This window comes from Misgurnus anguillicaudatus, chromosome 21 (assembly GCF_027580225.2).
Source record: "Misgurnus anguillicaudatus chromosome 21, ASM2758022v2, whole genome shotgun sequence".
In the NCBI taxonomy this organism is placed as follows: Eukaryota; Metazoa; Chordata; class Actinopteri; order Cypriniformes; family Cobitidae; genus Misgurnus; species Misgurnus anguillicaudatus.
In genome coordinates this window covers 34,073,393-34,217,571 of record NC_073357.2, presented here as the reverse complement: position 1 = coordinate 34,217,571, position 144,179 = coordinate 34,073,393, and the positions used below count along the sequence as shown (strand labels likewise).

The 144,179-nt window shown below is 37.4% G+C and overlaps 3 protein-coding genes across 5 annotated transcripts in view; 2 read left to right on the top strand and 1 right to left on the bottom strand.

The window, feature by feature from the left end:
* Positions 1 to 1,772: 1,772 nt before the first annotated feature.
* Positions 1,773 to 41,673, bottom strand: coro2ba (coronin, actin binding protein, 2Ba). 3 transcript variants are annotated; one of them, XM_055203993.2, is made up of 12 exons: positions 41,409 to 41,673; positions 17,164 to 17,364; positions 11,144 to 11,260; positions 9,332 to 9,481; positions 9,002 to 9,166; positions 8,610 to 8,729; positions 8,123 to 8,227; positions 7,877 to 7,973; positions 7,596 to 7,708; positions 6,089 to 6,179; positions 5,859 to 5,998; positions 1,773 to 5,490 (listed from the first exon to the last, which is right to left on the bottom strand). In XM_055203993.2, the coding sequence occupies exons 1-12, from the start codon at positions 41,421 to 41,423 to the stop codon at positions 5,329 to 5,331; spliced, it is 1,476 nt and encodes a 491-aa protein (XP_055059968.1). In that variant the 5' UTR covers positions 41,424 to 41,673; the 3' UTR covers positions 1,773 to 5,328. The 3 variants fall into 3 exon arrangements, with proteins under 3 accessions (XP_055059968.1, XP_055059978.1, XP_055059986.1); XM_055204003.2 differs by having other exon boundaries at positions 8,610 to 8,726; positions 41,409 to 41,671; XM_055204011.2 differs by lacking the exon at positions 41,409 to 41,673 and adding an exon at positions 19,665 to 19,814.
* A 22,543-nt stretch (positions 41,674 to 64,216) lies between these two features.
* itga11a (integrin, alpha 11a) lies at positions 64,217 to 127,498 on the top strand. The gene is made up of 30 exons (XM_055203965.2): positions 64,217 to 64,384; positions 70,829 to 70,940; positions 83,754 to 83,866; positions 84,356 to 84,447; positions 86,162 to 86,276; positions 86,612 to 86,739; positions 86,926 to 87,074; positions 88,065 to 88,209; positions 88,539 to 88,704; positions 89,049 to 89,119; positions 91,877 to 92,021; positions 92,256 to 92,404; positions 95,435 to 95,578; positions 100,361 to 100,564; positions 100,663 to 100,793; positions 100,901 to 101,067; positions 104,691 to 104,830; positions 105,003 to 105,113; positions 106,579 to 106,664; positions 106,744 to 106,948; positions 107,364 to 107,462; positions 114,133 to 114,209; positions 116,077 to 116,160; positions 116,752 to 116,842; positions 116,927 to 117,040; positions 117,353 to 117,436; positions 117,891 to 118,001; positions 118,478 to 118,573; positions 119,155 to 119,268; positions 126,526 to 127,498. The coding sequence occupies exons 1-30, from the start codon at positions 64,333 to 64,335 to the stop codon at positions 126,601 to 126,603; spliced, it is 3,573 nt and encodes a 1,190-aa protein (XP_055059940.1). The 5' UTR covers positions 64,217 to 64,332; the 3' UTR covers positions 126,604 to 127,498.
* An 8,595-nt stretch (positions 127,499 to 136,093) lies between these two features.
* LOC129443756 (intelectin-like) overlaps positions 136,094 to 144,179 on the top strand; it is an 8,636-nt gene continuing 550 nt past the window's right edge. Inside the window, exons 1-4 of the mRNA XM_073858835.1 lie at positions 136,094 to 136,238; positions 136,314 to 136,561; positions 141,407 to 141,565; positions 142,004 to 142,124. Of these exons, the coding sequence (XP_073714936.1) occupies positions 136,094 to 136,238; positions 136,314 to 136,561; positions 141,407 to 141,565; positions 142,004 to 142,124 (673 nt within the window). The remainder of the gene's footprint in view (positions 136,239 to 136,313; positions 136,562 to 141,406; positions 141,566 to 142,003; positions 142,125 to 144,179) is intronic.

Below are 144,179 nucleotides of genomic sequence, written 5' to 3'. Positions count from 1 at the left end.
TCAAATCTTGTTTAAAAGTGGCACGTGTAAGGTTGCCACTGCTATATTGGGCAAATTATAAAGTTAAATTGCATTGTGAAGCTCAGGGAAAATAGCTTGTATATTGTTTTGATTATACTTAACTGGATATTATGTAAATATTCAGAAGTGGCTTACCGATGGTTTAAAATGAAAGTATACATAATATTAACTGAGCTGTATCCAGTTGTCGCTTCGTTCTGGTTGCAATTTTTATTAAAAAGAAGACTTCAGATTTCACATTAACAGAAGTCAGCATTTTTGTTCAAATGAATATGTACTGTATAAGCATGTGCTTTGATAACTTGCAAGCATTGCAGACAGATGTCAACCCATATGAGAAGACTTGTCATAATGGACAACTAATTTAATTCAACTTCATTGACTCTAGACACATAGCAGTGGTAGTGGTCCTCCTTAGAAAGTGCTTTCTATTTTGCCTGCAGTAGTCAGAGTTTAAATCACTGAAAAGTAAACGGAATAAAGAATACCCTTAAATATAGCCTACTTAATTTTATTCAAAGGGAAAGGTTAGCCAAATGCCTTGCCACATAATTCTTCAGGACGAAAAAATTATTCTCAGCATGAAATATTTCAGCAATAATTGTGCTTGTGTAGACAGTAAATGTCTTGCTTAATAATAGGGCCTGAACATTGCGTAGATAATCAATGTACACTGCGAAGATCCAAATTAATAACCCTCATACCTCTGCACTCAAAATTATAAACTTTGAATTATAAGGCACGAGAGAATTTGGATTGTACAGAGCAGTGTTCCAGACAAAAATCTGATTGGCCCATTCAGGTAATGTTTGTCCTCCACATACTAACTACGAAAGACAGATTCAGCTGTGTAGTACGCTGCAGACCAATGTGTAGGCCTATGCAGTGACTGTGCAAAACTGTGGTATTACTGCCCCCTACTGTTTGAGTTGTTGAAATGCACTTTCTTATATTGTTTTGTAAGGCAAATATGTACAAAGCTTGAGGCTCATAGTTTTCATTAAATGTGATCCTGTCTGTGAAATACAGATTAAAGTCTTATAATGTAATTATGAAATGAGAAACATCAAACACTTTCATTTCAATGCTGTTTACCATGGTCAGTCAGTATTTAAGATATCAAGGTTATTTTTCACAGACTGTTCTTTACATTATGTAGGACGATTTGATGTAGAAAAGAATAAATCATAAAAAATACTTTCGCTGGGTTTCCACAGGCAGGGTCACATTTGGTAAATGTTACTGTATTTATCGCTAAAAATTCAGTACAGCAGCTTGCTATGCATGCTGGTTGACTTGGGTCTGAGGCCTTATTTATACTCAATAGATAATTGAGACATTAAGCAATTACTATATTTTAGGAAAGATTAGGTATAGTAAAAAAATATATATACTTGAAAACCTGTTGTTCACAGCTGATCCAGTACATGTGTTAACTCTGCATTACACCGAAAAAAATTATTCATACTACTAATATTTTTAAGTGGTTGCAATCAATTTACCCAAGCTACATTCAAACAAAAGTTTTTTTTGTTTTTCTTTTTTTTAAATGTAGCTTAAATAAATTGATTGCGACCACCCACCCCAAAAAAATTTAGTAAATTGAATGAATAATTTTTTTCAGTGTACCACGTTTGGTTAGATTAACAAGTTTTGGGCTTGATTTGATCTTTGATCTTGTAAGGGCAAAATATATGTAGAGTTTAGAAAAGAGGTGACTGCATTTGTGACATTAATTTCCCAACGAGGCGTTTGTCCTCTTTACCATCAAACATTTTAAAGCTGAATACAATGCACAATAACCGAATATTAGAAGCAATCTGTGTAATAGTTCAGCCATTTGGTAAAGATAATGAAGTGTTATAAGCCAAGATCTTAACAAATGACCTCAGTAGACCGACAGGAAAAAGACTAAAAGACAGCTAAAAGAGGCACTAAACAAGTTTAAAAATTGAATCAATAAATAAATGTGATTTACATGATATGTTAACAAAGAGACAATGACTCATTATGGTTTATAAATCAATCAGTCAGTCAAACACAGCTGAACTCACTATTGAATTAAAAGACTCTCTCTCATTCTTTTATGTGTACGATATCTAAGGGGTACAGAGACAGTGATCTTTGTAAAACTTATTTAAACATTGCTTATTCATTCTTAGTGTACAAGTTTCTCACATAGTTCACCTAATTGTAGACTCTTTTCATAGACCCTCTATTGACTGATCAGCATCTTTAAATGTGTATTGCATGTAAAAAAAAGACATACAAGCACATTACATAGAGCAACTCAAGAGTCACAACAGTCCCCAGCTCACGTTAGTAAAAGCTTAATTTTTAAAGTATGTCACTATAGTATCACCTATTGTGTATTATTACCGCTCTGTGATTTTTGAGCATTCTACATTAAAGGGACACTCCACTTTTTTGAAAATATGCTAATTTTCCCCTAGAGTTAAACATTTAATCCCCACCTCCTTGGAATCCATTCAGCCGATCTCCGGGTCCGGCGCCAGCACCCCCAGCACAGCCCAGCACAATCCACTGAATCCGACCAGACCACCAGCACGCGCCAAAAAATAACCAATGAGTTTCGACATCCTTCCCATCCAAAACTCGACTCTTCTGTAATTACACCGTGCATTAAGACCGCCGGAAAATCCAAAGTTGCGACTTTCTAGGCAGATATGGCTAGAAACTATACACTCATTCTGGCGTAATAATCAAGGACTTTGCTGTTGTAACATGGCTGCAGGAGGTGCAATGATATTACGCACTGCCCGAAAACAGTCCCCTGCCATTGAAAGTTACTAAAAGGACTATTTTCGGCTGCTGCGCAATATCATTACTAGGGCTGCAGCTATCGATTCTTTTTGTAATCGATTAATCTAGCACTGAATCGATCGATTAATCGAGTAATCGGATAATTTTTTTGTGTGTTTTTAAACAACCAAAACAAATAATGCATAACGAAAATGACTGGGCTGTAAAATGTTCAAGCATTTGGCTTTTATTTCTAAAAAAAACAGAGGTATTTGGCTCCAAGAAATAAGCCTATTTATTTCAATTGTTTACCAATTTAGTGTTTATAAGTGCTAGTGCCAACAATTAAACACTTTAATTTATTAATATGCACAACAGGTTTCATGCTGTAATCTAGCCCTGACATCAAAGTCTGGTTTATGTACATTTCTACACCTGCAGCATTTACCATTAGGCTTTTAACATATAATATATCATTTCTGGGGTGAGCCTATTTGCTATGGTAACAACCTGTGTGTATGCGCGCACGTGCACTTGTGTTTGTGCGTGTGCACGCGTTCTGTGCATGAGGAAGAGTGACACCCCAGTCAGACGTTCAGTTGCTTCATTGCATTTTGGTACTGCAGAAATACATACATTACTTTTCAATAGAACGCTGCATTTGGTTTAAATCACTTGCATTGCGGTGCATTTTAGGTTAAGAATCCGTTCGAAAAATCAGAACATCACGTCCCGCTGTATACAGTGAATGCATGCTGAAATTATTGTTGCGTGGCTACATAAGTTTAAGCATATGTGATGCATTGCGCGATCGGTCTGACTCGCGTGAGAGAGAATAACTTCCTTATGCTAAACTCCAATAAGACAGAGATTATTATTATTATTGAACAAAATATGTCAGATTACAAGTTGCCCATATATGATTGCACTGTGGTGCCGTTTTTTGGTACACACACCTGTAGTGCATGCGTGTGTGTCAAGGGGTTCTTTTTTAAACTATACTGTCCTGCAATTGAATGTGAATACGTTTACTACTTAAAGCTAAACATCATATCTAGTCAAACCGCATAACGACATCGCTACAAATACAGTATGGGATTAAAATCAGCGGAAGCTACGTTACCTGGTTCATCGACGCTTGGTGAAATAACAGTGGATGGTTTCAGTTCAGATGCTGAATGTAATGATAATGTAATGATCCCAAACTTTAGACAGTCTCTCTCTGCCGTTTATGGACATATTCGCTCCGCCATCGCGCCAACTAAATAAAAAATGTATCACGCGCTATGATGTGCTTCCTGAACATTGAACAACGGTCCGTCTGAATCAGATCTCGGCGCGTGTAGTGCGCGTCATAGCATAGGAATTTAACGAGGCTTCGAGGCAGAATTTTTGCCTCGAGGAATTTTTTGAATCGAGTAAATCGAGTAACTCGATGAATCGTTTCAGCCCTAATCATTACGCCTGCTGCAGCCCTGCCAAGGCAGCAAAGTCCCCGACCACCACGCCAGAACGAGAGCACAGTTCCCAGTCACATCTGCCCAAAAATGGCAACTTCCAATTTTCTGTTGGTCCCACACAATGTAACTACAGAAGAGTCAAGCTCCAAATAAGAAAAATATCGAAACTCCCTGGCCATCCTTTACAGCGATGCCAATGGTCCAATCAGATTCAATGGACCGTGCCAAGCCAAGCCAAAAGTGCCAGCGCCAGAACCGGAGATCAGCCGAATGGACTCCAAAACGGCAAAAATCAAATGTTTAACTCTAGGGGAGCTGGAAAATGAGCCTATTTTTTTTTTAAAGTGGAATGTCCCTTTAAATGATCGCTGTGGGTACGAGCTTAACAAACCTAATCAACAGTTTTACTGTTAAGGAGTGAAGCTTGTATGACATTACTTTTCATGACATGATGGCTAAGGCTCTAAACTGAGTTTATAAAGCTATTTATAACAATGGCTAATTAAAAAAGGTAAATAATTAAATAAATAATTCTACAGCTTCTAAAAAAAGTCTACAGTTATGAGATGATAATGCAAATAAAAGCTTGTACCAAGTTATTTTACAACCAATCCCATGCAAGACTATAACTCTTGCAGTAAACATTCAAATGTGTGAAAAGACGGAAAGAGAACGGTTAAAAAAGATTAAAAAAACAAAATGAGCCCTTTCTGTTCATAACCCTCCGCACTACCTTTTTAACCTTATCGTCATTGTACATCTGTGAGAGTGTCACTTTAAACTCTTCACATATATGAAGAATCAGTCCACCGCAGGTACATCGGCAGCGTGAATGAAGGTCATCTGATGGGAGAGTTTTCACAGGGTTAGTGAACCATCGCGCCTTTAAAATCCATTTAGCACACTAGCTGTGGGGTCAACACTGAGGGTTAGATCGAAACACTGCTAAACAAAGTGCTCGGTCTTCTGAGATCTCGAAGGTGGGATATTTTGGGTAAAGGAGGCACACATGGGGTTTCAGCAGTGCTGGGGACCTCCAGTTACTGTAGGAGAGGAGATGAACAGTAACAGTAGAGATCCCATGTCAAATGCTGCTACCATTGCTGTCATTATTGTTGTTGATGTTTGGGCTGTTTCTTATGTTATTGAGCTCCAGCTCAAGCTGTCGGATCTTAACGTCTTTCTGAGTGAGCTCATCCTTTAGTCGCCGTAACTCTTCCTGTTGCCTGAAGAACATTCGCAGGAGCTGTGGAGCACAATGCAATGGATTTAGTACACAAACGCAAGCATTTCCATGTTCTACAATCATACATACTGTATATCTTACTCATGTAATATAAGACTTTAACAGCTTTTATTTCTTGTCGGTTTTAGCTTGCTCTTTGAGTGTTTACAGACAAGGCACTTATTGTTCATAATAATACTATTTCTCATAACAAATCTTTGAAGCTTAAAATAGAACTGATCCATGAGGACTTGTGGATCTTAATACATTCCACTGAAATGTTTTCATAAAGCTGCTTCGAAGCAGTTTGCAATAGGGAAAAAATGCATGCTTTTCCAATACTTCAATAACAAAAAATATTCATCGTATCTTAGTAATAAAATAGTCACATCATTTTCGGTACGAGGAGGCACGTTTTCCAGCAGGTCTATTCCGTTGACCACCATAGCCTTTTTCTCCTTCACTGGGGCCTTGAACACCAGCTTGTTGGGTTGGCTGTACCCCTCTTTTAAGGACATTAGCACAGGACCTAGATGTGGAGACACAGTCGCAGTTCCAGGATAAGCAAGCATTTCATTTTAGTTTGTTTCAAAATTGAAAACTGTAAAAAATCCTTCACCTCGGTTGACTCCACTGAGCCACTCATCAGCCGAGAGAGCAGGTTCTGTCCCAGCGGTCATGGGGTATATGTCTTCCTGATATGTCTCTGACTGCAAAAAAAAAGATTTTCTTAACTGTTATAACGCTGTTTGTAGAATTATGGTCTTATAAGGCGTATCATCCGTACAAGGTGTGCAATTCTCTTATATTACAGTAATAATGTCTTACAGTTTGTATATTTTCTTTATTGTGTATGTAGTCCTGACCGTTCTCTTTATGATGATGATGATGATGATTATTATCTACTTATCGTTTTACTGCTGACTCTAAGAGCTTTGCTTAAGAAGTTATATGCACTTATATTATCTGTGCATGTACAAATTGCAGATTAAACTTCAAATTGAAATGCTTCATGTAGAGCTGGTCAGAGTTTATCAAGTATATACAGTACTGTGCAAAAGTCACATGCCAGAATTAGATTAGTTGTTTTTGCAATGTTATAGTGATCATATATAATTATTTCTCAGTCTCTTTAATAGAATACATCCAGAAAATACAAGAAATGTATATAGTATTAAAAACTGTATAGAAATGTAAACCGATGTGTCAAGTTTTAAGGGTAAACTCCCCTTCCACTAGAGCAATAGCAGGAAACTGCAGCATCTCTTAAACCTAAATAAAATTAAATCATAATTTCTAATTTTAAAGAAATTAGTATTTTTTAATTCATTCTGCTCAAAAACGCTCAAGATGTGTTTAGTGCCAAAAGAGGTCACACTAAACACCGACGATGCCTAATGAAGACAATTACTCCTGAAAATTAAATTTGTTATTTTTTTGTACATATTTCCTGTTTGTATTTTAATAAAATAGATTGAAAATTAAATATGGATGGACATTAAAATTTCTAAAACATCAAGTCTGGTGGTGGTGGCGGCCTAAGACTTTTACACTATACTGTATATCAGACAAATATAACATCTACTTGTGTAGTGTAACATTGATTTCAGGTTATAGTAACATTTGATTTAATCTTTTATCATTATTAATAATAGATGTGGGTAGGTAGCTAGAGATCATGGCAGGTTGCACTGTAATTGTGGGGTTGAGCAGATGCATTCATTCTCTCTGCTTTTTAAAGCCTGTAGATAATGGGCCGGCCTGGTTCTACAGGGGACTATTACATGGTTAACTACTGTACTCTTATTTTAATGGGTTGACACCAGCAATTCAGAGATGATGGATTGCTTCATCAAGCTTAAAACATTAAGATGTTTTTTACAGGATATTCAGCTATAGACTAGAATCCCACAAAGACGTCAGATGAATCCCGATGATGCCGCCTCATGCAAAGACTTCAGACGACGAAATGATTTAGCGTTTTTTAACCTCACACAATGATTGTCTAGCACAAACTTGTTTCACCTTACAGTGTGAGTTCTTAATTATTTATTAAATAAAACTGCAAGTCAAGATGCAAAACATGTAAATAAGTTATTAGGGGACACGTTGGCTGTTATGCTCACCCTTCTGGGCACGATCATCGAGATTGGTTCAACAAGGCCCTTCAGAGTCACCAACTTATAAAATCTGAAGACTTCACACGCTCCTACATCCAGCCCATGTTTCGGCATCACTCCTATCAGAGCACACATGTGACAGGACATATGAGAACTTCCATTAACTCAAGTAGCAGTACCTTTTTTGGGAAAATTCTGTGTCATATATAATCTGAGTTGCTTTTTGAAAAACAAATGTCTGAATGTAAATGTAGTGTGATCATTAATAGATATGAATTCAGGCTTACCAAGCCCTTTCTGAGGTGCAGGGGACCGAAACTCCATCAGATACTGCAGGTAGGGTTTCTCCTGGGTGATCTCATAATACCGGATGTTTCCATCGCCCTACAATTTAGTTAAAAGTAAATTTGATTTTCATTATCAAGTCATCATCTGTACATATTTAATACATCATAGGTGCTCACATACATTTTGGAGTGTATGAATAATGTTTGTGTAAGCACTTTTGGGAATCAGTATGGGGTAATGTGTACCTTGCCTGCTAAGTAGAGCATATGCGTGTCTGCATCATAGAAGGGGAAAAGCAGTCCTGAAAGTCCATCAATCTCCTCCTCAATAATTGGCATGGAAAGATCCTCCTGTCATTGAGAAGTACACATGAATACACGTTAAAGAGCAGTACATCATTCATGCACCATAAACCTAGATTTGCAATTTTTAAAGCTTTCGAGATACAAGATAATATCAGAACCCCAGCAATGACCTGTTGGTTAGCACAAAGCGATTATATTCTTTATGAATACTCTTTCCCCACTGCAATGGGGTGTAGCCATTTCACTGAAACAATGAATGTGATTATCAGACACTAATTACAGACGAAAGAGGAGAAGGAACCATAATGACTTTCAGAGGGGTAGTATCTTTAGGGCAATGCAGACAGCAGGGACAGTGTGTATTTCTAGTGGAGTTTTGGGAATTAATGACATGGAAAACATACAGACACACACAGGTCGTTCTCACCTGATCCCAGAGAGCAATCTGGCGTGTGTTCCAGCGAGACACACCTGTCGTTAGGAGTCGCTTCATGTTGCCTAGGAACACAACACGGTTCACTTTGTGGTTCTTAAAATTCGCCTCCTGCTTGACGACAGAAAATGAAAAGAACCGGAGCTTTCAGTTGTGCAATGTTTTCTCACTGTAGTTGTGGCAGTTGGGTTTATTTACAAATGAATGGTGATAAAAGATATTTTCTCTCTTTGTCATTGAACAATGCATCACATTATTAGTTATTAGTTTAAAAGACACTGAATTTCGTTCTCTAAAAGGCTTTACACAACTCTAAATGTGACTGCCAGAGTGTGTCTGTTTACTTTGCACACATGAACAAATATTTTACTGTGACTAATCCACACCTGCAGTACTTTGCCAGAGCGAGGCTCAATGACACGTAGTTTCTTGTCTTTGCAGCTGGTGGCCAACAGGCTTCCATCAGTGTTAAATGTCATGCAGAGGATCACGTCTGTGTGGCAGTCAATCATTTTCACTGGTTCCCCGATCTCAAGATTCCAGATCAGGATCTGCAGGGAGAAAGCAAAGGTATTAGCATCATTTATCATCCAGTGTGACTGTCCATACTGTTATGTGCAAATGATTAAATCAGTGTGTTTTCATCTGTGATCTGTGTGTTTTCTTCTTATATTATTATATGAGAATGCCAAACTTGTTGCAGAAGATTTCATTACCTTATAGTCATAGCCAGCACTGAAGAGAATCCCACTGGTGGTTGGGTGCCACTCTATGAGGCCCACACGCCTGCTGTGGCCATACAGTTCTAATACAGACTCTGTCAAACTCCTTCTCAGACCGCCATCAGGAATCTCCCATATTCTCACCTGAGAATAGTGAATAGAGAATAGAGAATCACTGTAATAGTGAAGAACTTACAAAATTTTTTACAGGCATGTTATGTTACAGGGAGATTTCATTAAACAAATTAAATGCACTACAGAATGCTACAATTTCAAGATATACAATGCAATACACTGCAAAAAATGACTTTCTTACTTAGTATTTTTGTCTTGTTTTCAGTAGAAATATCTAAAAATTCTTAAATTAAGATGCTTTTTCTTGATGAGCAAAATGACCTAAGAAAATAAGTCTAGTTTATCAATTTTTCTCATTTTAATGGACTTTAATGGACCCCAACACTTAACAGTTTTAATGCAGTTTAAAATTGCAGTTTCAAAGGACTCTAAACAATCCCAAACGAGGCATAAGGGTCTTATCTTGCGAAATGATTGTCTTTTTGGCAAGAAAAATAAAAAAATTTAAACCACAAATTCCCCTCCTCCTCCAGTTGTGTGACGCGCCAGCGCGACCTCGCGTAATACGTCATTACATTAAGAGGTCACAGATGACGTATCAAAACTACACCCCAGTGTTTACAAGTGTGGAGAAAGAGGACCGTTCTGATGTTGTTGTATGTGGAATGATACTAATTAATGTGTTTGTGTCAGTTTATTGTTTTAAATGGTCTGCAAATGCGCATTTCATATATGTAACACGCGACCTTTCGACGTCATTACGCAATTATGTGAGGTCCCGCTGGCTTGTCCCACAGCTGGAGGAAGAAGAGAAGTTGTGGTCCAAAAGTGCATATTTTTATTTTCCCTGCCAAAAATGACAATCGTTTTGCTAGATAAGACCCTTATGCCTCATTTGGGATCGTTTAGAGTCCTTTGAAACTGCAACTCCAAACTGCATCAAAACTGTCAAGTGTTGGGGTCCACCAAAGTCCATCAAAATGAGAAATCTCCTGGAATGTTTTCCTCAAAAACATAATTTCTTCTCGACTGGACAAAGAAAGACATCAACATTTTGGACGACATGGTGGTGAGTAAATTATCTGGATTTTTTTAAGAAAATGGACTAATCTTTTAAGCAACATTTTCTCACCCCATTGGCAGATAATTGTTTTAAGCACTTAAATTCACTTAAATTGTATTGTTTTTGTCTAAAACTAGACTTATTTTCTTAGGTCATTTTGCTCATCAAGAAAATACATCCCGATTTAAATTTTTTTTGATATTTCTACTGAAAACAAAACAAAAAATTTAGAAAAGCCAACTTTGTCTTTGATTTTTTTAAATAGCTCTTCAATGGGTTCTTCCTTAATAATTTTCTTAACCCCCTCTTTGGTGTAAACCATTATTTTTGTGCTCTCGAGCAACACACTTAAAAGGATAGTTCACTCAAAAATGAAAATTCTGTCATCATTTTCATTCTCATGATGTTACAAGCCTGTGTAAATGTATTCGTTCTGATGAACCTAAAGGAAGACACTTTGAGGAATGTTTGCAACCAAACCAATCAAAGGCCCCATTGACTTCCATAGGATTCTTTATTCCACCTTTGGTTACAAACATTCCTCAAAATATCTTTATGTTCATTTATGGTCAACAAATACATACAGGTAACACTGACATAATAAAAGCATGCAGGGTTATTTGCATTAATGAAAACATAATGCTTTGTTACACTTTAAGCTTACTCACAGAGGAGTCTTCTGAACAAGATGCGATTATGTTGTCATGGAAAGGATTCCATTTGATGTCCAGCACGTTTCCTTGGTGACCGCAGACCTTTGGATAGTGAGCATCAACACGGCCAAACTGTGGGAGGGAGTCACAGGTTACTATTGAACTTTACTGTAATTAGGATTACATAGGTGAGTGCTTAGACATTGTAATACACACAAATGACCACTGTGTGGCGCTATGACACCACAGTCTATCAGTCTATGTTTTAGGATGCCAGTCATGATGTCATGAATGTTTCATGTCACTTTAGTCCATTGACCTCCTTCTGAAGTCCCTTGGGATTTGTAGTTTAGGTCATGTGTGGTTAAAGCCTGAATGGGCTGGTTAAGACAGAGTCTTCTATATCTACAGTACCTTGCAAAAGTCTTTGGCCACCATGCTACCATTAGAGATGTGTTGTTTTTGCAATTGTATAGTGATCATTATATCTCAGTCTCTTTATTAGAATACAACCAGAAAATACAGGAAATGTATGTAGTATTAAAAACTGTATAAGCTGAAGTGTTTAGGGTAAACTCCCCTTGCACTTGAGCAATAGCAGGAACCTGCAGGATCTCTTAAACCTAAATGAAATTAAATCCTAATTTCTACTTCTAATCGAATGACTTCAGTACTTCAGTCTCCTCAAAAAATGTGTTTCATGCCAAGAGAGGTCACACTAAATACTGAAGACATTTAGTTCTAGTTAGTTCTGTTTTTCATTTTGTGTACATATTTCCTGTATTTTCAGTTTGTATCTTAATAAGAAGAGTGAAAATAAATACGGATGGACATACTTTGCTAAAACAACAAAGCTGGTGGTGATGGCCTAAGACTTTTGCACAATACTGTATAAATCAGGATTTTTAAGCAGTGCATTGGGACAACATGACTTTTTGGCCAGGAGAGATGGAGTGCAAATCAAAAGTACTTCCATCCGGAGCAGCATGTGTTTTCATTGTTGCATAAACAATAAACGCAACTTATGACACATTGATGTCACACACTCCCTGTTTTTCGTATCTGAGGTCTCTGTGGTATTCTTCTGTGGTATTTGCATGATGAAAATTATATCTTTTATATCTTCTGGGGTAATTTAATACAATTTGGGTGACAACGTTAAAACATCTTTTTAATTTCCCGTAAGAGGTCAAAACTCAGAACACATTCAATATGAATGGCTGTGGCTACGATACACAATTACCTTATACAGTGCCTGAGGATTTCTGATTTGTCAATGTTAGATAAGTTACAGTTCTCACAATGAGCCTGTGTCTATTCATAAGAAACAGATCATCATTGCCTGTTAAAGGGATCGGATCATAAGAAATAAAAACTAAATGAAGTTTGAAGGGGGTTTGGAAATGGCCCGCTCAGTCAAGTGAGGTTATAAGGAGAAAGCAGAATAGATTATTAATCATAAATAAAAGAGAAAAAGGGGTCTTTTAAGCAGCAAAAGAACCAAAGAAATCATGAAAATGGTCACCAAAAAAACCCTTACATTTATGCTAATTTAATTTGACTATATATTATATTAATGATTGTTATTGTAATTGTTTATATTACTAATGTATTCAAATATCATGACAATAGCTAACACATGAAATTATTCTAGAAGTGGACTGAGCATATTGCAAAGGGAGGTTTGAAATAGGCTTTGTAGTTATTGTCTGACATCTTACAGTCTGAAACAAAAGGAAAGAAGGGTGATAATATATGTAGTAACACCCTCTATTGTGAGCTGTACAATGATTTGTGTGGAAAAGCAATGTGATTACAATAATTATAATGTCAGTAGTCTAGACTTCCAATAACATGATTTAGGAGCAAATTTAAGATCTTTAAGGGAAATTATTTCTCTCTCTTTAAAGCTAATTTTAGAATACAATACACTATATATAATGTATAAATATATATTTTTATAAATAATATTTATTTCAATAAATAAAGTACACCGAATAGTAAGATTGCATGTAAGAGTAGCAAAAAAAAAAAAAATGGCACTGGCCAATCATACACTTGCATTATCTTTAATGAAACGTTTGTTGAGCCATGACTGGTGAGCTTTTTTCCAGTCTGGATCTTGGTTCTTCGATATTTTTCAGCATTACACTTTTCCACTTAAGCAAAGGGTATTTCAGGTCTCTGAGCTTACTGTATGTTAACCGAGGCATTATAAAACTGGGTGTAGGTCTATGTTTCGGGCACATTAACGTAGTCTGAACTGGTTGGCAGTTTCCTATCAGTGTTGCCAGATGGCCTAGACTCCCTCTTATGTGTTTATATGTTTGTGTGAGCTGTAGTGTCTGTAGCTCTTTATTTGCATGCTTGTGCCTTTTAAGTAAAGTTCTTCATTTATATGCATTCTGATATCGTCCCAAAATGTTAGCATACCTCATGCATTGCCATTGAAAGACAATTCTGTCGACAGCTTCCTGGCAAGTTAAGGGAACAAACTGTATTTCCAAATGGTTAAACAGTTAATGATGACATCATTGCGAATACCACAGTCTTCTATTCATGCTCTTTTTTTCTACTTCCATCGTGGTTTCTGTATGCGGTTTCCATTCCACAACTGAAGCGCTATTGTCATTTAAGGAATTTCATTTGAAAGGCCAACGTTTTGTCACTATATTGCTTTCTGGGAAAATGTTGATCCCTAATTAGACAGTCAATAACAGCTTAGGAAGTTATTTGACCATTTAGGCTCAAACGTACTGTGTTTGAACAAAGGCACAGAAAGGCTTAAATATTCCAATCTAAAATCTATAATATCCTGGTCAATGCGTGACGGTAATTATTTTGTGTCCGTATGGTTCAAATAATTGTAAAAGGGTTAAAATTTCAAAATAATTTTGCAGATTGATAATTGCATACATTCTCTTTTTTGAAGACCAAGTATACAATTTCTGGTTTTATTTAATTTTGAAAGAATATTTAAGGGATAATTGCAAAAATGTCAATGTGGTGTAACCGGTCTGTGTAAATTGTTGTAACTAGTATTTTTTCAAATGAAAATATAAATATATTCATAAACAAATGTGAAAAAAATAATCATCTAGTTTAGTGTGATATGATTTTTTTACATACATTTTTACATCAAAGATTATTTAGAAAACAGAGCTGTGTCAGCATATGTCAGGACAAATATTGAAAAAAACACATTAACATTTACATTTAGAAATTACTAATAAAATTATATTTTAAAATGATTTTTTTTTTTTGATGATGATGATGATTATGCTTACATGCGTCAAGGTGGATAAAATATTTAATATTTCTCATTCTTTGGCGGAATTGTCAGTTACACCATTTGACATTTTCAGGTCCATTTAGTCTTAACTTTCATAAAAATGGTGCAAATGTAAATTTTTATTGCAAAAAAATCAACATAAATATACTATGTGCATTGAAATAAACCTGATGCAAGTTTTTTTTTTTTAAAGATTTTTGAATTTCTCATCTTGCCAAACCGTTTTTGTCACTGACCAATCTATGACATATGTAAACATATTTAAAATACCACTGAATTTGCTAAATGTCATTGAATTGACAAACTATAAGCACAAGATGTTAATAAACACTAATTTTACTATACCAGAACTGGTAGAGGTAGCAATACTAAGTTTTGATGCACACACTGATAGTAAACCATATCAGTTATTAAATAGCTTAAAAATAAAATATTTAATGTGACAATTCCATGTCTAATTCCAGTGAAGGCCACAGAGAAAAAGACAGTATTTATTGTTGTCAATATGAGATGGTGTATGAAGAATGTGGGAAAAATTGATCCCCACGTGGTATCTAGAAAAACACATCCTATCAACTGCTCTTTTAAGGCCTGGGAGCCCAGCTGGAGTCACAAACTCTACAGAATGAGCACATTTAGGGCACAATGCTGCCCTTCTACATCACACATTAACTGGATGACTTCAAATGTTCATCACAAAAGTTCTATTGATAGTTTCTTCAATTTGGCTGAGACCGTGACCGAGGGTCTGTAGCACACTGCATGACCGGATGCACCCAAGAAGAGGGACAGAAGATAGCCAGAAAAAAAGAGAGAAGATGACTGGAGGGTATAACTGGACATTAGAGGCTGCATGCAACAATCTCATGGTCATATTAATGATAAATGGCTTTGTTTGCGTGTCTTTCTTTCTGTCTGTGCTCCTCATGCAGAATAGTCACTTGCTGTGTGGTGGAATATAGAATGATGGAAAAAAATTCTCTAGCACGGCATTGATTTTTTTTAAAAGACAAAAACAACTTCATCTTGAGATAATTATGCCCTTGCATGCTATCACTGCTACCCTGTCTTTTGTATTTAAAGGCAAAGCACATGGTGATCTTTTGTAGCAAATCATAATGGCTGAATACATGATTCCTGAAAGAAAGTCTGATTTAAAAGAATTACCTGTAGCTTTGCATTATAATACAGCACTAATGGGCTTAAGCCATGGATGTCATTTATGAGTAATGAGGCCCATGCGAAATGGTAATATTAATGTCAATTGGCAGGACATTACAGCATCCAGTGCATGTCCAATTTAAAGCCAGAGATCAAAGTAAAAACATCTGCTTTCTGTCCATTAAGACTCTTATTCTGCCTGTAAAAATGGTAAAGGACCAGTTTAAATCTAGAGCTGGACAAGCCACTAGATTTTTGGAGATACTGAAGTTTTGTTCTTTAAATTAACAAAAGATGCATTAATAAACAGGTCTAGTCTTCCAAAGTTTTACACTACACTTACCATTATCATTATTAGGCGAGTAATGGTAAAAACAAAAAGTTATCCATATTTTTTTAATATGAAAGAGATGATTTATTTCAGAACATCTGTTTGTTTTTATACAGTATGCAAGTAACCAGCTCATGGGTGTGTATGTATTGCTGTTCTTGTAAATGGAACCTAAATCATCCCATACCAAAACAACATAGTCAACTAAATTGTTCATTGTGGATAAAAAGAAGAGAGATATGGGTTTCTTTTAGTATGCATCACATGTGCACTTGTTTATTTATAAATTAGAGGAGGGATGACTCATCATGACTATGCAGCAGACCACTGCTTAAACTATTTGCACCAAGTAATGAAAATGCATGCACTGCATCTGTTAGTACTTCTCTGTAGTGTGGCTTTCTTTGCAATTAAAAGGACTACTTGTGCATTTTGCATTGCCATCAAAGAGCATGCACAGCAGCACCAATGTTTAACCAATGATCACATGTGTTAGATTAGTGTGACCAATATGTGACTTTTTTCAGTAAACTATGAATTAAGTTCACTGTTCTTTGATATCCTACTTTAGAAGCTGTTGCTTCCCTCTGATTAAAAAAGATTAAAGTGAAAATGCCAGCACCATGATATGACCAATAGATACCCTGACCTGAACCAAACCAAACCAAACCAAACCAAACCAAACCAAACCAAACACAAAGCTTATTCCTTTCAAACGTAAACATTTATGCATAAACTTCTGCTCTAACATCAGCTATAGTTTTGTCACCATGTCTCATCCTTGGCTTCCCAAAGACACATGGGACTGACAGACAGCTCCAGTTCAGCCTGATGCGCAGCCTATGCTACCTAATGATAATAAAATGTCATAAAATGTATTTTCTGTAAAGCTGCATGTAACAATGCAAAACTGTGAAGCTAATATACTTTAATTTTATATTTTATTATTTTAGATTAATATTACTTTAACAAATATTGTGTGGAAGCTGCTGCTTTAAATATATCTCAGGCATTTCAGTTGTACAGTTAGACCCTAAAGACACGTGTTGTTTATGCTAATTGCCGCAAATTTTAAACTGGCAGGCAGTAGCAAAAAAGGCACGTGAAAGCTTAGCACCATTTTTGCCATTCTACTGTTTGTGCTGTCTGACGGTCTGCATTGTGTTGCTCATTGATTTAGCGCGAGCCTTAATTAAACCGCTAATTCGCGCGTGCAGTATCGCTCGGCAGTTGGCGCGGAGCCGCGGTTACCTGAGTGACCGGGATGACAATGAATGATCCTCCACCGGAGCTCTCCGTTACTATAGCGAGGAACTTGGCGTTGACCGCGCAGAAGTGGTTGTCATGGACGTTTTTTGTGATCGGGATGCCTTCGAAGCAGTGCTCCCGGTTGGCCACTTTGCCGTAGACGTTTCGAAACTTGGAGCTTCGGTAAGTCGGCCGCCATGACATCTGAGAAACACATAAAATAAAACAGTCATAATGTAAACACGACAATGTGACATTGCTGGTTTCATCTTTTCCCACATAAAGAATGTGAACAGGTAATCCTTAACAAGTCTACAACACAATAGGGCACACAACATTCAATAGACTTAAATTGTTTTTGTAGACAAGTTATAAATATTAGGGATTCAGCAGCAACAATGTACACAAACGACTATTGTGGCCCAAACGTTACTTCCGGTAGATTTCCACAAAGAATTAATAACAACAGATTCTTTCTATAGTAAATTATTTTTAGTAGTAAATTACCTAGTTCAAAATTATAGCTAAAGCGTAGAGGATTTTTTGTCCTTTTAAAAGCCCCCAAAAGCTATGCAAATATGATACATATAGGGGCAGTTTCCCGGACAGGGCTTATCCTAGTCCCAGACTAAAATGCATGTGAGCTGTTTTAATTTCAAAACAGCTTGCCCTGACATATATCAGTGCCATTGTTTTGTCTTAATGCTCACCAGTACTGTTTTTTGTAACGTATGTTTGTAAAAAACTACTTAAATGTCCTAAAATAACTAAGGCCTAGTCCTGGATACCGCCCCGCCCCATAGTGGTATTTTCTGCATCAGTGGTTTAAAAATATAAAATAATGGGGCGGTTTCCCAGACCAGGATTAGCTTAATCCAGGACTAAGCCTTAGTTTAATTAGGAAATATAACTAGTTTTAACAAACATGCCTTACTAAAAACATTTTGAGGTAAAACAAATGGTCCTGATGTATTTGCAAGATGTTTTCAGTTTGGAGAGCTCTTAAAAGTGTTTAAGTCTAGGACTAGTCTAATCCTATAGGGAAACCGCCCCTATATGTCATTAACTAGGCCCTCCCATGAGGTACAACAACCAATATGATGTTTTGTCAGGTTTTGCTCACTCTGGGTTAAATTTGCCCCCAAATATGGTAAGCCCATACATTTCAGTCCAACATGTAACATATTTACATACAATCCAGTCCAACATTACTGGGCTTATAATGACATAGGGCAGTGGTTCCCAAACTTTTTCAGCGTGCGGCCCCCCTTGTGAACAGTGCATTTTTTCGCTGCCCCCCGAAAGAAAATTTATGACAAAAACAGGTTTTAAAATGTAATATTTGAATTAAACAAAACAAATAAAATTATACCTAGTAGTGCTGTTGTTTAGTTCGCTTATTATTTTTTAGGTTTAATTACACAGAATTCATAATAAATGAATGTATTTTATAAAATGTCATAAAACTGGGGCCCCCCTGTTACCATCTTGTGGCCCCGGTCCCCAGTTTGAAAACCACTGACATAGGGAGTGAGGCAAATGTATGACAATACAGATTTTTAACACATATACAACACAAGCAACTTCCATGACATCAGTCCATGATTTTGTCTCTAAAGTACTGCAAACTCCAGCACTCAAACAGGAAGTGGCTGATGGATGCCTGTAAAACCGCTAAGCCGTTTGTAGTTTAGCCTAGAGGAGTGTGTAAGCAAGAATTTAGGCTCTAATGAATGAGAGATATAGTCATCACCCAAAATGTGATAAAATAGGAACAGATAGGGGCCAAAAGCAGACCGAGAGAGGAAGTTTTAAATCATCAGTGAGAGAGAGAGAGACAGAGAGATTCATCACCATTGTCTGATCTGAGCTTTATGTGAGATTGATAGCACTCATTACTGAAGAGGGCATTGTCTTGTCATTGTGAATGTGTGTATTTTTGTGTTTGAGCATTGTGCATTCACATAATGATGTGAAGAACCATTATTTGATTAGTTTATTTGTAAATATACATGCTGCCTGGTCAGGAATTGGGTTTGCATACTAAAAAGTGTGGTTAATTGTGTTTTGTTAGTAATGGGCTCTAAAACTGTCTCCTTCTTACTTTCCATCTTATCACTTTTTCCCCTTACTCGCTTTCTGCCTAATTTTTAGCTCTCCCACTGTGTGCGTGTATTTACAGCTGTCCTATAAAGCTTTAAACGGTTGGTGTGTCTGTTGTCCTGCCTGTTTAACTATAAACAAATAAACAGCAGTGTAGAGAGCTGCTGTGCTTTTGGGATTTGAATACTTGAATACAAGGACATTTATTCAGTTAATGCTGCATGTACATACACACACACATTTACACAACCTATAACAAACCAGTCTCCATGTACTTTGTATCTTAAAACATAATATTTCTATATTTTATTCCAAAAAGCTTGTTTATTGGGTATATGATAATAAAATATATTTGTTTCCTTGAAGACTGACTCTAAACTATGTAAAAGGTAATGTCTTACCTTCCTCCTGGTTTTGAGCTAAGGAATCTGATAACTCCAGCTAGTGCCTCAGTTTGCTTCAGAAACAGTCCGTATCCTCTTCCTGCATACATGTATGTTACAGGCCTGCATTACTTTGTGGTCCTATTTTCTCCCATGACTTCTCCTCCCACAAACTCCTTCCATCCCTCCCTCTCCAGTTCATTCCCTCCCTCTTAGCAAGGCAGTCAACCCCAGATCAGCTACTGTAGTGGTTTAGTCTCTCTCTCTCTCTCTCTCTCTCTCTCTCTCTCTCTCTCTCTCTCTCTCTCTCTCTCTCTCTCTCTCTCTCTCTCTCTCTCTCTCTCTTTCTATTTCCTCTCTATTCCCTTGAACACACAGTGTATCCCATATTATAGCCATGCTTAAATATCAGTGTTTTACCCAATGTTGCAGCACTTAGCTGTATAGTGTCACATTCATCATGTTCAACCAGCCAATCATGTTTACATATTAATGAGGCTGAGGGAACATCTAACATGCTCGTAGAAAGCATTTTGTTTTGGAGGGTGTACTAAATTGTCCCAACATTAAGAGTATGTTAGAGGCTGGTGAGTATTTGCTTCTTCTTAAACAGTTAAAATTATTATGAAATGATTCATATATCTCTCTCTTTTTCTTTTTCTCTGATTATCTCGAATGATTAAATAGGATTTTTAGTCTGGCTTCTGACAACCACTATGCAGACAGATAAGATTTATTTGACTTTACTGAGATCTCTCCTTGGCCTTCCCTTCAGCTCGGCTCTCTGGTCACCATGTGTCTCTCAAATGCCCAGCAGATATTCTCCAGCTGGGCTGTTTTGCAGTAACAGACACTGATGCAAATTCTGTCTAGAGAATATTTTCAACATGACACAATAATGCATGTTTGGGCTTCTAAGTGTAGGCGTTTATGGACTGGTAATCAAAAAGAACAATGACTGTGTTCAGTGATGAACTAACACAAGAAAGTGATGTGTATAGGAGCGCTGGTGTTTGTGTCTGGTTATTGTTTATATCATTTATATGATGAAGTCTTCACTGGCCATATTGCTGCATATATACTTTCAGGGGTCATGTATGGGTGTATGCATGTCTCTATTGCTTCACTGTAGAAATAGTCTCAGCCGTAAAGAGCTTCAGACAGCGTTTCCACAGGCCACCCTCTGTCTGTTTACTGACAGGATGACCGTAGGATGCACATTGCACCGAAAACGGCATATGCTGCTGGCTACAGTCACTGATGCGGATCTGATTGGCTGATGCTCTGATAAATGCCGATATACACTAATAATACCTGGCCGATCACTATTCTGAATCGCACAGCCGATATTATTCACAGCTATTTCATGTACTACGGCTTTTACTCAGTAAGTCCTTATCAATCTGAAATCACTGTTAGTTTGAGTCGTTTAAAACATGCAACACTCGTCAAACATAATCATTATACATATTCTTTATTATCATGAAAATACCTGAAAAGGTTTAAAGTATAGCAGTATAAATATTTCCTTAAGCCATTTCCTGGAGCGGCGTGTGTATGGCTGCGTCCGAAACCGCATACTGTACAGTAGGTACTGAATGAGATGAAAGAACCTGGGACATGGGATAGTGAAGTGTCCATCGTATGCACACTGCAAAATTAAACCGGAAGTAGTAGGTCATCCGGGTTTTCGCATACTGTTTTTCGAATACTATGTATTCGGACATTCTACTCACCCCGCCTACTGCTTTTCGCGTACTATATAGTATGGAAGTAGGCTTTTTCAATCGCAGCACCGGTTGCGTCGTCTGCAGCGCATATTGAGTTTCTGCACGAGAGCGCCATCTGGCTTTTGGATGTAGCTAGTTTTTAGTAAGACATGTTTGTTAAAACTAGTTATTTCATGAATAAACTGATCACACTGTCTAGGCTTATTTCTACGATAACAACTGGCTACCTATACATTATCCCTTACTTAAAGGATTACTCTATTTTCTTTAAAAAAAATCCTGATAATTTACTCACCCCCATGACATCCAAAATGTTGATGTCTTTCTTTGTTCAGTCGAGAAGAAATAAAGTTTTTTTAAAGGTCCTGTTCTTTCTGTGTTTTTGAAGCTTTGATTGTGTTTACAGTGTGCAATATAACATGTTCATGCTTCAGAAATACGTAACGAGTTCTGATTGTGTAGTTTGTTTTAGTGTGTTGTGATTCGATAGCAGCTTAGCTTGCCATTAGCTTAGCTGGCGACTGACGTATTCCTGTGGGCAGAGCTTAATCAAAAAACTGTTCTACTGACGTCATTAAAGCAGGAAGTAGAGGGCTGTAGTCCAAACCGACCGTTCGCTGTAGGCTTTGAAAGGCGAATTCTGTTAAAGAAAATATATCGCCTGGCAGTGAACGTTGAGCTTTATCATTTTACATGTATTATTTATGCTATTATAGCAACATTAAACAATAACTAGGGTTTAAAAAATGGGATCAGAAAGAACGTGACCATTAAGAAAAACATTTTTCTCAATTTAATAAACTTTATTGCAGTTTGCAGTTTAAAATTGCAGTTTCAACACTGATTCAAAAGGCTCTAAATGATCCCAAACGTGGCATAAAGGTCTTATCTAGCAAACCATCGTCATTTTTGGCAAGAAAAATAAAAATGATGTACTTTTAAACCACAACTTCTTGTTTTTGGCTCTAAATGATCCCAAATGAGGCATAAAGGTCTTATCTAGCAAAACAATTGTCATTTTTGGCAAGAAAAAAAAAAATGCACTTTGAAACCAAAACTTGTAGTCTTGCAGCAGCAGTGTGACAGGGAAGAGTTTTCTCTTAATTGACGAGATAACTCCTCAGTGGCGGGGAAAGAGTTAGCCCACCCCAGTTTTCTAAAGACAGTCTCATTCTTCTGGTTTGAAATCTTTTACATATGCTGTTATGATGCTCAAAAATGAGTTTTAAGTAATTAAATTATTGACTACAGAGGGAATTTGTTAACTTCCCAAAAAGAGACAAATTTAGATAGCAAAGTCTATAAACAAATATTTCACAAATCTTCCATCATTCAACTATTTATTTAATGTAGTTTTTAATATTTTTTTATATTGTTTATTTTCTCAAATATGCCCTCCCCAAAAAAAACAGTGGTGTCTAAATTAATGTAGCTCGATCTTGGCTAGAATAAGCTACAATAAGGATCAGACTTATGCCACTAGTCAAAGTCTGGCTTTGCGGGACTACTAAAGCATGTATCATTTTATATACGCCTGTAGCAATGCAAATTTAGCAAAATGCTTAAGAAACAATTATTGTATGTTGTGTGTATGTGGGTGCCATGCTCTGCTGTGTGCAGGTGATCTCTTTTGCTGCAGGGTGGAGGGACTCTAGAGACTACACTGTGTTTATTGACTTTTCTATATTTCGCCTGTAGTCTTATATCGACTATATTATGCTGCTGTATTGTGTTTTCTTTCATTTCTTCCATTAACGCTCAACCTGCATCACAAAGCGCCATCTGGATTTACTACTAACCTCACTCACCGAACCTAAAACTTCCCACTAATCTAAATCTGTGCCACAATGTTGTACTTTATAACTCCAGTTTATCACAGACCATCCTGTCTGGTGCACTTATTTGATTTCATTACCAGTGTTTGGCTGAGAAAACCAAAAGCCATGTGGCCCTTAAAGACAAAAGCGCAGTTACCATTCATTTATCGTTTATAGTAGAGTCATTCATAACTCTACAACAGCATCCCGATAATACACCCCCACCGTGCTCTGCCCTAAATATGATAGGATACATTTAATAAATCATTATATAAAATTTCAAGCAACATCCAAGGCAGGAAACAGGCTTCCTCTGTACATAAAATCAGAAACAAAAATGGATGAAAAGCCTGTAGTGGGCCACAGTTGGTTATCGATTAAACAGCTGTCAACTACTCTTCATGCCAAGCAGCCTGCCTTTGTTGGGCATTTGAGTATTCATAGCTAAACTGGTGTTCCCAAGTAGGGGGAGTCAGTTCCGATACCATTCCCTGTCAGTGGGAGTTAAACAATGCTGATCCTGGAGACCCGCTAGCTGTTTTGGCAGCTCTGGTTCCAGCTGTGAGTGAAATACAGCTGGGAATGAGCCAGATCGAGTTAGCTATCTTTTCTTTCAGGCACAGAAGTCCGAATGAATGCTGGTGACTTTGGAGACAGGTTTTAGTGTAACCTTTAATAGATCTTATCCTTAAATTTGTCCCAAGTGAATCTGTCAGCCCTGAACTTTAGCTAACAAACTTAACATGCTATAAAAAATTCAACACTAATTATATGATTGCAAAGTGCATGTAACATTTTACTCAAAGTCAGTCAGTGGCATGGACAGTGGCAGTCAAGCTATGAGACTGAGCTAACGCTTGTTGTTTGATTAATGCCGTCACAAGCCTAATCTCTGTGTGACACAGAGTAATCGAATATTTACACATTTTATCTCACCTTTGTGTTTTAAAGCAGGTAAATACATGCCAAAGCATGTCACATTTGTCTCTCAGAGCATGAGCACATCACAAGCATACACAGAACTCATGTGGACCATAGAAAGACCTGAGATGTCAGAAGAGAGAATGGCCTTAAATGCACAGTGAAAGCAGCTGCAAGGATAAAATTAGGGGGTTGGGATGGTGTATTCGATTGGGAATGTCAGAGACAGTACTGAGATGCTCATTACTACTGTACTGGAGGGTGATTTGCGTTGGGGGTGCCCTTTGCTTGTTATTGTCTGTCCACAATTTCCCCCAGTGCAGAGTGCAGATGCAGCCGTGAGTTTGACTTTGAATTACAGCACTAATATCGTAATTTTAACAGCCGACTCAAAAGCATCCTTTTAAAAGATCACACACCACAACTATGACATAAAACATGTTTCTTTGTTGTAAATGGCCATTTTGTACAGTGTAAGACTACACGATATTTGATTGTTTGTGAACCAATCCCTAAAAATCTAGAGACATTCTTTCAGTTGTTGACATTTCCAGAATATTGCACATTTGGTGCAGAAGAATTTGAAGAAATACATTCTTTAATTGTTATTTTTAGGTTTCATTGTTATCATAACCATTGGGATGATTTTAAGGAAAACAAAAAAGAATTTGTTGAGCTTAATATGAATTATACTTCCTCAAAAACAAAAGAAACAAGACCACCAGCTTTCCCCCTTTTGTCTCTTTGGGGATCAGACACAAACAGACAGGATGGGTGCAGTCAGGCCACGGGGCCTCCAGCTGAAAGACTGAAGTTGAGGGTTGTGAACATAAAAGACAAAAATATCAGACCCCTCTTTTGCAAATGACAAAATTCTTACCACATCAACACTATATGTAATTTTTTAGCATCACTTGTCAACAACAGCACAACCAGAGTTAATGCTCTTCCAAGATCTATTTATCAAGTTTAAAGGATTAGTCCATTTTTAAAAAAACAATCCAGATAATTTACTCACCACCATGTCATCCAAAATGTTAATGTCTTTCTTTGTTCAGTCAAGAAGAAATGATGTCTTTTGAGGAAAACATTCCAGCATTTTTCTCATTTTAATGGACTTTAATGGACACCAACACGTAACAATTTTAATGCAGTTTAAAATTGCAGTTTCAAGGGACTCTAAACGATCCCAAACAAGGGATAAGGGTCTTATCTAGCGAAACAATTGTAATTTTTGACGAGAAAAATAAAAAATATGCACTTTTAAACCACAACTTCTCGTCTATCTCCGGTCCTGTGATGCGCCATCGCAACCTCAAGTAATTGTGTAATGACGTGGAAAGGTCATGTGTTACATATATGAGACGCACATTTGCAGACATTTTAAACAATAAACTGACACAAAGACATTAATTCGTATCATTCGACATACAACAACGTCAGAATGGTGGTCTTTCTCCACACTTGTAAACACTGGGGCGTAGTTTCGCATACGTCCTCTGTGACCTCTTGACGTGATGACGTATTGTGTGAGGTCCAGCTGGCCCGTCACAGGACCAGAGGAAGACAAGAAGTTGTTGTTTAAAAGTGTATATATTTTTTTTTGTCAAAATTGTTTCGCTAGATAAGACCCTTATGCCTCCTTTGAGATCATTTAGAATCCTTTGCAATTTTAAACTGCACTACGTGTTGGGGCTCACTAAAGTCCATTAAAAGAGAAACATTCTGAAATGTTTTCCTCAAAAAACATAATTTCTTCTTGACTGAACAAAGAAAGAAATCAAAACCCTGGATGACATGGTGGTGAGTAAATTATCTGGATTTTTTTTTAAGAAAATGGACTAATCCTTTTAACTGTTTGATTCTTTCATGTACAGGAATCTTTGGGAAAGTGTTGTGACTATAATCTCTGAGGATAAACATTGTGTTGTCTATGCACTTATAGACAGGATATCCTTGAGAAAGAAGTCCTTTATCATACTGGTAGATAAAGCAGAAAATAATAAAGGAGGAAGTTACCATATGCTGTGCTGAAAGAAACATGGTCAAGGTTTTTGCTCAGCACTTAAAAGGGCCACTTATGCCTGTGAAACACACTCCCTATCAAGGAATAAAGTAAACACCCCCCCCCCCCCCCTTCTCTGTCCTTCACCCTGACTTTTTTTTATTTTTTGTGTGTCTCTTTGATAAGTCAGTGTGACATACACACCCAAAATCGACATGTTAGTCAAACTAATTACAGCCGTTTTGTGCATTTGTTTTAGTAAAGAAGCATACAAACATGTCTTTCATGCAGTTATGCTTGTAAGTAAAATCATATGGAACACATTAAATCAGTTACGACACCACATATTTGCAAACATCTCTAAAATGTTCTTCATGTCTCTGTGTTACTGCATTGACTGAAAGAGCGTCCCCTAAAGACTGACATTCCCACGAGGTGAGCTTTGTGTTGTTTCTCTGCTTCTTCTTCTAACCTTTCTGTGTTGTTAATGGTCAGGGTGTGATAAGCAGATCCAACAGATGGGGAGATGGCAATTTTGGTGGGGGTGGTGGGGGGTTTGCTGAGAGGTAGGGCGAAAGATGGCACACATTAGAGACAGTGGGGGGCTGAATGATGAAGTTCTGGGCGGGGGAGATCATTATGGTCATAACTGAGACCGACAGCACTATACTGACCCAACTGATTCCTCATTAATTAAATGACACAGAGTGCAAGATGAAATTGATACGCATCTGAGTGATGTAAAAAACATTTAGATTTTTATAGATTAGCATGCATGGAGAATATAAAGCGATTCCTGTGTGTGATCAGGTGTGAGGTTTCTGACGCAGTGTGAGATGTGGTGGTGATGCCAACTCTAACCACATGCAACAAAAACACAAGCCTCAGTTATAATGGCTGCCATCTGGCAGGTGCTCAAGTAAATGCTCAGTAGTGGCAGCTTGCCTCCATGGCAAACAAGCAGGGACACACACCCAAACAACATAAACCAAGACCACTGTGGTATTTTATAACACACTGTAAAAATTAAAGCTACTCAAATTTAAAACTTGTGTTTAATTGCTGCTTTAAATTTTGTAAAGCGGCACACCCACTAGCCTGGTTTCCATTAAAGATTTGGGCAAAACTTTAGAGTTATTTTTCTAAAGTTGATTAAAACTATTGTGATATGACGGCGCTTCCATTAACCGATGTTATGTGACTAAAACGTTATTTTGTTCTCTCGGAGCATGGCAATCAAAGGGGCGGGGTGTCAGCGTCATGATGACAATAAAAATATTACTCAAATAAAACTTAATTTTTAAACTAAGAAACTATGACAGAAAATGAACACATACTAGATTATTAATGAATTACATGTTTTTAACAGATACCTCGAACGGGAATAGCTGCGTGATGAAGTGAAACTAAAGGGTTAATAAACACAAACTAAAGCAGATGTTGTAGAACGATGATAAAAACAGATTATTTCGTGCCAGCTTGCGGTGTGAAGCGCATCCGCGCTATTCTCCGAGATGCACTTGACGGCCTTTTGTGCAGCACTTTTTTTGGACAACCTAGTTAAGGCAATAGGGTTTCCCAGCTTAGGCGGGCCACCCGAACTGCAACATGCTGCGGGAAACCCTGGTATGGGTGTGTTCGACTTAATGTGGATGACATCAAAATATAGCGAGAACGATTCAAAAGCATACAGAGCAGTCAATCAGTCCTGTATTGTTTTTGCGGTACATTGATGTCAGGTTTGTCAGTTATTGTGAAACCACATGAAGTCGAACAGACCTTTTATGTCTTGTTCTCCAACCAAACATAACAGCATATTTAAAGAATCATCATGTGACTTTTACGCACGTCATGTGACCATTGTATTTTAGCATTATATTCCTTTTTCGAATTGCCTAAAAAACATCTTGCCAGTGTGGCAAGGCCGTACTGATTTGGCGACAGTACATAAAAAATGTAGGTGAAGAAAACTAGCCGATCCACCATTGCAAACAAAGTTTTTAGAACAAACAACAAGAAACAAAGAACAGGAATCAAACATTATGGTGACGAAGTAAGCATTTATATCTTTATGTAAGATATACAAATTTATTGTACTGCTAAACTAAAATTGTTAATTGTTTGCCTTAATAAAGTTTGTAAATAAAACATACAGTGGTTAAATTAAAACTTTTTTCTACTTGTCATTATTTAAAAAGCATTAAAAATGTATTGATAATCATTGCTATCAAATGTTAAAACACATATTGATGATAAACATTTTAGCTCTATTGCCCAGCCCTAATGGGAGCCTTTGTGAAATTGATTTGTTTCCATTGGGCTCATTTTATATTTGCTATTTCAATTTGCACAATTTGAAGGGTAATGGAAAAGCATCTACTGACCTTCATAGTCTGTTCATGCATAATGCATACAATGCTGTAAAGATGTAATTTCTTTCAAGCTAGTACAGCTTTAATCTGATTGGCTGACTTTACCTATCCTTTTTAAGTAAGGGCACACAGGTTATTAGGCAGTTTAAGATAGCACCATCAAATAGCACCAGATTTTGTGACAATTTGCAGTGATACATTCACTGTACCACTTTAAATGTAACTCCGTAATATTGGATATATTGATAAAGCTTTACAAACTAATAAAACCAAAATAATTAGATATACAAAGATTTTGTTAAAACATAATGATTAAATTATTTTTTTAACAGTGTAGGTTGGTAAACCAGACAGTATGTGCAGAGAAATGGGGTTTAAATCTATTTTCTGTATTTTTGCATGCAATGCTCCGTCTACTGCAAAACCCACTTTCTGCCAGCAGAACCTTTCATTATTTAGAGAGCATCAGCACAGATGTAGATGCACTTTCCAAAATTATTTCCATCCCAACCTACATATTTCTTTTGGAATGCCAATAAAGCATGCATAAAGATTAACAGCCTGTCATTTATGATTCAGTAGGTAGATATTTACCTCACCTGTCAGTTATAATTCATTAAAATTTTAATAGCAGTTGGCTTTTATTTTGCCTATATAGTACGAGATTGAATCTTCACTTTGAATAGATACCCGTTGTTATGCCTCACCCATTGTCCTGCTCAGTGTGCACACTTCTTACTAATCCTATCAAAGCTGCACATAGGTAGTGTCTGTGCAGTGTTCTTCATCATAGAGAAAGAACTTTTACAAATTGGATTAAAGCTTTAGATTTGGCAGTGATTTGCTGAGTGGACAGACTTTCTCTCCAACAGTCTTTGGCTCTGTGTGAAATTTAACAGTCTGCTCCTGTATGATGATATAGAGAAGGAGAGCATCATAGCTCAGACATGCCATCTGCCCAGACAAACCACACCCAAAACCCACCGCTTTATTGTGCCATTGTGTTGAAAGCTGGCTGTAAACATTGATATTATAGGATATATGTTCACAGGGTCATGTAAGTTATAAATATTAATTGCAATTTAAATTCGGAGACTATGCATTGTTGAATTGTTAATAACTTCATAGAAAAAAATCAATATATATACCTTCAATATGGTATTGTTTTACAAGAAGGTCTCGTTTGTTAACATTAGTTAATGCATTAACTAACAATGAGCAATGTATATAAACTGCTTTTAAGTTCATTATATTCAAAATTTGTTGGAATAAACATTAATCAAGATTAATAAATTAGGTAAAACCATTTTTTATTATTAGTTCTTGTTAATGTAGTGAATTAATGTGAATTTTTTACCTTGTACTTAAATGATTATAGCGTTGATATTATCCAGGTTTCTACATAGCTAACTTACTCCTCCTGCCAGTTCGAATGGTGCTATGACAACAGCAGTCCGATCTCTCAGTGTCATAATAATGTTACCTAACTACTGATAAGCGCTATGACCTTCCACATTGACATCACAATGTCATGTTAGCCCGTTGTCCGTATTCTTTTCTAATGTCATCTGACTGTTTCACAGTGCTGTCAGGATTGTGTTTCAGTATAATTGTTAGCGCAGCACTCTATAATTGGCTTTTGCAAGGTGCGCTGTAAAATGTCCTCAGGCCAGTTTATGAGAGGCTGAATGAGGTGATGAGTAAAACTATTAAGAAACAATTTAAATTTCATTATAGGATTGCGGAACTAAGGCTGCATTAAAGGAGTAAAAACAAAATAAGACAGACACTGTGATGACAAATTATAATTCATATTTTAATGTTACATTTATAACATCCTATTTGTTGGCTAGCATTTAGGTCATTACCTCAAAAGTATGTAAGGAGCAAAACTCTTTAATTAAGCGTTTGACTGGAGATTACAGGGCTCCAGACTGCCACCAAATGGTGGCATTTTGCCACCAAAATTTAAGAGTGTGCCACTGAATTTTACATCCAGTCACACTGACTCGCACAGTATATTTGACCTTTTTTTGTGATGTGACACTGAATTTGATACAGCACATTGTACTTTCTGCATCTATCATTCAAGTATTTATTAGTAATTCAGTGGAAATTAGTAGAAATTTGAATATTTGGTTAGCATGTTGATTTACACTGTGTGCCCCTAAATTTTCTGGTTGCGCCCCTAAAATTTTCAGTTGAGAGCCACTGTGCTCCTATTGAAAAAATTTTGTCTGGATGCCTGCATTATAAGCAGCGCACCTATCTACTACTGTTATATGGCACTAAATAGCACTGTCACTGTTAAACAGGTGTTTCTTTTTATTCTTAAATGCTACTACTTAATTCAGGAAATGTGACCAGTGCCATCTTTCACTTGCACTTCTTGGGTATTTTCTAAAGCCTTAATCTCACTGACAGGATTTCAGTGAGTGATTGCAGTGGTGTAGTAATAGAAATGATGCATGGAAAATGTGTAAGAAAGTGTCAGCATTCAGAGTAGGTTTGATTTATACATTGATAATCTTGTTGGTAGTGTGATGTATTAAACACTGCTTCAGTTTGTAGTAGACATTTTTTCCCTCCATAATTTTTTAGATGCAAGAAAACGGATTCCTTGTCAAAATAAAATTACGCTTACTTTTTCCAGCAATAGATCCCACTTTTGATCAAATTTTCAAAGCTATGGCCAGTTAGGCAGCCAACGACTTATGTTGTGCTATTAAGCAACAGGATTACCTTCTAGCGACCAACAGTTCAGAGATCTATAACTGCTGTCAGTGTAAATGGGGCTGTAGAGCACACTTCCAGCACTTAGAAACTCTTTTATCTATTGATCAAGGCTTTTTTTAGCTTTAATGCTTAAGTCATAAAGTTGTTCCTCTGAAAACAGTTTTCTCCTCGTCTTTACACATTCTCATTTGTCATTCTACCTGAGTGCTCTGAAAGCATCTTCAAGGATGTCTGCTCTGCTATAGGTTCAGTTCAGAATAAATGAGGATTTCGGATGCAAAAGCCGCTAAACGCCACCTCCATCAAAAATGTGATAATGATATTAACCGAATGCTCTCGGCACGTATTATACTTTTATCAAATACTTTCACTTCAAATCCACTTAATCCCAGCCTCACAGCATTCAGAAATACTGCTTTGTTTGCAGAATACATAAAGAGTCTAATAAAAGTGCTCATTTACAAGAAAACATGTCAGATACACTACTAAAGGGGATCGCACACCGGCCAGCAGCTCAGCGTCGCGTTGAGTCGCATCCAGGACAACGCGGAGGTATTGTAAACCGGAAGTGCACATTAAATAGCGCAAGCTTCGTCAGATAGCATCTACTTCAAAATGTAAAATATACGTTAGCAGCCAATGTTAATCGTTAATGATTTGGGACAAATATGATGATATTTAATGTTAAACTATGTGAGTGGCGCTGTGTGGCACGACAGGGATTTGAGCAACTTCCTGAGTCAAAGCTGGGCGGCGCGGACAGGCACCACCTGGTGGCGCCAGTGTGCGTATACACATAGAAAACAATGTGTTCGATTTTTTTAGAACGGCGCTGAGCTGCGCGGCCGGTGTGCGATCCCCTTAAGGGGCTACTCACACCAAACGCACTTTAAATGCTTGGAAACGCAAGGCGCGACGCACTGCCTTTTTAAAAAAAGAGCACTGCGACGCGGCTTTTTATATTGCTAGGCAACCACCGAGTCAGCTGTCTTGTCAATCAAATATTGAAGCGTGAGCACTCTTTTGCTGTTAACTGTCATATTAGCAGAAACTTTAAAAAGAGGGTGAGAGGTGCACAAACACGCAGGAGAGAGTGAGCGAGTGGTGTCCGGTTCTTCAAAGCAACTGTAAACTTCCCTCACCACAACCTAAGGCCCGTCTCTCCCCTCATTCGATTGGACAATGAAAAGACGTGAATGACGTCGGCTGCTTTTCCGCTCTCAACGCTCAACTGCCATTAACGCTTTTGGTGTGATTGGCCCCTTAACGGGTTTTGCATCTGAGATCTTCATATAATACACAAAACCATCAGCTGGTAATGCACCTGTCAAGCTTTATGCCATTTTGATTTAATCACCTTCCAAGCCAGTCTGTATTGGCCACAGAGAGCTTATAGAGTCATTCAAATGGCTGTATTGGCCAGTTAATCATATGTGGTGCATTGTTTTTGCAGGGGTTTATATTAATATCGATCGCCCTTACTGTAAAACTAATCCTTGCTGTAAGAGCAGTCTCTAACACACACACTTTTTATGCTTTGCACTTTCTTACTGATGCATTTTGTCTGAAAATAAAAGGCTTGAGTTTTTGGCATATCACTTCAAAAATACTGCTTAGGGCCAGAGAATGCTGAGTTGGAATGTGAACCTTTGCAGTACTTAGCTGACCTCACTTCTCTCTCCTTTCTTTTCACTTTAAAACAGCAATAACCTCAGACAAGGCTTGGGTCTAAAGTGTAAAATATTTTACATGTCAAGGGGTGTCCACACTGACAGCTGTTTTTAACTACTCGAGATCACCGAAGTCACTGTAGTTTTGGGGATTTTAGTCAATCTAATATTTGTATAGTTTTTATGTTGGACATGCTTATAGACATTATGAACAAACAGGGTTAAGAGATGCAAATGTAAAAGAAAATAAATAATATAAAATAATTAAATAAAAGTAAAAATTGTTTGTGACAAATAACTAAACTACACTCAAGCCACAAAAAAACATACACATACAATTAGTGCCACTGTAATGGAACATATAGCTTGTTATATAACACAAGTTTACGTGTCTTTTACCAGGTTTGCAGAGTGCATTGCTATTCACATCCACTCATCTTGGCAATCCCATTTAAAAGAGTCATTGGTCGGTGGGATCAATGAATGGAATGTGGTGCTCCACTGCATTACAGATAATGAGCTTCATTTTCATGAGTCTGTACTAGTATGAGTACTAGTGTGGTGAAATCCCGAGAGCGGAAGCATATGACCTATCTTTATCAGCTCTCACGCTTTACTTCTCTCTCCCACACTGTTTGATTTGCGTAGGCTGTGAAATTTCCTTCTCTGGTCCAATGTTCCAGTGTGGACACACACACTTATCATTTACTAGTGGCATACCATTTCGAAACTTTACCTAAAAGAATTTGAGCTCCTATTGTGTGGACAATCATTCTGAGGTAACCTGAGGAGTCCAGCTTAACATACTGTGATGCAAACTTCCCAAACACGTCTCCTGTCTACCATTGTTCATTTAAACATTTAAACTGGTAGTTTGCCCCAGCCTTAGACCATTCATTGAGCCGAAAGCTAAGATGATGTATGCCACATGTCAAAGAGCCGTAGTCTGTGCAATGACACATATGACAGCTTTAAAGGATTAGTCAATTTTCTTAAAAAAAATCCAGATAATTTACTCACCACCATGTCATCAAAAATGTTGATGTCTTTCTTTGTTCAGTCAAGAAGAAATTATGTTTTTGGAGGAAAACATTCCAGGATTTTTTTCATTTTAATAGACTTTAATGGACCCCAACACGTAACAGTTTTAATGCAGTTTAAAATTGAAGTTTCAAAGGACTCTAAACGATCCCAAACGAGGCGTTATCTAGCAAAACGATTCTCATTTTTGACAAGAAAAATTAAAAATATGCACTTTTTAACCACAACTTCTCGTCTATCTTCGGTCCTGTGACGCGCCAGCGCGACCTTACGCAACATTTCATCACGTCAAGAGGTCATGGATGGCGTATGCGAAACTACGCCCCAGTGTTTACAAGTGTGGAGAAAGAGGATCGTTCCGACATTGTTGCATGTTGAATGATACTAATTAATGTCTTTGTGTCAGTTTAATGGTCCACAAATGTGCGTTTCATATATGTAACATGTGACCTTTCCACGTCATTATGGAATTACGTTAGGTCGCACTGGCGCGTCACAGGACCGGAGATAAACAAGAAGTTGTGGTTTAAAAGTGCATTTTTTTTTCTTGTCAAAAATGACAATCGTTTCGCTAGATAAGACCCTTATGCCTCGTTTGGGATCGTTTAGAGTCCTTTGAAACTGCAATTTTAAACTGCATTAAAACTGTTATGTGTTGGTGTCCATTAAAGTCCATTAAAATTAGAAAAATCCTGGAATGTTTTCCTCAAAAAACCTAATTTCTTCTCGACTTAACAAAGAAAGACATCAACAAAGATGATTAGGTGGTGAGTAAATTATCTGGATTTTTTTTTTAAGAAAATGGACTAATCCTTTAAGACAGGCAGATAATTTTTGGGTAACCAACTCTATAGCCTGCACATGTGTGCAAGCATCTTAATATGTTTTCTTGGTCTCTGTACCCTAAAGTGTAACTGAAAGAGAAAAGTAGACAATGGAATTAGATACACACTTAAACATACACTGATGCCCCACAGCTGCTGTTTGTCTGTATCCCATTGCACTCACTCAGCTCAGGACATCTGAACAGGAAGCACATCCTCATTACAATGTTTCTGTACCTCACATTTATTCTTTAAGTTCGCAAAACTCTCTGCATCTGGGCAGGATATTTATAAATGACATGATCTCCTTTCCTTCTACAAAAAATCCCACTGGAGCCTCAAGTCTCTGTGGACTCTTGAGCACAGCTTTGCTGAATGGACCAGCTTACCCCAGCATTAATTTCATGCTGGCCCAGGCTGTTGTATGCTGAGAATTGCTGTTTACCAGCAAAGCTTAACTAATGAATCTGGTTTACCTAAAGATTCTTGCTGTTTGAGCTAGCTAAAATACCTGATAGGGCCACCAGCAAAGATATTTAATATTGACAAGATTGCAGCGGTCAGAATGGCGCCCCTAGTCCCGCCTCCTAGCAAAAGAGCCAATCGTCAACTGTTAAAAAATCTCATTCTCTTGAAAGAGACACTTTGCGCATCCACAGAATCAACATGTCTTGCTCTAACAAGTCCTGGAGGCGTTGCAAAAATGGCGTCACAGTGACGCGACTTCTTTAACAGGGCTTTGGCCACCAGGTGACACATTCTGGTGACCTGCTCTTTTGGATAAGGAGTTAAAGGACCCCTATCCTAGGTGTTTGAGCAATATAAAAATGGTCTCTGGTATCCACAGAATTTCAGCTCAATAAAGTTTCAGCTCAAAATACAACACAGATCTTTCATTATATGATGTGGAACATGGCCATTTGTGGCTGCAATTAAAAACGCCCTGTTTGTTTGTGTTTCTTAAAATGCAAAGAAAGCTTCTGTTCCTCTCCCTGTATGCAAAATTAGGGGGTAAAGCGCTTACACACATGCTTTGGAATACATCAAAACGTGTCTCTGGCAGAAGGTTGAACTACGTGCTCATAAGGCTCAGTCTGTCAGTGGTCATGGGTGGGACGTAATCAATGTGACATCACATTGATAGGGGATAGGGTTGTGCCAATAGACGATAGTATTGTGTATCGATGATCTTTAGACATATCGCCAATGGGAGGCTTTCATGGCGATAGTCATGACGATAGTTGGCGATTGGTTATTATTATCATCATAGTTTTACATTAATATCCACATTGCATGCTTTTCCTCGCATGAGGGTTGGTGGGCTTCACTTTACGCGGAGAGCTTGAAAATAGAGAATTCCTTCTTGCACGTACCTGCACTTAATGCGCGCTTATTGGACTCCTTCTAGCACTAAATCCAGCTGCGCTTCTGTCTGTCTCACGTGCACGCGCTCTCGCATCTGTCGGAAGTCTAAACATAAACTAAAGTAGTAATCCTTATATATTTGTTCAGTTTAATGCATTTCATCCGAGATGAGGCAAACTTTACTTTTTGTTTAAAATATGACCCGCTGCATATTGGTGCCTCTCTCACTCTCGTGTACATGCAGAGAGCTGTGCTCTGTCCGATGTCATATCACTAGGTATTAATTCTGTTTATGATATGCATTTCAAGGAGTTGTAGCAACACGTCTCTCGTGTTTAAAATATGATTGTGTTTAAAATATGATCGCATTCGGCTGGACCAATGTTTTTAAAAAGGCACCTCTGGGAGCACCACTGCTTGACACGTGTAGCGTTCTGCAACAGCACTAAACAAATGCATTGAATGTTTTTACAGTTATCAAGTAATCATGGTTAGGGTTTTAATGACGCGCTCTTATTAATGGCATCTGTTTTAATAAGGTTGCGCCCCCCCGATACTATCGTGTATCGCCGATCTCACAGGCTGACGTTAGGACGATCTCAAAATGGGGCATATCGCCCAACACTAATAGGGTATCCCAGGCAGCCTGTTTTGTGTGACTGTTGCGGTTTAAATGAGATTACACAAAGAAGAATAGATGCATTTGTATAATTACAGGATGTTTCTGCACACACACTGGCAACCCATTTTCTAATAGAAAAATATTTAAAAGTGCATTTTTAGGTTAGGGGGGCTTTAAGAGTTCTGACCATATAATATACTGTAGAAAAAGTCTTTCTGCCCATTCTTGTACATTCTTTAAATCTGCTTTAAAGTGATATGTTTATTATTATTGGTTGTTTTCTATATAAGGACTTTGGACAGCATGAGGTTTGGGTTGCTAAGCTAGCTGTTAGGACTCAGATCTAATGTGACACTTCTCAGCGTGTGCATGCTGGCAGCAAACTCAGTGGAGACTAAAATATTTCCCCTGAGGGAAGAACAAGCAACATACAAATCAAGCATTCTGTGTATTAGTCTTTATGTTTGCTTTTATTGTAGTAATTGCTATTTTAAATTAAAACGTATAATGCAACTAGGAAGAAGTACAGTAATTGTTGAAAACTAGTATTATGTCAAATAAACATTTTTGTTGTGATTTGTAAGATCATGTCCTGCTGAATCTTTGTTAGGAATTCGTTGAAGAGGTCTGGTATTCTTTAGGCATTTTACAATGTACGGCTAAAAAGGACTGGAACACTCAAGTACGTATGAGGATAGGCCATACTACCTTTAATTTACAGACACTAACAACCTGCTAACAAGCAATACATATATACGCACAAATTATTATTTGTTATTCAGAATGGTGCTTAGCCAATTTTTGCAGTGAAAAGTATCTTGATAGAAATGTTTGACCACTTATTAAATTTGTACTGTACTTCTATGAAGCAATTTAATTGACAATATAAATGTTCTTTTTAAAAGTTGACTTAATATTAATGTACTGTATGATACCCTGCACATCCAAAAAGCATTATAAATATACAGTACACATAAACTGCTGAATCCATGAATGTAAAATATATAAACGCACATAATGTCTGTGCCAGGAGTCACTCCCACACACTCTCAACATGAGGTCATTTCTGCATGTGAAGTACATTTATGAATATGATAATGGGTCTTACACCTGTGCGTTTAGAGTAACAACCCTCCTACCCACAAAAAGTTCACTCGATCACACAAACACTCTCTGCAAATGTTTCTATGCATTTTATATGTGCATGACAGTTTTTCCAGCTTTTTAAATTCTGTTCTTTGGCTAAAAATATGAAGATCTCTGATGCAAAACCCTCCAAGTGCTTCTGATATGTCTTCTTGTGAAATACTCTTTTAACCAGGTAAAATACTCTTGTGTGTCATCATTCATCCAATTCATCTTCCGTGTACTTATAATAGAGGACTGCTGATAAATCGTTGTGGCGTATAACAGATTCTGCCAACAAAGCAGTATTTCGGCCTGGGCCGATTTTAAAGAGCGTGTATTTTCCGTTGTGTGTTAATACATGTTAACGATATGCAAAGGTACAAATCCCAAAGTAAACAATGACGCGAGTTATTGTCTCCAACTTTAATCTCTTTTCTTGGACTACAACAAACACACGGATTGTAGGCAACAGTTTGCTTTCTTGGCCTGTTGACGTATAGACATGACAGTCATTATCATAATTCCTTTGCCTGCTGTAAGTAGTCTATGTTTTCATATTTAAAGTATTCACTACTGACTATGAGTTTTGTGCAGTGCAGAGTAGCGCTTGTTGTTTGTCGTTTTAACAAACACAAATGCGGACATGGTTTTATGTTTTAGTATCCTTACCTTACCAATGTGTTACGTCCTGCTCAAACCGCGCTGGTAAAGTTTTGGATCAGATTCGGCTCATATTAATGAGGTAGTAAAGACGATATTAACTTAATCTTAATTTAGTGTCTTTTTCATCTGAGCTCTTCATATGTTTAGCTTTAAACAAAATCACAAGGGCACATGTACTGACCTTCTACTCTAGAAGACAGAATAATCACCAACTTTTCTATCATCCCATTCATTCCTCCTTTTCCCCCATCTTATTATGTAAGGTTTGCTACTCTTCTTATACAACCAAAACAAACAGAGATTCTCATACAATATGTGATGCATACAATATTTGTTTTCATGATTTCTTTGTTTTTTAATTGAATTTTTTTTATAATCAGCCACAAAGAAACCAGAAACCAGTCTGCTACTATGAGTGCTAGTTACTGGATACAGTAGTTTGTGGCATTACATTTTAAAAAGTTACTTGAGGGTAGGGGTGGGCGATATGACCAAAATTTTCTATCACGATAGGATTCATTTTGTTTATCACGGTAAAGTTTTTTAATGTTTTAATAAGGTTTTTTGTTATTAAAATCTTTAATACCATAGAAATATTCATAATTCACAAAAACCTTATACAAGCATAAAAAGAAGATAAAAACAAACACAACTCAAGCTCTCTGAAGATAAACAGTCAATGATAAAGGAATGAATATGTGATACTATAGCTGTAAGCCGGTTGGTTGCTGTGGTAATGTCCCGCCCCTCCTCCACTGTGATTGGACGGCCGTGTGAGAATTGACATTGACGAGAGGAGCTTTTCATCCAAAGTTGAATATTTTTCAACTTTCGGCACTCAGCGCTGAGCGCGGAAAAACCGCAGAGCGCCGTTCTTCATCGTGGAAGAAAACCGCTAGCTGCCGGCTTATTTGAAAAACGCTGAGTTTCCATTGGAATCAATTGAAAACGTGCGCCGGCTGCGGACGTAAAAGCTTTGGTGTGTCCAGCCCCTAATGAGCAGCGGTTGCGCGACTTGCGTGCTCCTCACACACAGAAAGCACGCATATAGATCTGTTGTTTGTGTTTCAATGACTTAAAATAACTTGGATTTAAGCACCGCATTTTTAAATTGTGTACAAACGTTACGTTTTCGTGACCACATGCACAGGAGCGTGACCCCTACTTGAGGGTTTTATTTTGAATCAGAAGTTTATTCAAACGCATTTTAATAAGCCACTTTGTTGATTACCAGTTAAATATTAATATGGCATTATAGGAATAATATTATGTGGGTAATGAATTTTGATGTTTGCATGTGCGTATTTAAATAATGTAATGTAAATTAGATTTTAATTTCTGACAGTGACATATTTAAAATCCACCATGTGTTACAGGACAAGATATGCAGCCAGATGCTTTATAGGACTGCAGTGGGAGATGCATCCTGTCCCAGTCTGGGTGTGACCGTTTCAGTCCTAGAGGTCAGTAGGGATATCCTGTCACACAGCTGTGTGATCAAGGTCTGAAAAAAACTCCCCCTCACATATGCACACACACACCCCAGACGTTACAGATGAGTGGCATGGCTCTCTGTCTGACACGGACCGCTCTTCTGCCCTGTCAGCACAAACACTCCAAGGTCATTTTGCTCTGGGTGGTATCCATCATTCGAGTCCACCATAAACATCTTCCTTTCCAATCTTCTGTACAAATTATGTACAGACGCACCTGCATCAGCAGGCACCATCTGTGTAATTCTCCTTCATTTAAAAAAAGATATACAAGTTTAGAATTGGTTTTTATTTCTGATCCTGTCTGTGAAATCCAGGCCGAAGTCTCATAATCTAATTATGAGTTTAAGAGCATCAAAGTTGGATTTTCTCATTGATTTTAATGATAAATTCAAAGACATGGTCAGTATTTCAGATATTAAGGTTATATATTTACACAGATTGATCTTTACATTATGTACAGTAGGATGATTTTATGTCGAGAACTTACTTTTCAGTTTTGTTTTTCACAGGCAGTGTCACATTTAGTTTAGTTTAGTTATACTTACGACACATAAACACATACTTGTGGTTACCTCTTGAACAAAGGGCTTAGATCTGGCTGTTTCCAGCTTGAAGTATGTGTACATGTGTGTAGTCTTTGTAGAATTGCATTAATGATAATTTGGTAGACAGTTTTCCCAAAATTCAAAGTTCAAAGTTAGGTTGATGTAGCCATCAGATCTTATATACATGTATAATCACACAAACACAGTGAGACCAGACTCACAGCCTCCTCTTATACTGTGTGATTTAAGGTACACTGATGTATTTTTTTATCATTTCACTTTCAAACTTTACCTGAACTTTACCCAAATGAACCTTTCACCCTTTTGCATTGTGCTTCTCTTCCTATTGCCTCTCTTTTCTTTTTGTCTTTTCTCTTTTGTATCTTTCTTTCATGTATAGTTTGTGACGTGCTGTCAGAGCACAAATACACACATAGCTTTACAGCATTCTCTCTTTAGTAGAAGAGCACAGTTTATGGAGCACAGCGCTGGATTAAGAGCTTCACTTAGTCTGCTAAAGCCTAACACACGTAAACATGCCTCACCCAGCCACGACCCACTGCCCTACTGCGGGACAGTCTCTCACATATTAGATACTCCCATATTAGCCAGCCGGCTAAAAACACACATACACACAACTTGTCCGTACCAGCCAGATATACAGTTCAGTACACCTGCACAGACACACACATGCATACACCCCTCATGCAGCTCCACCTGTCCAGTACTGCAGTCACAGATTCAGCAGAACATCTCACTGCAGTGAAGCTAAACCCATCAGCCCCTCCCAGCATCACACGCTAATACACACCCCAACACGCACTTACCTTTGTCACAGTCATGCAGAGATCAGTGCAGAATAGTCAACTTCTGTTCCTGAAACGCTGAGTATGACAGCAGGACAGAGAGACAGACTTACTGAGCGTGAGTGCTTATGCTGCCTCTCCGACACCAGAGTGAGACGTGGGAGATTGCGAGAGAGGGAGGAAAGCGACGAGTGAGTGGTTGAGCGAGGAAGAGGGAGGTAGGGTCTGCCCGCTGTCTCTTGCTAAGTAACTGAGCCTATCAGTGCAGCGGCTGCCCTGGTCCCTTATTCAGAATACTGCAGTAAAGTGAGCTCAGCTTGTTACTACTACATCTCCCTGCTCTCTCTCTCTCTCTCTCTTTCTCTCTCTCTCTCTCTCTCTCTCTCTCTCTCTCTCAATGCTGTCAATTTGAGTACTGTATGCTCTAGTGCAGATTATTGATGTCCACAACCCTGTGTAACCAAGTGGTTCTCAAACTGGGGGGGGGGGCAGTTTATGACACTTTATGTAATTAAACCTCAGTCAAATGAAATATAGCTATGAACCAAAAGCACTACTGCTGTTTAAACTTTCAAATGACAAATTTAATTCTGACAATTTTGAGTTTGTTTTATGTAATACTTTGTCTTTGGGGTGGCCGTGGAGGGATGTCCTCTCTCTCTCTCTCTCTCTCTCTATCTCTCTCTCTCTCTCTCTCTCTCCCTCCATGTTAATTTGTTAAAGTGACAAGTTAACCTATTAGTAAAATCTAATACATATTGTACTTATAAAAACATATTGTAATAATTTCTCAAATGCAGGCATTTTTATGTTTAGCTGGAATATTCATTTAAAGGAAAACACCATAGTTTTTCAATATTTTACTATGTTTTTACCTCAACTTTCAAATTAATATACCTATCTTTTTTCAATGCATGCACTTTTAATCGTTGTACAGTGCCTCACAAATGTGTTAGCATTTAGCCTAGTCCCATTCATTTCTTAGGATCCAAACAAATGAATTTAGAAGCCACCAAACACTTCCATGTTTTTCCTATTTAAAGACACGTAGTTACACGAGTAAGTATGGTGGCACAAAATAAAACTTTTGTTTGGAGCCATAGGAATGTATGGGGCTAGGCTAAATCCTAACACATGCAAGAAGTGCTGTACAAAGATTAAAAGTGCACGCATTGAAAAAAGATAGGTATGCATTAATTCATCTAAGTTGAGGTAAAAACAACATAGTAAAATATTTAAAAAACTGTGGTGTTTTCCTTTAACAACACTTACCTAAGAGTAAAAAAAATTTGTGAAAGGCCATTATAACAAAACATTTTAAATGGGACATTTCACCAGACTTTTTTAAGATGTCAAATACATTTTTGGTGTCCCCAGAGTACATATGTGAAGTTTTCGCTCAAAATATCATATAGATATTTTATTATTACATGTTTAAAATTGGCAATTTTGTAGGTGTGAGCAAAAATGTGCCTTGTGTGTCCTTTAAAATGTAAACGAGCTGATCTTAGTTGGATAGTACCAATTAAGGGGATGTATTATCCCCTTCTGACATCACCAGGGGAACCAAATTTCAATGTCCTACTTTTTTACATGCTTATGGAGAATGGTTTACCAAAACGTAGTTACTGGGTTGATCTTTTTTGCATATTCTAGGTTGATTAAAGCACTGGGGACCCATTTATAGCACTTAAACATGGAACAAGTCTGATTTTCATGATATGTCCCCTTTTAGAGAGCAAGAGCTCAATGACTGATCATTGAAAAAACATGACGCAGGATCAAATGTAGTTAGATTTTTATATTCTACTGCCCTCTTGTGGTGTCCCCCTATATTGCATCAATTCATTTATTACCCAGCAAATGTAAAGGTGATTTGAGTCATTTCTACATCACTAGTGTTTGGGGGCATGGTTTGGTTGCTTAGTTAGTACCTGCTGTTATTTTGGATGTTTTGGACATCATTGTATATATATATTTATACCACGGGTCTGTTGAATGCTGCATTCTGATTGGCTGAGAAATGTTCTATGGGTGTTGATTATTTTTCTGTAAACCGCACACCTAACTTTTCAAATGTCTTAAAAATAGGCACCAGAGCAAGGTTTGTAGTAACCGTGGTATAAGCGGAATAATTGACTCCGGTCCTTTGAATTATTTGAAAATAATGCACACCTGCGGCATTACCACCTTGGTGTGCATTATTTTCTTATAATTCAATGGCCCGTCGTCAATTATTCCTTACTTATCTTTCTTTGAGCTAACAGATATCTCTCTTCAGGTTATACAGAACTTCCTTGCATCACTAAATGAAATTGAACAAATATTCAGTCCTATATACTATATATATATATATTTTTTAAATGTGATGTGAAGAAGAGCACATTCACCAACACCAAACATCAAAGTCTGCTCTGTATACTGCACATTTTGGGAAATGTAATAGTCATCAAGGCATGTAGAAATTGTGCATACTTTGCAGTGTAGTACATAATACAGAAAAAATAAAAATAATATTGTAGTATATCATTATGCTCATATTTTAAATGGTCCATTATAACTGGACAAAGTCACGCCAAAGTTATCTACAGACAGTTAACTGAATCCTTATATCTGACGTTTGGAACAATGCTGGAAAAATCAAATACAACATGCATTCTTTATACTTCATTTTTGTCAAACCTTTCAAGTGCAAAATAAATGCTGGGGATAAGCCAACATAAGAAAGACATACAGTACTGGCTCTTACTAACGTACAGAAGCAAAGATAAAAAGGCAACATGCAGTAAAGATCTTATCTGCACATGCCTAAAATATTTGATGGATATTTCGATGGATCTGGAGATGTAAATTATACAAAATTGTCTCAAGTTTAAATTTAAATAGGTGCTCTGATCACTGCAGTGATGTAAAAACAGACTTTGGAAGCACAGTCACAAGTACCATTGTGTGTATGTGTGACGTGATCATGGGCAGAAGATGCTTTCCAGTGCTATGGACACTAACAGAACATTATCACTAGGGGGCAGCATTACCTACTTAAGTCAGAGCAGACTGAAACAGATGGGTAAAGGCAAACCCCAAGTTCTGGCATGATTGTCCACCAGATCTGTCTGTGCAGAAAGTGTTACTCTAGTGGAACTTTTAATACGCAGTTCTTTGGTTACAGCTTCCCATGTACACAACGTAATGTTCCAGCTAAACGCTGTCTGCACAGAAACCACTTCCTCTGAAGTCAGGGGCGAGGGGAAAATGTAAGGGCCTTTGGGATTGAAAGAGGAGAGGAGCTGATGAACAAAAATCTGTAGATGAGGTGTGTAACAAAAGATATTCAATATTAAAAGGAAAATAATAGAATAGAATAATAAGGGAGTGCTGAACATTTGTTTTTAAAAAGCAATGCTGAAAGCCCTCAGTGGGTTTAAACAGTTGATTTATATCATTCCTATAAGCTGACCTATCTAGATACCTTTCTAGGTTAGGCTATATTTAATGCATTAATGTTATAGACATGCATGCCCCTTTAAAACATTACAAAACCACATGACTCCACCCCCCACATTGACCGTAACTTTCTCTACATGTTTCCTTTGAATGATACATTAAGGTTTGCATTGCACACGTGGCATTTTTCCTCTCATAAAGACATTAGCCTGTTAACCCTGTCACATCATTACAGGCATATTCTTGTGATTTACTGCTCCACAGGGTTAACTGACTGTCTGGAAATATAGCTGTCTCGCATCTTCCCGCTGTTCTCACAATAGCTGCTAACTTTAAACAAATGTTCAAATTCATGTAATGTTCTCATAAAGTATTTCACAAACGTGAATGACTACATGCATTGAACAGATAAATGACCATGATGAATGAGCTATTCCCTCAGGGTATCATTATTATTGAATATAGTGAACTTTTATGTAGTGAAATATATGGATTGCACTAAGAAAACTGTTGCTGAAAGCTGGTATAGAGAAATAACAGTACAGGACGTTACATGTGAGCTAAATGATTGTTGGTTGTACGATGAGACTGCTGGGTGGTGTAAAATATATATGACCCTGTCTGTGAAATCCAAGCTAAAGTTAAGAGCATAAAAGTTTAATTTCACTTATTGATTTCAATCTTTGATATGACCTTACATAGTCAATATTAAAGATATCAAGGTTATATTTTTACAGAATGTTCTTTACATTATGTAGGATGATTTTATATAGAAAACAATGCATCACAAAAAGTAACTTTAGCTGGGGTTTACATGGTTTCAAATGCTTAAATGTGATTGCTAATTAGAAAAGTAATTGTTTGGGTTGCACTAAACACAGCGGTCAGACCAGCTTTGATGTGGTCAGGATCTGTTTATCTATGCATTCATGCTTGGTTAGTTTTTTTGTGCAGTGGGCTGATCCAGTGCCAGATGCTGTTTGCAGGTCAGTTCATTCGTGTATATCTTTTGCGAGGGTGACAATCCACAGAACTGTATGTGCTGTGTGAGCACACGTGTGTGTTTTTGTGTGTGTGGTCTATCTGCTTCATCACCTCTGATGCACAATGAAGCTTTAGCCTCAAGTCCAGAGGTCTTGCTTCAATTACACCAGCTTTGAGTCAGCTTACTCCTTTCACAGGGGCGCATGGTGATCTGACTGCAAAGCTTTATTAACAAACCAGAGATTACAATGAAAGGAGACGAAATTTTACTGAGCTCTGTAAATGTGCTGTGCAGGCGTCAAGCCGACACACTGTGCTAATGTCTCCACAGATATTTTATATTTTTATGTATTTAGTAGGGATGTACCAAATATTTGGCCACCAATAATGTTCGGCCGAAAATGGCCCAAAAGAGCATTTTTGGTTTTCGGACGAAAGACTTTTATCATCGAAACAATATGGCTGAAACGGTGTGATGACGGCAACAGAAGCCGCAACCTGCACGTGCTTGACTGAAGCAGCATGTCTGCGGTGTGAACGTATTTAACAGCAAAAAGGCGCTAAAGTGAGCAGCTTTCTGTACGCACAAATGCACATGCGGTTGAATGTGTTCGGTCCAGCTCCAGTCAGACGTGATCATCACAGTATGCCCTTCAAAGATCATAACTCTTGATGTGTCTCATACTGTAGTCCATTAACATACATTTGGCGAATAAAGCAATGAAAAACAATGTAACGTTTTTATGTGGAGTGACTGTTTGTGCTGCGCTGTTTGGAATTTGCCCTTTTGTCTCTGTCTGCGCGCGCGTTAAAGTGGACTCAGTAGTGCATACACGGAGAGACGCGTTTCAAAAAGCAAGCAAACATAAAATCTTTCTGTTTTTGACAGGGCACATACAAACAAAATAATCTCCACAGTATTTTTTTTCTAATAAAAACATTTGTTTATGTCTTAAGTGTATGTACAGATTAGAAACCAGTCTGTGCTTATTTGGTCTTAAAGAGACAGTAACCTCAATTAACTTACTGTGTCATTAATGTTTATCAAACAACCCAAAACAAAGAGAAAATCACTTCTGTTGCTCTAAAAATAATAATAATTATATTTATTTATACAATAAAGACAGTGTTATGATTTATTTAAATAGATTTCTGTACCTAATGCTAATTTCAGACCTTACTTAATGTTCAAAAGGTTGTGAATCTGGGGAAAAATGTAAGGCCCTGGGGAGTTTTTGAAAATATACATGCATAGATGCAGGTCACTTGAATTGATTTTATGCAAGTTTTCTGGAAAAAAATCAATATTATTCCCTGTGTAGTGTAGGATAATATCATAAAAATTCTAGACTTTTTAAGCACACATGCTAAACTGTTCACTTTAAATGCTTAAATCTTCTGTATGCGAATGTTAATTCATACCAAAATGCTTTAACACATGAAAACGTCTTGGGTTACGTATGTAACTGTTGTTCTCTGAAAAGGGAACGAGACGCTGCGTCTCCCTTGCAATACTTCCTGTGTCCCTGTAACACCATCCTTGGCAATATTTCAGATAGCGATATACTTCCTGGCTCCCGCGTCACCCTGTCTTTGTTGTTAAAGTGCCCATATTATGAAAAACTCACTTTTTTCTGGGTTTTGGGGTGTTCATTTGTGTCTCTGATGCTCCCACACGCATACAAACTTGGAAAAAAATTCATCCATGCTGTTTTGAGTGAGATACAGGTTTCTGAATGTCCTCTGCCTTGAGTCTCAGATTACACGGTTTCAAACTCAGCTCCGAAGTGACGTAACGAGCCGTTTCGTCACATTCAGTTTGAATTTTCCTGCCCACCACCCCACTCGCAGGTCTCCACCCACCAGGTAGCTAGAGAGCCCAGAGAGCAGTCACTTCGCTAATACCCTCTGTGCTCTCATCATTTCTCAAGGAAATAACAGCGCTATTTGGATATTATGGATTATACTCCCGCCTACTTTTAAAAACAAAGTTTTAACGCGTGGTTATTGGAACCTGGAGTAATCTTATATACAGTGTGTTACGACGCAAATAGTCATCAGATTGTAGGCGATAAGACGTTCATGCGACAACAGACTATATATCTATATTTCACAGATTATACGCATTTGTGGACAAAAATGGTCATTGGATGTATTTTATTGGACTTTCATGGATCATTCACACATCTGAAACAGACTGGATTCGATCGTTGTATCAACACAAAAGGTAAGAAGTCACGTTATATTTTGCATGTTGTCATCTTCTGTCACAAAATACTACATTTATGATGCTAGAGCATCTGTATCTCAAATCAGAGATCATACATTAGTATAGGATTAGTGCTTTGCCAAACTAAAAGTTTTTTGCCAAACTAACCGAGACCGGGCCTTAACGCCCCGGCTTTTCTGACGAGGCTAACGTCAACCCCCGAGCCTCTTATAACTTTACGGTCCGGACCTCCCGCTAGCTTCTAGCAATTAGCATGCGGTCCACAAGCAGTATACATCCCCCGCCAGGTCTTAATTTCTGTAATTTGCGAAAATAATGCGTTTGAAAATGTTTTATAATGGGAATATGTTAGCATTGTCCAGGGAAAACGAGTTTATTGTTGAGACTGCTACATCACAATTTACTTTGGAATCATTGTGTGTCATGAGTTTCTTCTCCTGGAGTGTACTTATTAGTGATACTTTTCTGCATGATTTGTCTGTTGGAAACATAAACCGTTAATAATAATAATATATAAAATAATAACACAGTATGGTCTGTACTGCTCACGATATCACTATGCACGCGCACATGACGTTAGTAGTGGGGCGTGATCAAAGGAGCAGCAGCTCATAAATATGTAATGACTAGCTCAAAACGGCATAATCTGAAATGCCCTGAAACAGAGGCTCCTAGAGATGGGTAACAATCGTTTCCTACAAGCTATTTCGAGCAAACAACTTTTGAAACATGCTTTATGGAACTCATACACCTATTTAACTTGTGGAAAAGCAGTCATAAGATGGGCACTTTAAGCCTCACCATTGCTTGAATGTGAATTTGACACATTCAGACGCACTTACCTCTGGAGGCGTCCCCAAAGTGTCACCGCAGTGACGCAGCGCGAGTTGTCTCGAAAGGGAACTGTAACAATGTATCTTTAAAGGTAAGATGATGTAACCTTGCTCTCACTTAAAGAGCCAGTAAGATGACAATTTTAAGCATCATATCACTATTTATAAGTCCCGGACAACAGGTTAAAATGCATGCAAGGTCAAAAAACACTGTAATTTTCTCAAAATATAAATTTAAAATTACCCCATTTCTCAGAGATCCCCAAACGATTCGTGTGAAGCCATTCAACGACTCAGCCTGCCTTAACCCCACCTTTCAGTAGCCTACTCTGCTCTGATTGGTCAACTGACAGAGTGTCTTTGCACACAATGCACAGATCACAGATCAGTCTCACAGACCACAGATCGGTGGCACAGACCAACAACAGTGCAACATGTATTGACCTCGTGCTAACATGATTTACTGAAGACATTGTCAACATCAATACACATCATTCATCATTAATCCAAAAAATACAAACGACGATTGAAACTAACAATTTTAAACTCATTTAAGCATTTATCTAAACTAACCGGGTCATAGCAAAACCGTAAATAAGCATGCGTTAGCCGTTTGCTAACGTGACTCTCTGACAGTAAATTAACAGTTTAAACACACAACATCATTCATCATTAATCCAAACAATACAAACGACGATTGAAACTAACAATTTTACACTCATTTAAGCATTTATCTAAACTAACCGGGTCATAGCAAAACCGCAAATAAGCATGCGTTAGCCGGTTGCTAACGTGACTCTCTGACAGTAAATTAACAGTTTAAACACACAACATCATTCATCATTAATCCAAACAATACAAACGATGATTGAAACTAACAATTTTACACTCATTTAAGCATTTATCTAAACTAACCGGGTCATAGCAAAACTGCTTGCTATCGTGACTCTGACAGTATATAAGTTAGAGTTTAAACAACGATATCATTCATCATTAATCCAAGCAATACAAACGACGATTGAAACTAACAATTTTACACTCATTTAAGCATTTATCTAAACTAACCGGGTCATAGCAAAACTGCTTGCTATCGTGGCTCTGACAGTATATAAGTTAGAGTTTAAACAACGATATCATTCATCATTAATCCAAGCAATAAAACGACTATAGACATTTTACACTCATTTAAGCAAGTATGTAGCTATAATCATACTTACAGGTTGTGGTTAGGAGACGCATGTTGTTCCAAATAAAGTGGGTACTGAACCATCTTGCATTGCCAAAAGTCTAAATCCCTCCGTTAAAAATTAATTTTAACCACTGATTCTTCACAGCCAGACACGTTTAGAATATCCCTCCTTGAAAAAGTCTCCTTTGGTAGTGAAAACAACAAAAGCTGAAAACAGCGTGAGCTGATGTTTACACTCACACACTAGCTAGCTGTGGGTGGGTCATAGTTTTCGTTTCTCCCGCAGGCAAGGCTGTAGGCGGAGATTAGTATCTCATGTGACGTGGATAAGTTCGTGTGACGTGGATAATATCAGGAAGAAGACTCACTCCCTATAACGACTCGTTTCAGCGATTCAGAGTCGACTCCCTGCTTTAGAAGCCAATAACTTTATTAATCGTGCACTTTTTGGTTCAACTACTTTACACGTTGTTTACATTGATGGACAGCTACACGACACACTGCAAAAAAGGTTAGTTTCGATTTTGGATCGGTGTGGCTCTTTAAAATGTGTCCCCACATTTAGTCCTTGGATTTGAGGGTATTGGACCTGAAAAGTCCTTGAAAGGCCTTTGAATTTGAAGTTAACTAAGGTGTGGGAACCCTGTATAAATGTTTGCAATTTCTTTATTTGTTATTAGATGTTTTCCACCTCTTTTTTGTTGATCCGAAAAATAATCCGATCCGTGCCTCAAAAACTGTAATGTGATCCGAACCATGAGTTTTGTGATCTGTCACACCCCTAGTAAAGTTAGGACAGTCATAGCCATAAATGCAATGTAGGGCTGTGTATCACCAACAATTCCCCGATACGATATGTATCCCGATACAAGGGCCCCGATACGATGCGCATCACGATACAAGACTGTTTTGAATTACATTTTTGTTCAGAATTTAGTAACATTATTATTATTATTATTTTTATTATTATTTGTTTATTGTACATTGAATAAGCAGTGTTGTAACAGTTGTGTTTTTGCCATTCATTTATTAGCTATTAAAAATACTTAAAATCCCAGAGTAAGTACTTAAATTATGTTTTTTTAAAAGCAGTTTTACAAAGATGGTGCCTTACTCTTGTCTCTCATTATTCTATATCTATGAATATATCTATAAACATGCAGTCAGACTTAATACTATTTAATGGAAACCGGATTATTAATGTGACAGTTATAGTTTGAAGCTCTGTATCTCTTCTCTAGACGTACACTTTTCACATGCAAATCTTTGTCGTGTTTCTTCTCAAATGCATTAGTACTGTTTTATAAGAGGGTTGCTAATAAAGCCCTTTGCAGTAGTATAGGCTAAGATATCTGCGCTTTCATACTGAACTCATTGACTTTAATGCGCCCACGAGAGAGAGAGCGCGAGTACGCGGCTCATTATGCAGACACGCAAAGTGAAAGTATACCCCGCTACCTTTAACGCTACGTACTCTGCGGGACACATGCGTCCTTTCCATATGGATCACGGATCAACAGCAATTCGTCACGTTACTTTCAAAAGTACATCCGAATCGATACGGAAGGTGTTGTATCGATGCGCGCATCGTCAGGCGTCCATGACGATGTATCGTCTTATCGATATTTTGAACACAGCACTAATGCAATGGTACTAATAATTGGCAAAATAATTTCTTTCAGTGTTTCCGTTTTCGGCCTTGGTTTCCTCTTTTTCAGTTTTGGCCAAGAATTTTCATTTCGGTGCATTCCTAGTCTCTTCCCAATACACACGAATTGCACAATGTTTATCATTATTTCAGCCAAACATAAATACAGAAAAAAATTATATACAGAAAAAAATTATATAAAGAAACTGGAAATTGGCCCTAGTGAAACTGGTACATTAATGTTGCTTTTATAGTTAAAATTCAAATGCACAGAAAAACACTTTCTATCACTTATATCCTGCATATCTATTGTCGAATAATGGAAAGAATTACATGCACCATGCATTCTGCACATGTGTGACCCTTATGGGATATCTCATGAATGTTTTTGTCAATGTAAATAAACGTACTAAAGATTGTCCAAACAGATCCTGATCTCTTGGAATGTTTGTTCAGGATGTTTCTATAGAAATAGGCTACTGAATTTGTTATGGTCCCTTCACTAGTGCAGATGCTTCAAAAATAATTTTCTATCAATATATTTTGCTAGACAATAACACCAACATGTTCCCTGTACAGTATATGCCCATCACCTGTATTTGTGGATTTGATACAACCCTAATGATTTTTACTTTCCACAGAGCGGTGTAACTCCTGATCCTAATAGCTATGCCTCTGGAATAATCTTCACTTTTAAATGACAAGTAGTACGTAAAATTCAACGCTTGAAAACCTGAGCTGGTATTTCCAGCTAAACACTCGCTCCAGGACCCCAGCTGTTTGGCCAGATCCAAACCGAGCCATCCAGCTATATTTCAAGATTTTCTGTGAAGATGCCCATGCCATTTTTCCAGACCTTTTTAAACACTTAGGAAGTGAGTCATACCTATTTGCAGTTCTTCTGATGTTATATGTATTTATTTTAACATTTCTCAGAATATTTGCATCTGCTGTGTCTGCACTTTACATCCAGGAAACTGATATTGTTGAGCGCTTAATCCTAAGATCGTTCATTCTTGACAATTGATATTATGAGGTGTGATTATCATACAAGCTGATGAAGCACAAAGTGAAAATCAACACTTGGGTATTAAGTCACATTAGGAAAAAATTTGCCTTAGTGTTGTGCCATTTTTTTAAAGCAGTTTCCTTAAGGGGCTTTTGTATTTGCTGTTTCAGACGTATACATGCCAGCATTCCAGACGAGTTCTTGTAAGTGGTAATTTTAGGACTGATCGGCATTAAACCGTTTCTTAGAAGTCTCTCCAGCAATCCTTGACCTGGCCTAACATCAGAGAAGCTAAATGTAATCAGGGAAGTCTTTACTGTTTACTTCCCATCTTCTCATATAGCTAATTTTTGAGCTTCTCGTGAGAAAATTTGCCTTTGCTTTACTTTTACAATATATTGAGTTATTGCAGTTACGTTTTTTGTGGGAATAAGCACAGGAGTTTCTTAGGCTAGAAGACCAGAGATGATAAGATCCCAAATATCCGTACTTGTTGCTGAATGAAATATGCCACTGTTTGCTTAGAGGATAACAAAAACATTTACAAGAGAGATGACTCTGCATTACTCCTCCAAAAAGCCACAAGGAGTTTTATGCTCTCTCGCTCTAATATGAGGGATGCATTTGTACTGTCTGCTTGCGGGGGCTCAGTTTTGCGTTTAAGCGGTCAACCCTGAAATAAATAATTACGTATAAAGGTCCTCAAACCTAATAATTACATGCTGGAAATGATGGAGCTTTAGTTTTTTCCACAGTGATGCAGGAGAAAGCAAAATGATTTTCCCCTCTCTTACATTTTTCCATTGCGTTTGGTATGAAGTGAAGCGGAAGCTGCGTGAAACTGGAGCGCACGTTTCCTTTCGGCAGGCACGCACGAGGAATCGGGTGATTTCTGACCACATTATGAGCTAATAGGTCAAATCTAATAGGTGCAGAAACAGTTTGGGCTCTTGCGGCCTCTGAAGGAATGATTTGAGCGAGAACAAACCAAGCTAAAGGCCTATACTTTTTCATATTGTACGTATGTGCAAGTTAGGAGAATGAGTTTCTGCCCACATACTTCTTGTTTGGAAGATATCTGCATGCAATCGTATATTTACACTGTCAGGGATTTTATTAGTCAAGTGGGTTAATGTATACCCTGAGTTTACTTATATTTTATGATTGAGTTCAGTGTTCAGTTAAGTTCAATTTGAATGTACTTTCAGTTTCTGACTGTGCATCTTGTGAAGCATATGGATTTATTTGCATGTTTAAGTGCTGCATTCATGTACACGTCTGTTTCTAAGCGTGCATGCATGTATGTATGTGTGTGTGTTGCATGGTGCAAATCATGTGGCTATTCCTGCTGCGGTGTGCTGTTTCAGATTCCACATATCCCAGTGTTGCTACTGGCTCTGAGCGTCAGTCATTTGAGCTGCCAGATATCTGGAAAAGTAAGAAATGACTCATTGCCCAGGCTAGACCGATGCTCGCTTGATCTCAGTATTTATATTAAGGGCCTCTGCCATTTGTCACATTATATGAGTATTTCTATTGGTACACCATTGCCCTGCTTGCAGTTAAATGGCTCCCTATTCTATCAGCAGCCAATATGAATAAGAAAACCATGAGGACCGAGAGAGTTAAATTGTCCTGGCACATGGTGCTAGAAATATGGAGGCGTTCCATCAGAAATGTTGCGATTTTATGGGACTTTTGACAATTTGGTTCCTTTACAAGACTAAAAGTAGAACAGACCTCCGTGGTTGTCGCTCCACGATTATTGTCAGTGATGTGATGCGAGTCTGTTGTTCAGTTTGTCTTCTGCCTGTAAAAACCCAACTAAAGAAGTCAAATGTAAAGAATATTCTATGTGCAGGGCTCCAGACTAACTTTTTTCACTAGGGGCACAGTGGCCCCCAACTGAAATTTTTGGGGCGCAACCAGAATATTTAGGGGCACAAATCGTAAATCAACATGCTAACCAAATATTCACATTTCTACTAATTTCCACTGTATTACTAATAAATACTTTAATGATAGATGCAGAAAAATGTGCTGTTTCAAATTCAGTGTCATATCACAAAAAAAAGGTCAAATTTGCTGGTCGCACATGTGCGAATGGATGTAAAATTCAGTGGCACACTCTGAAATTTTGGTGGCAAAATGCCCCCATTTGGTGGCAGTCTGGAGCCCTGATGTAAAATGCATGTATTATATATTTAATATTGACTGAGTAAGGTCATGTCAAAGACTGAAATGAAAGCGAAATCAATGAGTGAATTAATCTTATAAGAAGATTGTAAGACTTTAGCCTGGATTACAAATTTGTATGTCCATCTTAAATGATTTGCCTGTTTGTATATTCATACTATATTAGTATAATGCTGTCATATTTTGTCCTTTGTCTCAAAAGCTTCATCAACAAAAATAGCTACAGCAGATTTCATGGAGATTATAGAGCAGCTGGAATGCAAATGGCTATGAGATCACTATTTACAGTCCCAACCACTGGGTTTTAACCCAGCGAGAGTGTTGACTCAATTTTGGTGTACCAAAGTTCAGCTCTTGGTAAAATGCTTAATATTAGTAAAGCAAAGCCTGGGACTGATTGTGACTGAGCTCATGGACCCCAGCATCTAAAACCACTAAATTCCTCAGACTGAACATTGTCTGTCAGTCAGAAAGTCAGACACATCCAAGCACATCACCATTTGCATGTCTGATTGGTTAAATCATGCTTTCATGGCCTAACCACAGTCCTAGTGTGATTTCACATGATTCATGAACACAGTTATGTTTGTCTTTCAGAGTCATGTTACACAGATGCAATCTTTACTTACTGAATGAAGTATTTTTGTTCGGTTTTCTTTCTTGCATGCATCTCTGGTTCTTCTAAGAATTCCTTTAGAGCTTTGTAAACTGCAAATATAAATGTGCTGCTTGAGGGCCGCTATGTGCTTGAGACTCTATATCATTTGGGAAAGTCTATTGTGTGACAATGATGTTTTGTTACAGATGCTTACAACAGCTAACATCATAACCCAACATGGTCAGTGTACAGCCAAGTTCACTGTTTGTACTGTATGATCTATGTGAAGTAGTGGAAGCGAGATTTAAAGCAAGCAAGGTTTAAAGGAAAGAATGAAAGTCAGAATTCAAATGTTACCACAGTTTAGAATTATTGACTCTAGTTGCTATGTTTTGAGCAGAAACATTAAAAAGATCAAGATTTGGATGAGCAATCTGGTTTTGGGTTGTCTTGACTGACACTTGACACCGTAGTGACTTTGGGGTTTGACCACAGCAGAGCAGTCACAGACTCTGTCACTGTATGTCCTCTGCCAACAGTAAAAAGTCATCTGTACCAGCCAATGGAAAAGCACAGAATGAAAAGAGAGGAAGCAAAAGGCTTTTTACTCTTTTTAAATGTGTGCGAAGCAGAGAAAAGAATATTACAGTTGCAAGACAAAGTATGTGAACCTTTTGGAATTTTCAAGTCAAGGGTATTGACAAACATAACGTGTCTAAAAAAACTAACACAAAACATTCTGATCTTTTATGTTTTTATTAAGAACAACCAAAAAACCTCATAGTGCTTGCGGAAAAAGGATGTGAACCCTTGAGTTAACGACTTCAAAAAAGCTGATTGGAGTCAGGTTTTGGCACACCTGAGCTGTGTCTCAATTTAAGGGCTGTGACCTTTAGCACGCGGCGTTAAAATGTGAGCTCTCGGTCTTTTAAGGTGGCAGCCTCTGATGTCTGCAAAGACTGAAACTGAAATAAGACGGTCTAACCTTCGGAGGACCCATAATTTGCATCACCTGCTGCACCGCCCACCGCGCCTGTCAGCAGGACACAGCAGAGACGTTTCTGACTTTCTATTTGTTTCTATGAAAAAAATATGGAATCAGAAAAATATCAATTTATTTTAGAAAATATGACACAGTGATTGATGTAGATTAAACTATTCAACAGCACTTAAGAAAAAATTATTCATTCAATGTACTCAATTTTTTAAGGTAAGTGGTTGCAATCAATTTATTTAAGCTACATTTAAACAAAGATTTTTTGTTTTGTTTTGCCATCCTAATTTTATTTGTTTAAATGTAGCTTAAAAAAATTGGTTGCAACCACTTACCTTAAAAAAATGGAGTAAATTGAATGAATCTTTTTTTTCAGTGAGTATATAAAATTAATCAACCTTAGAAATATTGCAACATAAACAGAATAATATTAACACAAAACATAACTTTTAATACTAAAAAAAGTGACAAGAAAAATGTTTTCTGCTACATACACACTTTTGTTTAATAAAGATTTTAATTGTTTATTTTAGAATATCCAGCCTTTATATGCCGCCGTTGCAGGCACGCAATGAATCTTGGGATAGCCTTGGCTGTTAAGGATACATTTGTTCTATCCTTAACAGCACGGAGAAATAAGGACGTGTTTTGAGGCTTCATTCTAAACATCCTTTGAATTGGGACGGCCTTACTAGCCTCAAGTTGCGCTGCTGTGACGCAATTGGTCTTAAAATAGGTCCTTAGAAGGTCGCAACCTTTGAATTGGGACACATATTAAGATGTGTTCTACAGCCACTTTGACTGATAAAAACCCCTGCAACTTTTGTAGTTTGCTCTGCACACGAAGAACATGCTTTTTGTGAGCCATGCCTTACCAAAAAGAGCTTTCAGAGGAGCTACAATCAAGAATTGCTGCTTTACATAAAGATAGAAAGAGTTACAAAGTTATTTCAAAGACTTTAAAAATTCAACAGTCTACAATTAGGCAAACAATCTACAAATGGAGATGCTTTGGGACTGTTGCTACTCTACCAAGAAGTGGGCACCCAAAATGACACCAAGGGCACGGAGATTCATCAATGAGGTAAATAAACAACCCTGAATGACAGCCAAAGATTTTAAGGCGTTATTGGAACTTGCTAGTATCTATGTTCATAAGTCTACAATACGTAAAACACTGAACAAGCAGGGTATCCGCGGCAGGACACCAAAAAGGAAGCCACAGCTTACTAAAAAGAACATCGCTGCATGCCTGAAGTTTGCAAAAGAGCACATTGACACTCCAAAGCGGTATTGGCAAAATGTTTTGTGGACTGATGAAACTAAGATTGAACTATTTGGAAAAGACATGCTACAAAAAGCGCTACATCTGGTGTAGAAAGGGCACGGCATATCATCATGAAAACATATCCCTACTGTAAAGTATGGTGGAGGAAACATCATGATTTGGGCCTGTTTTGATGCATCGGGGCTTGGCCAGCATCATTGAGGGGAAGATGAATTCCCATGTTTTTTTAGACAATTCTTCAGGATAATGTGGGAATGTCTGTACGTCAATTGAAACTGTGTAGAAGGTGGATGATGCAACAGGACAACAACCCAAAACACTGGAGCAAGTCCACAACAGAACGGCTTCAGAAAAACTAAATCTGCCTTTTGGAGTGACCGAGTCAGAGCCTAGACCTCAACCCGATAGAGGTGCGATGGACTGACTTGAAGAGGGCCATACACATGAGACACCCAAAGAAAATGACCAAGGTAAAGCAGTTCTGCCAGGGAGAATGGGCTAAAATTCCTCCTCAACAATGTGCAGATCTGATCCACAGCTATTTTGAATGTTGAATGAGTGTGTTCAACAAAGACATGAAAGATCAGAATTTTTGTGTAATTACTGTATTTTTAGACGCATTGGGCCCAATTTTAACGATCTAAGCGCATTGTCTAAAGCGCACAGCGCAACGTCTAAATGGGCATGTCCAAATCCACTTTTGCTAATTTAACGATGGGAAAAATGATTTGTGTGCCGGGCGCATGGTCGAAAAGGGTTGGTCCTATTTTTTTTATGATTAATTGGAGTATTTTGGGCGTACATGCAATAAACCAATGACAGTCTCAGCTCTCATCCCCTTTAAAAGCCAGTTGCGCTGGCGCTATGTCTAATCCCTATTTAGATGACGGACTTTGTAAACTGAAAAACGAAGCGGAGGAAGAAGATCTCCAGTTTAAGATTAATGTTAAATAATTGTGTTGTTTTTCACTTGTATTGAAATTGTTATTTTTTCATTAAAACCTTTTTCTTTTAGTCATGGAAGTAAAAAAGCAGGCTTTTAATTGCTTTAAATGTATGGCTATCCAATATCATCAAAAAAATATTTACAAGTATGTAAGAAAAGGTTTGTACTGTAAAAATACTGTATTTGTAACAAACAGGAGATAAAGAATTTACAAACGGCTCTCTGTACGTTTCAGCACTTGGACAGCGTCAGTTTTTTTTTAAGCATTACTTAAAAATGTTTCTCATCTCATCATATCCACAGGTACAGAGTCATCATATACAATAAATCCGTGAGGTAGCTTAAAAAAAACATTTAAAAACATATGCATTTGTTTAAAGCAAAGCATTTATTTACTTACCAGGCTGCAGGTGAAGCAGCTCTTTGCGCCTTCTAACGTCTCATAATTAGTCCTCATTTATGTCCAAGAGACTCAATAATAATCTTTTACAATCAATCCTTTAATCTTTCATATTTAAAAGCTTTTTTGTGCTGCTGCGCATTCATGCATGTGTTAAGCAAACCCGCGTTGTCGTCCCGTTTAGGCGCATATTACTAATGTGCTCTTTAAATAACAAAAAAACATATTGTTGGTCAATGGCGTAGTCTATTTTAGTTGCCTCAAAATAGCAACTCGCCAACAATGCACCTGAACACACCTCGTTTTCAGACCAGAGCGCCCATGGGCGCAAAAGGGGGAGCAAATGCATTTGTTATTTAAACAACGTGGCGCTAAACGTGAAAATTATAATTGCGCAGGGTGGAAACTAGCAAAAGACAGTTGTGTTGCGCATTGCGCTGCATTGCACCGGGTGTAAGATAGAGCCCATTATGTTTGTCAATCACCTTGACTTACGGTACATTCACACGAGGCGTAAGCGTTAACTCTTCCCATTCACTTTCAATGGGTGAAGTCATGCGTTGCCAAACTAAATTGTGGATCCGTCGGCGCCGCGTAACTCCCGCTGCTCGCGGCAGAAGTTGAAAATTTCTCAACTTTTCAATTGAACAACACGGTAAAGTATCTTTCTTTAACTTGACCTGGGCTTGCTATGTTAATTTCTTTTCAGCTTAGTAGCCACGTGATGCATTTGTGGTATCCTTGATGACCCTTGTAAACAAATTATTCATCACCTATGATACACATATGATCTTATTTTGAATCAAATAAGAATATGTGTAATACTGATTTAGAATTTATATAGTTTTAGGCTTGCAAAATGCAGAAATAATAGCTATTTTAAGGCGGAGTCATTGAAATCTTCAACTGTGATGCATTTGTAAAGTTATAAAAGAACAATAAAGAAAGCAATAATTTTTTTTCACACATAGGTCATAAATATGAATGACAGTTGCAGATTTTTTTGCTTCTGTGTTTCTCTAAATCAGTCATACATCATGCAGCAGGTAATGTCGAGGTTATTGAGATGATTGTTTCCAGTTGTTGCTGCTGTATAAGTCTCTGTGGTCATGAGGTGAAGTGGTCCTCCTGCAAAGGACATGGATTGATTTCCAAGCTCTCCTCATTGGGGAGTTTTGGACCCCCACATTAGAGGAAGTAGGAATGAGGGTCTGTTTTTCCAAAAACAGCTTGCAGTGCTTTCTTCAGTTCTTTCTCTATGTCTCTTTCTTTACAGAATTCCCTACTGACTTAAAATATTGGCATGTTAATTTTGGTCAGTAGCTAAGCATCATGGACAGAGCAGATTTCCCCCCATGTGGAAACAGTGACTAAAGCAAACCGACTCCCTTACAGGCCCCTCTCCTTTTTTAGAGAGCAGATAGAGAATAGAGAAAGACTTAACTTTTAATTGTAGGTTCCTCTCCGATTTATCATTTGTTTTAGTCTGTTGACATTTTGCAAACTGACAGCGGGGATTCTTGAGCTATGAGCTGCAATCCCACAATCCTGGTTAAGTTACATATGTTTTGTGCCTCTTTTCATTCCTTCTGTCTGATAATACGCTTTACTTCTCATCTGCTTGTCTTCATCCATTTTAAGTATGCAAGAGAGTTTGAGAAACCTTGGCTAGTTTTTTATTAGTTATTGCATTAATCATTTTTTAGTGTCAGAAATACAATTGGATGTTGCAGATTAAAAAGAATGTTAGATTGTACAAACATTTTTTAAATACAAGATAAATTGATATTGTATTTGCTTAAAGGAATAGTCTACTCATTTTCAATATTAAAATATGTTATTACCTTAGCTAGGAATTGTTGATGCATCCCTCTGTCATCTGTGTGCGTGCACGTGGGCGCTGGAGCGCGCTGCGGCGCTTCGATGGCATTTGGCTTGGCCCCATTTATTCAATGCTGCCATTTGGAGATAAAGTTAGAAGTGACCAAACACATCAACGTTTTTCCTATTTAAGACAAGTAGTTATACGAGCAAAAATAAATGGTGGTACAAAATAAAACGTAGCGCTTTTCTAAGCGGATTTAAAAGAGGAACTATATTTTATGGCGTAAACTTGCTCGTATAACTACTCGTCTTAAATAGGAAAAACGTTGATGTGTTTGGTCACTTCTAACTTTATCTCTAAATGGTAGCATTGAATGAATGGGGCTAAGCTAAATGCTATCGAAGCGTCGCAGCGCGCTCCAGCGCTTACGTGCACGCACACAGATGATAGAGGGATGTATCAACAATTCTTAGTTAAGGTAATAACATATTTTAATATTGAAAATGAGTAGACTATTCCTTTAATGGAATTATAAACTATATAAATAATTCTTGCTTTCATAAATTGGCCTTCATCAGACAGCCATATAGAGTATAACCACATGGCTCTGTTAATTCTGTTCACACTAATTCTGTTAATTCTGTTTATGCAAGGTGTGCTTCATATCTACTGTATATCTGTCTGCGTATATGTCCCAAACATCTGTATATCTCTCTTTTAGTGTAACTCTTTCTCTGTCTCTCTTACTCTCTTACTCTTACAGCTTCTGTGGCACAAACCTAAAAATCAGTAAAAAATAACCAGTAGATTACCTTAGTTTAAATCATAGCTAACGCGTATTAAAAACTACATTGAGCTAACGTTACTGTGTTAATGTTAACACAGACCGGCTCCTTCCACATTACGGTAATCCCTGTTCGCCGTCTCCCCTCATCTTTATGAAACCAAAATCAAGGTTTTGGTTGTTTCTCAATGTCAAGGAAGGATCCTCGGAAGCCAGAATTTTGAGGATGCTACGTCATCGACATAGCATCATCGAAGGACTGTTCCAATGTCGAGGATCGTTCAGCCCAGCCCTGCCGCGTAACCTCAACAATGCGCGTGTGTCCAATGAAACTGTCTATACAGTCTTGGCAAAATGTAAATGTCCAATGTGGGTGTTTTAGTAGCATTTAGTGGTGAGATTGCAAATTGCAACCAACCTCAATTTCGAAACGCAATGAGAGCTGCCACAGGACAAACATGTTGTCGTCTGAGGCAATGTATGGACGAAATGCGCTCTGGACAAAAAGAGCTCACCTATTTTCCGATTCACGATTTTACACATCCTTTGATGTGTAAGTGTGTATAGTACATGTCAACAATATGCAGAAGGTTCAAATCCCAGTTATCGTCTCCAACTTAAATCTCTTTTCTTGGACTACAACAAACACACAGATTGTAGGCAACAGTTTACTTCCCTGGCCTGTTGACATGGACTTGATGGTCATCTTCATAATTCTGCCTGCTCCTGTAAGTTTTTATATTTAAAGAATTTACTACTGACTAATTAAACCATGTCTCAAACACGAGTTTTGAGCATTGTAGAGTAGCATTTGTTGTTTGTCATTGTTGTTCTACAAACACAAATGCAGACATGGTTTTATGTCTTAAGGCCACTACACACTGGTCAGACAGACTCCAACAGACTCCAACAGACGCGTCTGTTGGACTCTGTCTGACCAGTGTGAAACCCCTGTTGGCAGTTGTTGGATCAAAGTCAATGAGACTTTAGAATGTGGTTGTCTGTTGGTGTCTGTTGGGTCTGTTGGTGTCTGTTGGAGTTGGTAGTTGTCTGTTAGTATCCTTACCTTACCAATCTGTTACGTCCTGCTCAAGCCGCACTGGTAAAGTTGATCAATCAGCTTGGTCAATTGTATTTTCTGGATCAGATTCGGCTCGTATTGATGAGGTAAAGACAATATTAACTTCTGTCAGTATTGCATAGGGAGCTGATCTTCCAGATACTGTAAGGAGCGTCACATTTTTGGCTGACCTCAGAGGTATTCAGGCCAAACACAACGTAATGGGGTGCGTTTCCCAAAAGCATCGTTAGCTAACTATGGTCATTGTTACCATTGAACTCTATTGGTAATGACAGATCTTGCGACCATAGTTGCTTTCGGGAAACGCACCACTGGTTAGCTGGACAATCGGAGGAGATTGCGCTTTTCAGAACGATGAGATTTGAACAAAATCAACGCGTTTCAGGAAGACAGGGCATAAAGGAGCAACAATAATGTATGCTATGCATAAAATAATGTTTTTTTGAACCACACACCATGTGAACCACATATTGTAATTTACCAAATACACAAAAATAACATAGTTTTTGGCAATGTAATAAGTGCTCTTTCATTTGTAAGATGGGTGCATTCTTTTCAATATTGTCATTATACCTGTTGATAGCAATCCTACTTGTCTATATTGACCTGTCATTGTGCATACTGTATTGAGTTTTTTTTATTTTTGTTGCGTGATTTACGTAAAAGTGTACATTTACACTTATACATTTTGTTTTTTCAAGGTCAAGTTAAAAATGGAGGTAAGCCAAAGCGGGCGGAATGTCAGTACTATTAGTTATTATATAATCTATAATTATATGTTTTGTTTGAGTGGTTTGGATGATGGCTGAGTGTTTGTCAGTGGGCTTTATAAGGTAATATTAAAGGCGGAGTCCATGATGTTTGAAAGCCAATGTTGATATTTGAAATCACCAAAACAAACACGCCCCTACCCCAATAGAATCTGGACCTTCTGTTGATAGACCCGCCCCACACATACGCAAACCGGCATTTGATTTGATTTGATCGACGTGTGTTTTGGTCGTCGGCCAGTCGCCTTTTCCAACGCGTTTTTCAAACATCGTGGACTCCGCCTTTAAGCTGTGTTAGTCACAAGTTGGAAGGTATACCGTATATCCAAATGTATTCATGTTGCACAAATGAAATCATGAAAAGTCATTATTTTCCATAGAGGTGATGCACACCAATCCCTAACCCATAAATTGATCATTTACAAGAGCCTGGATGAGATACAGTGACCCAACTCAATCACAGATGATAGACAGGATGAAGAAAGGAGGGAGGGAAGTAAAAAGAGAGAAAGAGAGAAGATCAGTATGTTGGCTGAATGAGCACCTCCTTTTAGTTCGGCCACAGTCCCCTCCTCCTTAACGCGAATATAGTGAAGTGTTTTTAGCAGGAATAGAGGCAATCAGAGCTGGTGGTACAGGAGAACACATTGTCAGGATATTCGGTCCATACACACGTGCACATACACAAACACACACACTTATTCACATTCTCCCTCTCACACACAAATGGAGTACTACTGTACATTCCTACTCTGGATTCTCTGCAGCATGCTGCCAGGTAAGTCTGTTTGTGTGTATTTCAATAAAAAAAAAAACGTAGTCAAGTTAAGTAGCTGGTAAAGTCTTTATTGTTGCTATAAATATGTATACTGAAACTTGTAGTAACTGTTTAAGAACTCCAGGGATGATTTGTGTGTGTAAGAATACATCCAAGCGCTCTGTGTCTCCCACGTCTGTCAGGCTCCGTTACACTGACCTCCTGTGCTAAACGGAGATATTGGATTGGCTGGCGTTGCTCTCGCACAGGTTTTAATTCTAGTGCTTGCATACTTGAAAATTAAAGATGATGTTATCGGGCATATATTATTGGGAGTGCATAGTTTTCTGTGTCACGGACACATCTGGTCAGCGGTCAGATTAAAGTTTTAGATTAACTCCATTAATGGAGAGAACTGGCGTCTAGTGTTCATCTCAATGTCTGGCTTTAATCTCAATATGCGATGAATGAGATTTGAATGAAAATATTTGTTTTATAATTTGATCATTAATGAAAATAGGAGCAGTTAGACGTGTCATTGCTGACAGAACCATAGTGCTGATAAAAGGCACTATGAGAGAGAGAGAGAGAGAGAGAGAGAGAGAGAGAGAGAGAGAGCGCTGGAGGTGTGTATTAATCTGTGAATACATTCCTGTTTCTTGTTGAGAGTTTGTTAGTTTTGTGGTTATGAGCTTGACCTGCCGCCAGTAAGCCAGCTGTGACTCCAGTTGTAATATTGTCCTAAAATTAAAATTTCCCCTATACTGTCAGCCTTTCAGTCTTCCTTTTTGTACTATAGTAGAATTGACAAAATCCTTAATTATATTTGTTGTTTTAACTGATATATTGTGTAACCAATTAGGGTGCATATTTATCTTTTGCATGTGTGCGTTTTGGTGATATTAGCAGTTAATTGTAATGGTGGATAAAGACAATCTGTAATCTCAGAAGCTTCTGCTTGGATTTCCTCTTTGTTTGTGGTTATAATGAAGGCAGATTAATTGTGTGGATGAGGAATTCCAAAATTCAGTGAGTAATGCCTGACTGTGGCTGATGCCACGTGCCTCCCAGAGTTTATTTTGGCCACAGACCCCTTTACTGCCCATCACTCTCATCCACTGCTAGTCATCTCTCAGCAGCACTTCAATGAGCTTTCCAGATCACAAAGCTCACAGTCAGAAGTCGGAATGAAGTAAGCGATGTCTGGTCATTTTGGTCTTGATCTGTGAGTGTAATATAGGGTATATTAGTCTCAGAGGAACAGCGCATATTGTAATGCCATAACGCTCTTGAGAACTTGAGGATTTTAAAGCAGTGCTTTGATATATGCATTTCCGGCATGTGGCAATCTGCTGTCTCATAATCCTTGCCAGTGGGCATCAGTGAAGCTCATTAGCATCAGGGTAGTTCCTCACAAAAATATTTTGGAAGGAGGGGAGTGATGAGTGAGCAGATGTGTAGATGGGTTGCCGGTCACAGTATGTGGGCTTGGCTGTACACAGCTGCATCTTTAATTAGGGTCTAACAAATCTAATAGTTTAGTATTGGCACCTTTGATTTGGTGGGATTGTTGTGGGTTCAAGTTTTGATTGCGCATTTGATTGTGGTGTATGGTAAGCAGATCTGGCCGGGAAGCAGCTTTTGTGTCTGGAGCAAATCTGGCTCAGGCCTAGTCTAGAGAAAAGACCACTTCTGCTTTGGGTTCCAGTGATTGTTTATTGACTAGTACAGTATAATATACTGTATTGTAGCTTTAAGTGTACTTTTTCTTATGTAATTTTCCCTAAATACCTTCCTTCTGATAAGAAAAGATGCTCTTTAAATGTTTGAACATTTTGTTTACTCTCCCAATACAAATACGCCAACACACATTGTTCTCCTTAAGGATGTCTGGCAGCAACATTACGTATTTTGTAAATTATTTCCCTCACAAGATCAACAGGATATAACGCCACTGTTTTTTCAGCTGTCTCTCTGAAGATGGTGTTATGTGTAAATGCTCATTAATAATGCCCATTTTCAAAACAAGGTTTTATAATAAGGAGAACAGTGTGACTTCAGTAATTTAGGCTTGCGGTTAAAGTCTTCCTTGAGGATTTGGTCTTGATATGGATATAAAAGATGTGGAGAAATGATCTTCAAGGGCTTTTCTGATGCCTTTACCGACGAGTAAACATACAGGAGAAAGAGATAGACAACCAATGTGAGAGACAGCCTGATCTCATGGGAAAATGTACCTATTTTGCTGGTAGCGATTTCATATGAATTTATATGATGTGAATCACAAAAAAGTGAATCACGAAAAAAAATGCACTGTAAGTAACTTTAGATAAACTGTGCAAATGTAATATCATGTAAACAGTTCCTTGTGTTTGAAGCACATGCACTACCCATTGTTGCATGGTTCAAATAAAAAAAGGAAGACTGTTAGCCTTCTGGATCAATGAACACTATCTATCATTCTACAAAATTATGCTAAATAGCACTAAAAGTGGTTCACTGGCTTTTAACCATAGGCGAACCATTTTAAGTGCTATATAGCACCTTATATAGGACCATAAGTGGTGCTATAGTATGGGACGCTATTTGCACTTACTTGTAGTGAAGACACTCTGAATGAATAAATATAAATATAAATAAGCCAAAATTCTACAAAATTACATCTTGAAAGGGTACCACCCCAGTGACAGCTCTTGTACCCTTTTTTCTAAAAATGTATATGGTAACTGTGGTGTGGCTACTGTAGCCCAATTGTGGTCTTGAAGCAGTGCAGGCCTAGTCTGGACACAGAGCACAACCCTTGCAGCTACTGTACTGAGGTTTATTTATCTGGGCAGTAGATTCCATACAGAAAAACCACTCTAGCCTGCTATAGGACCTGCTGATGTTACATACAGTATTAAAGCATCTGTCATGTTAGGGATTTTAAATGGAATCCAGGACCTCTCTGCCTTTCTTTTCTCTAAATCTTTTTCCTTAGATTTTAAGGGGTGTGTCTGTTCTCCGATGTTGTATGGGAGAGATTGCATGTTAGATGTATGTATATATTTATTTTTATATATATACACAACCACATGATGCTTTGACTCTAATATTGTTGAAGCCTGGAAACATCTAGCCCAGTGGTCTCCAAAATGCTGCCCGTGGGCACCAGGTTGCCTGCACAGAGTCTGTGAGTTGCCTGCCAAAGCACATTCTGTTAATAGTGTCAATTTTAATATTTATTTATTAAATATTTTTATATTAGCTTGGCTACTTTTATGTATGTTAACATTTTAAACAATGATACAGCATTTTTTGTTTTTATTTTAATTGTTAATTTTATTTTACTTGTTAAAGGGATAGTTCACCTTAAAATGAAAATTCTGTCATCATTTACTCATCCTCGTGTTGTTGTAAACCTGTATGAATTTCTTTTTTTCCCGATGAACACAAAAGAAGATATTTTGAGAAATGATGGTAAACACACAGCAGATAGTGATTATTGACTTCCATAGTAGGAAAAAATATTTTGGAAGTATTGTGATAAATGATGAAGAAAATATTTTGATAAATGATGGTAAGCACACAGTTGACGGTACCCATTAAATGTCATCATATTTTTTTGTGTTCATCAGAAAAAAGAAATTCATACAGGTTTAGAACAACATGAGGATGAGTAAATGATGAATTAATTTTCATTTTAAGGTACAAGTAAAATAAAATCAACAAGTAAAACCAAAAGGTTTGAGTAGTCTATATTAAAAAAGTAGCCCTCCTGATTGTTTTATACATTGTGGTAGCCCTTTCTAACTAAAAGTTTGGAGACCCCTGATCTAGCCAGTATATGGTTTTTTTTTTTTACGTATTTTTATACATTTTTATCAGTTTCCGTCTTTTCTATAGAAGGATGAAGGGCATGAGGCTGAGAATCTGATCAAAAAAGTCCTCAGCTTCACTGTGTGAGTCTTCATTGCTGGTCACAGTGGGATACACTGCTTCTTAGGGATAATTCCTAAAGTGACGACTACCACTGTCTTTCCCACACTAAACTCTAAGAAAGAAGTAAAGCTCGGAAAACATGTGGTCTACATTATCGCCTTTGCATTCTTTGTGACTGACCAGATTAATGTGCAAATATGGTTTTACATCATCCTTAACACTAAAGTAGGCTGTCATCATTTACTCTTCTGTCTAAAGACAGAGAATTTAGGAAAGGAAGAGAGAGAGACAGAGACTTTTTTACATCCATGAATCAGATACTACACTTGTCAGCATTATCACAAACAAACTGATTCATGTTTACTGACAACAAGCCTTTCTCTAAGTCTTCTAATGTTATCCAGAGGAAGTTTTTTTTCTGCTTCTTTTCATTGGTACAGAGGCCAGTCTAGAGGCAGGTTAACCTGGAAAATCAGGCTTTTCATCAAACCCCATTGCATGTTGTCTGCATCCTTTTTTATCAAATGGATACATTCCCACACATTACATACCCTGTGTGCAGGGTTATGACATCCATATGCTATCATCAGGGGTTCAGATAAAAGAGATTAACAGTGCAATTCAGTGTAATTCACCATTGTGTTTACACTTAGATCAAAGTTTTTATATTTCTTTGTTCAGCACCTGCTTTAGATTTGTTTTAATAGCCATGCTTATATAAAGTAGATACTGATCTGTATGATATGCAGGTTGCCATCATGTGATCTTTTTAGATGAAAGGGTCACTATAGCCATATACTATAGGTTTAAAATGTACTGCAGTTTGGACTGAATTGTGCATTGTGAGTCAGTCAGCCATAACATCTTTGCTTCTTTATTTGACTGACAGAAAATCAAGCTTCTTTTGGTGATTGACAGCTTAATTGTTTAGTCTCGTCCGTGATGAGGTCCAATGATCCTGTGTCTCCCACACCAGAGTATTTTGACAGAGTTAGGGAGGGTCAGGTCGAGTGGTGGATATCACACAGGCTTTCTTCGTGGACACGAGCATTATACTGATTATTAGTGATCTTCAGGAGAAGACCTCCATGAGAGTGTTTGTTAATTCAGTGTGCATCAGTGACCTAACATAAACATAAGCAGAAGCTAAACTAGGCTGTGTAAACGAAGACAACTTAAAAAACATAAATCATTTTCTGTTTTTAGTATGGAATTAAAATTTGAAGAAAAGTTGTCTAAAAATGTATTCAATCAATCAATTCTTCTTAGACCCTTGAACTCCCTGATGATGAGCCATCTTTTTCTAAGCATTTGTATTTTAAGGGCCATATAAAACAAATGGCTGATAAAAATCTAAAGTTAAAGCAATTTAGCCTACTGCAGCAAAGCTGTCTCTGATTGGATTGTAGGTCTGTCGTAAAGCAAGTTTTTGTAGTTTTCACTCGAACTACAGGACCACGACTCGGCGGTTGGAAACTTCTTTAGTGGTTTTGGCCGATAGAGGGCTGCAAAGCGAATGTGAAAGTGCCATTCGCCCTGTTTTTGAAACGTTATTTTAAGGTAAAAAAAACTCTTTAGTGTTGCTAAAGATAGTTCATCCAAATATAAAAATTTAAAAAACCCTAAAGTTGTTCCAAACCTGTATAAATTTCATTGTTCTGCTGAACACAAAGGAAGATATTAGTAATCAAGTAGGAAACAAGATCACCTTTGACCTCCATAGTAGGAAAGTCAGTTGTGCTCAAAAATGGTTTGGTTACAAACATTGCACAAAAGTCTTCTTTTGTGTTCAGCAGAACAAAGAGGGTGAGTAAAGATGACAGAAATTTCATTTTCAAGGGGAACTATCCCTTTAACGGTCTGTGAGCTGTGTATAGTACATAACTCTATGTATGATTACAGGCACTGCTGGTTAAGACTCTTTAGGGCTGGCAGCAACTCTTCAGTCTAGCCACTACAAAATCTTACTTTAGATTGGGATCATTCCTGAACCAGGGATCCTAGGATCTGTTGCCAGTGCAAATACACACAAAAAATGGGGTCTGGGGACCCCTAGGGGGCCTCCATGAGGTTCTAGCGGGTCCCCAGTAAAATGCAGAAGAAAAACATATTTTTTGGTGTTTACCTCCGACTTCTTGGTACATACATTAAAGTGTTTATAATTGCTTTGAATCTTTCTTGTATGTTTTTCCTGTTACAGCCCCCTTTATCTTACTCACTGAGGTTTGTAAGGCAGTATTCTTTGTAAAGCTGCTATGAAACTATTTATTGTCTTCTGCAGTACAAATAATTCATACATACAGCATTACTCTAAGTGTAGCCAATTATATTTGCTCTACATAAGAATATGAGGTATGTTGTCTCTCAGAAAAGGTTCATCATATTTGGGGGACTGTGGTCTACAGGGGGTAGTTTGAAACCCCCTGATTTAACCTATGTTGGGTTGTTTAACCCAGTGGTTCTCAGAGTGTAATGTAGTTATAAGTCTAAACACACTGTACCCAATGTAGATGGTTAATGTTTGAATTTTCTTTCTGTTTACAGGGTTCCATGACTGTTTTAACATTGACACCAGAAATCCCAGGATCATAAAGGGTCCCAGACAGACGCAGTTTGGCTACACTGTTCAACAACACATAGCTGGTGGACAGAAATGGTAAGTAGCACCTCTTTACTTTATCTTGTAACATGGAAACTTTATCTTATCTTAAACATGGAAAAGTCAGATTTTCATAATATTTCCCTTTTAATATTGGTTAAGCAACATTATAATATCATTAATGTCAATAAATCAACTCACATCAGCAGTGGCATTCACCTGTAAACCTGTCCAGATGTTTCTAAAGCCCAGTACACACCAAGCCGATGGTCAGTGTTGTTCGGAGAGGTTTTGAGCGTCATCTGACCAAATGTTTTTCTGTGTTTCGCACCTGTAAGACTGACACCAAATGGCTTAATCAAGGGAACAATTTTCTTAAAAACAATGAATTCTGTGGGAATCAACATCTGAATTCTTTCTCAAAGCAGCAGTCACTAGATCATTTTCAGCCATGAATACTGACAACTGCCACCTGCTGATATGGAAAGTCATCTCATCTTATGTAGGCGCTGAACAGACATGCTACTTGGCCGCCATCCGTTTGGTGTGTCAGGGGAACTTATTTTGTCGATTCGATTGAATTTAATACGATTGAAGGTCACGACGACAGTTTACAGTTACATGCACAAATAGATTGCAATCTAATTAAAATGTTCGTTTACATGTACATTCTATAGAATCTGAACCGAACGTCTGCGCAAACGCATAGCCAGGGTTGCCAGTTTCGCATATTTGAACCATCCCAAATGGACATTCAAAACTAGCCCAAAAGCATCCCAATGACTATTCACAGGCCAAATACCAATAACTAATGAACAAAATACTTTCATCTTTGACCCGGAGAAAAAAAACTGGTGGAAACCGTTTAGTAGCTCAAATCTAAACTCCAAAAAAGCAGAGGACTTGGCAACGCCTTGCTGCGGACAGCATCTCTCGTCGAGTTCAGGCTTTATCTCTGGATTAAAGTCAAAATGGAGTTGGAGAAAGTTTTCAGATATAGGTGATGAAAACACACTTTTCAAAAGTAACAACGCTATTTTATTGCTTTAACTAGCCTAATGTTTTAAAAGTACACATAAACGCAGCAGAATGTACATCGCGTGACCCCAGGAACCTTACCTTAATAATGCGTGATGCCACTGCCTTGCTATTGCGTGTTTCTGTGACGAGAATCATGTGATGTAAAAGTTTAATATAAGACGTGAACTTGAGCACAAATGTTCTGCGCATGTGCACAAAGTATTTTTGCATCCGATTGAGAAAATACTATGATTCACGCATTTACATGCGTACTTTTCTCCTGCGGATCGGATCACAGATCAGAGTACACCACTCCCTTCAATACGATCCAAATTTGCATCCTCAACGGTATTGATTAAGGTGTTTACATGAAGGCTTTTCAATACAATTGAGCCATCAATATGATTACAAACAGATTATTTGGTTGCATGTAAGCGTATCTAATGTGAGCTGACCTCACAATCTGTGCTACTTTGCTGGCATTGGTTTGTTGTGTTTGTGCTTAAGGTCTGCATAAAGCAATATTAAACATGTGTTCTGAGTTTGACACACAACAGAAAAATGTGTTAACTGTCTAGCCAAATTAGAAGATAAAAAACACAGTAAACAAAATAAGTTATCAAAATCTTTGGATAAAGAAGCAGGATTCTCTGTTTCCATACACCGAGGACAAGTCCTCTGTCGGTGCTAAAATCATGCCCATTTGCGGAGATAGTTGTCGTTGTCATGTCACCGTCGCTCAAAACGTTCAAATACCGCTACAACCTGAATGGATGCTCACGATTGTGTTAGGGGCAGGGCCATGCTCAGTGGTTCCAGTGGGTCATCAAGCCATGATTTTAGGCCGAACTTGTCTTACTCCACAATTTAGTACTACATAGTTCATAGTTTTTATAATGTGTTTCAGCCATATAATGTGTTTACTCTCAATTGTAAGTCACTTTTTAGCATCTGCTAGAAAAATAAGTGTAAATGTCATTCACCTCTCATTCACCTCTTTATCTTCATATCACTGAAGAGTCACTCTTCTTCATATGAAATAAGAGCATCCTTTAGTTTCAACGAGTTTCATCTGTTTCTCTTTGTAATGATAATTTTTCCCATTGTACTTACTGTAAGATCATGAAAATGATATTTTCTACCTCACATTCCCCAGATAATAACTAAATGGCTTGGTATGCAGTCAAAATGTGAGTGTGTGTTGTCAGTTTAGCTGGACTGATGTAGGGTGATATCAACAAAGACTTTTTTAAGTGAGCGCCTGCCAAACAGCCCCCCGTTCTGTCTCTGCCCCATTCACACTGCATCTGGAAACCATTAACAGGCCAAAGGAAATTTTCAGTGTGGCATGTGTGTCTGCCGTGGCTTGTGTGTGTTTGTGCGTATCATATTCTTGGAGATCCGTGCAGTGAATGAGTGATTCACAAGGCGCTCTCACACAGAATAAACAATCAATGCAAAATACACATATCAACATAGACACACACTAAACTACAAATACAGCTGAGAGATGTTGATTGAGAAGTTGAATAACTGAGTGAGTCAGTATATTATTTAACACCGGTTTAAGTTTACCTCTGGGTCACAAACAGTTAACTCAGTGAAAGCTGACACTACCTTCTGATGAGATAAAGAATAAAATAATATTTGCTCTTTTTTTCTCATCTGTTTTTTTCTGTGTCTGTGGGAGACAGAGAGACATTAGGGAGCTTGTGCTGTATTTATACTGGCTTGACTGTAGGTGATAGGAGAGGAAAAAGGGTTTTGCAGGACTTGGCTACAGACAGTAGCTAATCGTCATTATGTGGTAAGGCTACCTCAGATCATTTGAACAGAGGAAATGCTCTGGCCACCGAAACACTTCTGGCTATATACTCGTGCGTGTGTTTAGTGATGTGCTCTTGCACAGTCTGACTAAGGAAACGTCTTGATTAGCACAGTCAGATCCTCAGTGGACAATGTTTCGTCCAAGAAAGTAATGGAGTCTGATCTGTGCCTTGCCATTCTTACAACCCCTGAGCGTGGAAAACACATTGTACATTACTCTGACAGGTCAAGTTATTTATAATGCAGTTTGTTGCTCTGGGCAGGATTTCTATAATTTTCAGTAAAGTATTTTGACATATGGTTGACTGGGGGTCAGTGGAGACTAAAGCCCTTTTCACACAGACATTACGGAAAGTACACCGGAAATGCATGGTCCGGGATCGTTTGATTTTTGGTTTATTCACACTGCCAATGATTTGCTGGAATCTGTGTGCGTTCAACCAGATACCGTAAATATCCCGGAAAGACACGTGACGGATTTAAAGTCCTGCACTTGGTAGTTTTTTTTCCGCAGGGTCTGAAGTTTGCTTATTATCCATTATTTCTCTCTCCAGAAACCACTCGCGTGTATTTTTGTTTATGATAAGACTATGCAGGAGCGCTTGGCCATGACGTGCCATTCTAGTATGCTGGTGAATGATCTCAGCTTCAGAGTGGATATTTGACAAGGTCTCTTCAGTCCAGTTAAGACATTACTCATCGTGATTATCAATGTGTTTTTAAACCTCCGTTTTTAAGAGCTGAATGATATATTTTGTTGCGATGACATGCGGGTAATTTTGTTTGTTATAAGCTCATATGAGCGCGTGACACGGTATTCTTATATGCTGGTGAATGATCTCCGCTTCAGCGCGGAGAGTGACAAGCTACCTGATATCTGCTTTAGTCAAGTTTGCAGACATTTCTTGTCCTAAAAGTTAATCTGCATGTAAACCCCTCATTTTAAATAGCTGAACCATAATTTCACGTTGCCATGATAAGGGCGTCCTCACTGCGACACGCCCCTTACAGCAATCCCAGAACATTTACTGGATGTGTTTGCGTTCACACAGAAGCTTGTCTGCCAATTTTACGGTTATTTTCTGGGACCAAAGTACTGTGTGAATGAGGTTTCAACTACTTCAGAGGTAGCAATCGACCTTTTGCGTGTTTGCAAACAGAGATGACGTTTTTTGTGGGCGGAGCACAACTGGTGGCAGAAAGTGAATGCTTCTCAATAGCTGTGTGAAGTGTTTTAGCATTAAACTGTGATTTTTATGGATCCGGTGTTCTGTAGAAGTCTGTTTCCCCTATATTTCCCTTAAGTGTAATGTTTCTTATAACGTTTTCACCGTTTTTATTTTTTTAAATAAATTAAAAATGGCTTGACTACTGATATGTGTGCATGTATGTAATGTATATGTATTGTTCTTTATTAGTAAATCAATAATTTTTACAGTATGAATTGCTGAAGTACTTATAAGAGCAATACTATCATGTATTCTGTATAATATCATTTATTAAATATTTCATCATTTTCCTGTTTTCAATTTCTTCCTTATATTTTTAGCCTACGTGTTTGTTCTAAAACTATTTTGTTTACATACAAATTAATTTGTATAGGCCTGTTTATATATTATTAACACTTTACATTGTGTGTGTGTGTGTGTGCTATGTTTATATATTTATTAGTAAAACACCATAATTTAGAACAAACAGGAAGAAGACATAGGCTAAGATAGAAGGTAAAAAGAAGTAATAGAAAACGAAAAAAATATGACTTTAATAATACAACTTTAATAAATGGTAATATTTTTGATATTATGAACTCATTCAAATCTTTAATCTTTCTAAATAAATTATAAACGTAACGCGATGAAAACGCTATAAGAGACACACAGAGGGAACAGACTTCGACAGAACTCCGGATATCTTCTCTAATTATTTTCTATTCCAATTATTAAAAGATTTTCAGATGATTTCATCACTCCAGTCTGTCCACTTGAGGGCTTATTACAACCATAAACACCTACGTTTATTTTTAAATGGTGTCTTTGACGACGATATACTATAAAAATGAAGGTCATCTATTTTGGCATTCCTATTCTGACACTCAACAGCACAACAAGACATTTTCTAGTGAGTTATATTGTTCGTTTCACTCGTGTCTCATTCATTTCCACTGTTTTTCTGCCACAACATTGCGCGCGTGACGTAACTGTGACGTTGACTCGCAAAAGATCTTTAGCTTCAAAGGCATTGTTCCTGGCCCGGTAATCTGAGACTACACTAATGGCGCTTTTCTATTGCATTGTACCATACGGTTTGGTTTGGGTCAGGTCTGGTAAGCTCATCTCACTTTGGCTTGGTTAGCTTTTCCATCGAGTTTAGTAACACTTCGGAGTGGGAGGGATTATTGGCGTGTCATTATTTGTGCTGCCTACTGCTGTGACATCATACAAGTGGGAGCGTCGTTGTATATTCCCATACATTTATTTATTTCTCAGTACGCCACAAAATTCTAATTGACCACCACAAATAAATGTTTGCACATCGTGTTTATCACTACCTCTGTGTCACATGACAGTTTCTGTACAAACACCCGTGGCGTCAGTCGACGCGCTCCACTGAGCCTCATTTAAGTTGCATTTAAGCATATATGCGGACATGCGCGTTGCGAATGTGCCACCACAAACTGCAAGTCTGGGAAAACCTGTGGATGTTTTTCATAGCTTAAAGGGAGTTTGAGGAACTTACAGCAAAGCACACGAGACAGCGCAAGCTAGCACGAAGGTAAAGCTAATTTTTTACATTTTAGCCATGACGCTGGTAGTGACAATTCTCTCAGACCAATCAGTGATCTACAGTGTTTTTGCGTCACGTTTTGGTATCAGCTCAGGTTGCTTGGAATCCCAGCCGAGGTGATGCTAAAAAAAGGATTGGGCACTATGTGCTGCACCCATTGGAAATGCTGTTATCCCTTATTTAATCAAGTAATGATTCAACAAAACATGTTAAAAATTACATTTAGTTTTACTTCTTCGTAAGTCTAGACAAAGAAGGAAACGTTGAACATGCAATGTGATTGCCAGGTACGGTCTATTTCAGTATACTGTATGGCAGTGCACTGAATAGGTCGTCCAAGTCGTCTATCTGTGTGGAATATTAGCATACTGCACATTGCATACATACTAAAATGGTTAAAAATAGGGTAGTAAACTATTACAAATTATCTTGTGCATTGAGTATCACAATAACCATGTCAATCACAGTAGCATGCAGTGGAAAGAGGTGTTCTTCTTATGCAACTTTGAGAGGCACAGAAAAGGTTTTAGTGGTATAGAAAATGAGGGATTGGCAACATGCACATCAACTGTGGTTACAGAAACCAAAGAGTCCTTGGGTTTAAAGGGAGTATAACGTTGTCACTTTCTCTTTTCTCAGAATCTTAAAATGATGTAGGAATATGCATTTTATGTCAGGTCTGTACAACCGGATAGTTTGGAACACTTTCACCATGTGTGCTGGATGTACTTTATACACTATATTGGAAGAGTCTTCACTGGTCCTGCCATGTTTATTAGCAGATTCGTAATTACAGCCTAAACTTTAAAATGATGTTCCACAAATTAGAGTGCAAAAACGTATACCATGCAGTTAGTAGTAGCATATAAAAATGGCGAAATAGCCAGTCCAGTGTTATTTTAAATTAGGATTATACACATTTTTGTTGTTTTCTCATGCACCAAAAATGACACCATGTTCTCTTGTTTATGACAAAAATTCAGCTGATAATTTAGATTTCTTTAAAAAAAATACTTTTTGTGTTCATATTAACCCATAAACACTTTCAGTACAAGTTTAAAGCAGATCCCAGTGACAGTCTCTATTTTGATAATAGCAGATTCTGTAGCTCTCATTGCACAATTTATAGTGAGCATGTGGGTGTTTTGGAGCAAAGGACGTTTTGATTATTTGGCTATTCCAAGAATTTGGCGTGTTTGTGTCTTATATTTACTGTGTGCTTGTAGTTTTTGCTGTAGTTAACTTGTGCACTCCTTTAATCATCAAAGATCCTTTCTTTAATATATTTGCACATTTCAAAGACAAATACTTTTCAACAGCTTAAAAGCATTGATTTAAAAGCCACTAAATATAGTTGATAACCCCAATTTTACAGCAGCTAATCCCAAATACTTCATCTCACAGACTTTCACTCTTTATCTCAGGATCAAAAAAAAGAAGCTTTTAAACAGCAGTACAACAGTGGAAACAGGGCTGGGTTAGGATTTTGTAAATGCATTCATTGATATTTTTTTGTCATATTCTAACTTTTGATGAGTAAGTTTTAAATGTATAATTGTAACTATATGTGCCAATAAAAGTTTTTTTCATGTTAGTGGTTTCCAGTATAAATAATGATCCACAGCTATGACCTATAAGACATAAATTCCTCACAGACATTCATAATGCAGTCGGTTAGTCAGTTACAGAAGCTAATTTGACATTTTGGAAATATCCTTATATTAAACTTACTTGTTAACTTCCAAAGAGCTTTGGATGCCAATGGAATTTGTATCTGGGTGGCCACAGTTGCACATCTATGGAATTGTCCTAGATCCCTAAGGATTGATGTACAGACAAGTGTAGACACATGAAGACACTCAGACACACATAAAACATAACACGTACACATAGTCTGTTTATTTTCGAGAGGTTGCAGTTTGAATTCCTTGCTGAGTTGTGACCTTTGTGCGTCTTGTGAGCTCTGAATTCCACAGACAGCAGGAGGTTTGATGCCTTCGTCATCTCTAGGCTCAAATTCACCTAAAATCACCCTCAAACCCTCAAGTCGGTTTTATTTGTGAAAGGCATTATACAAATAAATTAACTTTTACAGAAAAGATGCTTCATTGAAAGATTTTGGACCAGGTTTTTGGTATACAAAGCAATATTGTTTGAATGAAAATAACTTTCTTGTATTGTGGAATATCTTTAAAGGGATAATTAACCCACAAGTGAAAATTCTGTCATCATCTTATCATCATTTATCAAATTATCTTCTTTTGTGTTCATCAAAATGAAATGAACTCATACAGGTTTAGAACAACATGAGGGTGAGTAAATGATAACAGAATTTTCATTTTTTGGGTAAACTATCCCTTTAACTGTTTCCACACCAGTGTTTTTTTTAAAGGAAGAGTATGTAAGAAATTTATGTCAATTAATCATAAAATGGCCCTGATATGTCACTAGACATTAAGAAATCATTTTCATTTCAAATACTTATATCACTCACAACAGTGGTCTGGCCAGGATATTGTCATTTAAAAAGTGGAGTTGTAAAAAGTTTTGTGATTGCAATACCACTTTTGGCCACAATCCTACATACTGTTCCTTTAAAGTTCCCAGCCAGCGCAGCATTTTTTATGAACAGACCATCTGCTTAAAAAAAGTTTCATAAGACCTTCATTTGTTCTCTTTTTATCACCTCTCAAATATGGGTAGGTTTCTTCAAAAAGACCAAATTTTGAGATAATTGCGTTTTTGTTAAGGACTTTTGATAGAGATCAGATTCAGAGCGATCATCAAAACATACAGAGTTTGAACTGTTTGGCCTAAGGGGATACTTGTGGGTTTTATAAGTTGGGTAAGAGCGCCACCTGGTGGATAATAGCGGTAAAACAGATTGCAGGGAAGCATTTTCTCTTAAAGCTGCAGTCCGACGTTATTCCTCTTTGTCGACATCTCTGTTCGAAATCTGCAATTGCAGCTATTCGGGATATTATTAACTTTATGTGGGTTGTACATCGGCACGAAACAGGGCGGATAAACACAATGTATTGAGGAGAATCTGTCAATCACTGTGTAGCTGTGGATACTGCCATGGCTAACTTAATTATCTGCATTTTTTATCCAATTTAAAGACTAAATACTGCATATTGGGATGATAAACCTTATATACACACGTGAGTAAGATCTTCAGTTATGTCTGGACAATGAGGAAAAGTAAAGAAGCATTCATCTTAGTTAGATACTTTATTTACACCAGTGGGAAACTTTATATATCAATGGAAGATCGACTGGAGAAAGATTAATATTCCTGTAGTAAGTCATTTATTTTCATTTATATTTGCTGTCATATAATATCCTTGTTACACGCGTCCGCGTATGTATTGTTTACAAACGAGGACGCATTACATGCATGACGTGTATTTCTCTACATATCGTGTATTACATTTGCTATTATGTTATCTTGATAGTAAGGATGTTCACCAAGTGCTGTGAGAAAGGCTATAAATATCCACCTCCATCATCCTCACACGCAATATAACCTACTAGCCGGGTCTCCTTTTTTATGTGTTCAGAAGTGACGTAATGAGGCAAAGACGTGCTCGAATGTCCTGCGAAAATCCACCTGTACCACTGGAATTAAAATCATTATTACAAGCTTACCGTTTTGAATCGAGCTAAGGCAAGCAGATTTTTTTGGGCTATTTTTAAACCCAAATAAGTGCCGGGCTGCAGCTTTAATTGATGAGTTAACTCTTCAATGGCGGGAAGAGAGTAAATAACATTGCAGATTGTCTGACCAAATCATTTAAAGTTCCCATTTTTAGTCAGTTACAAACCAATGAGCACATCATCCAGGGTATCTCAATTTCATCTTTGAAAATCCCTTAGTGACCTTGCCGCCATTATTTGATTTTCTCTTCATCTAGTCTCTATGTGGCACAAGTTACCCTGGATTTTTTTTTTTAATTAGAAGAGTCATTTTTGCATGCTTTCAAAATCTTTAAAATAATTTGTTGCATATACACAGTAGCAGAATTTGCACAATGTTGGCTTAAGCATGAATTATTTTTGTTGGTTTAAGTAGATATACTAAGAATGTGTGTCTGACCAGATATCTAAATTCATGGAAAAGTCACTTTGATATTCAGAAACATGAAGTATAGCATGTTGTTGTCACTCAATAACTCACTTAGTCACAGGCTGTGTGGTTTAAGAAGGAAAGAGCACCTCTCGCTTTCTCTCCCATCACGCAGTATATGAGTGTGATGAAACAGCATGTCACTGCACTCACTGACACTTCTACAGACCTCAGCACCATAATACCATAAGCACAAGTTTTCTCCTTCCCCAAATGTGAAAAACATTCGCACATTGATGACTTTGCCTTTTCCATATAGGGTTTGAGCTGGTAGTGCAGAGTTTTGTGGTAGATTGAATATATGTAAAGCAGCGTGTATTTGCGAGGCTCAATCATTCATCGCTGTTCGCTCTTTTGCTACCTCGCCGCAGAAAAAACTCTTGACCCTAATGAGTTTGAGTCTGATTGTAATAACAGCTCACTGTGCCACTGCTCTGGAAGTATGGCTAGACTATTAAATCATAGCAACAATAGCCCTCATTCTTATGCACATCTCTCTTTCTATTTCTTTATCCTTTTTTATTTAGGTAACTGTGTCCCGAGTTGAACTTAAGTGTAAAGCGCTCCGCCAAAGGCAGCTATAACACCACTTAGAATCACAATATTAATGGCAGTGAAGGTATGCGCACAGTCTGCGCTCTTTCTGCTAAAATTATTTCCAGAGACTTTTGAAAATATTTGTATGAACTTTAAGGTGAAGACTTGTGTGTAAGCTTATTTTCATATTCATGCACATTTCAGACTACTGTCAAACACAGTGTGAAATTTGTGTGAATGTGTCTTTTAGGTTAACCGGTTAAACATATGCTGAACGTTTCTTGTTAATTCCATAAGTCCACTGTAAAAAGCATGTGGGTGTGCTGTAATTACAAGTAAAGGCTCACATCTGTATGTTAAACATGTTCGAAGTTAGTTGTCTAGATTTTTACCGGTGAAATATGCCAAACAGAGAAGTATTTCAAGTCGACTCCAGGGGCCCATGATGGAGACCCCTGACCTTTGTTGAACACTCGTGGAGGTCTGGATATGCAATAAATGAGTGTCAGATATCAATTCACTAAATCGCACGGAATGGGTTTTGCTTCCGTGTAGAGCATTAATCTTTACTCCCCATCAAAGTCAGCATAAGATTAAAACTGTGCTACTAAGATTTGTCAGTTTTTGGAAGAATGTTTTAAATCTAACAGAATGCACTGAAAAAGACTATATAACCTTGAACCTCAAGATTTATAAGCAATGGCTCCAAATAATTACACCCAACTTGCTTTTAAAAAGCGAGTTAATAAACAAACCTACTGTTTACGATCACAGTTTAAGTTGTGAAGTAACCCCTAAATTGCAGTGGATGAAGCTAGTGTGCCGCTCTTGAGAAAATGTATTGTTTTACTAAAGATCCATGCACTCTTTAAAAAAGGCAGACAAATAACCCACATATCATAAAAACAGCTCTGTCCGTTTGCAGTGAATGGACTTTTGTTTCCCATGTTTAGTGTGGTTTTACTGTCACACTTCCTCACATTTCATAGCGTATTTAATGGTACCATACTGCTGTCCTTGCCATAAGCTAATTATGTAGTCAAATGATATTTAAGGCCCCATCCTGGGCTGCTGCTGACATCAAAATGTGTCAAACAGGTTTCTCCTTGAGATCGCTGTCAACACAACAAAATTCTGTGTCTCTAACATAAATAGTTCAAAGGATCTCTGCTATTTTGGTGACTGCTGTAGTTAATTAAGCCCTGCATGACTGGTAAGTGAATGTGCATTTAAAAGCTTCATGCTTCTATGAGAAGTGGTGTCACGATACCAAAATGATTGTTTCTGTAACGATGCAGGTCGAGAACGGCGATTCCCGATACTTTTCCTGAAAAGGGAGAAACACTCTCAAATCTCAATGCTGTGCTTTATTTTAAAACCGGGACAACATTCTAATAATATAACACACTAATAAATGCACATATGAACAGCAGATATAATAAACATTTGAACAAAATATGAAAAACATCCCTGTATGCAGTGGTTATAGTGATAACTTCTAACATTCACTTAACCATAACATAACCATAATTAATACACTGTAAAAAATACTTTGCTGCCTTAAATTTTTTTGTTAAATCAACTCAGATTTACAAGTCATGTCAACAGAGATGAGTTGTCACAAGATAAATAATAGTAGGGTGAAATGACTTGTAAATCTGAGTTGATTCAACAAAAAATGTAAGGCAGCAAAGTATTTTTTACAGTGTAGGAAATAATGAGGCTGGTGTAAATGCAGCATTAGAAGTATCGCTACTAATAAATTTAGGAATCGTGACGTTTTTTTAAATTTCCGAGAATCGGGGTACTTTTGAAGCATCAATGCATCGTGCAACATTAATGAGAAGTACTGACTACTCTGTGCAGTACACTCTCAGAAAAAAGGTACAAAAGCTGTCACTGGGGTGGTACCTTTTGAAAAAAAGTACACTTTTGTACCTAAAAGGTACATATTTGTACCTAAAAGGTACATATTGGTACCTCAAAGGTACATACTGGTACCTCAAAGGTACATATCTGCACAAAAACGGTACATATAGGGCCTTTTTTAAAAGCCCAGTGACAACTTTCAAACTTTTTTTCCGAGAGTGTATATAGACTTCATCTGTACCTGAGTGATGCATGTGTCCCTGAATGCTCTCTACAGGAGCAGTATTACGTCTCAAGCCACTGTTAATGGAGCATTGCATTAAGTCAATCTGGGTCATAGGATACATGTGCACATATTTCAACATACACGCAAACAGTTCTCAGCGGCTACTGCATACCTAACCGTCTTACGCGTTAGCTACCATTGATACATTACCTCAGACGTCAACATAAAACCAAACCTGTTTAAACATTCCTGTGCCAGAAGAGTCCACTCACCTGTCATCCCTCATTGATTCACTTCCACTAAACTCCTTTAAATGGCCCCGGGAGCTTAAATCAACAAGCTTCCGGCTGTTGTATTATATACTGTACTGGGAACCGAATTACACACCTGCTTTGTGCTTATAAATTTTTATGACGTTTTGAATATTGCCGAATGTCAGTGCTAATATTTATGACTTTGGATTTGTGAATGTTTCTAGGTTACTGGTAGGAGCCCCGCTGGAAACAAATGGACAGCATCAGACAGGAGACGTTTACAAATGTCCTCTAAGCAGAAGATCTGGAGGGCCCAGCTGCACCAAACTCAATCTAGGTAAAATGAACTAGGTCTTAAATAATTACTTTACAAAGCTTTCATAGTGAGTTAAACAAGGGTTAGCCTTGCGGTTTGGTTAAAGTGTTACCAGGCATGCCTTGTGAAAAGCAAATGTGGGCACCACACTGGTTCATGCAAAACCTCTCCTGATCTTAATAGAGTTTACATGTGCACATCTGGGCTCTTCCTGCTACAGAACACATCTGTGTTGTGCCATATGTGTTTTATATACAGTAGTGTTGAATGTAGATACAGCCAGTTTCATAAGTACTTTACATGCATACAAAAGCACACACGTACGTGATGGGATGCACATTGCAGATAAATTCAGGAATGTCTAGACAGGATTACCAAATCAGTTTATGGTTAGAGGAAGCCCTGTATTAAAGTCACATATGGATTGCGGTCTGATTTTAGACTCAGATTCAGAGCGCAGCCTTTCATTTTGCTTGCACATTTGTAACTCCATCCATTTATTTCCTTAAGGAAGGATATCCTTGACAAATGTCTCCGAGCGCAAGGAGAGGATGAGACTTGGAATGACGCTTTCCTCTAACCCTAAAGACAACAGCTTTGTAGTGAGTAACAAAAAATGCTTACTTTACAACACACATGCACACACACACACACACACACATTATGGGGTGGTTTCCCAGACAGGGATTCACTTAAATCAGGACTAGGCCTTAGTCTAATTAGTAAATATAACTATTTTTAACAAACATACCTTGCTAAAAACCATTAGCGGCTAATGACTGCTCATCCGAGGGGTGCAAATTTTAAATAAGTGTTCGGAGTGTCTTGTGTGTTGCTTGCGTTTTCAAAGTATGTGTTTGTTGTGTCATGTGAACCATGTGCATCACGTGTTTTGTCAAAATAAGTGCCTGCTGCACACGCGTCAAAATTGTTTATGATAAAAGAGACGCTCACGTTCACAAAATACACGCAAGACACTCCCTTAACAGTAAACTGTGATTGCGCATGAGACTATGCGAGTAACTGCCAAACATGATCGTCTCTTTTATCATAAACACTTTAGACGCGTCCGCAGCAGGCACTTATTTTGACAAGACACGTGATGCACATAGGTTCACTCGACGCACAGAACACATATTTTGAAATAAGGAACCCCACTCATGACAGGCTACATACATGTTGTGACGAACTTCGCATCGAGTGCCCTCGAAAAAAGAAGTCACCGGCCGCCACTGCTAAAAACATTACTTGTGTGCATTTTGAGGCAAATGAAATGACACTGATGTATTTTAAGATATGTCAGTGCAAGTTGTTTTCAGTTTGGACAGCTCTTTTTATTTTAGTCTAGGACTAATCTTATCCCTGTAGGGGAAAATCACCTCAAAGTGCGTTATTTTAAGTCTATACAGTATTACGTATTAACATAATTTAGCACTTTAAAATTAATAGACTCTATGTGAATTAAGATTTTTGAACATCTTGTGAAAATCTATATAAATTAATCTACATAAATTAATATAAATTAATAAAGTCTCATGTAGATGCGTATAAATAGCACGAAGTGTAAAAATTGTGCAATACATACGCCAAATTCCACTTTGGCGTGCATATGATACGCCAGTCCTTCCCATTCACTTAAACGGTGCATCTTTTTTGTCATTTTATTTATTGGTTTTCTCTATTTTTTTCTGTTTTTTAAACAATTTTCGCTTGAGTTTAGGGTTAAATTTTAGATTTGCAAAATGAGGTTATTTAATATACAGGTTTCTCCATCTTTTTGTCCATATTTAAGCCATGGTCGCTTGGAGTTGGAGTTAGAGTTGGGGTTTGGGTTAGGATGTCATTTTTATATAACAAAAAGTTGTTCTAACCCTAAACCCAAGCGAAAATGGTAAAAATATAGCAAAAAATTGAGAAACCAATTAATAAAACAACAAAAAAAGATGCACCGTTTAAGTGAATGGGAAGGACTGGCGTATCATATGCACACCAAAGTGGAATTCGGCGTATGTATTGCACGATTTTTACACTTCGTGGTATTTATACGCAACTTCGTGAGACTGGGTTGAAATTAATATAAAATATACATTTAGTAGACAATCTTATGTGACCCTGTTGTGAAATGCAGAATAAAGTCTGACCTTACTTATACCTAAAGATATCAAGGTTATATTTTTACTGAATGTTCTTTACATTATGTAGAATGATTTTATGTAGAAAACAGTAAATCACAAAAAATGACTTTCACAGACTGGGTCAAATATCATTATTTCATTTATTAACAGTGTAAATAGTACTCTCTGTGATAATTCACAGGCTTGTGGTCCTCTTTGGTCATACGAATGCGGCAGCTCGTACTACAGCACTGGAATTTGCTCCAGAGTGAATGCCAGCTTCAAATTTTCCCGCACTATCGCTCCTGCCTTCCAAAGTAAGCACAATGCACCTGCACGCTCTGTGTGCTACTTGATTTAACTAGGTCAGACTTTTGTTAGTGACATTTCTTTAATATGTTTCCACTTTCCATCTTAACCAGGGACTTTATTTTTATGCTGAATTTGGCCGTGACTGTTTCTGGATCTGCCATTGGCAATATAACATGGAATGAATCTTTTTTTTTATAAAAGAAAATGAAAAGAAACAAGAGTTCTTTTGTTAAAGAATCACAGGCCTTGTTTTTATTAATACATCAAAGATTTGCTTTTGAACAGAACAACTAAAAGTCTGTTAGTGGTTTTATCTTTGTCATCTAATCTTCTCTGTCAGGGTGTGAGACATTCATGGACATAGTGATTGTCCTGGATGGATCAAATTCTATCTACCCCTGGAATGAAGTGCAAGACTTCCTAATCAACATCCTACGGAAATTCCACGTCGGACCAGGACAAATTCAGGTATATTTGACTTTTACAATTTAAGTTTATGCATATGTCTGATTCTTTTTCCAAAGCAACAGTGCATTATGAAATGTACATTTTGTCAGTATTTGTTTCCTGATTATCAAACCCATGATGTTGTGCTGTCAACTCAAAGCTTTGCCAATTGATGTACAGAAACGCATGTGATTTAATACTGTGCAGGTTGGGGTAGTGCAGTATGGAGAAAAGGTGGTAAGTGAGTTTCAGCTGAACGATTATCGCTCTGTGGAGGAGGTGGTGAAAGCCGCCCGTAAGATTGGCCAGCGAGGAGGAGAAGAGACCAACACTGCACTGGGAATCAATGTTGCACGGTATTATCTGCACATAAACATTTTAGCAACTAAGACAGCAACTCAATTAAAACCCATTTAATGTATTAAATAATAATATATAATCCAGCTTATTAAGTGTAAAGTACACTTAAGTCTCATGTGTCTCAGATATTTCTACTAAGACAAAGATGCAGAAACCTCCCAAGTGTCTTCATTAGAGTTTCAGAAGAGATCTCAATGTCACAAACTGAGTTCAGATTTGCCAATACTGCAATCAAACGTCAACATAAACTTAAAATCTCTCATCAATTTTACACAAATACTGATTGTTTTACCTATATATTATACAGTAGTTTTACACACTCTTAAAGGAAAACACCACCGTTTTTCAATATTTTACTATGTTCTTACTTCAACTTAGACAAATTAATACATACCTATCTTTTTTCAATGCGTGCACTTAATCTTTGTACAGCGCGTCCTGAATGTGTTAGCATTTAGGCTAGCCCCAATCATTCCTTTGGATCCAAAACAGGGATGAGTTTAGAAGCCACCAAAAACTTTCACGTTTTTCCTATTTAAAGACTGTTACATAGTTACACGAGTAAGTATGGTGGCACAAAATAAAACATGGTGATTTTAAGCAGATAAAAATTTGAACTATATTGTATAGCAGATGAGCACTTAGTTTGCAGCACTTCGACCCCAGGTGCAGTAATATCGACGGAAGTTTGAGCGTGAGGAGGAGTAGTCAAAAGTGATTATGTTACTGGGCGTCGAGGTTAAAGTGCTGCAAACTGTCTTATTTGCTAAAAAATGTCTTATTTGTTTCTATTTTATTTCTCCTAAACAGTTTTAGGAGAAACATCTGAGACTAAGTTAATACTTAAATGAAACACTCCATCAGATCTCCTGAACTATAGAAAAGCAATAGCGTTGTCCTCTTGGATCGCATAAGTTTGTCAACAGACCTCAAAAACAACGTTTACAGTACATAACACTTTTTACAAATCATTTACCTCTCCACAGCACACAGGCCTTTACTCAGGGTGGCAGAAGAGGAGCGAAGAAAGTTATGATTGTCATCACAGATGGCGAATCACACGACAGCCCTGACCTGCAGCAGGTCATCGAGGACAGCGAGAAGGATGGAATCACCCGATATGCCATTGCTGTACGTCCCGCCTTCTTTCCTCACTGTTCTTTCCCTTCTGCTTTCTTTCTTTGGCAAGTTATTTGGTATTTTCTTTGGTCTGGGCCTTGATCTGATGCCCGGTCTCATGCTGAGATGATGAGGCGACCCATTTTTAAAATGGGCATACAGTACTTACTTGGGCTGGAAGTCTTTGAGTTCATATTTAGCTGCTGGCACCGGTAAAACTGGTGACAAGGGCCCAGTGCTCTTAAACCTACTTATTGGGATTTACATTTGAGCTTTTGGTTTGCGTGGGCATTCAGAAAAAGTGAATCATATTTGATGACGATGAGATTTTTTCATAACAGGTACTGGGCTACTATAACCGCAGAGGCATCAACCCTGAAGCTTTCCTCAATGAGATCAAGTACATCGCTAGCGACCCAGATGATAAACATTTTTTTAATGTGACAGATGAGGCAGCTTTGAAGGACATCGTGGACGCTCTGGGAGAGAGAATCTTCAGTTTAGAGGGTGGGACGTTTCACCACGGCCGCCTACAAAAGCACCGCACACAGCATTGCATAGTATTTATTATAGAGCCAGAAACCTCAATCTATAAAACGTTTACATCTCTGCCCAGCACTACACCATAAATCTTATTGGACCAAATCTTAAAATTGATACCACATCTCTTTGAAATATGCTCTGTGTCATGACTAGCTCTTTTCTAGTAAAAATATGAATATTTTGCATTTATTTAAGAGGTTTATTTTACTATATTTTGTTAGACTCATATATTTGTCATTCTCATTCAGTTTTTGGAATATTTTTAAAACTCCAGAAAAAAAATTCTGATTCATTGTCTGTGTCTGTAGGGACCAGCAAGAATGGGACAGCATTTGGTCTCCAGATGTCTCAGGCTGGCTTTTCCACACATATAGTGGAGGTGAGTCTGGGTGTTTAACAGACTATAAGTTCTCCGTTTACCCTTTGGTTCCTCAAATCCTCACAGCTCTTTTCAGCGAAAGAAAAAAACAAGTTAGCCTAGCTAAGATTAGATTAAAACTACTTTGTGTATCAGGCTTTCCAGACTCATAACTGACAATGAATGTTTAGGCTTATCTTTGAACTAGAAATGCATTTTTCCCTCTTTCTTGTTTTCTTTCTTTCTTATCTTTAAAAAACTATTTTCTTTTCTTATCTTTCTATTTTTTCTCCCATACTGTACCTGCTGTTCTGGCAGGCCGTCGTTCACACTCCGTCCGAACGCAGTCCAAACTGTACCTGGTGGCTCTGAATTCATCCATGACTTGTTCCCAACTGTATCGCTAATCATCTCTGTCTACAAAAACTGATGTAACGCTCCAATTTTCCACTCCCTAAGCGGCAGGCATGCGCAACCTGCCGTGGGAATTATAAATATATAGACCTTCTTCTTTTTGTGAAAGAAACAAATAGGAAAACTCCAGATGGCCATTGGGATAACTGGAAATCCAATCCCTCAGCGTTCTGAATGCCTGGAACAACATTTGCAACAAAAGCAACTTGAGTGTTGAGACGAGGGATAAGTTGCTGGAAAGAATTCTTGCACTTTAAAAGAGAAAATCATACTCCCAGAAAACAGATGGTTTTCCCAAAAGCGGAACATTTTCAGGTCTAAATCTGAATTTTACACTTTCCCTCATGGTCTTAAATTTATTTTATTTTATATGCTTAAATTAATCGCTTTGCAATTTGATTTGTTGAGATTTTACAGCTACAGTATGTACTACAAAGTTTTATACAGGTTCTACTAAAGTGATGTTTAGCGTCTATGATTACAAGCCAGTAAACCATGTTTAGTGCTATTTAGCACTGTTTTGTAGAGTGTATACAGCAGACCTACTTCAGTAAACTGAGCGTAAATTACTGTACTGATTTGTTCTGGAGGTCTAATTTAATGTGGCATGTACCAGCTGTATACTCTGATAGAATTAGTGCACCTGTATTATGTTTCAGACCAAACATATTTAACATCCATGCTATGGAAAGAAGTGCAGACTGATTTTCAGAGGTTCTAACTTAATAAGGGGAGTCACAGTGTCATAAAGCATTGATAGAGAAAATGTCATGGAGAACATCCCCACCTAAACCGATGGGAAAACATCCACGTGATAGTGATTTCTGATGAATTTGAATCATACAAAAACGCCCAAAGCTTTGACTCCAATATCACAGGGGCAAAATCAGGTCATACTAAAATGTTTAAATGAGATTGATGAATTCGTATGAATTAGCCATCTCGTAAAATATGTATCTATTGTTATGAGGTTGTGTTGAACGTCCTTTAGGTTACTGGTGTACTGCTGGAGGTGGGTTTACTAGAAAGAATGGATGGTGGATTTTTTGCAGTAGTGATGGGATACAATAGGTACTGGAAATTTTACTTTGACAGGCAAATTCTTTCCAACTATAGAAAACAGAAAACAGTAGTTCTTTGAAAGGATGAGGTCACTTTTAATCCAAGCAAATGTGCATTTTGTTCCCTAAAAACTCACGACTACCAGCAGCTTGTTTATGTATAACTTCTGTTCTCAGTGGGTTGGAAGTTCGTTGAGAATTTTCTGTCTGACCTGGGATGAATTGGACGTTGTTTGTTTATATGTAAGCAACTCCACAGGAATTTCAGTTCTCTCTAAACATAAACTTCACAAACCATTTCTCTTCCTCTCTCTCATTCAGATTACTGCCTGCATAGATTACAGCAGAATAAACTCGTCAGTGTGGAGATAAATTGTTTATGAGGTTCCCATAAATATGGATTGCAGCACACTCAGATAAACCTCTAGAGGAAATAAAACTGGCTGCATGCTGAAGCAATGTAAGATGGAATGTGAGAATATCTGTGGTATTAATTCATTAAAATGAGACCTACACGAGATCAAGAATGTTGCTGTGTATAAACATTTGAAAAACCTATAGAGGTCACTCATCATTTTTTATTTGACTAATGTGCCATAATAACATAAACTAGCTACTGCAGATTGTCTTAGCACACCTTAAAACATTTTTTGGAAGACAGAAGAATATAAAAGCACAATAAAGACATATTTTCTTCCCTTAAAGGGACACTCCACTTTTTTTGAAAAATGCTCATTTTCCAGCTCCCAGTGATTTTTACCGTTTTGGAATCTATTCAGCTGATCTCCAGGTCTGACGGTACTACTTTTATCATAGCTTAGCATAATTCATTGAATCTGATTAGACCATTAGCATCGCACTCAAAAATATCCAAAGAGTTTCGATATTTTTCCTATTTAAAACTTGACTCTTGTGTAGTTACATCGTGTACTAAAACCAACTGAAAATTAAAAGTTGTGATTTTCTAGGCAGATATGGCTAGGAGCTATACTCTCATTCTGGCGTAATAATCTAGGACTTTGCTGTCGTAACATGGTTGCTGGAGGCGCAATGATATTACTCAGTGCCCGAAAATAGTCCCCTGCTATTGAAAGTTACCAAGGGGACTATTTTCGGCTGCTGCGTAATATCTACTGTAGGGGAGCTGGAAAATGAGCATATTTTCAAAAAAAGTGGAGTGTCCCTTTAAAAGCCCAATACTACAGTACAACATGGGTGTAATGACATAAATGTAATAACTTATTTTTGTCAAGTTTAGTTAGTTTCAGTTGTACAGGTTTTATTGTTGATATTTTGTCTACAGGATGGGATTTTAGTGGGAGCTGTGGGTGCTTATGACTGGAACGGAGCTGTGCTGAAGGAAACCCGTCATGGTAAAGTGGTTCCACCAAAGTCTTCATATGAGCAAGAGTTCCCAGAAGAACTAAAGAACCATGGGGCGTACCTGGGTAAAGAATCCACAACTTTAACTTGTCATGACTAAATCATGCTGTTGGTGCTAATGATTGGAAATCTCCATAGCATTATTGCTCTTAAGTTTCTACATAACATTTAAATTAAATAAAAATGTACAATTATTACAAACACATGGTTAGTACTATCACAGTATGTTTCAGAGTTGCATTTGATAAGCATCTATTACATACATTTTATCTAGTATGTTTTTGGCTTTGGGTCTTTAGGTTACACAATAACCTCTGTGGTGTCAGCTCGCAGCGGTCAGTTGTTTGTAGCAGGAGCTCCACGGTTTAACCACACAGGAAAGGTCATCATCTTCACCTTGAAGAACACAGGAGAGCTCACAATATTACACTCACTGAAGGGGCAGCAGGTAACATACTGCTTTTAAACATATTTACTGTAGCACACTGTTTGAAGGACACTCATCCATTTTATGCTCAGACTCATTTTTTTTGGGCTTATGTTATATGTCAGTCAGTTTGCTTCTAAATGTTGATTAAGGGGTTTCACATTCAAAATAAAAAATGTAAAATCAAGTATAAAAAACAGTCTAATTCTGAGATGATAAGCATCAACTTTAATTTCAATCATTGATTTCAATCTTTGATATGGTCTTACTCAGTCAATATTAAAAATAACATGGTTATTTTCCACAGAATGTTCTTTACATGAACAGGGATGATTGTATGTAAACAAAAACAGTAAATCATAAAAAATACTTAAGTTATGGGCTTCTGAACCATTATACGTGGGTGGGACAAGACCCACCCACATTTTAAGACCAATGATATTAGACACACTTACTTTGTCTCTAATTAAAAGAGCCCCTATTGTCCGATTCACGTTTTTACATTTCCGTTGGTGTGTAAGTGTGTATTAGTACATGTTAACGATATGCAAAAGGTACATACCCTAAAGTAAACAATGACGCAAGGTTTCGTCTCCAATGTCAATCTCTTTTCTTGGACTACAACAAACACACGGATTGTAGGCAACAGTTTACTCCTCACATTTTAACTCTAACCGACATCATTCTAACAAAAGAGAGTCTTGTCGACGATTGCCTCTTATCGAAAAGCTGACCATGATATACTCTCTCTCTTTTAAGATGCACTTGTGGCAACACCTGGATATAAAGACATATGCCAGGTTCTCAGGGCAGAATTTTTTTATTGATATATGACCTAAACAAAAACAATATAGGCCTACTTGCTATAGACTTGCTATAATACTGGCAAATAAAGTAGGCTTTTTACTGAACTATTTCAAACATCAGTGCAAGAAAAGAATGAAGTTGACCGAAGACGGTTTCGGTACTAAACAGCTCCTCAAATGTGTCTGTACATGTGGTAAGTTAATATGAGTAAAGTGCGGATATGCTGCTTTGTCAAAGGATGTCAGGAGTGGGCTATTAGCAGAATTCCAACCATTACTGTGTTTTATGAAATAAAATCAATAAAGGTAACAGTATCTGAAAATGGCATATACTCCAGTAATTGTGTTCACCTGTGACAAGCCATTATACGTGATATTAGTAATATAAGTATTAACTGTATTATATTAATGTCAGTAACATGACTTGGAAGGAACATTGTTGATTTAGAAAATATTTAAATAATGATAAAAAATTATTTTAGTTAGACATCTGTATATTTTATTGTAGTTTGCTGTCATTTTGTATAGGCAAATAACCCATAGGTCCGGTCGTTTGGTGGTTTTACTTTGGAAAACAGGTTTTAAGCATGTCATGCTTAAGAACACCCCTCAGTTATACAAAGCACTGTAACACACAGCCACTCATGGCAGCTGTCCTGCTCTGCTCATGTAACAGTTAACAGTACAGCAGCAGAGATAAACTGTGTTTTTCATCAAGTGCATCTCTCTCTCTTTCTCTCCTGGTATTCATTTGCAGTGTTTGGGTTGTCTAGACTGCAATCCCACACAGCCCATGTGCATCTCATCACTGTCCTAAAACACGCAAAAAACAAAAACAAATTCTCACACACAAAACACAAATATTCAGTACCGTATTTTCCGGACTATAAGTCACTCCGGAGTAAGTCGCTTCATTCAAATAATGCTTTTTGGAGAGGAAAAAACGTATATAAGTCGCAGTGGACTATAGGTCACGGTGGACTATACGTCGCATTTATTTAGAAAATTATTTCACAAAATCCAAGCCGAAGAACAGACATTTAATCTGGATAGGCAAGTTATTTAACTAAACAATAGCACAGAACAGCAGGCTAAATAGGCACATCAAGTTCAAAAAGGTCCCGAAGTCATTCCACATCACTAAATCCATTTAATTACATAAGCACATAAAGCTACACAGGAGCAGCATAAAGCGGACTTTCGCGGCTTTAGACGATAATGAATTCTCTTGGTCCATATGAAATAATTTTGACTTAGAAGTCACATGTGACTATGGGGCTGTTTACACTTGGTATTAAGATGTGTTTTCATCGATCGGATCACAAGTGGACGAGAGAGACACATTACGTTTACACCTGGTATTTAAATCCGTCTCTTTTGTCCACTTTCGACCGCTTCTGTGCTGAATACTATGAGGGGGTGGTCTGTGAGACGGTGGGCGAGTCTCTCTGCTGTCATTCAAACCCGAGCGGGAGTAATTATGAGTTTATATGGACTCAAACTAATATTATGTCGGAGTGCACTGCATGTTTAGCAAGTAAACATGCTGCACAGTGTTTTGTACATGAGTATGTATAAGAGCTTTCTTTGAATTTTCAGCGCAATTGATGAAATAGGATCGCGCAACTTTCACACGCTTTCAAAACAAAACTATGGAGATCAGCCGCTTAGTTTTATCAATGAAAGGCTAAAAATAGCGCTGTTCACCGAATGTTCACGCCAGAAGTAAAAAAAGACGTAAAACTTGTGTTTAATACCTCAGATTAGATAAATGGGCGGAGAGAAGGCGGTCGCGTGTGGCTGTTCGAACGCATTCAACCACATGTGCGTTCCGCAACTCCAAAGCGATCCGATCGAAAGTGGTTTGGACCACCTCTGGATGTGGTTGAAAGTGGTCGAAAGTGGACGAGCTCAAAACGTTTTGAACACCGTTTACACCTGGCATTAACGTCGTCCACTTGTGATCCGATCGACGAAAACACATGTTAATGCCAAGTGTAAACAGCCTCTATAAGTTCCAGGGCCTGCCAAACTATGAAAAAAAGTGTGACTTATAGTCCAGGTAAAATCATTTTTGTCAAGTAGGTACACAATTATTTGCACCATAATAAAAGAGTACACATACTGTAGATCAGAATGACAGAAAAAAAGGAAGAGCTTGGGACACGTCTATTGGTTGTTGGTTTACATGTAATAATGGTGACTTTATATTCATGTCCTGCTTGTATTTTGTCTGTTTGTGCAGATAGGGTCATACTATGGCAGTGAGATTGCTCCAGTTGATCTGGACGATGATGGAGTGACAGATAACCTGCTGGTGGCTGCGCCCATGTTCTTCAGTGGAGGATGGGAAAAGGGCAAAGTTTACATCTACAGAGTAACCGAGCAGGTAGAAACTTTATTTCTTTAGGAGATTTCTGTGAAAAAAAAAACAAGTTAATTGGCAGTTACTTGTTTGGTTACCTTACCACAATGGATTGTTCCTACAGCTGTTTCCTCTTATCCTTTAGGCCCAGAAACTGTTTAGGTACATTAATGTACTTCCTCAATAATGGCCTCACATGAATTTTGACAGACTTTTGCCACCTGCTGTACCCTTCATCACAAAGCAGTGAACTCAGAAGGAAAATATTTTCCCCCTTGAAATGTAATTATGTGAAGCTCACGGAGACAGACGCTCTAATAAATGGAAAAAGCTGAAGCACGTGCGCGAGCAGTTATGTGTTTAAAGCAGCCGTCCATCTTTATTCATTTAGGACTTGAGCATTTCCTTAATGCTTTAAACAGGACGCCACAATCTGTATTATATCCCTGCGGCATAACACTGGTAACATTAACACTGCTTGTCATTTTTGCCGATTTTTGTCATTATGACATTTACTGTCCGAGTTATCTGCAAACACTTAAACCCAATCTGGTTTTAAAACAACAGATTGACGATAATGCTGCACACAGACAAAACAAAAGTTTAATAGATAAAATATGGCTGAGCTTGAGATGCAAATCAATAGTTCATCCATATTTTTTACTTGACACCTTTTGCTAATGCCAGCAAAAAATTCAGCAACAGAAATTAAGTGTATAGCAATGAACAAACTTGACCAGCATTTGACGACATTCAAAGCAGCTTGAAGGGTAAAGAATATATAGTAGTTTGCAGGTCTCTAGGTCATCTTCTAATGTCTCATTTTGTCTACGCTCTTCTTGTCTCTGCTCCTGGTTGGCTCCTCTGTAATCTGATGCTGTTTTAGAAAGACTGAAGAAACAAATTATTTCATGTGTCTGTCATTTATGGCCATATATTTCTAAAGAGAGAGAGAGAGAGAGAGAGAGAGAGAGAGAGAGAGAGAGAGAGAATTGAGTGGTAATATACTTGGCCAACATGAAAAATTTTTGCTTTGAGAAATTGCACCTTACCCTTAAACGTTCCACTTATTTAAGACTAATTGTTTTCAGAGGCATGCTTTCTCGCTGACCTCACCTTTAATATAGTTTCTTTCTGCTTAAGTTATAATGCATGAATAACGTTTGCATGACCTTAAAACAAACAATTAGGATTTACAATTACAAGTCTTTGTGTAGCTTTTCTGTTTTTGCTTTTAGCCTTTAAAAATATATTGAAAGAGAAATGATGAGAAATTTAAGAAGAACAAACCTAGCTCTGTTGAATAGAGGCAACGTTTCCCAGAGATACATAAACACACGGTGGTTAGTCACAATGGGCCCTGAATCTTTAACGCATTCCTCAAAAGATTATTTCTGGTTTCAGAAATGTAAATGTTTAGTCTTTTTCCATGACCTGTGGATGTTTTCCTACTAAACAACTCAAGAGTTTTTACTTTTGTTGGTTTGAAAAAACAAATATAAAAAGACTCTTCATTAAAGTTTGCATTGAATATCTTTGTCTAGCAACAGTAAAACTTACATTCAACTTAGAATTTTAAATCGCTCTCAAACCATAATATAAATACACACAGTATGAAGAAAAAGATTGAATGCAAAACAAGGGCTCCGCATTGGACTGAAGAGCACCTAATGGCGCTATCAAATCACTCACAGTCACCCACCTCCACCCAGCTCCAGCTGCCTAGATCTGTTATGGAGGATATTGTGCCTAAATTTGGAGCAGCATCATTTGCATGCTCACTTCAGCATCTGTGTGTATTAGCAGTAGCAAAATATATTTTGCTAAGACACAGTTATGAAATTTGGCTGATGGTTAATTGTCTAATAAATTGTGACAATAAATTGCTTGTTTTAGGACTTTGACGATTAATTGTCTGTTTATTACTTTGACATTTAATTTTCATAAATTTTTGTTTGTTTATGAAATAAGTTTCACACAAATATATATTTCTAAAACTTCAAATTTTTCATAAGAATTAAACACAATAAAGTGTCTGAAAATAAATATGAAAAATAACTGAAAACAAAAATGCAATCAAAATAAACTGACAATAAAATAATTTAATCATTAAATAGCAGCCAATCTGATAGGAGACATCTGATACAGTCTCGTTTATACAGGCGTTGCAGCTCCCCCTTGTGTTTTTTAAAGAGATGTGCAATCATTGCGGTGAACTGAAATCATTGCGATGGTCAAAGAGGATGTTTATTTAATCATTGTCTTAATTGTATGATTTAAATATAATTATTTTGCAGAGCTACAAAAGTGATATTCTCATTGTCTTAGGTTGTTTGGTTAACATTAATGACACAGACTTAAAGGGCGATTTGCAGGTAAAATTTTTCAACGAATTTGTGCAATTTGCTTGTTGATAATAAACATTTAAACTGTTATTCATTGTATTTTATGTTGTTGGGTATCACAAAACCCGAAAAAGTATGAAAAAGTACAGCGGTTTGCAATGATTCTCCTTTCCCACACGACGCACTGTATGACGTCACGCTGGGTAGAGAATTTACCAAAGCCGCCTTGAGAGCATTGAGAATGACTATAGAAAGACGAGTAAAGTACAGTTCTGATAGCGCAGATTATAGATAAATACATAGATAGATAGATAGATAGATAGATAGATAGATAGATAGATAGATAGATAGATAGATAGATAGACAGATAGATAGATAGACAGATAAACAGACAGACAGATAGACAGACAGACAGACAGACAGACAGATGGATAGGCTAGTATAGAGAGATAGGCAGACAGCCAGATAGCATAACGTTAGCATATCTTCGTGTAGAAAGTAAACAAACAATTAACATACTCGTGCATGCTGGCTTGAGGGGGTCCATGATCCTGCCTGAAATGGGTGTAACTTTATGCGATCTTCAGCACAAACGGTTTGGCAGCATGTCTCTAATCCTTGAAGGTGAGTGAAGCACGTCACATCTGTTCGCGGGGACCAGCGACCCAAACGCACTCACTTTCTTACAGCCAGTAGCGAATGGCAATCGGGAGTGCGGGACTTTCCGATCTGATAATAGTTATACATTTCGAGTTAACACCGTCTGGCGGCGTGAAACGCGTCCGGTTCCCGCAGCCCGCTGGTCAAACTGTGCAGCCTCTCTCAACAAAGTATATAAAAGTGCACAACGTGTTCGGCAGGTCCAAACATGTACAGGATTTATAAAAATACGGTGATCAATGAGCGGTTCCTCCTCAAATGGCATAGTCTGTCGTGATGTAAAAAGCCGCCGAACGCCTGTTTATTACAGTATGTATGCGGTCGGATCCGAGTGTGCTGCAGCTGCTGACTGCTGCTGCGTATAAAATGATCGTGTGATTCGTTATCGCATAAACAATACAACAAAGCATTCTTTTATTTCACAAAACAATACATTTGAGATATTATTTGATAGACTAGTAAGTGTGGATTAAGGATGTTTAAAAATCTCTAGCCTGGTGGTCAGGACATGAATGGATCAAATCACCAGATTTGCAAAGTTGTATTTATCTCCACATATATCATAAATAATAATTATCATGGTAACTTTGCAGTATAACACATTATATATTTCCTACGATGTATATATGATTTCCAAATTATATACGTAAGTATTAAACAGCAATAAATGTCTCATCTATCTCTATGGCTCTGGCTGAGTCTTTCTTCACTTCTACCCAACGTGACGTCATCGCAGAATTGCCTTTAAAAAACCGTTAATACCAAAAACGTAAAAAAAGTGGTCTTTAAGACCATTTTTGAGACATTTTAAAAATTATACACATATCTTGAGTGATTTATGTACCCATTAATCGACAGTGGTGGTTAACCTGCAAGACGCACTTTAAGTAGGTTAATTGAGGTTACTGTCTCTTTAAGACCAAATAAGCACAGACTGGTTTTTGACACCACACTTAAGACATAAACAAATGTTTTTATTAGAAAAAGAATACTGTGAAGATCATTTTGTTTATATGTGCCCTGTCAAAAACAGAAAGATTTTATGTACGCTTGCATTTTAGAACACGTCTCTCCCTTAAACGCGCGCACACACAGACGGAGGGGGAATTCCAAACTGCGCACATAAACAGTCGCCCCTCATACGTTGTTTTTCATTACTCTATTCGCAAAAATGTATGTTAATGTACTACAGTATAAAACACAGTAGCGCAACTTCCTCTAAAGTTTACACATCAAGAGTTCTGATCCGTCACAGCACTACACATCGGTGCAACTGCGATTGTACTGTGTCTATGTCAGCATTGCATTCTCATCCCATCCCACCAACAGTTTAATACTTACTCGCACATCCAAACGTAGTCGGAGAAGTGCCTCATATTCTTTCCAATTGCATGAATGTTGCAAAACAGCAGTTGCATCCTCTCAATGAATCACTCAATTCGCCTTGGCGGGTGGCCGGTAGATTGACATTGTTACCCGCCAATTGCAAAATTCACCTGCATTTGGCGCATTGTCGGGTGTTAATTTCAGGGTGTATAGTAAGTTATTAATGCCAACACAACCAGCATACAGAGTGCATGTATATGTGCTCAGGACCAAGTTTGTGGGTTCAAGTTCCTTCATTAAATGAATGATGTCTTTTTTGTATTGTGAAGTATCCTATCCACTGCCAAACAAACATGTACAAACATTTAGCTTTTATAGAGCAGCAAGGCATGATCACATCACACTGTAATTTAATTCTTGTACAGACGCCACAATGTGTTTACCTCATGAACACAATGTGTTATACTCTTGTCAGCCACGTTTTATACTGGAGGGCTCGCTGGAGGTCTTGGATCAGGGTCAGAATGCCCGTTTCGGCTCTGCACTAGCCCCTGTGCCCGACCTGAACGGAGATTCATTTAATGACCTGGTGGTGGGAGCACCGCTTGAGGATGACAACAAAGGAGCCATTTATATCTACCACAGCCAACGCAACAGAATACTGAGGAAATACAAACAGGTATAACATCAAAGCATCCAGATGGTTATTTTAAAGTGTGCTTAAAATGACATAAGAACATTAAATTTTTTAGATTGATCCGTTTCTGTATTTGTTAGAGGATTGGAGCAGTTCAGCTGGCTCCTGGTCTGCAGTACTTTGGTCGTAGTATCCATGGGAGGATGGATATGAATGGAGATGACCTGGTGGATCTGGCTGTTGGTTCCCTTGGAGCAGCAGTACTTCTTTGGTGGGTAAAAAGCTAAATGTCTCAGGTTCTTATTTTGCTTATCTAAGGTGTACGCTGTTAGTTTCTCATTTATTTTTTCATAATGTAACTTTTTTATTGTGTCGCAGGTCTCGAAGTGTTGTTCGAATCCATGCCACTGTTCGATTTGAGCCCAGCAAAATCAATATATTCAATAAAGACTGTCGGAGAGGAGGCAAGGATGTGACCTGTATGTCGGCTATCGTATGTCTTAATGTCACAGCCCGGACTCCCATCAGGGCCTCAGAGGAAATAGGTCAGTATATAAATTGTTATATAATAAAGATTTCAGGTAAAAGCAATGTCTTTTCAATCTTTCTGCTGGTCAAAGATGAAGTTTCATGCCTGTGTAGTCTTTACTATGAGAAATCATTTATCCACATGTGATGTATATAATGTGGTCTTTGTATAGGGAATCTGATTGTTTCTGTTGGATTGCAGCAGTATTTTGGTCAATGTATTGGTTGGAAAGTAGAACAGACATCACACTTATTGTAGCTTTCCCACAGACACACTATACTGGAAATATCTCTGGAAAACAGGCGGTTCTGTTGAAACTGGAAGTGCTTTGAAAGCAGCAGTTTCCTCTCATCATAAAGTTCACTTGAATATCTCTAGGTTACAGTGTCATTATACTGTAAGAGACTAAACAGCTGACATCTGGAGGGTTTTTTTTCATTCTTTTAACCAGCTGGATACTCACAAGTTCAGTTAAGGTTTTTCTGCCCAGCACGCTGTGTATTAGCATGAAGAGGATGTTATTGGTAGTGAAGTGTTCGACATACAGTAATCTCTTGATCCTTGTTGCCTTGTCTTGGAAGGAAAATGACTTTAGCTGCTTTAGCAGCACGCTCTGGACATTTACAAGCACAATAGATACATTGTGTGATACAGTAGCTCTGTGTGAAACAGCAAAAGAAAGTATGGTCAGTGTGCATCCATTATGCTCTGACTGACTGTTCTGCTTATTGAACTTTACATGCAGTTGATGTGAAGTATTTTCAGCAATGTGTAGTATTATTTTAAACTTCAAAACAACAATGTCTGTATAGATCCTAAGTGGCTAAAGTTACTACAGATGTGACGGGTCCTGTAGACGAAACTAAAAGTTTATAGCTAAGTCTCATATAATAAGAACAAAATCCTCGGCACATATATGCTTCACCAAACCAAAAACATTTTTTAGTATGTCAGTAGTAAATAATAATATAGATTTCCAGACACTGTTTGCCATATATGTATTAATACAGTAAGGGTGGGTTGCACCAACAAGGATTAAATCAAGCAGAGTTTAGAGCTAATCTAGGGTTTGTTGATCTCAGTTTAATTTTAACTCGTCATTCAAAAAGGAAATAAACAGTTTATGCAAGCAAAGGTAATGTAATTTTTGTATTATAAATCACCTACATACACCGGTAGGCAAATCTAAAGGTCTGATTCAAATAAAAACATTTGACAATCTTTTAAAACAATTGTATTGATTAACAGATCAGGAAATATTGTGACAGGAAATATCGCAAAGCTCAGATATTGTGATATAATGAACAAGATGTGTTGACGCATTTGTCATGAAGCGCGACCGTGTGTCCGTTCATTCACTGTCCTTCGTCTGACTGGAGCGCGCGTGACCTAGGAGAAGCACATACGAGCATCGGTAGCTGTCACCGGTGCTGTTAATAATCTTTTTGAGCCACCAAACTTACTTTGTTGAGACGTTATAATAAATGCATCTTTGAATAGCGCCACCACGCTCACGGTATGTGTTAAATTATTTTTAAACAGGTTTAAAGTTTGGTGCAACAGAATTATTAAATAAGCTTTGATTTAAACCAGATTTAGGCCTAATCCTTGTTGGTGCAACCTACCCTAAGTGTGTTATATGAACAAGAAGCACTAATCTGCCCATTTTCAAGGCAGTCTGGGATCACACAAAGAGAAAAAAATAACTCAGGCAGCCTGAATTCGTAAAAACTGTGGCAACATCCCCAAGATGCTTGGAACAACCGTCTACACTGAGATTTTTACTGACACCAAAAGATAAACATCTTCAACACATTTTTTGTGAATCATTTTATGTGCATAAGATTTTTGGAAGTGGAAGTTACTGCTATGCAAAAACCGCAAATACTCTTAGCAGAAGCAACAAAGTGTGGGTGAGGGTTAACAGATCACATCTCTCGGGTCTGGTTTAGGGTCTGTAGTTTGACATAAGTCCTCTGTGACCATATATTTGCTTTGAAAGCATGTGCTGGAAGGTCAGGGTGTTACGTATCGTGCAGACTACAGAGTAGTAAGAATGTTTTTAATTAACCTTTATCACCCACAACACCTCAATCACTGATGTCATAGGTGTGAACCAAGGTAATAGAGATAAAATGTCTTCATCTTTATGGTCATCTGGGGACATTGTGTGCGTGTGTGTGCGCGTGTGCGTGCGTGCGTGTTCTGAATGGCACAGACAATATAATGCAAGCTTTTTTATGCACTACGGCTTTGATCAGTAGGAAGTCCTTATCAACCTAAAATCACTGTGAGTTTGAGTCGTTTATAAAATGTATTTAAAAAAGCAACACTCGTCAAACATAATCATACATTTTATTTATTACTATGAAAATACCTGGTAAGATTTGTGTAAATGGTATTGCAGCGCATATTGAGTTTGTGCACGAGGTAGCGACATCTCACGGTAATTTATTGAGAAGCATAGCTGGCAGAATTGCACAATGTATAGTCCCAACACTAGTTTATTGGTATACATGGTTTTTTTATAAAAATAGGATGAGGTAGTAGAGGTTTATAGGCTTTTCTCTTCCCATAAAGGGGCTTTATCAGTTTTACCTCTACTGGATTATATTTGTCTTTGTAGTCTGCATATGGTACAGTTATATTATCACCATAAATCATTTTTGTAAATTATAATTTTTTTATCAGACTGAATTCTCTGCCAACAAAGCGGTATTTCTAAATGGCCTGAAGCCGGGGTTAAATGGAAAAATGTTATGTACATATGATTTAATATGTGCCGAGAGCATATGGTTAATATCATTATTTCATTTTTTGATGGAGGCGGCATTTAGCGTTGTTTGCATCTAAGCTCCTCAAGTAATCATAGCATATTAGTTGCACTGATGGCAAACACTGTGCAGGGTTCCCACGGGTCCTTGAAATCCTTGAAAGTTTGTGAATCTGGGGGGAAAAAATCAAGGCCCTGGGTAGTTTTTGAAAATATACATACACAGATACAGGTCATTGAAAGTGCTTTGAAAGTTTTTTTGGAAAAAATCCATATAATTTCCTGTATAGTGTAGACTTTTTAAGCACACGTGCTAAACTGTTCGCTGTAAATGCTTGTATTTTCTCTATGCAAATGCTGGTTCATACTAAAATGCTTTTTTGCATAGTTGTGTTTGACACATGAAAACGTCTCGGGTTACGTATGTAACTGTGTTCCCTGAGAAAGGAACGAGGCCCTGCGTCTCCCTTGTCATACTTCCTGCGTCCCTGTAATGCCGTCTTTGGCAATATTTCAGATAGTGATATACTTCCTGGCTCCCGCCTCACCCTGTCTTTGTCGTTAAGCCTCACCATTTGTTGAATTTGATATACACATTCGGCGCCCCCAAAGTGTCACCGCAGTGACGCAGCGCGATTTCCCTCGAAAAGGAACTGTAACAATGTATCTTTAAAGGTAACACAATGTAACCTTGCTCTCACTTGAAATGTGTCCCCACATTTAGTCCTTGAATTTGAGGGGATTGGACCTGGAAAGTCCGTGAAAGGTCCTTGAATTTGAAGTTAACTAAGGTGTGGGAACCCTGACTGTGTATTCACATAAAAATTTTACTAAATGTATAATTTTTATTCCCTTAACATTTTTAGCTCTCAACTACAGTGCATCCATTGAAGAGAAGCGCTTTAACCCTCGTGCCGTGTTTGATGACCCAGATCGCCAGCAGCCACAGAATCTCACACTACTTCCTGGAGAGGAGACATGCGAGCATATTTACTTCCATGTGATGGTCTGTCCTCATTTTTTTAAGTCAGCATGACCATCATTAACCTGCATTCCGCCTTGTATTTCAAATAATTGTTTTTATGTTCATCAATCATGTTGTTGTCCAATTTACACTTGAACCATTTCTTTAGATTTCTATTATAAAGAGATTTCATGGTTTTGTATTGTTGTTATAGGAGACTACAGACTATGCCCGGCCCATCATATTCTCTGTAGATACTGGGCTGCTGGACCCGGACCAAGGGCCAGCACTTGATGACAGCTGGCCAACTACAGTGAAAATACAGGTGGGTTTCTGGAAATCAAATAATGAAACAGTATTAAAGGCACAATGTAATTTACACTAGAGGTTGCTAAACGACAACAATGATGTAGCTTGATGACGCATGTGAAACAGCAAGGAACTATTGATAGTTTTCAGTCACGTGACCTACCGGGGGGTTGGCGGGCAAAAAAGCGGCAGTTTGTATTGGGCTCTCAGTAGAAAGCCAGCACAAGCCGGTGAATTTTCCATCTGTTTTAAGCCACAGTTATTTAAATAATATCTTAACAGAAGAAAAAATAAGAAATTAACAATAACTACAAGTTTGGGGCATTTATGATTATCAGATTAATGCCAGACGTCCACTTTGGCTATGTTTACATGTATTTCATGGAAAATTCCTTGCCTTATACTGCCGGCAGGATTAAATTAATATTATATTATCATACTGAATTGTATTATAATATGTTAAATCATATTAATGAAAGCAATAAAGTTCAGTCTGAGCACAAGTTTACTACTCTAAGTACAACAAATGATCTAATAAAAAGTGCAAAAGAATTTGCAAACATTGCATTTTCACTCTTTCACATCAATTTTGCATTTTAACATGACATCTTTTTAGCTAACTTTAGAAGTTAGTGTAACTAATCACTGTACTTGGTTGGCTCATAACAATCCAGGTAAATGATTAATATATTATATTATACAATATACAATGATTAATATATCCAGTGTTTATGTGACGTTACCTTTGATGAAGTGGTCACTGTACATACAAGTGTATACTGATGCCTGCCTGCCATTGTTTCCCCTTACTGGGGACTATGGGACATACGTTTAGGTCACAAAAATCAAAAATTCCTCTTTTCTGGGTTTTCGTCTCTGACGGCATTCTGTATAAGCGTAACCCAGGATTGTCTCCTCGTCTGTTAGTGCATTTTATTGCACAACATCTATTCAGTATTTAGGCAAAACTAAAGAAATCACTCACTTCTCAACCGGAGGCCAATGGCAGATAGCGCTTTCTTGCCCGCCAAGTGAGTGACGACACATGAAAGTTGCAGTCTTCACCTTCATTGTCAATTGGAATCAAACCAATAGGACTCCAAAAGTGGTCTTATTAAACGTTGCATTGTCTTCTAATCATAGTAATAGGAATACCAGTCTTGTTATATCCAGTATCTTTGACAACAATCATGTTTGAGAAGCAACCCTACAGTATGAACAGGGACGTAAAAGTGCTAGTTAAAATGGCGAATTCTCTGAATTCTAGCATTGTTGAAAAAACTTTGGGATAATAAAATATATAACACTGTGCTAGTGTTTTTTTTTTTGAAAGTTTTAAAGCAAAAATCTTACATATTGTGCCTTTAATATACATCAACAACATTACGCTGGGAATTCCAGTGATTAGAATTGACATTTCTTAAACGAATTTATTGATATTTATAAAACATTGTGACCATAAAAGATTTATTTTTCTGCAGCTACCTTTTTGGAATGGCTGTGATGAAGATGACCATTGCGTCCCCGACTTGGTGTTGCAATCTCAGACCGATCTATTAAATCGGAAGTAAGATAACAAGCAGATAAAACAAATGCACACACCTACACATATACACAAACTCATATTCACTGATGATGATCCACAGGCAGTTCTGTGCGCAGGCGTTTCGTGCAGGTAGCGTGTTGTGTCGGAGCCAAAGTTCAGCCGAACCTTCTGAACGCATTGTGGAAGGTTCAAGGAGGAGGATGGTAGTGGATGTACGTCTGGAAAACAGAGGAGAGAATGCTTATGGAGCCAAGCTTAACATCTCTTACACTTCAAACCTACGCTTCTCCAGCCTAATAGTAAAGGTATAACATCACTCTGATAACTTTGAGTTGTTTGTTACATTACAAGCTTTGATTGGGGATGGCACAGTGGTTCAGGGGGTAGCATTGTTGCGTCACACCATGAAGGTCCCTGGTGTGAGTCACGGCTAGGTTAGGTGTTGAGGAGTTTGCCTGTTCTGCCTGTGTTAGCGTAGGTTTGCTCCGGGTACTCCGTTTTTCTCCCACAGGCCAAAACCATGCAGGTTAGGTGAATTGTGTATGGATCAACTTGTGTTTGGAGTGACTGGTTCTCGCCATGAATATAGCCATGGATCCTGGAATGATGTTAAGAATAGATGAACAAACAAACAAGCAGTAATTGACAGATAATACGCTCTTAAATGATGATGGATTTATAACGTGATATTGTATGACCCCTCCTTCTCTTATGCCGTAGGATAACTCTGATATGCATATAGACTGCCGCAATGAGAACAGACGACAATTTGAGAAACATTGCAACATCAGTGCACCCTTTATGAGAGCAAAGTCACAGGTAAGTTTCTTTTTTTGCAACTGTTTAACAGTTAAACTATTACATTGTACATCATTACAAATTTACAGCTTAATACATAATTTATGCTAAGTCAGTTTTGATGTAAATGTGCTGTTGTCACACACTGAATTGCTGATAAAGGGGAAAAATGTCATTTACAATCACTGGACTCTTTTATTTAAACATAAAAGTGAAATATGGTCTTTTTAATCCCTGATTTTCGGTTCTGTGTTATTCACATCTTATATTTTCATGGATGGAAATGGTGATCATGTGTTTCTCAGGCAGTTGAGTGAGGTCAAATACAGTGGTAATGTAAAAACATAATTTCAGCAGCGTACTCAAGTCATATATGCGCTGTTAAATATTCAGACGGTGTTGCCAATGACCACATATTTTAACAGTGTTTATACAACCAGCATAGTTGCAGCATGGTAGTCGTAATGGAAACATTTTATTGCCATGTTCAGCAATACTAGACCTTGGGAGATTAAGCCAGGGTCAGTGTTCCCTGCATGTAGGGTTTTGGTTTTGGCTCAATCATTAAAAAAATGTTTGAGTTTGATTCATTATATTTTTACACAAGCAACACACACACATCTCTGCTATAAATGAACATTTGAAGTTTATTTCTAGGACTTACCATTCTTGGACATCTACACCAAACGTGCAGAAGTGCAAACGTTATAACTTACCCCATAGGTGGGGTTAATTGTAACTGGCAGGGGGTTAGTTGTAACACTTGCTAAAAATTAAATTTGCAGGCAAATATTTCAATACTATTTTGTCTATATACTTGAAGTGAATATTGTTTATATATCTGTCTATAACAGACAGGTATCCACACTGTATTCATTCATCCAGCCCTTTTCCCACAATAGTTCAATTATAAATTGATACAAATGTCTAAATATGTAAGAAAAAGCAGCACAATTATGACAAAACATTTTTTTATATGTGACCCAGTCTGTAATAATCATACTACCGTTTCAGAGATAATGAGCATCAAAGTCTGATTTTAGCCATTCGTTTCATTATCATTTCAATCTTTGACGTGACCTTATTTAATCAATATTAAAGATATCAACAAAAATACATTTGACACGATTTTTGATAAGAGAGGCACATTTATTTTGTAGGCAGGCAGCAATCATTCGTGTGTAGCCTATTTAAAACAACGGCAAGAATTACGCTTAACGTTAGCGTTTTTCATATCGTAAGGTTACAAGTAACCCCGCTGGGTCAAAATATTTTCAAGCCCACCAAAAAAGTTGCAGACATATTTCAAAATGATGCTATGCTTTAGTCAACAGGACACTGATTAATAAGACATACCATTGGATTTGGTATCTTACACACCCAACTTAGAAACCGGAAAAATTTACTTAAATGCCACCAAAACACTCGTTCATCAATAACTCTCTGGAAAAACATTATACATTTCCAATAATTTGCAGGAGATTGTCTTTTGGCAGCGTGAAAAAAATACCGGGAAAACAAAATGCTCAACCTTGTGCAACAATGTAAACAGTCGTTGTTACAACTAACCCCGCATAACGGTTTTGTGTAGGAAATGCCGCTCCTTCTGAAAGCAGGTGATGGCGAATTTACTTCTAATCAAGGAAGCGGCTTAACTGATGAAACACACATGAGAATCACAGGCAATTTTTTTGCACAGCCCTACCACATAGTCCAAATCCCTATAGACTGCTTTACATTATCCATCTGTGAAATTGTCAGGACCTGTCACTTACCTAGTTTTATGTGTCTTGAAGTGGTCTTCAAATCACAAAGGGGCCCTGTTTACACATGGTATTAAGATGCATTTTGTTTGATTGGCTCACAAGTGGATGACGCTAGATACAGGTGTAAATTCAGTGTAAAACATTTTGAGCTCATCCAATTTTCACCACATTCAGTAGTCGAAAATGCATTAAATGGGGTTGCTTTTGTTGTGTAGACGCTCATGTGGTCGAATGTGTTCTAACAGCCACAAAAGACCGCCTACTCTTCACATATTGATCTAATGTGTAATGTACCAACCACAATGTTTTTCCTTTGGTCCTGACAGTGTTCAACTCGGTGTTAAGGCGTTCATTGATAAAAAGAAAGTGGTTGCTGTCTTCTTCTTTCATTTTTTTTCATTTTGCAAGTGTATGACAGTTGCGCAAGCTTGTTTCGTCAATTGCGCTGAAATATCTGAGAAAGCCCTTATATATACATGTACAAAACACTGTGCAGCATGTTTACTAACAACACAATTAGCAGGACTCTGACATAAATTTAGTGCGTGTCAACTCAAACACGTAATTTTTTCCCCTTGTGTTTTAAAGACTCACCCACAGACCTTCCCCTCAAAATAATCAGGACGGAAGCGACGGATTAAAAAAACAGCTTTGAACGTGAATGTGTCTCTTTCATCTGCTTGTAAACAAAACGCATCTTAATACCAGTTGTAGATGTGCTTTTAGTGTCGCATTCAATTGTTAATCAGTTACAGACCCACTGTGTTTAAGTTTGTGTTTAGGCAAAAATATGAGACAGAAATTTAACAGAAAAACTCCTGCCACTCATTTTCTCCATCCTTAGAGAGCAAAGTCAATCAATCATACTGCCTGGATTAAACCACAGTTATGTCTCCCGTGTTTGGTGCTTCTTTGATCGGGTGAACAGTTTCTCACAAACATCTGATTCATTGACTTGAAGCCTGGTGGTCGTTGGGGCTACATGCTTGCGGAGAGATTTTATTGCGCGCTTGGGATACTGGATCAGCTCAGAAAAGATTATGATGGGGAGAAAGTGGAATAAAAGAAAGGGATCTCAGGAGGAGAGAACGCAAGAAGGATTTTCCATGCTGCTCTGTGCCACTCCAAATGAGCATGAAGACTTTTGCCCACACAGTTAAAACAATGTCCAAGTGCTTTTATTTCCTCTAAGCAGGAGTGGAACAGTACAGTTAGAGCAGAACCTCCATAAAGTGATGCAGTTTTCAGTTTTCTAATGTTGAGTCACTATTAAAAAAGCATATTCAATTCAATTCAATTTTATTTATATAGCGCTTTTCACAATTGTTAATTGTTTCAAAGCAGCTTTACAGTAATAGATGTAGGAAAAGCATAGCAAAGCGAGCGTAGTAATAATGTAACATATACGGTAAAGTAGTAAGTTAAGCCAAATGTAGCGGACTCTCCAGGGGATGAAAAAACCCCCAAAGAGAAAAACCCTCCTGGCTAGTCCAGAGGGAAAACTCCCAGGAGGAGAAAAACCCCTGAGAGAGATACATATATATTTATATATATGGGCCATTCTACCGAATTCGTGCAAATTGCTGTCCCGGAACCAAAAAACTAATTTAAAAAGCATTAATGTAGGAAAATGTTTGATAATAAAAAAATATAAGCAAATAGCAATCAAAACCCAAAGTAATATTTGAGGTAGCGTCAGGTTTTATATATAAAATATCATCGTTTATATGGTGCTTTCAATTGAGAGGTGGTTGTCCCAAACCCCAAGGTCTGAATTTCACCATAGGAAAAAAAATATGTAATAATTTTTTAAATTTTTTTATCATTGTTTTAAGAAGTATCATTTTGAATACTTTTGTTAATTAAAACCAAAAATATATTTATTGGATATTTTCAGTGAAAATCATGTAAAATCATGTAAAAAAACACTGTCCCGCATTTTCACGTCACTACCGAAACATTGCATAGTTTGGTCAGTAATATAATACTGCTTTAAGCCACTCCCCTCCATTTTGAACCAGAAACTTTGTCTGTGCCTCTCTTTCTTGTGGTGACATGGTGATTAGATCAGTCTCATGGTTTTGAAGTAAATGTGATCAAAACTTTGGAAATCAGTGTGTGACATTTATGAATGTCACTACCGATCACACATTTTCAATGATTAATTCAGTTTTTTTTTTAGTTTTTCTACTGGTCATTTAGGTTTTACTCATGTTTCAATGTCGAGAACTGTGCTAGCTAACTACGTACTGATTAGCATCTTAGCAGTAGGATCAAAGTTAGCTTAAATCATCACTACCGAAACAGTCACAACCGAAACGTTTGTTGACGTTTCGGTTGTGACGTGATTGTTTCGGTAGTGACAAAATGACACTTATTTCTTTATTTTAATTAATAAATAGAAACTTTCAACTGCACATATATTCTTTTTCAGTACAAATAATTTGTCAGTGAATTTCTGTAATGTTGTACGTGATTTGACTAGGACTACAAACTAAGATAAAATGAACTAGGCCAGATTAATTTAATTAATTCATACAGTAGTAGCTTGACTCATTATTGATATAAATGAAGGCTATATGATTCTACCTCTGGTCTCTAGGAAAACTTTCTGCGATAATTATGCGGAACTTTGACTGATTGCTTTATATAATTGACATAACAGATAGCACTTATCAGTATCATTGTAAATTGACATGTCATTGTTGTAGACATGGCAGGCTCACACTAATAATGTAAATGTAAATGTAAATATCTTTGGTTAATTTGTAGAGATAGCTACAGAGAGAGAGGAATCACCAACATGCATAGACGGAAAGATGAAAGTAGAGCGGACAGACTGAGAGAGCCTATTTTCTTGAGCCGATACTTCTTTTGCTCACTCAGTTTACTTATAAAATTTGGCATCATCGTGTCATTTTTTATAAGTCTCAATTTAAAAAAAGTAACATTAATTGAACTTAAAAAACTATATTTCTGTCTGTAAATAATGCCGAAAAAACTCTGTGAACACAGCAGCCACAAATCGGCCAATGCAATACACATAAAGCTCGCAAAAATCGGCCGATATATTGGTCTATCACTAGTTCTTTTATATGAAAATTGATTCAACCTACCTCAAATCAAATAAAAAAATAATTTTACTTCAAACTCAAAAAAGTCAAACTCAGCAACAAGAGAATCAGTTAAGGAGGTTTAGAGAAGTTAGAATGTGTAATGGAAAAACAGGCACACATGTGTACACCAACATTACAGATGGAGATGGGTGCACACACACCAAATTCTGTAGTTTATACTGTGGGCCTGAAGTTTTATATGGACATACATTGTCATCTTTTTCTCAAGAGATGTGAAAATCAACACAGCATCTTGCATCCCTTCAAGGTCTGAACTATCCGCCATCTCTTCAGCGTAATTTCAGTTTTTTCTGCGTTTATGTGGTGTTGCGTTAGATATTCTTTGTGCTGTATGTTTTGACTGCATAATGCCAACCATTTTTGACTAACTAATTACTTTTTTTTACACAAAATATGGAAAATCCAATATGGTCGTCACTACCGAACATTTGATGTCACGACCGAAACAAATAATGTTCTGGAAAAATAAAATAGGTTTTGTTATCAGAAAAGATGACATAATTTATTTAGTTAGATAAAAATTTAAACTAATGAATCCTTGAATTTGAAAACTGTATAAGTGCATGTATGGCAATTACAGAGAAATATTGCTTTCAAAATGCATTTAATTTGATGAACCACTCTTATAGTTTTGTTAAAATAATATTTCTAATCAATATAACAATGACACTGTCTTTAAAAAAATGTTAAAAATATATTTAGAAGGTTAATGTAAAGAAAATCAGAATAGGCTATTAAAAACCTAATTTTTATATCAAATGTTGTTGTGTTTCGGTAGTGACAAATTCTGGGAGAGAGAAAACATTTCGAAACTGTATAAAAACATGCTAAGAAACTAAAGTGTCCAATTAGTATATTAGTGTTCCTTAGATGTTCTACTATGTTTATGACTACAAAGCTTGCAGGAAAAAACATGTTTTTTCAAGAAGTTTTGAAGTGTCAATTTGCACCAATTCGGTAGAATGGCCCATATAAATACTATCGGGGTATGTGAACGGGTAAGCGAATTAAACTGGTTCCGCCGGTGGTCACTGGTCAGGCATCGGCTGGGCATCTCGTTGAAGGACGGTCAGTATATATACAGTATATGTCGAACGCGAAACGTCGTTATGTAACTCTTCTTTTTAAGGATGACTCTTTGTCCTGCAAAATAACAGTTTGTTCTTTTTAGGGTGTATTGGGATAAAGCATATAAAATATTAAGTAAAGTAATGTTAGTGTGGTCAGGGTGTTCAAGTTTTGTTATGGTCCCTTTTTCCTACATGTAGGCCCTTAGGGCACAAGCCAAAGTTGGGTTATTGCAGGCTTTACTTCTAAATCCTTTGCTAAAACCCTCTGTGTTGGTTTTGGAGGCCTTCAACGAAAGAAAGCTTCTAACATCCAGTGGTCAGTCACTTAAAGGGAAAGTTCACCGAAAAATAAAAATGATGTCATTACTTACTCGCCCTTATGTTGTTTTAAACATGTATGCGTTTATTTCTGTTGAACACAGTAGAAGAAATTTTGATAAATGATGGTAAGCACACGGTTGACTGTACCCATTGACTACCATAGTATTTGTTTTTCCTACTATAGAAGTCAGTGGATACTGCATGCTTACTTACCATCATTTATCAAAATAGGTTAATTTTTGTGTTCAATGGAAGAAAGAAACTCATAGTGGTTTAGAAAAATATGAGGTTGTGTAAATGATGACTGAACTTTACTTTTTTTGGTGAACTGACAGAACTTACAGAACTGACAGAATACCAAAGTGATTTATATTTTTCCGTCTCTGTCACTATCTAGGTTACATTTCGTTTGGAATTTGAATTCAGTCACTCTGTGCTGCTGGATCACGTACGGCTCATTCTGGAGGTCACCAGGTAACACCACACTGCTATCATTTATCGCAGCTGAAATATATTTGCATATGCGGTAACACTTTACTTGTTGGGTCGCTCATAAGACTGGCATGACACCTTCACAATAATGACATGACACGTGTCATGAACATGAAGGAGATTTGTATGCATGTTTATAACAACCGCCATTGTTCTTTGTTCAGTTATGTCATTTTTAATGCAAAGATGACATTGTTTGAGATGTCTTTGTTATGACAACTTAACATAAACCAATACATCATAACTTGTCATAAATCTGTCATAAACATGTCATAAACTTCTGTGTACCTTTAAATGCAAATGAGCTACTGCTCCTCATTCCACCATGACAGCTTTTTCAATTTTGGGTTTCATTTTTAAATCCAAGTGAGAATTTTTTTGTGTCGGTCTAAGGCTAAAAATGATTCAGTCTGCTAGGAAAATAAACATAGCACAGTGTTTCCCAATCCTGGTCCTCGAGGCCCCCCACCCAGAAAGTTTAAGATGCCTCCTTATTTAACATACCTGATTTAACTCATCAGCTTGTTAGGGAGATATGTTTACCATTTTGGAAGGAGGCTGATAAGTTGAACCAGGTGTTTTAAATAAGGAGACATCTAAAACTTTCTAAGAGGGGGGCCTCGAGGACCAGGATTGGGAAACACTGTGACATAGCAGAATAATTATCAAATTTAAGAAACTACCTAGCTTTATGGGTTAACATTACATTAAACTGTCATTTAAAAATCATTAAGTGTTAATACTCTGTTAAATAGTTTTATAACAGCAGCATGAATATTTTTCTTGACCTCAACTACAGTGGTACAAATCAAACTTGTCATTAAAATGTCAATAAATGTTTATACTATGTCAAATAATTTTAAATACCTTAACAAAATGCAAAAGAGACGTCAAAAGATTATAAATAACTTTATTTATATGCACAATACATTAAAAAACCTGACAGCTAACAGAACTTGTTCCTCCTCAAACAGAGGGTTCTGAAATTTTCTGACATATAATAAAAAACTAACAAAACATTTAATTAAATTATTGTAATTAACTGTTTTTGCACAATATGTTTTTTTTTTTCCCGCAAACTTGTTTTCAGCGATATGGACTCAACGCTGCATGGCTTAACTCATTATTGTACTGTTTTCATTTAATTTTAGATGAATGCAATAAAATACAATTTAAAAAATAATAATTATTATTATTGGATCATGATTGATTTTATTTCTCTAACACCTGGAGGAAACATAAAAACATTTTGAAAAATATTCATGACGCTGTTATAAAACTATTTAACAGAGTATTAACACTTAATGACATTTTAATGACAAATTCAGTTTGTATCACTGGTAAAAAGTGGTCAGTTATGTTGTCTTGATAATGTCAAGTTATCATAGCAAGTTATAATGTATTGGTTAATGTCAAGTTGTCATAACAAAGACATCTCAAACAATGTCATCTTAACACTAAAAATGACAGTTGTCATAAATGTGCATAAAATCTCCTTCATGTTCATAAAACGTGTCATTATTTACGGAGGTGTCATGTCAGTCTTATGAACACCCCTTCAAGTAAAGTGTTACCGCATATGCCAATGTTACATTTTATAATACTGACTTGCTAATCATATATATTGTAGTTTGTACTTAATATTGAAAAACTAACTTTACTAAGTGGTCAAACTCTAACAGAAATTGGTTTAAAATCTCTTTTTTGACGTTTGGAATGTTATGAAACACAAATAATGCTTGAATTGGAATGTTAAACTATCTATACACACTGTCAAGTGACATTGCTCAGTGAGTTACAGGATGACTGGGATGTTTCTCATGTCTGTTTTTACTGTATATCTCTGCAGTGAGGGTGAGGAAGTGGCCTTACATGATAACAATAATGAAATTTTCTACAAGTTGAGATATGAGGCTGATTTACTCTTTACAAGGTGAGATACAGTTCTGATTGTTTGATATGATGCTTTAAAGGACACATTTTATGCCCATTTTAAGTCGCAGGTGTGCCATGTGTCTGTGAAGTTTCAGCTTAAAATACTCCACAGATCATTTGTTTGAGTGGGAGCAAAAACGTGTTGTTTTCATCTATGTACCTTTAAATGCAAATGAGCTACTGCTCCTCACTCCCCTACCAATGGATTGGGGAAATAAATAGATATAGATGTATAATTTGAATACGGTCTGGCACAATAGTATCTTTATTCGTATTAACATTACAACATGCTAACAGATATATTTAAAAAAGCTTTTTGATAAAATTGGTGGGCGGGGCTTTGTCTGTGTGACATCACATTAACAAGAAGACCAAAACTGCATGTCTAATGAAACTGCTTTGGTTTAATTGGGATTAAAAAGAAGGAAAGGATGGATTTTTTTGATTGTAGAGTGTTTGTATTCACACACTGCCAACACACATTTATGTCCAAACACCTTGTAAGTGGATTTTGCATAATATGTGCCCTTTAATCAATAATTGTGGGTAGTTGTATGAATTTGAATATTCAATATTGTCATCCTTTCAGGGATTTTTACCCAACCCGATATGAACTAAAACCAGACATCTCTCTGGAGGAACCAAGTGATATCAACCCTCCTTTTAACTTTACTTTTCAGGTGAGGTTAACTAACAGGTTGTCTATTACGAAAGAGTTAAAAAAAGTCCCTAATGGTTTTAACAATTTTTCTCACGTACAACAGATCCAGAACCTTGGCTATTTTCCAGTCCAAGATTTGCAACTGTACATTGCAATCCCTGAAGTCACAAAGAATGGCAATCAGCTTCTGCAAATCACAGATTTTCACATAGACCAGGTTAGAAGACACAACTTGTCTTCGTTTATCCAACCATAATCCATCCCTGATGCCAGATTCCTTAGATTCCATTTCCATTACATTACATGTATGCATTTATCCAAAGCAATTTACAGTGCATTACAAATTATAAATTTTTTATCAGTGTATGTGTATTCCCTAAGTTCAAACCCATGACCTTCTGGGCTGTTAATAAAAATGCTTCACCACTAAGCTATACACAGGAGCACACAGATCTCATCATAACATTTTAAAAAACCTAATTATTCATTTATGCCTATATAGTAATAGTGCTTTGTGCCTTTTTTAAAGATTGGGGGAAGTCACTGTATCCCCCCTCAGCACGTAGCACACAGTCGTGCTTCTCCGGAGGACCTGTCCCGAGTATCCCAGCTGGTAAGGCTGTCGCGTGTCTATATCACAGACAACATGTTTCAGGCCTGTTATATTTTGCATCTGATCTTCAATGTGATTTTAACAGTCTGCTTTGTGCTGTTTGGCTCTGCATTTGTTTGATTTAGGGGATGATATGAACCCAAATATATGGAATGTGCCCATATTGCAAACTTGATTTAATGGAGCTCTGTGCAAAATATTTAGTGGTTTACTCTCTCTAAATAAAACCACTTGACTTTAATGAATATTCCCATAAATGAAGCATTTTCTTTGTAACTGGTTCATCTTCAATCAATTACGTGAACGTTCATTGTGTTTTGAAGGTCCTCGTTTGTCTGATGTGGGAAGTTTTATAATCCATCTGCATGTTGGAAAAAAACTGTCGTTACAGCAGTTTAGGTTTCATCTTTAAAAGAATATGTTTGTGATCAAAATGTCTCGTTCCTCGGCACAGAACTACTCCAACACGCTGGCAATACCAGTGCAATGCACCGTCAACCTGCCGTCTTACAGATATGTCAGTGTGAAGATCAGCGGATCTCTTCGCACCGATGCGCTGCATGCTGTGAGTAGCCATGACATTCCAATGGCAATTATGTTAAGGGCTTAAACCTGTTTTAATGAGTTATGCAAAGTGGGAATAACGAAATACATCTAGATGTGGTACCCATTTCAAAGCCATGATGAAATGAGCTATAGCTCATTTTGACACATTATGGCAAGCCTGTCATGTTTGGGGACTGCATTTCATCTGCCTATGAGCCTGAGGGATGCTGTGACGCACTGTGAATGCTTTGGTCCGGGGAACATTATAGTGCGATACCACAAACTAGTGATTAGAGACAAGAAGTCAAATAGTATTTGACACTTCTGCAACTAAATCAGACATTGTTTACATTTTATTTTTTATTTCACTTTGACCATTCTCATGGCCTCTCTCCCCCCATCAATTCAATGTCATAGTAGAACTGTGATCAAATGTTTATTTTTTCCACTTCCATGGACTTTCTCACGTCTGAAACTGTTTTTTGTCATGGACAGCTGAAGTTCAAAACCCTCGAACTGGTGACAACAGCCTCGGCAGAGCTGAACCCATCCAGCCCCATGTTTTTGCATGAGGAGAGGCCAGTTAGACATGTGAGTCAGCCTCTATACAAGCACGTCCTAGACAACATGTTTTTACTGAATCCATCACTAAATGTTGAAGTCGCTTTGGATATAAGCATGTGCTAAATAAATGTGGTGACATTTAGTATTTTTATTTAACAAAACATTGATTATGTATCATTTATTTATTCATGTAAATGCTCCCATTGTTGACTCCAGAAAAAATTAAGAATAAATGTATATATGTATGCACGCTGACAGATACTGTAGCGAATATTTTAATGTACATGATTAGACATACAGTATATCTCCTGTCAGTTTCTTTCATTCAGTCCTCTGTTGAACTACTATGTGTTCACCACAATAAATGAATCTGGAGCCAAGGGGACCGAAAGGACCCGCAGTACAATTCAGTTCTTTTCTGTAATGCTGTGAGGTGCTGCCATCTATGGGTGTGCCAGAAAACTAAAATAAATAGATATGGGTGATTTCCTGCCACAAACAGCTATTAGACTTTATAGTTATGAAATGAACTATGATAAAACTGTGCAGCCATTTCGGCATCAATGTAATTTTCCTTTCCAATGTGTGTGTGTGTGTGTGTCTTTCAGATAATCCTAGAAATTAGGAAAGAGGAGGATTACCGTGTACCTATCTGGATTATCATAGGCAGCACGCTTGGTGGCTTGTTACTTCTCTCTCTTCTCATTCTAGCACTTTGGAAGGTAATGTGTTAATTGGACATATATATATACCAAACAGACATAACAGATTTAGGGTGGGTTGCACCAACAAGGATTAAATTAAGCAAAGTTTAGAGCTAATCTAGGGTTTGTTGTTCTCAGTTAAATTTTAATTCTAGTTGTGTTGCACCACTTAAATTTAAACACAGATAAACAAATCTTAGATTAAAACTTTAAACTGTATTAAACCCTTTATCTGCAATTTATTTTGTCCGCCATGTTGAATTTTCCAGTGAAATTAAACAGCAACAATGTTGACGTTGTCATTCAAAAAGGAAATAAACAGTTTATGCAAGCAAAGGTAATGTAATTTTTTTATTATAAATCACCTACATACACCGGTAGGCTGTCTTTCGTCTGATTGGAGCGCTCGTGACAGAGGAGAAGCACATATGAGCATCAGTAGCTGTCACCGGTGCTGTTAATATTTTTTTTTGAGCCGCCAAACTTACTTTGTTGAGACGTTATAATAAACGCATCTTTGAATAGCGCCACCACGCTCATTTAGCCAGACATTTAATTGTAAAAAAATATATTTAAACATCCTCATATGCAAGTTTAAAGTTAATCCCTCACTGAGATTTAAAACAGAGTTTAAAGTAATGGAGCAACAGGATTAAAGATAATCTAGGTTTACTGTAAAATTTACATGTCTGCACATGGATCAAAAACGCACATTGCTCGTTCTATGAAAACAGCTGACATCAAGTATGAGGAGATCCCTGCTGAAATCCCCTTCATGACAAAGACACTTATCGGTGCAGCCTGCGAGCCCAAATGTGGTGGATGTCGCTGTGGGAATTGTCAGCCTGGAGGAAAGGAGATGACTTTAGCAGAGGAGAGAGAACTCGAAATAATAAAAGATGGCCTTACGTACATCATAGAGGACGAACACAGCAAGTTTCCACACTGGGATGCGAGGTATCCTTGGATAATAGACCCTGCTTGCCTTCCCAATAATTGAAGTGTAGTTGAGGCCACCTTCTTAAGAACTGAGAAAAGGAAGGAACCGGAGTGGCTTGCTGCTTATACTGCTCAAGTTTATGAGATGGTTGAGTGCGGAGCTGCAAAGAGACTTACAAAGAAGATGATTGAGGACTGGAGAGGACCAGTTTGGTACGTGAGTCATTTAGTAGCACCAAATCCCCACTCAGTCACTGCTCCAGTGCGCCTTGCACTGATAAGAGATGAGGACAACAAGGCATTAGGCATTCGGTATCTAGCAGAGGAAGACAAACTCTATATGCTGGCATCAATAAATTTCTCCAGAAGAAGAGGGAAGATGAGAACGGGCCAAGACCTGTCGATGGAGGAGGTGAGATCAAAGACACCTTTTACCCTCTCACCAGAAGACTACTGCTGAGTCAGGTTGCTGGGCTTTATGACCCAATTGGATTGGTAACACCACTAAAGCAGAAAGGTGCCATCCTTGTTAGGAAAGCGTTCTAGGAAACAGGGAGTGAAAATCTAGCCCAAAACACCTGGGACAAGCCACTTTCCAAGGGCCTTAGGGAGGAGGCCATCAAGCTGTTTGAACAGTATGCACAGCTGGGACAAGTTAAGTTTCAGAGAAGCCTTACACCACTAGGCTGGAAGGGGAAACCATGGGCTATTACCTTCTCAGATGGCAGTGAAAAGTCCTACGGAGCTGTTCTGTACCTTAGATGGGAAACAGATAAAGGAATAGAGATCAGGTTGCTGGAGTCCAAGGCCAAGCTGACACCACTGGACCAGAAAGGAGATGCTGTGAAAGCTGAGGTCTGTGGTGCTGTGTGCAGCCAGACTGAGAAAGTACGTGGAGAGGCATGGTTGAATGGAGATAGAGCGCTGGTTTCACCTAGTTGACAGCCAGACAGTATTGGGAGCCATTCAGCGAGATAGCTTCGGCTACCAGACGTTCTTTGCCAACAGGATAGGAGAAATCCAAAAGTCTGTCTCAGTTGAAGACTGGTGTTGGATCCCAGGGAACCTGAATATAGCAGATGCCATTACAAGGGGAGCTTCTCTGGAGGATCTGCAAAAGACACGGCAAAGTGGGCCAGATTTTTTGAGGAAGCCATTAGAAGAATGGCCAATAAAGTCAACTAGGGAAGTGGTAGCTGATGCCAGGGACAGCGTTAGTACAGAGGAACTACAGAGGAAGGCCTTTTCAGCAGTAATGAAGAGAGGTCAAATGAAGAGATGCCGCAAGATCACCTCCCAGGAACACACCAAAGTCTCTGTTGAAAGGAATGGTGCTGAACCTACTCACCTGACTGTCAACCCTGATGCACCAGAAATGAATCCAGCAATAAGACAGGGTAAAGTTGCAATGAGGAAGACACTTACTGGTTCAGCTGTCAAAAATCTTTTGGAGGTGAAGAGATTTAGCTGCTTGTCCAGACTGGTAAATGTCATTGCTTGGGTAAGACAGGCTGCTGACAGCTGGCTAGGCCTGAAATATCAGATCCGAAAGCAATCAAAGTGGAAGGCATCACCCTCAAAAGGAGATTGTAAAGTTCTTGTTTTCAATGTTGAAAATTGTGAGTATGCCTTCAGAACTCTTTCCTTGGCAGCTCAAGAAGACACAACATTCCCTGACAGTACTCTTACTATAAAGATGGACTCCTTCTCTGCGGCGGCAGAATCCAGGCCTTCAGAGAAGATAAATCTTTAGTGCCCATTCTCCCTCAAGATGCATGGATTTCTACACTGCTTGCACAAGAAGCACACAATGTAAATCATGAGGGTATATCAGGAACACTGTTGAGGGTGAGGAGAAAAGCCTGGGTGGTTAAGGGAAGAAGGATAGCCAAAAAAGTAGTGGACAGTTGTGTCATCTGAAGAAAAGTGAGAGGAAAGAGATGCCAACAAATAACCGCACCTTCAGGTACATTTCAGTTCACTGCCATGGATCTATTTGGGCCATATGAAGTGAAAGATGAGGTAAAGAAAAGAGTGAGGCTAAAAGTGTGGGGTATTTTGTTCAGTTGCATGGCATCCAGAGCCATTCATGCTGATATTGTCAGTGATATGTCTGCAGAAGGATTCCTGCTAGCCTATCAGAGGTTTACGTCACTGAGGGGACACCCCAGCAAGATATGATCTGACCCAGGCACCAACTTTATCTGGGCCAAACCTGCCCTTGAAGACTTGTATCAGTTCCTGGAGTACCTGGAAAGATCAGGAGTGGAGGAAAAGGTGGCCAAGCATGGCACAAAGTGGACCTGGAAGATCCATCCTGCAGACTTGCCTCATAGAAATGGAGCAGCCGAGGCCGCAGTGCGGACTGTAAAGAGAGCACTCCAGAATGTTGGTGGCAATGGAGTCTTCACCTGGGGAGAATTCCAGACGTTTGTGTATATGGCAGCCAATCTGGCCAATGAGAGGCCTGTAGATGCGAGAGCACAATGCCAAGAGGATTGTGTGGAGTATAACACTCCAAACTCCCTTCTGCTGGGGCGGGCAAGCTTGAGAGGAGACCCATGAGACTTCCAGTTTGAGGGTTACCCTTACAAAAGGCTGAGAGTGATCCAGTCAGAAGTAAATAAGTTCTGGAAGAAGTGGTGTCAATTGGCAGGCCCAAACCTCTTTGTTAGAAGCAAGTGGCATACGAAGGAGAGGAATGTTTCAGTAGGAGATGTTGTTTGGCTTGCAGATCAGAATGCTTTAAGAGGTCAGTTCAAATTAGGCAGAGTGATCAGTACGTGTCCCGACGAGAAAGGAGTCGTGAGAGACGTCAATGTCAGGATATTTCCCAGCTATCCAGTCATGATTAAGAAGCCATCGCATGAAGAACATAGTAGGAGTACCCCATTAGCAAATAAGCTTTCCCACAAGATCCCTGCTACAATCCTACACAGAGACGTCAGGCGTCTTGTTGTGATGTGACCTCCTTGGGTTCTGGAACCAGAAGCTCAAGTGGGAGGTGTTCTGTTGGATTGCAAATGGAAAGGGACTTTTGTTTTGAAAAATAAATAAACTTTTATTTTGAAAAGGGAAGTGGAGATTTATAGTCCTCATGCCAGAAAAAGCAGGAAGTGTAGTCAACTTCAAGCACATGTAGTGAGAAGCTGTGAAGCACATGTTGAACTGCTGTTGGAGATAGATGGTGAAGCAGGGAAAGACTTTACTTGCTGGACATTTCCAGGGATGCTACTGGTGGGATAACGGTTTGATGTTAACATTTTTCTATATTTAACATTAAATGCAAATTGATGGTAAAAGTGCTAAAGTGAATGTAGCTAATCTCTAACTGCTTATGTTAGCTCATGTAATAGCATGATGTTGGTAGCATATGAATAATAATGTGAGTAATAATGTGGTTTTTTGAAATAATGTTGCATGTTAAATGAATGTAAGGTTAAGGAGAAATTTATATCTGTGTATATTTATATATATATTTGTATATTTATATGAATGTATATTTGGTATGCAGTTTTAAGTAATTGCTGTGTTTTGTTTTTCTTGTAAAGGTTTTCAACCTTACCTAATCATACCAAATCTTACCTAATGAGTTGAACATGAGAATCTAACTAAATAAAAGAAGATTAAAGAAGAAGCCATTTGAGTTGATTCCATTTACACTGTTGATGCCCAAGGCCTTTTTCAAGTTTGGGCAGAAGTAAAGTAAAATCCCCTGAGAACTTGACAAACAGAATTATTAAATGTGACCTGATCCAGCAAAATGACCCAAATTTCAAAATTGAGATTTTGGTATCACTGGAAAGAGGAGCTTTCAAATGATATCCTAGTCAAAGCCATACCTTGAATGGTTTTAAAGATATAGACATTTGAATTAAGGTTGTCTGTCCTCTTTTTCCAACTGTAAACCTGAGAAAATCGCCTTTAAAGTTTTTTGCCCGTTTTTTGTAGATATCTTTCAAAATCCATTGCATTTTTTATTTTACAGCTTAATTTGACCAAAGACATTAATATAAATGCTATTACAGTAAACCAAGAAACAAGCTTATAAATCAAAAAGCATGATGTTTATTGAAAATGTGAAGTAGCAGAAAGGTTTCTGTGATGGTTGGGGTTTGAGTTAGGGGAAGGGAATAGAATATACAGTTTGTACAGTATAAAAAACATTACATCTACGGAATGTCCCCACAAAACATGGAAACCAGAATGTGTGCGCGCGCGTGTTTGTGTGTGTGCGCGCGTTGCGTGCGTTCGCGTGTGTGAGAGAAATTGAGAGAGGCAGAGAGACAAGTAAATAAATAATGCTTGACTGTGCAATCACATCTTTGTGTAGGCTAGTTGACAATAGCAGTGTAACAAATTCATAAAGGAGTTAAGTATTGGGTACAGGGTGCTGCGAGTCTGACAGAAGGATGGCTGGACCAATCGCGTGCCCCAGGGCTTCACATTGACAAATGATCAGCGTTTATGTAGATTTCTGATCGGCTCTAAAAACAACGTGTAACACCATATTTTAAGAGATAGTGACGTTTCAGGGGATACCCGGGAAATGTTCGGAGGTGACGAGAGGATTTGAGAAAAGCAATGTTCAGTGTTTCAACTTTAATAGTCATTTAAACACCTTTACTCAATTATTTGGACTACGAAACTTTGGGAGATTATTTTTTTAATGTCTGTTCTTTGAAATTAGCTAAAAATATTTTTTTGATAATTTCATTGTTTTTCCACATTATCAGCTCATATCTTAAAATGAACCGTTGTGACTTCCGACTCATTTCGCCAGAGCGGGTCACAAATAAACTTTGATTTAAACCAGATTTAGGCCTAATCCTTGTTGGTGCAACCCACCCTTATAGTTTATAGTCATATTGTGAGTTGTTAGAATGTACAACTTTAATTAGTGGACTTAATTGAATGTAATTGTTGTGTACATTACTGCATTGTTTTTATGCAATATCCTCCTCTAATAACCTAAAATAAATATACAGCAATATTTTAGTCGATTATACAGTATGTATCATTCTTTAGTATAGGGCTTATTCGCAAACACCGGAAGTAGCTAACTGCGGCCATATTGTTGACATGACATCTGTCCTGCCCCTAGCCGCACGTTTGAGTTGAGTTGAAGGGAGCAGTAGCCTAAATGGCTTCATCTCGTCGGTATTAAGAGAAGATGAGCTTGATTGGTGTGGAACCATATCAAATAGATCCAATAGCCTTAAGTAAAGATCCGTCCTTTTTGCCAGCCATAATTTATCTGGATATTTATAACTATATCGTTCATACAGTATCCGCATACATCATACAAGCACTGAAGGGCCGTTCACATTATAACGACAACTATAATGATAACTATATTATCGTCCACATCACCAAACAATACGTTTATGCTAATTCGCTCACGGCACTCGCGCAAATCACTTGCCTTTAATATTGCTTGTAATAAAAACTTTTGCAGATGTCCTCAACACGCTGCGTTTCGCGTAACTCTAAACAGTGAATCTAATAGTTTGTGTAATCTCTTACCTTTTGGCATAACAGTTAGTTAATGTAATAGATTAAAAAGCATTACGTCAATTTTCACAGCAACTGCAGGTAATCTTATGTTATAGCAATGAGCTTCACTTTCATTTTAAGTGCTCGTGCTCTTGAAGGTCAATTCATTGTATCTGCATCGTTATAGTTTTCGTTTATAGTTTTTCAGATTGTTTATGATGAAAAAGAATGGTTTTGACTGAAATTTGGACATATGATGCTGGCCCGAGAATTTTCGGTCTCCCCACACCCTCACAATGGCTGCATAGGTGCACTGGAACAATCCTTCTTAAAATGCATTAAACTTTCGTTTACAAAGACGTGAAACTCACTGAGTGGTCAGGGGTGTTCACTGATATGCTCACACAAAAATTGCTGCAAGATACTTTCCAACAGGTGTTTTAGCATTCGTTGTAAACTTGTGGACCTATTTTTCCAAACGCCTCACACCTGTATATTCTTCCGATAAAAAAACTACGATAAAACCTGTTGGAAAGCATCTTTTGCAGCGATTTTTGTGTGAGGATATCAGTAAACACCCCTGACCACTCTGTGAGTTTCATCTTTGTAAACGAAAGTTTAATGCATTTTAGGAAGGATTGTTTCAGTGCACCTATGCAGCCATTGTAGAGGTGGGGGCTGATACAACAAACACCCGAAAATTCTCGGTCCAGCAGCATATGTCCAAATTTCAGTCAAAGCCGTTCTTTTTCATCGTGAACAATCTGAAAACAGGGCTTTACGTGTAAAATACCGAACTTGTCCTTTAATTGGTGTTTTTTCCTATTTCTACTCCTCTAGTTGGGTTTTTTCCAAAGGCAGAAACGGCGTGAGGAGGCAGAGAACGAGGTCAATGGCAAGATGGCGGAGGAAAGATAACACAGGCTGCTCCAGAGGATTCAGACAGGCCTGCTTCTCAGGGACCGACCCACAGCAACACACCACTTCTCTGAAACAGAAAGTAGGACTTGTGGCAATGAAGAAATGAAAGAAAGGAGAGGGATATGCTTTGTGCACTGGACAACTTGTTGTCCAAACATGAAAAAAAAACACTGCAATGACCCTCGCCGTGCTTGCACTGCTTACTGAGCCGACCCTGTCGATGGGTCTCCGTCTCACATCCAGCCCAGATCAAACCCCTCAGAAGCCCTGATGTTCACAGCGTGATGTGCTTCTAAGAGAAACATTCATGAGAAACACTTCTGAAAGCTGCGTTCAAAAGGATGACTTGTGAGGGGAAAGAATTTTAAGAACACCAGACTTTCACATGGTCTTTAAAAGTTCAGTCATTACATTTGATCATCTGCCAAATCCAATGTCTGATTCTGCAAATATACAAAGAAACCTCAAACGGCTGTGACTGTCTGAAACGGCTATATTTTCTGGTGCTTCTTTTTGATAAAAGAGAAGAGAAAGTGGAATAAGTTGGCTCACTTTATTGTAATGACCGTATGTATATTTAATATTAGGCACTGGAGTATGTAGCTCTACATTTTTTTTTTTTTTTGCAGTGGTCATAATTTATTGAATGGATAACAGTTTTTGTTGTGGACATTACTGCATTGTTTTTTATGAAATATCCTCCTCTAATAACCTAAAATAACTATACAGCAATATTTTTAGTCATTTATGCAATATGTATCATTTTTTAGTATTAGATAAAACTAGAGGGGGACATTTACTCTGTCTTTTTTTTAAATATTGATGCACTTTTTTATATTGTAATGATACAAACTTGAATTTTATAAATATACCGGTTAACCTTTAAAACAAATATCAGTTTGTTATAAATGCTTCTATGCATATTGTGGCATTACTAGTTTAGCTTCCATGATGGGGGGCAGCACGTTCTTAAGTTTACTTCACAAATCAACAAGTAGCCTTTGAGAAAGGATATGCTTCTGTACAGTACGTCAACCAGGCCAATCATTCTATATGTGCTGATGATGATGCTTCATTCTTTTACAATATAGAAAATAAAGAGTATTGCGCAAATGTTTCCTAACATGAGAAAAGATGTTCAGTGTTTACAGTGCTATGAATCATCAGTATAATTGACATACCCTGTGAATATAATCATGGCTGAATGGCAGCTGTGGCTGTATTCACAATAATAATGTTTATAAAATGTTATTGTTTAATAAGAATATAAATATAATCTCTGCTCTTATTTAAAACAAACTTCAGCATATTCAGTTGTCAGACACTACTGAAACTTCAAAATGGACCAGGTTCTATGATCAGACGATACTAGAAAAAAAAACCGTAATCCACAGTTAAATATACTAATGTTGTGGGCCTTCTCCCAAAACGAAATCTGAACCTGACTCTGACCTCTCCTAAAAAAATTTTTATAATAGAGGCCCATTTTTTTTAGAGGCACATTGTTTGGATCTAACACAAACATACAATTGGTCACTGAGCACAAAATGAAGGTTCTGCCATGGTTATCTCAGTCCCTCTGACTTGAACCCTTCAGTAGAGTAGTGGGGTGAACTAAAGAGTAGGGCTTTGAATCAGATTTTTTCCCCAACTGGTTTGTGCCGATCAGAAGCATTATTTTAACGTTTCCGGTTTTCGATTCAACCCTCAAATTGACATTTCTGAACTGGTTAGAACAAAAAATAAAGTTTCCGAACCGGTTAATAACATTCCATGTCAGCTGTGGGACATACAAATTAGTAGGCTGATCATTAGGACATTAAACTTAAATGATTAGTCTACATAATTTTCCTTAAGTCTCATTAAGATTAAAGAGTAACTAAACCCTAAACCAACTTTTTTTAGTTAATGATATGTAAGAATGATCCTTTATTAGTGCTGTTCATTGATTTTAGTAAGTTTTTTGACATTAAGATATAAAATGTTTCAATACTGCAATATATGGTGTAAAAACGTCTAAGTGCTGCCCTCTTCAGGTTGAACGGTGGCTACTGCAGTTTAATTTTCCTATTGGATGTTGGGTCCAAAAAATGACTCGTGACGTAAGCAGGTTCAAGCTCACCACGCCCTTGTTACGATCTCACCACAGTTGGTATGAGCTTAGTTCGTCCCCTCCATCTCCGTTGGGATCTGCCCACTTTTCTTGCATTTTTCAAATATTGTCAGTGGGTGGAGTCAGGCTTTGACCAGGGGTTTAGTTACGCTTTAAGTAAGGGATAATCTAGAGGCAGCCGGTAGTTATCGGAAAATAAGCCCCGACAGTGTGATCAGGACCCGACGCGACGCTTATTACACGGCTACTTGTCACATAAGAAAAAAAACGGACATGAATATGAATTTGAAACATTTTATTGGCATATTTTAAATTAACATTTTTATCCTTCCGCGAAACTTTGCACAGATGCATAAAATTATCATAATACCTTATTAAGATCCTCTGCTTCATACTTGTCTGTCTCCATTTTTTCTCTTTTAGCCAGTCTTTGAGAAGTTTTAATGCCCATTCTGTATTTTTTGTGTGTTGGCTTCGTAGCTGTCATGCTCTATTTTGTCAAGTTCAGTCTCAGTAAGCTCTCTGTGTCTTGTCGTGGTTGTCCAGTGTTTGTCACAAGATGGCGTCAAACAGTAATCTTTATTGATCTTTATTGGCGCGGAGCGAGTTTACTCGTACAAGTAGTACCGGCTAGGCGTTATATCTTTGCAGCGGTTATTATTTGAAAAGAACAAACCTGCAAATGTCTCAACTGACCAATCAGAATCAAGCATCCCAGAGAGCCGTGTAATAAAAATGGATACATTATGTAAGCAGCATAACTGCAATTTTGTCATGCCTACATTTGTCAATATTATACATGAATTAAGACGAGGACAATTTCTGCCATGTCATTGGTCTCGTACACACTGCAAACTTTCGGGAGTGACAACCGCATTAAAATGCAGGAGTGAATCCCCTAAATGTTTGTTTCATGTCTGTACAGAACAAGACTCACTCCCGAAAATGTGATGATTGACACAGAAATAACCATAGCAACGTTCTGCCGTCTCGCGTGCTTATCACTCACAGCTTTGACCAAAATAATAACAGCATTGTGTTTTGCAATAAACCTCCATCTTGGCGTTGTGTATTTTACGCTTTTGTGAGGCTGCTTCACAGCGCGGAGCGCACGGACTTGCAGTGTTGCAATGTCCTCGTCTTTTTTTGTACATAAATACCGTTTTGGCGCTTAACCGTTTATGGCTTTTGGTTCATGAAGCGATTTTTTGGTGTTAATAACGTGTGAGGGTGACGGTCACAATATTTTGATCTTTGAGGTAAAGCATTTAGATTTTTTTCGGTTTATTATTGGATTTTTCATGTTCGCTGTTTTTTAGTGCAAGATCTGGCAACACTAAGCAGCAAACGCTTGTGCTTCTGTCATTTTCTGAACCGTGAAGACTTTTTCCTCTTCTAAGCATTTATTTTTTCGGAAGAGAGACCTGTCCTGTTTATGATGAACGTTTAAACACTTGATTAACTACTAGTTGTTCAGTTCGGTTATGTACACACTGTGCAAAGTTTTTGTAAATTCGGTTGTCACTACCTGCATTTTGCGGGAGTTAATTCTGTTGTAGAATGTGGTTGTGAGTCCCGTAAATTACTGAACTGTGTGTGTGTACAGACATGGCCGTAGCTACCATTGAGGACACCGAGGTCATGTCCTCGGTAGTTTTTTCTTGAAGTTTCATTTCATTTTGATGTAAAAAAAAGAGCCGACGAGACAATCCTTGCATCTACGGACCATCACGTGCAGTGATGGAAATAACGGCGTTATATATAAACGTCGTTTCCTTACAGCGTTACTGACATTAAAATGCTGCGCATTAGTATAATTAATCTCACTGAACTGAAGCGAGTAAACTCTCATCATTAGGCAATGTTTTTCTCTTGCGTGTGTTGAGGGGTGGGAAACACATAACTGATTGGCCTGTGTATGTTAGAGGGGGTGGGACAACCACATAATCAATGATGACTGGCTGAATTTCCATCGTAAGCCAACCAGAAGCAGGATTAGCTCATACACTATATACATGCACAGTCCGAGCAGTGTCGTGTTGCCAACTTGTTGATGACTTTGTCGCTAGATTTAGCAACTTAAAAAGCGAAAAAGGACAAATCTAGCGATCTTTTCTTCGTGGTTGGAGACTGACGCGAGAGCATGTATCATTCTCTACACTCAACGAGCAGCGGGTGCTGCTGCTAGACACTCACAGACAGCCCGGTCCTCACGTGCAGTCCACCCGAGCCCCTAACACCCGCAACGACAGAGCGATGGAAGTACAACAAGCTCAAAGGTAGCGGTCGCAAACACAAAGTGTAATAAGCACTGCTTCTATACAAGAATAGTATGCAAGAAAGGCAAGAATGTTTGTGTAACATGCAACGTAAGATAGAGTCTCTCCACGTCTGTAATTCTAATCTAATAAAGCAAATGAAAATGAAAAGGCTGTAACAAACTTAACTATCATTTGGAAAGCCAGCAAAAGATGAGCAGAGAAGAAGGGAAGATGAGAAAGTTAAAGGTTATGCAGCAAATAGCCTACAATATGGGATGCAATACGGCTACCAATGAGATTAAAACCTACACTACTGCTCAAAAGTTTAAGGTCACTTAACTAAAATGTTAACTATGGTCTTAAAATCATTAAATCTGAAGGCTTATGGTTAAATGCTTGAAATTACTTTTGTAGACAAAATATAGCTGTGCCAAACAGATTATTTTTTGTTATTAGAAACCAAAAAATATATTTTTTGAAATAGATGACTTACACTGAATATTGAAGAAAAAGCAGCCACTAAGAGCCCTTATTATATAAACTCCTTCTATACTCTTAAAAAATCATCCTAAATTGAAAATTTAAGAAGCTTCTTGAAAAAATGACACAGTTTTGCAGTTTCTAGGCAAAGGGTGACTTGCACTTCAGATGATGAAATGTAACCATTGATTTATTTTGGATGCTTTTAGTCACCAACAAAATTCTCACAGACACAGTTACATTTGTGCTATGTCGTAGTTTGGACATGTTTATTATTATTCTGTAATATGGAAAAAATGTAAATAATAAAAAAAATGTCCTCGGTATTTGAAAAATCCTGGCTACGGCCTTGTGTACAGAACAGGATTAAGCATTAAAAGGTGAAGTGACAACCGAATTAATATGCAGTGTGTACGGGACCATTTATTGGTAAACAACTTAAACAAATGTTTTTATTAGAAAAAGCATACTTTTGTATTTCGAGATCATTTTGTTTGTATGTGTCCTGTAAAAATACAGAAAGATTGTTTGCTTGCTAGTTGAAACGCGTCTCTCCGTGTATGCACTTTTGAGTGCACTTAAACAAGCGCACAGACAGAGGACAAATTCCAAACGGGGCTTCGGGAAAAAGATGCAGCATAAACAGTCACTCCACATAAAGTGAAAATTCCATTTTTTTTTCAGTGCTTTATTCGCCAAATGTATTTTAAGGGAAATGTATTTTTAGGGATAATCACTTTGATTGGAGTTGGACCGGACACATTCAACCGCATGGGCATCTGTGTGTACACAAAATTGCTCACTTTAGCACCTTTTTGTGGTTAAATTGTTTAAAATCACTTAAGTGTGAACATTTGCAAGCCTTTGAAACAGGTGCAAATGATCAACTTTCACCCTATTTAAATTTGCGCATTAATCCGTCTATCACATGCGAGCCTAACCGTGGGTCGTCATCTTTACAGATCAACTGTGATCCTTAACACCACTAATTAATATTAAAAACACAAACATCTTGAGATAGTTGATAGCCTACAATATTTACCTTATGATCGAGATAGACTTGGGCTTGAGTAGGGTACTTGATGGTGGCAAGCTTCTCATTTCACAGATGAGTCAACAACGACCGGAAGTGAACTTCACCGAGTCATATCGCACAAAAATCTTGTCAAAGAACAGAAAAAAATAACGGTATCAACTGGTTATCATTATTTTAAATAAACGATTCTGTTCCGGAACATATATTTTTTAAGTTTCTGGTTTCGTTTCTGTTCCTTGCAAAACATCAAAAGTTTCTGGTTTTTGTTTTCGTTCTGTGAATCGGTTCAAAGCCTTGCTAAAGAGGAGACAGAACCTGGGAATTTGAAGGATCTAAAGAGATTTGGAATAGAGAAATGATGTCTGATTCATATTTATAAAGAGTGCCGATAATTCTCAGCGTGACTGTAAGGGACATCATTCAGGGTGAGACGGGCTTACTGCTGACAGGAAAGCTCATTGCAACATAGTCTACATTTGATAAGACAAACGCAGTAATCATCATGATTAGGCTGTCTGTAAGACACATTATCAACACTATCAAAAAACGGTGAAAAAAATAACACGGCTACAAAGTTGAAATATGCTGACACTGGCCATGAAGAAGGATGTTATTTCATTTAATTCAAGAGTTAACCTTAAACAAAGTCATCTTGAAAACATTCATAAGAGCACTAAACTAACATTTTAACAGTAAGCAAAATGACCTAAATCTCCTTATAATGGCCACCACTGTATATACAAAGGCATCTTAATGCTCTATAAAGATAGAATAGAGCCATCATAAGGAGATTTACTTTTCCTCAGGAAATTTTCATTACACTTTCCTTACATGCTCTGTCTATTAATTAAAAATAATATTGGGTCAATTTAAAGGGATAGTTCACTTTAGAAATGAAAATTCTGTCATCATTTACTCATCCTCATGTTGTTCTAAACCTGTATAGATTTTTTTTCTGATGAACACAAAAGAAGATATTTTGAGAAATTATGATAAACACACATCAATAAGTGACCTTAGACTTCCATAGTAGGAAAAATATTTTGGAATACTTTTGGAAGTATTGTGATAAATGACTATTCAATAAATATTTTGATAAATGATTGTAAGCACAGGGTTGACAGTACCCATTAAATGTCATCATATTTTTTTATTCCTACTATGGAAGTCAATGTTCACTATCTGCTGTGTGTTTACTATCATTTTTGAAAATATCTTATTTTGTGTTCATCAGAAAAAAGAAATTCATACAGGTGGATGAGTAAATGATGAGAATTTTCATTTTAAAGTGAATTATCCCTTTAAGAGTTTCTTTTTTTTGGAAAGACATACATGATGAACAGTTTGAAAGTGTTGAGATTAAATGTTTCACTCACATCAGTTATAGTATTAGTTTTACCCCTAAAGGGTCGATTGTCTTCTCTGTAATTTTCCAGTGAGGTTACATTCTGTTTTACTTAATTTCGGTAAGAGCAGATGAGCAAATGTTTTTGCCTTTTTAGGTTGTTTATCAGGCATCCTTGCCATATACAGAAAACCTCAACACCTCCTTAGGCTCCTATATAAGCTGGCTGTATGACAAGAATTAATGCTCTTGAAGCAACTTGCTATTTCTGAAGACCACGTGGAAGAGACACGATTGCCAACAATACAATACAGGTAAGAGGTGATTTTTTTCTGCCTTAACTGGCGTTGAATAGTTGTAGAGAGTGTTATTACCCCTTAATTGTCACAGGCCCACAGGTGGGCCCAAATAGTTTACGTAACCGATAATAGCCTATTCTAAAACTAAAATAATTGTGACAAACTATATATGGTTGAAAAGAAGGAACGCGATGTTTGGTGTGTGTGTGCGCGGCATAACATTCCAGTTCATTTATGCATATTGCTGTTGGTTTAATTTACATATTATTAAGTTTATTTCTTCTAACCTTCTAAAGTTAATTATAACTGGTTTTTAAAATCAATAATATACAACTACATTCAAACTAATGGGGCTACACACCAAACGCGGATTCAGTTATTTGTAGATTACATATAAAGTCAATGAAAAGACAAATAGAAGCCGGGTGATGGGAACGACGCAAATTGGGCGGTGCGTTTGCCATGAAAACACGCGCTATTCGCCTCAAATGTGTCTTTGCGCAAGGTAAAAATATTCAACTCAAGCTAAAAATGTATTTGACCCAACGTCCAGCGAGTAATATTGAGTATTTTTTTGCTTGTAACTTTCTCATTTCATGAACATTTACTGTTTTAGTTGGATTGGGCCATTTAGTTGGAATTAGATTGTCATATTCAGACTCAGACCCCTGGTTTTTAGAATGATGCCTGGAGTTCTGATGTTCTGACACGATGTTCGCTAATCTACCACCACAAATGTCACTACCAAATTTCCGCATTTATTTAACTACCTTCTCATCAATAGGTTTCAATGAAATTTCATCAGTACCAAAATAAAAGATATATATTTTGTCATCCCTACGTTTCGGTTAAAAGTGACGAAAATTTTCATGTAAAATAAAAACACCTCAAAATATCAAACGCTTCCGATGGTTCTTATTTATTGTAGTATTTAGTAAAAAAATACTTGCTAGAAGTAAAGAGCTGTAGTCCAAACCGGACATTTGCTGTAGGCTTTGAAATGGGAATTCTGTTAAGGAAAATATATCGCCTGGCAGTGAACTTAGAGCTTTATCATTTTACAGGAATTTTTATGCTATTATAGCAACATTACACACAAACTAAAGTTTGGATCAGGAAGATCATGATCTTTAAAGGTGTACTATCTAAAAACAAAACAAAAAGTGGTTCTTTGCTCGTAATCATAGAAGAACCGTTTTTAGTGCCATATAGCACCTGTGTTGCACCTGTGTAGAACCAAATAGGGGCCATATAGCACCACATATGGTTCTACATAGCATTATATGGTTCTACAGAGGTTCTTCACTGGTGCTTCACCGGTGCTATATGGCACTAAAAACGGTTCTTCTATGATTACGAGCAAAGAACCACTATTGGTGCTATATAGCACCGTTTGTTTTTAGAGTGGTATGTTTTAACAGAATCTACCGGTGAGATTGCGAATTGCAAACAAACCTCAATTTCAAAATTAGAAGCTACGTTAGCTGCCACAGGATAAATGTCATCTGAGACAACATATAGGGATGAAACGTGCTCTTGTAGATCTCGTAGATGTACTATTCTGATGTTCTGGTCCAATGGTCTATTCTGCACATTTTTCATTCAAGAATTATCCAACAGAAGCAATTTGTTATTTGAAAGACACATTACTATGTAAAAGATAGTTACATTTTCTTTGCCCACTTTGCCAAAATGAAAGGAGCAGGGGTTGGTTAATATTTCTTCTTTTGTTTACAGACTATCTTCAACACAAAGATGTTTTGGGGAATTCTTCTCATCAGCCTCTCACTGAATTTATGGTTCTGTGAGTCTTTTAAAAGTAAGTGATAAACTGATTTATTTATTGCTCTTTAAAACTCACATAAAACATTTAAATGTATTAAACTTGAGTTGATATTGTTAAAGTGCTTTGAAGAATACCTCAGTTGTTGTTTTCACACATTTATTATTAACATGTCTTTTAAATTTTCTGCAGTAAAGGGCATATTTTTAGTTCAAGATAAAGAAACATCTGATGAATCTGAACATCTTCTGGAGAGATTCAGATATAAGGCTCGAAGCTGCAAAGAAATTCAGGAGAAGTACAACATTAATAAAGGTAAGTTTTTTCTATTCTTTTTCTTTTTTTATTCTAAGGATTTAATTGATGACACAATTGCTTTTGTCCACACAGATGGCCTATACTATCTGACCACAGAAAATGGGGTGATTTACCAGACGTTCTGTGATATGACCACAGCGGGGGGAGGCTGGACGTTGGTGTCCAGTGTGCACGAGAACAACATGTATGGAAAATGCACTGTTGGTGATCGCTGGTCAAGTGAGCAGGGCAGTAACCCCAACCGTCCTGACGGGGAAGGAGCGTGGTCAAACACAGTCACGTTTGGTACAGTATTGGGTGCTACCAGCGATGACTACAAGGTATTTTTATAATGAATAAACATATATAGTAAAATATAATTTATATTACATTTTTGTTCTTTTCAAATAGACATTTGTAGATTTTGTATTTGTTATATGGGTCATTCTACAGAAAAGTGGAATTCGGGTGATGGAAATTTCATAAAATGAACTTCTTTCAACATACCCAAAACTTCTTTAATAGCATTAATTAACTTGTCAAATCTATGAATCTGCAAAACGGGGAGCTTAATCTATTTTTAACTTTTTAATACATTTTAATAAAGAATCCATGAGTCATTTATTTGTCATTGGTGTTACCTGTGTTTTAAAAAACATTATTACACGGCTCTCTGGAATGCTTGATTCTGATTGGTCAGTTGAGACATTTCCAGGTTCGTTCTTTTCAAATAATAACCGCTCCAAAATAATAACGCATAGCCGGTACTACTTGCACAAGCAAAAATCGCTCCGCGCCAATAAAGATCAATAAAGATTGCTGTCTGTTTGGCGCCATCTTGTGACAAACACTCGACAACCACGACAAGACACAGACAGCTTACTGAGACTGAACTTGACAAAAAAAGAGCATGACAGCTACGAAGCCATCACACAAAAAATACAGAATGGGCATTAAAACTTCTCAAAGACTGGCTAAAAGAGAAAAAATGGAGACAGACAAGTATGAAGCAGAGGATCTTAATAAGGTATTACAATCATTTTATGCATCTGTGCAAAGTTCCGCGGAAGGATAAAAATGTTAATTTAAAACAAATATGCCAATAAAACGTTTCAAATTCATATTCATGTCCAGTTTTTTTTTCTTATGTGGCAAGTAGCCGTGTAATAAGCGGGATAATGTAGAGGCAGCCGGTAGTTATTGGGAAATAAGCCCCTTCAGTGTGATACAAGACCCTCCGCTTCGCGTCGGGTCCTGATCACACTGTCGGGGCTTATTTCCCAATAACTACCGGCTGCCTCTACATTATCCCTTACTTAATGTTGATACTAAATATTTTTCTAAATACAGCTTGTGTATTTAGTAAAAGATTGAGTAGAGGAATGATAACAGCAAAAAAAATTGATTATTAATATTTGTTTAATTAAATTCTTCATCTTTACCCAGCATTGTATGAAATTATTTGATTCTCAGTTTGACTTTTTTCTTTAAAACTAACAAAAACTAACAAAATATTCCACCAAAAGGGCTTTGATGCAATGACTGAAATATCAACAATGTCTTACATCCCATATCAACAACAAAATATTACTAGAAAGTACAAGAAAATACATTCATAACACCAAAACTTGGTTTAACACCAATGACACAATGTAACACCAATGACAAAATTAGAATATAATAATAGATAATGAATATGATAAAACCTATAAACTTTCATAAAATTTTCCATCTTGTTTTGTTTTTATGCTGGTCAGTTAAAGGAATAGTGCTCAGGAAGGACTCATTAGAGAAGTAACACTAATGACGGTAACACCAATGACAATTTACAGAAAAAAATATTTTAACAGAGATTCATCAGAGATGTAACAATCACATACTTATTCAGTATAATGTATTTTTATGTAAAGATCTTAACACTCCCAGCTATAAAAAAGAGTAACACTAATGACATCCAAAAAATCTTATCTCAAAATTCTTAGATATATCATGATATTTTAGACAACTAAGGTAAGACATCTCAAAAACCTTTTGCCTTCCTCCACTGCACTTCTTCCACTGACCTCTTGACCCATGAAAAACTTCAAAGAGCTGATGCATTGTTTCAAAATAAAAGTGCTTTGGGTGGGGTAACACCAATGACAAAAATTTGGGGGACAAATATTTATTTGATATTATTCATATTAATAGTGTATTTTTACCATTTCAGTGTTGTAGTAAATTCATACGGGGTTAAAGGTAAATGTAAATTAGATTTGTTTTATAAAAAACATGGTTTTAAATAATAAGTACACAGTTCAACTTCCATGTATGATCAGGAACGTTCACAGACATTTTGAGGGGCAGGGGCTCAAGTGAAATAAAGGGCACTTCTTATAATTATGTATATTTTTTTCTTTTTTTTTTAAACAAAAAGTATATATATTAACGCAATTCTGACTTCCTTTTAAAAAAAATATTAAAAAAGTTAATTAATTTTATCTTCCTCAAACTCACGCAATTGTTTAATTTTCAAAAGATGTCTACAAAATAATCAGTTCACACAGACACCATGGTCTCCTTAGTAGTCTAGATTTATAGAGCAGCAAAGGAAGCCATTACACAATGTGCATGTTTTGAAAACATTAAATTACACATTAATTACAAATTTGTTAAAATGCTAAAAACAAAGTTGTGACTGCTGAGTTAGCGATACATGTCAATAAATGCTATATCATATGCTAGCATTTAGGGATGCAACGATTATAGATTGTGATGGTACGGTTATAGTCTGATAAATAATCACGGTTGTACGGTTATTACGGTTATAATGGACTAATTTATTTTACAACATTAATGTAAAAAATCACATGAATAAATTTTTTAACAATTGCTAAATTCTTTTGTATTTTCAGTTTGTGTATTTTTTCTGTAATTCTTTGAGAAATGATAATAATAATAACCTAGCAGGCTTTGACTTAAACAGTATAGGTGCCTTTTGAAACCTGTAGGCTATTCATTTTAATGATCTTTTGAATAAATGTAATTTTATATTTGGACTGAATATATATTATAATATTATAATATATTATAAATATATTATAAAACTAAATGTATATTATTTTGATTTGTTTGAAGTATTAAAAATGATAAGAGCCTCTCAAAACGAATAATAACACAGGGTCATCCTGGACTGGGTTCTGCGAGTAATTTTGGATTGGCAGCATTAACGTGTTAACTCATGCTATTAATTCATAAATCATTAACGCATTAAAATAATTCAACTTTATTAAATGCAGTCAGACCACTAGGAGCCCCGCCCGGATTTGATCCGCGAGGAGGAGTTTTTTAATGCTGCACAGACCGATTGGAGTGTGGCTCTTTCACGCACCCGTGCAGGCACACACACACACACACACACACACACACACCAGATGCACGAACAACCAAGAGACGTGTCACGCGCACATATTCTTTTGAACGCGGAGCTTTGTCATACAGTGCGCTAATGAGCATGTCGCATGCCGCACGCGCCTCTTGGTGGTTCGTGGATCTGGTTTATGTGTGCGTGCGTGAAACAAAAACACGCGGTGTCCGGAGGCTTTACGGTTACTTAACCGTGACATTTTAAAGCGCGGTTTATAGTGAAACCGGTTAATCGCTGCATCCCTACTAGCATTTAGCTGAATAGTTGTTACACAAAATGTATTTTTGTCTGATTAGGGCTCAAAATATAAGGTCTGTTTACTAATGTGAGCTTCTGGCATGAGCCTCAGAGCAGAGCAATCAGAGCAGAGCTCAACATTATTATTCATGACCCTTTCAAATAGGGCAAAAATAGACCATTTAATTAAAATGACAAATTCTAGGGTTGTAAATAGACATGTAAAAACGTTTCTGGATAATTTTTGCACTTAATAAAGCAACATACCTTCTATGTAATTGTCAAAGAACAATTTAACATATTATGACAACACATCCTTTGGCACCTTTAATCTTAGGTTTCATATTTATTAGGGTTACACATGTCAGAAACAACAAATATAGATTAGGCCTATTTTATTTGTATTTTATATTTTACTTTTTGTGATGTCAGTGAAAATTCTCACTGTGCAAGTAAAATACTGAACCATCAGATTTCTTCCCAATCTACTCCAGCACTCCAGTATAACACATTATAGGCTACTTATTTAACAGCCATTACAAAAAACGCAAACAAAAAAAGCTTACTACTGCAGTTAGCAATTATTTTATTGTTTATACTTTATTATTTTATGAGCAGTCTGTTTAAACTACATAGCTACACTACACTGTTACAAGTTTGCAACTCTTCAGTTTAATATGGGATTGTCGTGGAAAACAATGTCCCTGAATCGTTATATGTAACAACGTGTCCCATATTTTGTGCATAAAACTGTTAATATAAGAATGCTATCTTCCTCACACACTTACCGGTAGCTGCCTGCATAATCATGCACATGATCGCGTCTCGTTCAGGCTGAGCTTTGGCGCTTGAAGCGCGAATGATGCAGCACGAGTGTAGACAAACCAATCATAAAGCGAAGTAAGTTACAGAGGCGGAAAAAAAGTTACAGAGGCGGGACTAAGGAAAGGTAAAGCCAATCATATTAGCGATGTGAATTTTGGAGGCGGGACTCATCTGTTAACCATTTGTGTGCCACAACTAGCGCTATTTTTCTTTATATAAGAGTTTAAATCTCATTTAAAAGATTTCTGAATTAATTCGTGTTAAATTAAATAAGCAACAAGTAAAAAACACAAGAAACAGACAGACATCAGTTGTTATATGAATAAAGATCTTTTTTTTTAAAGCACCCCAGAAAAAAAGGGCACTTTCTCTCCAAGAATAAAAAGGGCAGGTGCTCAAGCCCCCTTTGATGTCTATGTGTGCACGTGTCTGTGTATGATCAAAGGGACAGGGCAATTTTCAAGACCAGACATTTAAAAACAAGTTTAAAAAAGGAAAAAAAAGAAAATTAAATAAATAAACTCTCTCATCATGTTAAGGACAGTCTATATTTGTTAAATATATATCATTATGGGATTATTGGGTCAAATTAAATGATTAAGGGGTCTGCAAAAGCAAAGGACAAGCACTTCCACCTTTTTTGTAGAATGACCCATATGACTACGATTTAAAAATGCTCATTAAATAGAATTGACAGCCTGTGTCCTACCTGTCACAGAATCCTGGATACTTTGACATTGCAGCACAAGATGTGTCTGTGTGGCACGTTCCTAATAACATTGAGATGGAGCAGTGGAAATCTGCCTCAATACTGCGATATCACACTACATCTCACTTCTTAAGTGACCACGGTGGAAATCTTTTCAAATTATTTAAGGTTAATAAGTTTTTGTTACTGGTCATTTACAGCAGACATCTCATAGCCACTTACAATGCATTGTTGGTATACGGCTGTGGGTTCCCAAATAATCATACCCATGATCTTGGCATTGCTGCCGTCATGCTCTATTGAAAACACTACTCAATTGTATTATCAGTTGTCAAGTTGTCAAGTTTTATTAAGTCTAAAGAAGGTTGATGAATCTGATCAAACAGAGATTTTTGACAGTAATTATAATACTGTATGATGTTGGTTGTTACATAATGCATGAAAAATACTAAAAAATACTAAAGAATAATCATCATAGATACTATTTAACATTGTGCAAAACAGTACCATTATTGTAAAATAAATAAAATAGCATCTGTTTAAGAAATTGGGAAAAATACACAAATACTACTATAAATACTAAATTAATCTTTATTTATTTTTCAGAAATACCCAGTGAGGTTTGGAATAGGGGACTGTGGCAAGGATAATGGACCTTCTATTCCAGTAGTGTATGACAGTGGTGATGCAGAATATACCAAAACCCTTTATGGTCCTCATTCAAGAGGTGTGATAATATTTCAATATTCATTTCATTTCAAGCCATTTTTATGTATATCAATATTATCAACAGATTTATTCATCCACTCCTAATATAGGTTCTGAAAATGCTCATTCCAGTGATGCCATAGAATAAATATTTTGGTTTCTTAAATGGTTCGTAAAGGGATAGTTCACCCAAAAATGAAAATTCTGTCATTATTTACTCACTCTCGTGTTGTTACAAACCTGTATACATTTCTTTGTTCTTATAAACACAAAGGAGGATGTTTTGGGGAATGTTTGTGGCCAAGCCGTTTGTGGACCCCATTCATTTCCATGGTATTATTTTGTCCTATGGAGGTGAATGGGGCTCATGATCGGTTTGGTTGCAGACATTCCTCAAAATATCTTCCCTTGTGTTCATCAGAACAAAGAAATTCATTTTTTGGGTGAAACATTCCTTTTAAAAGAAGCACTTCTTCATACCTTTTATAGACTGAAGAACCTTTATCCACTATGAAGAAAAGCACAAGCAGTTTATATATTCGCCTTTGATAATAATGTATTTTATAGTTTACATAATAACATGGCTGGAAAAAGAAGATTAGTCCCTTTATTGATTATCATATCATATAAACTATTTCTTAAATTCACTGTAAAAATTTGCTGTAATTAAGCAGCTGGTTGCCAGTAACTTACTGTAGTAGATAAAGGGCCCTATTTTAACGATCTAAGCGCATTGTCTAAAGCGCACAGCGCAACGTCTAAATGGGCGTGTCCGAATCCACTTTTGCTAATTTAACGACGGGAAAAATGATTTGTGCGCCGAGCGCATGGTCGAAAAGGGTTGGTACAATTTTTTTAATGAGAAATGGGAGTATTTCGGGCATAACGTGCAATAAACCAATGAGAGTCTCAGCTCTCATCCCCTTTAAAGCCTGTTGCGCTGGCGCTATGTCTAATCCCTATTTAGATGACGGACTTTGTAAACTGAAAAACTAAGCGGAGGAAGAACATCCCCAGTTTAAGATTAATGTTAAATAATTGTGTTGTTTTCACTTGTATTGAAATTGTTAAAACCCGTTTTCTTTAAGTCATGGAAGTAAAAAAGCAGGCTTATAGTTGCTTTAAATGTATGGCTATCCAATATCATCAAAAATAATTAACAAGTATGTAAGAAAAGATTTGTACTCTAAAAATACTATATTTGTAACAAACAGGAGACAAAGAATTTACAAACGGCCCTCCTTTCAGCACTTGGACAGCGTCACGAGATTTTTTAAGCATTACTTAAAAATGTTTCTCATCTCAGCATATCCACAGGTACAGAGTCATCATATACAGTAAATCCGTGAGGTAGCATTTAAAAAAAACATTTAAAAACATATGCATTTGTTTAAAGCAAAGCATTTATTTACTTACCAGGCTACAGGTGAAGCAGTTCTTTGCGCCTTCTAGCGTCTCATAATTACTCCTCATTTATGTCCAAGAGACTCAATAATAATCTTCTACATTCAATCCTTTAATCTTTCATATTTAAAAGCATTTTTGTGCTGCTGCGCATTCATGTATGTGTTAAGCAAACCCACGTTGTCGTCCCGTTTAGGCGCATATTACTATTGCGCTCTATAAATAACAAAAAAATATATATTGCGGCATTGACTTTAGACCAAGTTTTTGTTGGTCAATGGCGTAGTCTATTTTAGTTGCCTCAAAATAGCAACGTGCCAACAATGCGCCTGAACACACCTCGTTTTCAGACCAAAACGCCCATGGGCACAAAAGGGGGCGCAAATGCATTTGCTATTTAAACAACGCGGCGCTAAATGTGAAAATTATAATTGCGCAGGGTGGAAAATAGCAAATGACACTTGCGTCGCGCATTGCGCTGCATTGCGCCGGGTGTAAGATAAAGCCCATAGACTGAAAATGTTTAATGTTAATTTAACTTTGAACAAACTTTTGCCAGTAAATAATATAAATGTAAAATCTACATTAAGTTACTGGCAGCTAGTTGCCAGTAATACCCAATAACACTGTAATTTCTACAGAATTTTTTACAGTGTTGAATCTATATTAA

Coding starts and splice junctions, on each gene's coding strand:
- coro2ba (XM_055203993.2), bottom strand. Junction 9,167..9,331: donor GTGCTGGCTATGACTATAAG/GTAATGAAATCT, acceptor TTCTCCCTGCAG/ATCCTGATCTGGAATCTTGA. Junction 6,180..7,595: donor CGATGATCGTGCCCAGAAGG/GTGAGCATAACA, acceptor TTTTTTTTGCAG/TCAGAGACATATCAGGAAGA.
- itga11a (XM_055203965.2), top strand. CDS start 64,333: ATGGAGTACTACTGTACATTCCTACTCTGGATTCTCTGCAGCATGCTG. Junction 92,405..95,434: donor ACTCACTGAAGGGGCAGCAG/GTAACATACTGC, acceptor CTGTTTGTGCAG/ATAGGGTCATACTATGGCAG. Junction 119,269..126,525: donor TCATTCTAGCACTTTGGAAG/GTAATGTGTTAA, acceptor CTACTCCTCTAG/TTGGGTTTTTTCCAAAGGCA.